This window comes from Corylus avellana, chromosome 10, assembly GCF_965113065.1.
Source record: "Corylus avellana chromosome 10, dhCorAvel1.hap1.2, whole genome shotgun sequence".
In the NCBI taxonomy this organism is placed as follows: Eukaryota; Viridiplantae; Streptophyta; class Magnoliopsida; order Fagales; family Betulaceae; genus Corylus; species Corylus avellana.
In genome coordinates, this window is record NC_142499.1 from 9,584,377 (window position 1) to 9,702,646 (window position 118,270).

Sequence of the window (118,270 nt, forward strand, 5' to 3'; positions counted from 1 at the left end):
ATGGAGCGATTCAAATCTACGAATTTCTCTTGGTAATTTTCGTTTGATTTTGGTTTCTTTCTCTGTTGGACAACTGAAAATCATGGAGCGATTTTGATTTTGGTTTCTTTCCGTATTAATGTATCAGATTTGCAATTTAGGTTTTGGGACTAGGGTGTGGATTTTGGAAAATGAGAACTTCTGCGATCTTTGTTGTTATGGGCTGTTTTGGTTGTTGATTCTTGGAAGTTCTGACTTTGAGATGAACCTCAACCGAATGGGTTTTTGTTTCCTTTTGATTTTCTGGTTGTGTGATGGCAGATTGGGGGGGGGGGGGGGGATTTTCGGTGGCTCTTGGCTCTTTGCTTGGTGTTTTGCTATGTGAGGTCTTGGTTGGATTTTCGTTTACTGTCATCAGCATTCAAGTAGTCTTGGATTTTCGTTTTACTGTCATCAGGGCTTTGTTGTATTTTTCAAACTGTGGTTGAATGTCCTCTTGATTTGCTGCTGCTTTGGCTTCTGTTGTGAGGCTGGGTGGAGGTTGTGCTCTTTCTCCAGCATCGGCTACTGAAGCTAGTGGGAGAGGAATAGTTTTTTGTTCTATATTCTTTTTTTTTTTTGGATGTTGTTAGGTTGGTTGTTGGGTGCTGCAAGTGTTTTGAGGACTTGTCTATATTCTTTGTGTTTTGAGGACTTCCTGATTTTTGCTTTGCTTGCTTGACTTCATTGCATGTAATAACTAAAACCCATTACTAGTTAAGCTTCTTTCTGCAGAGTAAATGCCTCTGTTTCTTGCAAAGTATTTAGCTAAAAATTCATGCCCTGCTTTTTTCTTAAAATATGACCAAGTTATCTGGTTGCCCAAAATGGTTGTAAGTTGGGGATAATATTGCTGCAATATAGTCAAGAGTTTTAGAAGATTTGTGTTTTCCTTACTATTAGTTTTAGGTTGGGCAGGGTGCCCTTTTCTGCCGGCAGTTTAGTACAAATGTTTAGCTGTTACATGTTTGTGTCTCTGTTTTCGTCTTCTTTTTTTGTTTTCAATGGTTAAAGTTGTAATCAGAGGACAAATCCCCTGAGCTGCAAGTCAATGAAAATGGAGGAAAACTCTAGCACATTGCAACTATTTTTTCTTTTTCTTTTGGGTGTTTCTTTTGTTCTTTTTTTTTTTTTTTTTTTTTCTTTTTTTTTTTTTTTCTTTCCGGTGAAACACAAGAAGTTAAGAACCATATCATGTAAAAGTAACAATTGGCTCATACAAACAGAAGACTCGTGAGTCCATGCTTTTATGATCAAAATTGATGGGGGGATTATAGTGATTGATAATGGTAAGGGTACAAGATCAACAATGTGTATTGACCAGTTCTTTTCCCCTGATTGGCTCATCACTTTCTAGGAGATGGAAGAGTAGAAATCTTAGGTTCCTATATAGTGCTCGACAGAATCAAGCATTAAATAAATAAAACATTTAGAGTGTTTTTCTTTTGTTTGGACCTTTTTGTTATTGTAAAGGTGGTGATGATTAATTTGCTTATGATTTATTGATTTGCTTTGTTAAGTTCAGGGACTTTAGTCGAGGGGGATTATAAATGATAGGGCTTAAATTTTTTGGAATTTATTAATCATTTGTCACAGAGAAACAATGCATATATGATTTATTGCTTATTACTTTTTATGTTGTTTGTAGATGGATGAAACAATTCTTTCGACAGTTACGACCATAGTTGCATTTGTTCTTGTTGTTGGGCTTGTAATCTTAAAAGATATTAGATCTAGGAGAGTAATATGTAAGGAACCTCATGTTAATCGAGAGTATGAAAGAGGGATTTATATGGATAGTATTCTTTAAGGAAGCAGACAAGATTGTATTGACCAAATAAGAATGAGTCCTATATCTTTCTTTGAATTATGTAAAATTCTTGCTGAGAACAACCTTGTACGTGAGACCATTCGCATGTCTATTAAGGAACAAGTGTTGATATTTTTACACATTATTGGGCATAATGTGAGGTTTCGAGTAGTTGAATAGCTGATATTAAAATTAATAGATTTTTAAAAATTAAAAATTGTTTTTGAAAATATTTTTTTAAAAAATTGATTTTCCGTGCGCGTGGTAAACACCGTAAAATGTTTTCGGTGGAAAACATTTTCAGGAAAAATGACTTCCCTGAAAATATTTTCCGACGGAAACCATTTTACGTCGAAGTAAACGGAGCCTAACATTCAATGTTGACACTTAGAGTCTTACCCACTCAACAATAATAAAACAATAAAACAACTAATAAACTAAACAACTAGTAAAACAATAAAACATTGATAAACCGAATAACCTAACATATAATACTTCCTAATAAGCCCGCTACCTAATAATGACTACACGTAACATTTCTCTACCCCCATTCTCATTATATCCAGTAAAATCTTCCACAAATTACTAGCTGATTTCACCTACACTGTCATAAGGATTTCCATTGTCATAACTCTTTAAATTTGGAATGACCTAGTCTCCATGTCTCCTCCCTCCAACATCTATTGTTCAAACTACAATATTCTCAACCTTGAATTTGCTAGTACTTCACAAGACAAGGTCCAACATTTTCCTTCAAGCAATATATATTGGGTTAGGCTCAATGAGACAATCTTTTTTGTATGCTTCTCTGAGAAAAGTTGTTTGCATATTTCCATTAGTAGATATGTAAAATATTCCACGGTGCTTCAAAAGAGGTTCAAGCACATTAATATACATGGGAAATCCTTCTGAAAACGAGCTATGCGTTTCACCTCGACCATCTTCTCCATTGTCAAGCTCAGTAACTATGAGCTATGCATGAAGATAAAGAATGCCGCTAATTGACATCATCAAAAGCTTTTGTAGATGCCACACTGCTTCCAATTCCCATTCTTTTACATCATTCTCTTCCTCCCTAATCTTTTGCCTAATCCTACATCATAAATTCCTCCTAATTGGGTGCATAAATTGTTAGAATATTTTAATAATAGATATGTTCTTTCTCCATAGCATGTACAGACCAAGGATGAGAATCACATACCTCCATTAATGATGAGACAAACTTTCAATATCTGCCTCTCGTAATCTCCTATAGATGCACAAACATATAGAAGAAAACTGTGTTTTGTCTATGTAGAGAGACTATTATTTTCAACCTTAATTTTCACATAATAACCTAATGAAGTTTAATGTACTAGCTTTACTTATATATAGGGTGAGAGTAAAGGGCTTTCTCGTGTGTCTACAAAATTTGGCACATCCCATTATAGGCCTACAACTAAACAAATGACTATGCTAGTCCACACAAAAGGAATAAATACAACAATCTCCCACTTGGACATCATAAGTCATTTAACCACAAAACAAACGCAAGCAAGCATTCCAAAACTCAATCTAATCCAAACGTGTTTGCAAGTAACTAATAAAGAATACATCGATAGGAAGCATGACATATAACAAGTACTTACAATCACATGACCCAGAAAAATAGAATGCAAGTGTAGGCCACAAATAACACAAATAGTGATAACTATACCTTCAAATGAAGCCCACTGAGACTAATACACAATGTCTCGTATCACAACACCAATGCCATAGTTGACACAAATGCATGCAAAACAATATATGACAACACATAAATACTTACAATATACACAAGGCACATAACTCCCACCAACTTAATAGAACAAAAGACTCTAACAACCCCACATGAGTCGCATGCTCCTAAAACACTATAGGAGCCAAAACCCTTGGTCAATGGGTCCGCCAACATATGTTCTGTGGGAGTATGCACTACACAAATATGAGATTCGGTTAACTTTTTCTCTAACAAACAAATACTTTTATGTCAATATGTTAGTATCACAATGAGCTCCTAGTGTTCCGACAAAAAGAAAATTGTTGCAAAATTAACAAAAAATATCTCTAGTGGCATCACAATGGCATCTAGAATATCTAGTCCTGTGATAAGATTCTACAGTCATATATCCTGACACGTAGCCTCACAATAAGCTACACATTATGTCTCCATAATTGAAGAAGCTATAAGTGTTTGTATGACACTTTTCCACGAAATAGCTCTTCCCACCATCACAAATACACAACTTGGAAACCAAAATAATCGGCATCACAATATTCAACTACATCAAGAATGTCGGATTACCGATACAACAAGTACCTTAGTACTTTATTTGCAGCTTTCCAATGACTCAAGTATTTTTCAAGTACACCAATAATATAATCATATGATTTTATGTACATACTTAAGTATACATCAAGTTACATACAATTGACACAAATATGATTGCTTGGGGCTATTGAGACTTAAAAAATATCACATTTTCATAATATGTGTATTTCTAAGAGAGATATGCCAAGATCGTTAGGATTGAAGATGTCACAATAAATTTATGATGCATATAAAAACATAAGCATGCACTCATAAATAATATCATTCACCAAATAGTAAGATTTATATCTTACACACATGCTAGAGTTCAAAATAGACATTGCACTCTTATACATTTATTTTATCTCTAATTCATGCTAAAATCTCTAACATATAATAAACTCTTACGCACTATTTTTATGTCAACTCTATGTTAGAGTCTGCAACACATAATTGACTCTTATTCATTATTTTTATTTCAATTTCATGCTAGAGTCTTTAATACATAATGAACTCTTATGCATTATTTTTTATCTCAATTCCATGCTAGAGTCTTTAACATATAATGAACTCTTACACACTATTTTTATGTCAAATCCATGCTAGTCTGCAACACACAATTGACTCTTACGCATTATTTTTATCTCAATTTCATGCTAGAATCTGAAACACATAATTGACTCTTATGCATTATTTTTAGAGGAAAAATGCAGTTTACCCTCCTGAAGTTTCAGGAGTTTTTCAATTTTAACCCCAAAGTTCAAAAATTGGCAATCTACCTCCCTGAAGTTTCAAAAATTGGCAATTTAAACCTTCCGTTTAATTTTTCCGTCTAAATAGATGGAAATCTATGAAATTACATCATTACCCTCAGGCTTTTTTTTAAAAATTTATGTCCAATTTAACCGAAGGTTTAAATTGTCAATTTTTGAAACTTCAGGGGGGTAGATTGCCAATTTTTGAACTTTGGGGTTAAAATTGAAAAACTCCTGAAACTTCAGGGGGGTAAACTGCATTTTCCCCTTATTTTTATCTCAATTTCATGCTAGAGTCTTTAACACATAATGAACTCTTACGCATTATTTTTTATCTCAATTTTATGCTAGAGTCTTTAACACATAATGAACTCTTACGCACTATTTTTATGTTAAATCCATGCTAGAGTCTGCAACACACAATTGACTCTTACGCATTATTTTTATCTCAATTTCATACTAGAGTCTTTAACACATAATGAACTCTTACGTACTATTTTTTATCTCAATTCTATGCTAGAGTCTTTAACACAATGAATTCTTACACACTATTTTTATCTCAAATTCATGCTAAAGTCCAAGTACACAATAGACTCTTACGCACTATTTTTGTCAAATTCTATGCTAGAGTCCACAATACAAAATGGACTCCTATGCATGATAAAGTAAAATAATTAAATACAAAGACTTAAAATGACCTGCTATCGAGAGGATAAAATTGTGCAACCCCATGCAAAGTATCTAACCATTTTTCTTCATCGTCCCAATCATCCTACCATATAATAACTTACCGATAAGGTAAAGTTATTATCTTTATGGACCTTGGTATAATTGTTACAATTCACAAAATAATAACCCCAAATTTATTTATTTATTTAATTTGAATAATATCCGATAAAACACAATAACTCATCTTGGTTAGTCTTATGATAGGCAAGTACATAACCACTCAAAATTATTCATTTTGATGTACAACAACATTATCCACATTGGACTAGTAAATTTCAATAATTTATTATGATTAGTCCCATGCTAGGGGGGTATGTAACTATTCAAAATCATTTATTTTGATGTACAACAACATTATCCACAATGAACCAATAAATCCCAATAATTTATCATGATTAGTCCCACGATAGGCGGGTACATAACCATTCAAAATCATCAGTTTTGGTATACAAAAGCATTTTCGTATAAACATAGAAACAAATCTCACGATAAAGAAATAAATTGCACAACTCCACCAAAATGCAATTCAAGAGCCATTTGTTTATTAAAAGATAATGCAAATCAATGTCGCTTTTACAATACCCACAAAATAAAACACACACAAAATGTGAGGATACTAATGTGCCAAAGGAGGTCTTTCGGAGTGGCTTTGAAATTTATTATTATTTTTTTGTTTGATAGATAACTGCAGCAGATCTTGGGTTCAATGGGTTGAAAAAACAAACAAACATATTCTACCTGAAATCATTAAGCTTTATGCCGTTCAAAACCATACCCTACAACAAATCCTAAACTCGAAATTAGTGTTTCAACCAAAATATTGTAGCAGTATATAAAACCATCAATTCATCTCAAAACGAACAAAGTTTAACGCTTTTAATATTTATGCATTCAGTCAGTATGTGTGCCCATGATGAAAAATATGAAAATTTTATGCTTTTCATTATGATTCATACAAAATATAAGCCCAAAAAAACCACATACGATAATCCATTATGACAGTCTCCACAGAAACAAACCACCGTTAAAACACATCTTTTATTTTCCACACAAATAAAAATAATACAATTGAAAACAAGATTTTTTTTACAACCATGAATAAAAGAAACAGATGACTCTTATACCAATTATTATAATTTTAATAATAAATCTGTTCTTTCTCCATAGCATGTATAGACCAAGGATAAGAATCACATACCTCCATTAATCACGAGACAAACTTTCAATATCCGCCTCTCATAATCTCTTGTAGATGCACAAACATATATAAGAAAACTATGTTTTGTTTGTGTAGAGAGACTATTACTCTCAACCCTAATTTTCACATAATGACCTAATGAAGTTTAATAGGCCAATTTCACTCATATATAGGGTGAGAGTAAAGGGCTTTCTCATGTGTCTACAAAATTTGGCCCATCCCATTATGGGTCTACAACTAAACAAATGACTATGTTAGTCCACACAAAAGGAATAAATACAACATAAACATCTTGAAAATATGTGGGTATTTGTGAATAAATGCGCTAATACTAACATTTAGATTATCAATGTTCCTCCATTGGACATCAATTGTATGGAAACAAAAGGACCACATTTTATGTTTGACATTAGCTTGTGGAGATCGAGGATGGTTTTGAGCTTTTTGAGATGGGTAATGAGGTTGTCTTGCTAAGGGTCTTTGACTCTGTATCCGAGCAAGTTTGGGCTGAGATGACTGGTTTCTTGAAACTCTTCAGTGTGAAAGAATTGAATGGCCAAATGGAACTTTTGTGGAGTTGTGGAAGGCAGAGAAAAATGCACAAATAGCAAGATAGTATATATGGACTTATTTAAGATCCTTGAACTACTACTCTATTGTTAATGTCCTCCCAAATTTTAGCATTAATAATTGTTGTGTTTTGGAGAGAGTCGGAAACACATTGACTTAATTTAAAGTTTGAAACAACATCGATAGTAAAAAATATTAAACTTTTCTAAAATAAAAAATATTAAATCATTTGTTTTGTTTTGTTTTGTTTTTTAATTTCATAAAACCATTTTCGAGTTTGAGTTTCTCCTTTTCAAACTGTCGATACTTCCTAGACCCTTATTGGAGATCGCTGGAGGTTGCTAGAACCGAAACCAGATTCAGAACCGGATCTAGATCCAGAAACACCCTAGAAACCGAACTCATACGATGAGGCCTGGCCTTCTTCAACTTTACCTTAGGCCCAACCCTCAACGTTAAGCCACACCAAGATTTGGGCTTAAAGCCTAGCCCAATAGAAAGGACCCGCTCCACATCGTGCTCATTAGCCCGAAAATTCTCCAGAAACTTCTTCAACGAACGCAGAACCCTCATCATCTTTGTCATTGAAGCGCTGCCACCCTGAGATCAAACATGTTGTTACCGTGCACAATAATTGATGAACAATATAGAATTGAAAATAGAGAGATTAAGAGAGAGAGAGTCGAGACATGATTTAATGTGGTTCGACAAATTGCTTACGTCCACATAGAGGCGGCTGTATTTTTTTTTTAATGATTCAGGGTCACATTATAGCATATATATATATATAGGAAAAACTCTAAACTTTAGTTGTATGGACGTATTAAGAAAATTTCCAAAATACCTCCTGATCGTTCCCCTTGCAAACTTAATTAGACCCATGGGCAGTAGACATGAGCAGAGTGAATGTTCTTCTACTAGTACTAATATGAGCCAGTAGTTCCAATAAAACACTAGAGATCAAACTACAATCCCAAACTAGGTTTTATACAAAAGCAGCTTTAAAAAACGAGTCTCGCGGGAAGGGAGTTTTTGGTCGCAAGAATCGAATTCCGGAAATTAGGCTGAAACCAGTCCCACTTCATTTGCCTTCAACACTCACCACTCCGCGGCCTGCACTGGGAAGCAAATATTCTCCTTAAACATGCCTTCGTTTCCTCAGCCTGGTTCCGTCACCATCTGTGAAATCAATCGAGACCTCAGTATTAACTTCTCTCTCTCTCTCTCTATATATATATATATGAATTCAGTTGCATAGAATTTTAGGGTTTGTGATTCTGAAAAGAAGAGTGTTAGAAGTAATACTGACACATAGATTCTGCAGTTACCGCGGAGAATCTATCGGACGATGGAGCCAAGGACACTTACGGCAAACTTCTTGTGAGTCTTCGTAATGTACTAATGCTCATACGTGTATGCATTTATATGTTTGTTTGTTTATTTATTTAAATAAATCAATTTCTGTATGTAATTGGATATAGGGAATGGTATTCAGCCCGGTTCCGTTTCAGTCCGGTCAAACGGCGCCGGCGAGTTTTGAGCAGGACACAGAACAACAAGGACGGATGACCTATGATAGGGCTCAGAGAAAGGGTTTAGTGGAAACATTGCAGGGAATTTTCAATCGCTCCATCAAACGCCTCTTTTATCCTAATGATGTATGGCATTTTTCCCATTACACTTATAATTTTATGGAACTGAATGCTTCAGTTTACCGGTTCAATGACTACTTGGTTGAACAATATGATTTTAGTATAAACATATCATCTCTTGAAACCAAGGGAATTTGGATGTTCTAAATTCATCATGAGGATTGGTAAATGATGCCAATTTGGTGGTGGATCTGCATTTCCTTATGTGGGCATGTGGTGCATAAAGTGTTATGTAAATGAATTATCAGTATGTCACAACACTTGCTGAATGTCTCAGATAACTCTAGAACTTTATTTTTTACTGTTCTGGTAATTTAACTGAATGGTAGCATTCTGCTGAATTACATTTGAGAAGCACATATTCAAGAAAGTGGCTTGGATTTGTGTTCTCACATTATAAGCTTTACAGGTAAACTTGTTACCGGAGGTTGATCTTCATGGAGTAAGCTGGCACCAGCATAAACATGTTATTGCATTTGTATCTGGGCCGAATCAAGTTATAGTTCGCGACTATGAGGATTCAGGTCTGTTGTAACCTATTCAGGCTGTCAATAAGTTATCATTCCCACAGCATGAGTTGCTTCTATGCTAATTTTGTTGGTATCTTTGTTTTTTTAGAGATTTCTCCTTTTACCTTATTTCGAATGCAATTTATTATAATCTTAACAGAAGGGAAGGATCCCTGCATACTAACCAATGAGTTGCAAAGAGATGTTAAAGTACTTGAGTGGAGGCCAAATGGTGGGAAGATGCTGGCTGTCGCATGCAAGCAAGTACCATATTTGTCACATTCCGCTTATTGAAATTTATATGTTCATATTAGGTTCTTATGGAAGATATGCTATAAATTCTTAATCTCCATGTAGTTTCTCAATAAATGGATGGAATGTAACTTTCAGGGGTGGAGTTTGCATTTGGGCTGCTTCTTACCCAGGCAATGCAGCATCTGTGAGATCTGGTGCTGCTTCCTTCTTGGGAACCATCTCTAGAGGCTCTGGAGGGCAATATATTCTGGTGGATTTTCTTCGAAATCCTAGCGATGAACAGATTAGTGCACTCTCATGGAGTCCAGATGGAAGATATCCAAACCAATATCAGTACTTAATTAATATTAGTTCCGCTTATTACATGAATTTTAGATATCATACTCATTATCATCATTATTATTGCTTGTGCGCGAACTGTGATTATCTTCTCTCTTATGCATATGGCAACTTTTTATCAAACTTTTTTCCAAAAGTTGCTTTAGGCTTGTAGTGGTCTTGAGATATTTCATATTTGAGCAAAGACTTATTTCTGACGTAGCCTTAATTTGTTTTTTGACACTGTTTTTATGCAGCACTAGTAGGCTTCCACATATTATTTTCCCTAAGGTTTTGTTAAGCAGTGTAATGTAGAAATTCCTTGACCTATTTTCACGTATTTGGCATCTGCCTCCTATGAGAGCTCAGCATTTACCATATGGGACGTTGCTCAAGGTATAATAACAATGTTGTCTCTTGCATTTCTATGTCTTTGTCATTAGTTTCCTTTGGCACTCCCCTTTGCTCGCCAAATGCTGAATGACTTTGAAAGTAATTAGATGTCAGTATTGTTGCTATTTGTTTGCTATTATGTTTGCCAGTTTGATGTATCCTGTCAGAAGTTTTTGGCATCTTAGCATGTATTAAAACTCAGCAGCAATTTCACCGTTTACAATAAACTATCATTGAAACCCTTGAATATAAAAGATGCGTGAACAAGTGAGATGATAAAATAAGTTTTTATGCATATAAAGGACAAAGCTCCAATCAGCAATTTTAGTCATTGGAAGGAAACCCCTCAGACTCTTTTAGTACATGGTTTTATCATCAACATGTGATGAATGAACCACTTAACGAAATATGTGAAGAAAGAAATCCTAGTTCTGACTGCTTTCTTGACAAGAATAAGATTGGGTAGTTGATGGCTGTATCTGTAATCATTGATTTAAAAAGTTGCAGCTTCCCTCATGTTCCACCTTAACTGTTGAGCTTCTACTTTTGCTTTTGTGTAATTATTTTATCTCTTTAAACTACAAAAGTTAATATCTTATTTCGCAATATATTTTTTTATTTCCTAATGTGATTTCCAGGTGTGGGGACACCCATTCGACGGGGATTAGGGGGTATTTCAATGATGAAATGGTCGCCAACTGGAGATTACTTTTTTGCTGCAAAATTGTATGTTCATTAACCTAAATAACTGCACTTTGATCTAACTTGTTTTCATCTTGATTGAACATAAAATCAGTTTAGGGTATTTTAAGCTGATTAGCTTGTTCCTTTGTAGTGATGGAACATTTTGTCTTTGGGAGACGAACACATGGACATCTGAAACATGGTCTTCAACTAGCGGATTTGTCACGGTAAATGAAAATGATATCAACTTTATTCACGAATGATACTATTATTGTAATCCTAGAGGTTTTCAACATTTGAAGCGGCCACGCCCGTGAGTGAATGTTTGAGCTTTACCCGACCAGTGTGGAGGGGTGCTTTGCATGGTGTTTTGGGGATCTAGTTGGGGTGAAGACTTGGATAACCTGGTTATCAATATATATATATGTATATTACTCCATAATGTCTTTTGGTTTTTCTTAGGTAATTGAATTTTTGTTTGCGAGTTTCAATAGTTATTGGGTTTGGACTTGGTGATCAAAACTCATTAAGCTCCAGATCATATTAGGGGTTAGGTATTAGTTGTCTATTTGTATAGAGTTGGTGTTTTGTACTCAATATGCAATTCATTTGTTAAACTTTTCAGAAGTTATGAAGCTTTATTTGAGGTTTGTGTGATATAATCCTTCTTCAAGCGATGATGCCAATGAAACACTAGGTGTGATGCTTGAGAAATCTAGCTGGGATGCCTAGAAGCTTGTCTTTTGTCTTTAATTTGCAAAACTCATCCAGCCTTTATACTGTTCAATCTGACCTAGATTTTACACCCTTAAACCCTAATAATCCTCACCACAGAAAACCTAAGTCAGCCCACCATAATCTAGGAACAAAAACCATTTAAAAATGGTACTCGGAGGTACTGTTCTCAGTGCTGTATGAAAAATTGTTGTGCTGTCATCCTATGCAGATAGGGTTGCACTGCCATATATCAGTCATATGGGAGGTCTTTTTATTTATTTATTTATTTTATTATTATTATTATTTTAATGAATAATAATTTATTGAAGAACAAAAGCTCATTTGTGTGTGGAATTTGCCTTGGTATTGGAGAAGATTATTTCTATGTCACAAAATGCATTCATCTGAGGCAGGCAAATTCTAGATGCTATTCTTGTTGCCAATGAATGCCTTGATAGCAAATTGAGATCTAGAGAACCGGGGGTTATTTGTAAAATGGACTTAGAAAAAGCTTATGATTATGTTAATTGGGATTTCATGTTGTACATGCTAAGAAGATGTGGGTTTGGGGGGAAATGGTGCTCTTGGATAACTCATTGTATCTTCTCGGTGCGGTTCTCAGTTTTGGTGATGGCTCTCACGCAGGCTTCTTTAGCAGCTCTTGTGGCTTGAGGCAAGGGATTCTTTGTCTCCTTTGTTGTTTGTCATAGTGATGGAGGCACTGGGTGTGATGATTTTAGCGGCAGTGAGTGGAGGTTTGTTGTTTGGCTTCTCTTTGGGGACATTGTAGGGCTGACCCAAATCATCTGTGCAATTTACGGAGTTTATTCTTATTATTTGAAGTTGTGTTAGGTTTGAAGACGAACTTAGCCAAGTTGGAATTGGTTCGTGTAGGATATGTTGATAATGCGGCTGGGTTGGTTGGGATTCTGGGTTGTGAGGTTGCATCCCTGCCCTTGAAGTATCTTGGTGTTCCACTAGGAGCTTCCCATAAGGCCAAGCATATTTGGAACGATGTTATTGAGAAGATAAAACATTGGTTGGCTAGTTGAAAAATGTTGTATTTGTCTAAGGGTGGTAGGATTACCCTTATCAAGAGCACTCTATCCAACTTACCTAGTTACTTCATTTCCCTCTTTCCTCTCCCTATGAGTGTTGCAAACCATATTGAGAAGCTCCAACGTGATTTCTTATGGGTGGTTTAGGTTTAAGAGTTCAAATATCACCAGGTGAGTTGGCCTAAGGTTTGTACGCCAATATTTGAGGAAGGGTTGGAGATTAGGAAATTGTTGAGGTTCAATCATGCTCTCTTAGGTAAATGGCTTTGGCGTTATAGGCTTGAGAGAGAGGCTTAGTGGAGAGTGGTAGTGGACTCTAAATATGTAAGCTTATGGAGAGGGTGATGTTCTAGTGAGCCCATTGAAGCGTATGGGGTGGGTTTATGGAAGAATATTAGGAGAGGTTGGGGGACGTCTTGTGGTCATACTAAATTTGAGGTGGGAGATGGTTTCAAGGTTAGATTCTAGCATGAACTTTGGTGTGGGGATACAACCCTTAAGGAAGCCTTTCCTATTTTATTTAGTATTGCTGGCATAAAGGATGCTTTTATTGCGACTTTTGTGGAAGTTTTTGGAGGTTCCATTCAGTGGAACGTGAGCTTTACTAGAGTGGCTTATGATTGGGAGGTGGAAACCTTTGCCTCGTTTTTCAGGGTGTTGAATTTAGCGAGAGTGAGACGGGAAGGAGAGGACAATCTGTGGTGGGTCCCTTCCAAAAAGGGTTTGTTTGGTGTTAAATCTTTCTATAGTGTCATGTGTTGTCATGATTGCGTCTTTTTCCTTTGAAAAATGTTTGGCGGACTAAGATTCCGTTGATGGTGGCCTTTTTCGTGTGGTCGGTGGCCCTAGGAAAGTTCCTTACCATGGACAATCTTCAGAAGCTGTACATCATTGTGATTGATAGGTATTGTATGTGCAAAAGGGATGGGGAGTCCGTGGATGGTCTTCTTCTTCATTGTGAGGTTGTTTGTGCCATTTGGGTTGTCTTGGGTTATGCCTAGACGAGTTCTTGATTTGTACGCTTGTTGGTGGACTGTAGGCAGCACTCAGAGTGTTGCGGTGTGGAAGATGGTACCTTCATACCTTTTGAGGACCGCGAGAAGACTTTGGAGGAGATTAAGTCTTTACTTTTCACTTTTGCTTGTGTGTCCGTGGGTCCTGGTTCTGGTCACCTTCAATTGGCACTGTCATCGGTTATCCTTCTAAACGATATGGTGGAATTAACGGATGTGCTGTGGTTAGGGGTGAAATGCCTCTCGAAACCAAAGAACTATCACATGAGCTTTTGCCCTCCCTGCTCTTAAGGTTGACTTTTAGAAAGCCTATGACAAAGTTAGATGGGATTCGGAACATCAACCAATAATCGTTTTGAAGTGCTGGTGGAATTGATCCAAAACCATTCTGAGCTGGCTCTTAAAAAAAATCCTTCCAACAAAAATGCTGCTTGGGATTTATCACTGCACAAGGTACAACACGCTTGCTTGTAATTGACCAAGACCCTTGTCCTGCCTCTAGGCCTTGAGATGGGCTTCTGCAATGGCTTTCGTGCTAGCGCAACTCAATTCGTTGCATGTTGCCATCGGTAGACTGTTGAAATCACAAAAGCCGACTTCCAGTTGAAAAACAAAATCTAGTCATTGGAGTTAGGTAAAATTTCATGTGATTCAGTAAACAGAATATAAATTCTTGAATGTGCTCTTTCTCTGCCATTGGATCAGCAAGGGTGTGATAAGATCCATCGGCATGTAAGAGTCTGTATGGTGGGTAATTGCATGCTGCACCGCCATCCACTCTATAGATTGAGTGTTTAGTCTGGATTGGGATTGCTATTGATATACCAGTCTTAAGTACGAAGGGGTTGATTGAAATGTGAGATCAGCCCAAGACTAAGGCTGAGCAATGACTTTCACTTCTAGTGGGAAGGCCGACGACTACACGGACTCTATACCAAGTCATTAGCGATAGTGAATCCAAGTGCAGTACCAAATAAGAGAAAGATCTTCCAAAGAACAAGGCTTTTTTCTAGTAAGCCAATTCATTTGGGTCCCTGCGGATCAACTTTTTTTCCTATTAAACTCTTATATAATCCTGGACTCTCCTTATTTCCGTTGGTATAGTAGTCAGAGCCTTTTTTGCCCCTTATGTCCGACATGCTATGGTGCCCCGTGGTAAACCATTGCACACAGACGGTCTAATAATCAGAATCTGGATCTTCCTCAACACTTCCTAGCAAAGGAAATTCTTGTTCCCAATTCTCCATCAAAGTGGTTATTTAATTATAATTTAACAAAAGCAAGGAGCGAAATCTAGTTTATGAGGTGTAGCCGAGTTTGAGGTGAAGGAGTGATAACTTCCCCTGAATACCATTTTGTGCAGCAGTTTGGGCGGCAAACAGACGGATAGCACTCGGTCCACTTGATTCAGGGCAGGTCGTTGGTGTGTTTTTTTTTTTTCTTTGAAGTTCTCCTTATAGGAGAAGACAAGTTGGGAGTTGCAGTTGTTGATGCATTATTTGTCAATTAATTCTGCTCCTTATTCTTAATTTTCCTTACCATTGTTCATCATCTAGTAGTGGAAGTTTAACTCCTTTTTTGTTCTTTTAAAATCAGGGGGCAACTTGGGATCCTGATGGGCGTATGATACTAATTGCTTTCTCAGAGTCATCAACATTGGGATCTATACACTTTGCATCAAAGCCTCCATCATTAGGTACATTATTTTTGAGATTCTTATGTTGAGTCATTAACTATGATATGTCCAAACTTTGTAGAGGCAAAGGTATGAGATAAGGCATTGCATGGTAGTGTGATTGGTGTAAGCCTCAAGATCTTGTGTTATATATTACTCTCTCTATCCTATGTTGCTGGTCCTCCTGTATATCCTTTTTGAAATTTCCCAAAATAGCCATCCACTTTCCTAGAATAACACACATTCTACGGGTTCTCTAACTACCCTTATTTTGTATTAAAATATAATAAAACTAAGTAAAGGAGGGGAGTGTATTGAAAAATAATGCCTTTGTATGTGAATGTGAAAGCAATTATTAATGTTCCCTTAAAAAAGTTGAAATCCCCTTGTAAGACCAACGAAGTGAGGGGGATGAGGGAGTAGCATTAACTTGATTGCTAGAAGTAAATTGGTAAAGACATATGAAACGTGTCTGTTTGGGCTTTATGTGTGTGTGTGTGTGTGTTCTGTTTGGGCTTTATGTGTGTGTGTGTGTGTTTTGTTCCGATGAGAGAAGAACCTATGACTAGCTTTTCAGGTGTGTGTGTGTGTGTGTGTTTTGTTCCGATGAGAGAAGAACCTATGACTAGCTTTTCAGGTGTGTGTGTGTTTTGTTCCGATGAGAGAAGAACCTATGACTAGCTTTTCAGGAAATTTCCAAAGGAAAAATTTCAATGAAATTTATTTTTTTTGATAAGCAATACACTAATCTCATTAAAATTGTAAGGCGCCTCTAAGTACACCTTTGATTTCAATTTCTTTTTTTAGTATGTTCAATATATATCCAAATATAGATCTTCAAAGTCATACATTTGAACTTTTTGGATTCTAAATACTTTAATTTGAAATCTAAATGCTTAAGTGGTATGTAAGTTCTAAACTTATCCCTAGAGAGGTTTATATGGTATTAAATTACTTTTTTCAATGCTCCCCCTTATTTTGAAATTTTCATTTTCACCAAAGTTTAATTATCTTTATACACTTAGTTAATTTTATGGAGGGGTTTGAAATCTATCATTTGGATACTTCAATGGTTTATGAATTCGGGTTGCTCTATGAATTCAGATTTGAAATTCCTTTATCTCTCTCTCTCTCCTCTAACTTGCTTGGATCCTTCTTTCTTTCTCAAAACACTAAATGGAAATAAATTTATTGTTCTTACAGAACTGTTTAAATGATGAGGAAATTTTTTTCTCATTTATAATGTTCTTTATCCCTACAAATCAAAGGGTAACAAATTTTTGCTTTCATAAATGAAGCATTTCCTGCATTAGATTTTGGCATGATATTTGGTGCGGGGATTAGTCCTTAAAGGAAGCATTTCCTGCATTATTTCAAATTGCGAGTAATAAGGAGGCATGGGTTAGGGATCATATGCAGCTGGTCAATGGTGTTATACAGTGGAATGTTCCTTTTTCACGGGTGGAACAGGATTCGGAGGTAGAGGTGGTGATGGCTTTTTTTGGGAAGTTATATGCCTTCCGTAATCACATGGGGGTGTCGGATTGTATGCGGTGGACTTCTTCTAAACGACATATCTTTGAGGTCAGGTCTTTTTTTTTCGTAAGCTTTCTTCCTTGGGGACATCCTCTTTACCATGGAGGAGTATATGGAAAGTAAAAGTTCCATTGAGAGTTAGTTTCTTTGTGTGGACGGCAACTCTTGGAAAGATTTTGACCTTGGATAATTTGCGTAAACGAGGTATCATTGTGGTGGGATGGTGTTGTATGTGCAAGCACAGTGGTGAGTCTGTAAACCATCTTCTCCTTCACTGTGAAGTGGCCCGAGCTTTATGGAGTATGGTTTTCTCCCTTTTTGCTGTTAACAGGGTCATGCCTAGAGGAGTGGTAAACTTATTAGCTTGTTGGCGCGGTCAGCGAGACAATATTTCAGCTAAGGAGGTATGGTGAATTGCACCACTGTGCGTCATGTGGATTATTGGGCGAGAGCGGAATGGAAGATGTTTTGAAGATCAAGAAAGGTCAATGGAAGAGCTCAAAAAGTTGTTTATTCAAACTCTGTTCCATTGGGCCAACGCTTTTAGTGTGCCTCATTTTTCTACTGTTTATCAATTTTTATCTTTATGTTCTTCTTTCTGCCTTTAGTGGGGCCTTTCTTTGTATACTTCCTGTGTACTAGGGTTGCGCCCTTCTGCTCTTTTCAATGAATCACTTATTTATAAAAATAAAAAAAATAAAAAATATTAGTAGTACTAGGATGGGTGACCTCTTGGGAAGTCCTCGTGTTGCACCCCTCATTTTCCATTACTTATCAAAAAAAAAATGAAAATAAAAATGAAAAACTAAATGGCAGCCATTTTTCCCGTTCTACCTTTCATGGGCTGGTGATTGCTGGGGAAGAAAGTCTATAATAGAGCTCAGGTCTGGTGCTTGAAATTTTAGCAATTGAGCATGGACATATGCATATGCAGAAATATGGGGCTGATTTAAAATAACATCATTAGTAATGTAATAAATGAATTTTGTTGAGATCAAAATTGAATTGAAGTATGTGTGTGTGAGAGAGAGAGATGGCCATTTGGCCAGTGAATTCGAGAAAGCTTATTGGTCAAGGAGAGGACAGAGGACTTGTATGGATGAAAAATTGGCTTTATGAGGGTTCTCTTGCATAAAGTCGTTGATTGGCCGCAAATTCAAATACATGCGTTTACTAAAGGGTCCGAATTGGAATTTTGGATTGGACCTCTAAATCCAAATCCACCCCTCCTAAAATCCATATTCCATTACAAGCCATAGATGTGTGTCCATTGTTTTTCCAAAGTTATCGGAGTGTTTAAAAACATTCAACTTTGGTGAAACACTAATGTCAATGTGATTCATGTGTTGGTTATGTGCATGCATTGGAATAGATGAGGGCAATATTTAGGTTGGTATAGAAGTGTCATAATATGGATATCAAAAAATGAGCATCCAAACCTTCCCCCTCTAATGAAGTGGAGGTCACTAGTTCAAATTTCTCTTCCCCCTCTTGTGCGGACATGTTAAAAAAAAAAAAAAAAAAAAGAAAAAGTGTCATAATATGGATATCAAAATATGAGCATCAAAACCTTGTTATTTACGTCTTCATGAGACCCTAGTAGGGCTGTAATAGCTAGCAGTTATTGACCGCCCGCTAACCGCTAACTTTTAATCGCATAACCGCTTTTAAAGGCGGTTAGAAAAAACCGGTTAGCGGTTTTAGGATTTGGAAAAATCGCTAATATATATATTAGTTAATAACCACTAACCGGCAATTACTAAATAACTGCTAACCGCTTAGGCAGTTAGTGGAGGCGGTTATTCGATTTTACTAATCGCCTAGGTGGTTGCGGTTAGCGGTTTTAGCCAATAACTGCTAACCTTAACCGCTTTTTTCACCCTTAGACCCTACCCATGAAACTCTGACTTGCAATAGAGTTTATGATGTTCTAAGAACCCATGACTACCATTGGCCTGAGCCCAAAGAATTGAAAGAAGGAAAATAATGGACTAAAGCGAGGAGTTCTATAATGGCCTAGGGAAAAGCGCTAGCCATATTTGCACTATCACCCCAAAAGGATTAGTCAATTTAGAGCTTCTCTAGAATCCATTATAAGGCACAATTTCATCTAGTAACTAAGCAATGTGGGACTTAACACCCATGATTATTTGTATAAATCACTTACTCTATGTAGGCTACTTCTCATCTTCCCGATATGCGACCGGGGTGTTATAAACTCCCCCTCTTTAATTCCTGACGTCCTCGCCAGGGCCACGTCATGCAGTACTTTAATACCACAGCCTGGCATTACTAGGTAGGTCTAATACCATTTGTAACGATCCACCTAGTAATGTCAAATTGACTAGTCCTTTGGGGATGATAGCCTAGATGTGGCTAGCGCTTTTCTCTAGGTCGTTACAAGTTCATTGACCATATTTGGGGATCTAGACCATAACATGAGTTGGAATGCTCTTCCGTAAGAGAGAGCCGAGGGATAGAGCGGAAATCCCGGAGAACCACTAGGGATAAAAGAATAGAACCCCTAGTGCTGAATGCTTCAACCCTATCTATATCGTTCGGGCATCTCTCTAACCGAAGTACTGAAAAAGCTTTCATTTGCTCTTAACGCTAGTGCGAAGAGAGCCAAGACTGAAATAGAATATAAAGGTGGTGGATCCAGCAGTCTATGAACGAATAGAAGCTACAGCAGTTGAGGCATTAGTTGATCGAACTACCTGCAGGGTTTCATGGGTCGAGCCACATAGCTGTATTAGAACCATTCATAGAAGCACAATTAATGAAAATTTGAAAATTTATATTTTAGCACAAGCTTACGCAAATTTTTTGGCAATTATATGATCATAGGTACTGAAACCATATTTCTCAATTCGTATAGTTTTCTCTTGAATGATAGGGTTACATGTTAGATTATGGCATGATGGCATCATCTATGAACCAATTAGAAACCGCCTTTCATAGAAGGAGAAACAAAAACAAAGAAAAAGAAAAAAGAAAAGTCCCGCATTATCTTTCTTAATCGTAACTAGATGCTGGATTTCCACCCAAAAATTGGAGAATGGAGAACTCCAATCTCATTCCAATTTCCTCTTCATATTAAAAATGTAAAATAGGAAACAACATTTCTCACTTATACCTTTATTAGTAAACAGCTCTTCATGTGTAGAGTCAAAGTTCAGAGTTTGATCATAGTTTTCTCAACCATTCCACTTTACAAAAGTACAGCCTCTTACAGATTTATCAAGCATTTCTTTTGCAACAAACAAATTTTATTAGTGTAGTATGTTCTGTTACTTGCATAAAGTATCTCAACCGACCTACAGCTTTAATATGTTGTGATTACCATGATGGCGTTCAGATTCAAAATTTCAGGGCGAATTCCCCAGGCAATCTCTGATAGGCACGTGGGTGGAAGTCAAGTTGCATTGTAGTATTAGTGGGGTATTAGAGTTAGTATGTTAGTGGGTTACTGCTTGTGGGTAGCATAAAAACTGTGTTATTAGAATAGTAGAAGGCAGTGAGATATTTTTAAGTGATTGATTTGTACTGTGGTTACTCCCACCCTAAGTTAAGTTGAGATTATTAGTTAATTTTTATTGTATTCCATACACTTTGACTGGGACCTATCAATCTCTTCCACTTGTAACAATGTCATAAACGTCTAGAAATATCAATTTAGCATGCTTTTGGGCCGTGGACCTTTTATATATATATATATATATATATATGCACATCTTACAAACATATTTACATACATACATATATATAGATAATGATATATTATTGCTTTAAATAATAGATCAAGGTGTTACCTTTTGGCAGACATGGTTTGTTTCTTGCCCATGACTGTTTGTTTTTTTCTTTTTCCAGATGCACATCTATTACCAGTTGATTTGCCAGAGATAATGTCCTTGACAGGCAGGTAGAGATAAATTGACCTTTTTGTTTAATTGTACTTTTGGTTTGGAAATGCTCAACAATTTTCTTTATTTACTTTTTTTGGTCATAGCCTAAAATTTTTGCCTAAACTAATTCTTGAAAGAGCTAATTATGAAAGACATCTTATTTATTATACTCTGGGGCCAAAGTGGAATTTTTTGATGGGATGATGTGGAGTCTAAGAAGCTGGATACCTTTCTTTGCTAGTCTCGGCATGATGTTACTAGAATGTCCTTGATTAAATTGACTCATGTTTATATATGGTGATACCGATGTATAGTTTCATTTTTGTGCTAAATAAGCTATTCTTTAGTGGAAGTAGAATTTTTGTTTTTGAAACTTCTAGAATCTTATGCATACTGTGACCTCATTTTTCCACATAAGGTCATTTTTTTTTTTTTTTAATTCCATGGTATGAGTTAGCATAATTTTCTGGCTTGATAGGCCTTAAGTGAGCAGCCCAGTTTCTACTCGGGGACAGCAGAAAGTGATAACCAATTTCTTTTAGGGAAATATTAGAGAACAAAAACAAGGGCTTGGTGTATTATCTCTCTTCTGAACTTACAAAGGATGAGAAGAGGTCTGGTTTTACACTGAATTTTTTACTGGCGACTCTCAGGCCAAAGAAAGCAGCATCTCTTCCTTTTCATAGTTCTCAAAAAGAATTCCAGAACCACATTTATTACTATTGGTACATGAATGGAACCTCTACTCGTTCATGAACTTGTGTGATACATGGACTTGTACATTAACTTTATTAACTATATCCGGATGTCAAAATTAATTTCCAACAGTTCCCTTAGTTTTGAGAAATCTAGCACACCTAACTTCTCTCAAAAATAAAGATTTTTTTTTACAACCAGCTCTATTAAAGCGATGGTGAATTTCAACATGCTTTGTGCAACTAAGAAACACAGGATTCTGGGTCATGTGCTGTGGCAGACATGTCACAGTATATGGTTGTGGCAGATGCTTGCTCTTGCTGCAAATCTCTAAGTCTTCTAAGCAAAGGCATTTCGCTCTCTGCGCTTGTGGCTGCTCTGCCTCTTCTATTGATAATGCCACTGTTTGCTTCTTCAATGATCAAGATATAACCTTTTATCCCATACGAAATACATAGCCTGACTTGCTCATCCTATCATCAACAGAAGCTGCCCAGTCACTGTTGGTTAAGCCAACCAATTGACTGCCTTATTAAGCGTGGTATAAAATTCTGAAGTTTTTGGTTCGTTGGATGTATCTTGAAATCTGCTAAGCTGCTGCAAAATGAAGCTTTCTGGGTTCATGAAGTATTGAGAGAATGCCACTGTATGGACAATGTCACGCCTTGTGTTTGCAAGATAGATGAGTGATCCAACGAGTCCCCAATAGATAGTCTCAGCAACCTTCTCCTTACCATCATTCTTAGAGAGCTTGTTGTCAACTGTCATAGGTGTAGGTCAAGGCTTGCACTGGCAGATGTAAAACTTCTAAAAGATCAGTAGTGTATTTTTCTTGAAAAATAAAATTTGTCCCAGAGTTCACTTGCATTCCTAAAAATTATCTCCTAAGGCTGAGGTCTGTCATCTCAATTTGGTTCATAATAGCTCTTCTAAAATCTACAATTATTGTTGAAATTGTTGCTCAAACATATCAAATCATCCGCATAAAGACATAGTATTAGAAAGTCATGGTAGTCTTCACATACAGTGAGGACTCACATGGGCTTCTTTTGAATCCATGCATCTAAAAATGTGTCAATGTGTCAATTTTGCTATTCCAAGCACTTGATGCTTCTTTTCGACTTGTAAAACACTTTTTGGAGTGGATACCCCACATCTTCTTGGCCTTTAATCACATGGCTGCTCTTCATAGAATTTGTCAATTTCTCCATTCAACAAAGCTGATTTCGATTTCACGTGTAGTTGATAAACTTCTAAACTTGGTTCAGCTGCTAGTGCCAAGACAGTCCTTATGGTCTCCATGCGAGAAACTGGTGCAAATGTCTCTTTGAAACCAACTCCTGGTTGTTGCGTGCATTCTTTAGCTAGACTTTCTGAAGAGAACCATCTTCATTTTATTTTGTGTTATAAACCATTTCAGGACAATATCTTCTTTCCGTTTGCTTTATCCACAAAGCTGCCTTGTATTATTCTTCTCAATCATTTTCGTTTCTTCCTCCTTAGGATTTACTCAATCTTCCTTTCTATCTGCATCTTCATTATTCTATGCTCACAGTTGTGATAAGAAACGTCATATGATTCATAATCTTCTAGATGAGACTGAAAACATTCAACTTGATGGTGGCAAGGGACTTGGGCTGGTTGCTGGAGTGCCTGTGCTTGATAGTGGCACAGGCATCTCTTATTCATCTTTACTTGTGTCTTTTGCCTCTTCAAATCTTGCTAGAACGTGCACTTCTTTATTCTGCTATCCTTTCTTCTTCAACATGCTTCTTTCCATCTCCAAAATGCTTTGGTTTCTCTTGCCCAGCCATGCCAATCTGTTGGGCACTTTGGGTACTGTTCAGCTGTCTCCTTATGTTTTTTTTTTTTTTTTCTTGCATCAGTTACAGGATGGCATGGAAAAATGCACCATCACGATCAGTTCTTAGGCTTTCTATCTGATGGCCGCTTCTCTTTACACAAAGGCCATGAACTGAAGAAAAATAAAATAGTTTTGATTTCTGCTCTAGAAAATATAACCACATCATGCTGGAATAAATGTCAACAAAGAGAAGAAACGATCACCTATTTTTAAGAGATAGTGCCGTAGTAGGACACACAAATATCAGCATGGACAAGTTCAAGTGCTTCTTTTAGTCTCCATGCAGTCTTTGAAAAGGGTAATCTATGCATTTTACCATAGATACACCACTCACTCCTATTAGATCAATTGATGGGAGCAGAATCACCATGTATCCTTGTCTCAATAATTTGAGACTTTAATTATTCAAATGGCCATATATCATATGCCACAGTATGGATTTATCCATATTTTCAGATTTTTAGGCAAAATCTCCTTTGTGTAGCACAGGGAAGGGGAACACCCTATTAGGAAACATCTGGACTAGAGTTTCTTCTCTTCTTGTCAACAATTGTGCACCGATCTTCATCAAATATCAACATATAGCCTTTTCATACTAATTAGCCCACACTCTACAGATTTTGAGATATCGATCATAAACCACTCTTTTGAAGTTTAGAAGGAAGTACCTTCCTTAGATTGCACAGCACTGATGCCTTTTCCTTCCACCTTTGCATATTTGCCATCTCCAAGCTTCTCTTTCGATTTAAATGTCTCACCCAAGCTAACAAAGCTTGTTTTGATTCCCATCACATGGCTGCTGTTCAGGACTAAGTATCTTCTTCTTCTTCTTGAGAATGTACATTGCTTTCCTCAGAAAAATTTGCTTCATTCTTCTGATTCTGTTGACAATTTATTTCAAGACGGTCAGAATCGAGTCCATTGTTTAAACCAACAATCCTTGGTGTCATGATTGTTCTTTTCGCAAATATTGTAACGAGGAGCACCTCTATTGTTACTTCTCGAGTTTGATTAGCTGTTCTGATTACTTATTTCTTTTCCACGGTCACGGCTGGTCCTTGATTTGCCTCTTCCCAATCTGAAATTTTGAGGCTGATCTTTGGTTCTCTTTCTCTCCATACTTTTTTTGAAACAGTTTTTGATTGAAAGGCTTGCTCCAATGGTCTCTCTGTGAACCTGCTCGTTCTTTTCTCATGGCTTCAATAGACCCATTAGTTCCTACATGAACATTTGGACTAATTTTTGGCTTTCCTCTTGTGCCGCAACAACATGCTCAACTATTTGGGGTAAACTTCTGAGGATCTTTTCAAGAATTTTAATTTCTTATATCATATAACGGAAACTTTTAATCAGTTCTCTATTTTAGCCACCCTTGAAAGGAAATCACAACATTCTCAGTATCTTTTCTTGCAAAATTGCCAAAATGTCTGCATAAGGTTTAAACTTGACGAAAGGGACTTTGTCAGAGCCTTGAAACTCCTTTTATAAGATCTCCCAAGCTACCTTTGCCTTCTACCTTCAAAAATTCTAGAAAAGATAGATATGCTTAGCCCCAGCTGAATACACCATAGGGCATTCGCATATCTCTTTGCATTCTCCTTATATACCTTTAGTTATGCCAGAGTCCTAGATAAAAAGTTTCCCGCCTGTGGTGGTTTTTTCATAGCCATCTTCAACCATGTCCCAGAGGTTTTGTGAGATAAAGAGGGCCTTCATTTGGCTGTGCTATAGTCATTGTTCTCTCCTTCAAAAATTAGAACCTGACTTGGAGTATATCAGAACATTGTGTTAGAGCTGATCGCCATGTGGTCTAAAAGAAATGTGAGCTGCAAAGTAATGCTCTGATACCACTGTTAGAGACAAACAGAACGCTGTTGGGAATTTCTTTAAGGGAAATGACTTAGATCACAAAACTTGGGGACTGGTCAATTAACTCTGTTCTGGTCTTACAAAATACGAGGAAAGCTCTTGTTTTACGAGAAATTGTACATTGATGACTCTCATACCCAACAAACTAGAATCCCTTTCTTATAGCTCTCAAAAGTTTTCTAGAACCAAATTTACCACTGGCACATGGCTTTCTACTCGTTCTTGAACGTATACTGATGGGTGGACTAGGACATGAACTTCATTAAATATATCTAGAATTTCAAGATTAATTTCCAACATCACTTTCATGTAATTCTGTTCTCCGTCCCAAGTTTCTTACGTTGCTCTTTTCCCCATTGTATCTTTGGCTATTTTTGTTAGGTTTCTTGATCTCTATCCACCCCCTTCTTCCCCCCACCCCTACCACACGCACACACACACCCCTCGCTGCCCCAAAAAATAACATGTTGGATTTTTATCTTGTCCTGTTGATGGATCTCTGTTGAACTTCTTACTATCTACCATCTCCTTTTATTTTTGTTTGATTTATAAATTGCAATGCTTTCACATTTTCTTTCATTTTTCTTTTCAGAGGGATTTGAACCTTGTGTCTAATTTCACTATTCTCAGACTAATTATGTACAATTCTTGTTTTGGGTGGTTAATCGAATTAATCACAGCTTCTGGAGCCCATGGTTTTTCTTTGTTACTGTTATATTGATTTGAAAGAAGATTTTTAGGCTATTAGATTTAAGTGATGTTATTTTTTCAAGGTAATAGTCTGAGGGTAGATATATCAGTTCTAATTTACACCACGTGTTGTGCATGTTAACATTCTGGACCAAACAATTTACATATGCTATTTTTCATTCAGTGAGGGAATCGAGAAGCTAGCCTGGGATGCTTCAGGAGAGCGATTGGCTGTATCTTACAAAGGTGGAGATGAACTATACAGGGGTCTGATCGCCATATATGATACTAGAAGGACTCCCCTGGTTTCCGCATCACTAATGTGAGTTCATCATTTTGGTTTAGTGCCAGTAGCTTCTTCTTTCTTTCTTTCTTTTTCCTTTTTTTTTTTTTTTTTTAATTTTTGCTGTTTAAATGGTGAACTTGTTCATTCATACCTACAAATTTTATTGGGTCTGATAAGTTTAATTGAATAGAATAGTATTTTAGACGCATACTAATCTATGCTTTGGCATGATCAGTGGGTTCGTTAGAGGACCTGGAGACCATCCAAAGCCAATAGCATTTTCATTTCACGACAAGTTTAAGCAAGGCCCACTGCTTTCTGTGGTAAGTCCACCTAATTTTCATGGCATTCTTTTAGTTTTTTTATTTTATTTTTTATTTTTTATTTTTATTCAGTAATGGATATCTGGGAAATCAAAGTTTTATCAACTGCCCAACCACAAGCATATATACATAAAAAAGAAGCGGAAAAGAGTGTTGCATTAAGTTTCAAATTTATACAAATGAGTCTGATGCTCTTACTGATGAATCTCAATTTGTATGGATCTTCCTTATGCAGTGTTGGACCAGTGGATTTTGCTGTACCTACCCTCTTATATTTCGTTCTCATGCTCTTCCCTAGTGTTGATCTTGTTTGAATGAAGTGGATTTTGCAATGCAAGAGGTGTTAGTTTTGATGTCTCAATTATTATTTGGTTTAGCTTTTGGGAAATTCTTGTTTTGCTGGGTGTTTGTTAATAGATGAGCATGCATTTCAGTTGGTTGGATTCAACTGAAACAAGGATTTATTTGCTAATAATTATATGAGCAACAGGTTTAGGTTTAGATGAATAGGTTTATGTATGCTTAACTTAATTTAAATCCTTTGTATTTTGTTGGGATGAGTATAAATAGAAAATATTTGGAATAATAGTTATGAGAGTTTACATGTGTGGTAAATTATACTTAAAAAACATTGCCACTCTCGCTTATAGTGTTACCATCATTTTTGCTACAAAACTCTTCTAGTATCACTGCCAAATAATTATTATTGTAGGCGTTCAAAAAAAAAAAAAAATGATAAACATAACTTGAAATGAAAATTGAGTAATTTATCACACAATATATGTATCATAAAAAAGATATCTATAAAAATTAATAGATATGTGCTAAAATTGATATATAGAAATGTAACATGTCATAACTAATACAAAAAGTGTTTAGAACTCCGCTTTACGGTTTCTTAGAAAAATAAAATCATCAAGTATCGAATTTAAAGTGAAGCTCTCTATAATTTTCCTTTCAATATAGAAAATTAAACTGTTTGAAAAAAATTTGAAGAAACAACAATAATTAAAAAATTACTTATAATGCTAAAAATAGAAGAAGAGAAGAACCTATTCATAGTATTAGGGGAAAAAAAAATCAATTTAGAGTTGCAAATTCATTTTTCTTTTTCTTTTTTTCATTTCTATTATGGAAGTCAAAATTCAATAAATAAAAAATAATAAATAAAAAAACTATATATTAAAAAAACTATAGAGAAGTTGGACAGTGGACCGTGCCACTAAAAACAAACAAAACTTGAAAAAATCAATAGAAAAAAATACATGAAAAAGAACCATAAAAAAATGAACTTGAAAAGGCAAAGGTATTCTAGTTCTTACAAGTGCTTTCACTGTTGGTTGCTAACTTGCTGAGCAATTGAGTTGCGGTCTGAGAGTCAATTGATGCGCCTCCTATTCTATTTGCAATATCAGTTTTTCTACAGATTAAAAAACAACCTTAACAGTCTCTACCTACAGTGCAATGGGCATAGATTAAATGATACATGCACATGACTCAAGTTGCTCCCTCTGGTTCTAGTGGTGGTTTGGTTCTCTCTTGGCGTCCTGGAGTGGACCTTGAATGTTTTGTTTCAAACAAGAACAACATTTCAGCTTGGTGCTTTTCTGATCCTCCTAATTCTCCTTGGATTCTCTCTTGTGTGTATGGTCCTCTTGATAGAAGGGACAGATTGGCTTTTTGGGACTCTTTTGCCTCTGTTGGTGATCTTTTTGAAGCCTCTTGGCTTTGTATAGGAGACTTAAACTCAATTTTGGATCAATCTGAGAAGCTTGGTGGGAGACCTGTGGCAAGCTCTTCCCACTGCCCTTTTAGAAGCTTCATTGAACGTTTTGGAATGATTGATTTAGGATTTGCTGGAAATCCTTTTACTTGGTGCAATAATAGACAAGGCTTGGATACTATTAAAGAAAGGTTGGATAGAGGTTTGGCTTCTCCAAATTGGGTTCATCTTCACCCTGAATACTTCTTACTACATCTCCCTGCTCTAAACTCTGACCATAACCCCATTTCTCTTAATACCAACTACTCTTCCTGCTTCTTGCCTAGGCCTTTTAGGTTTAAGGAATTTTGGACCAAAGACAGTTCTTGTGGTCAAATTATAGAAGCTGCTTGGCAGAAAATTGTTCCTGGAATCCCTGCCACTTGCCTTCCTAAGAAACTCAAAAACACCAAATCTGCCTTGCTAAAATGGAACTCTCAACATTTTGGTAATATTCATAAGAAGATTAAGGCCACTCTTCTTCTCTTAGACACAGTCCAACAATCCCCTCCCTCTCCCTCCTCTTTTGATAAGGAAATAAGTTTGAAGTTGGATTTGGAGAATCTCCTAAGCAAGGAAGAGATCCTATGGCGCTCAAAATCCAGAGAAAGTTGGTTGACTTGTAAGGACCTTAACACCAAGTATTTCCACACTTCCACTCTCATCAGAAGAAGATCTAATGCAGTGAACTTTCTCAAGTTGGGTCCAGGAAATTGGGTTTCCTCTAGAGCTGAAATTGGTGGACATTTCACAGCTCACTTCTCCAATCTGTTCACTTCTTCAAACTCTCCCATTGAGGCTGAAATGCTGGACTTATTCTCTCCTATTATCACTGAGGAGGAGAATGTTACCTTATGCTCCATTCCTTCTGAGGAAGAGGTTTTCGAAGCTTTAGCAAGTCTTGGCTCTACCAAAGCCCCTGGACCAGATGGTTTTACTGCTCTATTCTACAAGAAATACTGGTGTCATGTCAAAGTGGATGTTCTGAATTGCATTTGGAATTTCTTTAAGAACAATTTTTTGATGAGGGATCAGAATCATACTTTTCTAGCTTTGGTTCCTAAACTTAGTGGCTCTCACACTGCTCACCAATTCAGACCTATAAGCCTTTGCAACATTGTCTACAAGATCATTTCTAAAATCCTGGCTAACAGATTGAAAATCTTTCTTCCTAGAATAATATCTCCTCTTCAGTCAGCTTTTGTTCCAAAGAGGAATATTCAAGACAACACGATCCTGGCCCATGAGCTTCTTCATTCTTTCAAATCCAAGAGAGGCAAAGGGGGTTACATGTTCCTCAAGATGGACATGGAGAAGGCTTTTGATAGAATGGAATGGACTTTTCTCTTGTCTATAATGGAAAAACTGGGGTTCAGCCCCATTTGGATCTCCTGGGTCAGAATCTGCATCTCCTCTTCCTCCTTCTCTATTTTGCTGAATGGTAGTCCTTTTGGTTTATTCTCCCCTGAGAGAGGGTTGAGACAAGGAGACCCCCTCTCTCCTTTTCTTTTTATTCTGGGTTCTAAAGTCTTCTCCAGACTTATGTTCAAAGAGGAAAAGAATGGTTTTCTTAAAGGCCTTCGGATAGCAAGGAACTGCACTGCTATTCATCATCTTTTATTTGCTGATGACTTACTCATTTTTGGGAAAGCTACTGTGTCTGAAGCTACTTGCATCAAATCTTGTCTGGATAAGTATTGTAGATGGTCTGGTCAGTCCATCAATGCTGCAAAATCCTCCACTCGTTTCAGTAAAAACACCAATCCCTGCACTTCAGAAGCTATCTCCAATATTATTCCTTACCCCTCCAACCATTCCAGCTCTCTTTATCTTGGTTTACCAATTCTGATGGGGAACTCAAAGAAAAGAGCCTTTCAAGGTTTTATTGACAAGGTTCTTGGAAGAGTTGAAGGTTGGAGAGCCAAAACTTTATCTCAAGCTGGCAGATTAGTTCTCATTAAGTCAGTTGCTGCTGCACTTCCCTCTTATGCCATGAGCACTTTCTTGCTTCCTAAAAGCTTTTGCTCTGATCTTGATAAGATTTTCAAAAATTTTTGGTGGGGTTTCCCAGCAAAAAAGTCTAAAAACCTGACTTTGAAGGCTTGGGACTCTATTTGCCTTCCAAAGGTTTTAGGTGGTTTAGGCATCAGGAAAATGAGAGAAGTTAACTTGGCTCTTATCTCCAAGTTAGGCTGGAAACTTCACTCTAATGCAGATTCTTTATGGGTTTCTCACTTGCGAGGTAAGTATCTTCACTCTAGCTCTTTTCTCTCCCCCTCATCCATTTCTTCCTCATCATGGTTATGGAAAGGCATCCTGAAAACTCGTTCTTTTATCTCCAAAGGTGCCTGTAACAGAATCCATAACTCCTCCTCTCTCCCTATTTGGAGCTCCTCTTGGATTCCTACCATTCCATCTTTCATTCCTTCCCCCTTTCCTCTTTTGCTTAGGCCCCTTCCCAATCTTCTAGTTTCTGATCTTTTCTGTCATGATCCCACTTCCACTGCTTATTCTTGGAACTATCCTCTTCTCCACTCTCTTTTTGATTCTGTTAGTATTAAGGAAATTGTTAAAATCAACTTTTCCTCTCCCTCTTCTGATAAACTTCTCTGGACCCCCTCTGCAAATGGCTGTTTTTCAACTAAATCTGCATATAATCTCATCAGTAGCCAGCGATTTTCTACTGAAAACTCCCCTCTTTCTCCAGCTCAATGGAAGCTTCTCTGGAATCTCAATCTTAATGATAGATTGAAACTTTTCCTTTGGAAAATTGCTTGGGATATTGTCCCCTCCAAGATTAGGTTAAACTCTGTTTTCCCCATTCCCCCTGCTACCTTAGTTTGCCCCTTATGCAATGTGGAAGAGGACTCCCTCTCTCACCTCTTCTTCAGTTGCTTTTTTGCTAGAATATCTTGGAGATCCTCTCCTTGGCCTCTAGACTCGTTGAAATGGTCCTCTCTCAGCCTCTCTGAATGGATCAAAGGTATTTTAACTCCTCATACATCTTTTGGCATTCCTCTTGCAGACTCACATTTGTTCCAGATTTATGCTGCTGTTTTTTGTGATCTGCTTTGGATTTCCAGAAACCAAGCTGTTCATAATGGTGTTTTCCCTGAAGCCTCCAAGCTGGCTGCAAACATCAACCGTGTCTCCTTGGAACATTTAGCAGCCTGGACTTCAAAGTCACATCCAATCAAAGAGCTATGGTCTCCTCCTCCTACAGATTACTTCAAGATAAATTTTGATACAGCCATCAGAGATAACTTCTCTACTCAAGCAGCTGTCTGCAGAGACTCCAAAGGCCAGATCATCAAAATCCTCTCCCAAGTTAGGCCCACTTGTAGTCCTTCGTATGGAGAAGCTCAAGCAGCCCTCTTGGCTGGTTCCCTGGCAGCTTCCATGCACCTTGATAAGTTCATTCTAGAAGGGGACTCCTCTATTGTTATTTTATCTTTACAGAATCCATCTAATGTATTGGATTGGCATCTTGAACATGTAATCTTTGAAACTTTATCTATTTTTCCAGCCTCCTGTATTTGGAAGGCCAGAAAAGTTAACAGAAGTGCGAACTTCTGCGCCCATCATGTGGCATATAGGGCCGCGGCAAGAGTTTTCTCGGGCTGCATTCCCTCCTTATTCTCCCCTCCCCTCTCTATTCCCATATGTAGTGGAAAAGATCCACCCCCTTCTTGTCCCTCTTTGTGAGGGTTTGTGTTCTGTTGGCTCCTTTCTATAAAGTGGTTTGTTACAAAAAAAAAAAAAAGTTTTTTTTTTTTTTTAAATACACCGTACTGGGCATAGCCTCATAGATTAGTTCTTACCTTTCAATCTATTAGGGTTTTTTTTTTTCATTAAAAAAATAAAAAAATAAAAAAGAGAGAGAAAGTAATGAGTGGACTTTTGTGAGTCTTTTAATGTGGGGCCTAGGTTTTTTTTTTTTTTTTTTTTTTCTGCACCGTAAGGGCCTTGCCTCTAACTAATACAAAATCTCCTTACAATTTTGGTTTTTTTTTCCCTTTTTTAATATGTTGTGGGGACATAGCCATTGGCCATAATGTGGCTCACCACCGATCACTGCCATTACATCAAGGCCACCTCCACTGCCATCTATGCATTTTATAGAATAATTAGGTGGTTGGCTTTTTGAATTTTGTAGTACTGCAATGTTAGGTGCTCTTTTGATGTTATTTTAGTGCTCTCCTAGTTTTAGATGAATATTATTTATAAATACCAAAAAAGAAAGTTGCATTAATTTCTCTCACTTGGTATTTATAAAATAATATCCGTGTAGGTAAGTATGAACCTGACCTTCACGCAGCGGGTATTGAGCCATCAGTTGCCGGATAAATTCAAGGTCCCAACTGTTGCCCTTTACAATGGGACTGCTGACCACTTGGAACACCTCGAGTAATTCCGCTCTAACATCGCTCTCTGTGGGATACCGGACGAGATCGCCTGTCGAGCATTCCCCTTAACTCTGACAAGCTCTGCGAGTGGTTCACCAATCTCCCTCCGAACTCCATAGACAATTTCACGAACCTCACCAGGCACTTCCTGACTCAATTCATGTCCACACACAGGCAAAAGATGTCCGTGGCCTACCTCATGACGGTGCAGCAAAAAGACTCAGAATCCTTAAAAGATTATGTGGAGTGTTTCAAGAAGGAAAGACTTGGGGTCGCGATAGCTCTTCGGAACTTGGTGTTGATGGCCCTCTTGAATGGAATTCATCCTCAAAGCCCCCTAGCTTTGGAGGTGGCGCGCAGGCCCCTACAGATCTCTAGGAGTTTATGGAAAAAGCTGCCGAATTCATAAATGGAGAAGAGACCATACGGGCTTTAACGGTCGCGAGGGGGACTGCAGCAGAAGCCCCCATAAAAGAAACCCCCAAGGTCAGTGCGCCACAAAAGAAGGGACCGTTTAGCAAGAAAGGTGAGAAGGGAAAGCCGATCACTCAGCGGAAGCTCAACCTCACCCCGCTAGACGCCAGTTTAATCGAAGTGTTGCGCGAAGTCAATGCAATCCCAGAAGCGAGGCGACCCCTGCCGATGTGTGCCCCTGCAGACAAGCGTAGCATGAACAAGTATTGCGAGTATCACTGAGACCATGGCCATGACACCGAGGATTGCATCTCGCTAAAAATGGAGGTGGAGAGACTCATTAAGAATGGGAAGCTCACCAGGTTCGTGGCAGGCTAGCCATAGGTCCCGCCACTCACGATTGAGCCTCGCCACCAGGAAGAAAGAAGGCCCAGGCCGCAGATTTGCGGCCATGAGGGGGGAGTTCAAAGATACAGAGGTGGCCATGAGGGAGAGCAATACGCGAGAGAGCAGGATATTGTCCGCAGTCCATGCAAGGACGGGGGCAGGGAACGCCAAAGATAGGAAAACAATGACAACGACGAGAAGGACTCAAAGGAAGAAAGGCCCCTTGTTGCCCGAAACAAAAATGGTCGCCAAGATAGAATGCGGAGAGGGCGGCCCGAAAACCGCATCGTCATCCACAACAGGGCGATAAGCGAGATAGACACCATTGTCAGGGGGTTCACAGGAGGCGGAGAGTCCAGTTAGGCGCGGAGAAGCCACGCGAGGAGGCTCACTTCAAGGGAAGTCTTGTCTGCAGCTAGGCCATCCAAGGCCCAGAGAAGGGAGTCTCAGCCGATTATCTTCACGGATGACGATCTCCATGGGATTGTGTCCCCCACGACGACGCCCTAGTGGTAACTCTTCTCATTTCCAATTATAATGTTCATAAAATCCTTATCGATACAGGCAGCTCCGCAGATATCCTGTACACGAGATCTTTCAAAAGGATGACCATTGACAAGGGCAGAATATTGCCGATGATAGTCCCCTTAGTGGGGTTCAGTGGAGAAAGAGTATGCCCTGTCGGAGCGATTACGCTCCTACACATCGTCGGGTACAAGCAGACCCAGGCCACTGTCATGACTGATTCCATCATCATTGACAAGCTGTATGCCTATAATGCCATCATTGGGAGACCCACATTGAATGCATTAAAGGCTGTAGTGTCGACCTTTCAACTAGTTATGAAGTTCCCAACGAAGTCAGGAATATGAGCAGTTAGGGGCGACCAAGAGGCGGCACGCGTTTGCTATAACGCCATTTTGAAGGAACCTCGCTTGAAAAAGACACTCAATGTCGCAGTGGAGGTATACGACGAGCACAAGCTATTTCGGGGCGAACCCGTAGAAGACTTGGTAGAGGTATCAGTCGATGGCCTGGACAGGGCAATAAGGATAGTCTCGCAATTGTCGGGCGAGGCCAAAGCTAGTCTGGCACTGTTCCTGCAAAAGAACTTGGATGTGTTTGCGTAGACACATCAGGACATGCTGGGGGTCAACCCTACTATGATTACTCACAGGTTGAATATGGACCCCACTGCCAAGCCCGTGAAGTAGAAGTCATTGCCCTAGAGCGTAGCAAGGCCATAGCAACGGAAGTAAGCAAGCTCAAGCAGGCGAAATTCATTAGGGATGTCCAGTTCCCCACGTGGGTGTCCAACGTCGTCATGATTAAGAAGCACAACGGAAGATGAAGAATGTGTGTAGATTTTACGAATCTGAACAAAGTTTGTCCCAAAGATAGCTTCTCGCTACCCCGAATAGATCTGCTTGTAGACTCAACCGCAGGCCATGAATCACTCAGCTTCCTTGATGCCTTCTCGAGGTATAACCAGATACAGATGGATAACTTAGACGAAGAAAAGACAACTTTCATCACAGATCGCGGATTGTACTACTACAAGTTCATGCCATTTGGGCTAAAGAACGCCGGGGCCACCTACCAAAGATTGATGAACCACATGTTTAGGAACCAAATAGGGAAGAATGTCGAAGTGTATATGGACGATATGCTAGTTAAAAGCAAGCAGGCGACCCACCATGTGGAAGACCTCGAAGAAACCTTCCAAACCCTGAGGCAGTAATGTATGAAGTTGAACCCAGCTAGGTGTGCCTTCTGGGTCTCCGCCGGGAAGTTCCTTGGGTTCATGGTGTCCCAGAGGGGAATCAAAGCGAACCCAGAGAAGATCCAGGCAATATTAGATATGCAACCTCCGGCTAACACGAAGTAGCTTCAGCAACTTACAAGCTGTGTCACGGCTCTAAATAGGTTTGTGTCAAAAGCAATTGACAAGTACCTAGCTTTCTTCAAGATTCTGCGAAAGGCTATTCTTTAGGGGAAAGAGTGTGATGAAGCCTTCAAGTAGTTGAAGAAGTATCTGTCGAACCCACCACTCCTGAGTAGGCCACAGGAGGGGGAGCCACTCTCCCATTACCTAGCAATTTCACCATCGGCAGTTAGTTCTACCCTCGCCAGAGAGGATTCAGGGGTACAACGGCTCGTGTATTACACCAGCAAAGCCCTCAAAGGAGCAGAGACCAGGTACTCGCGGCCGAAATAGCTAGCGTTCGCTGGTTATGGCCGCCCAAAGATTGCGACCTTACTTCCAGGCCCACACTGTCCGGGTCCTAACGGACTACCCCCTCAAGCAGATTCTGCAAAAACCCGACACCTCGGGTCGCCTAGTCAAGTGGGCAATAGAATTGGGCGAGTTCCCTTCTTAGACCCGCGTTAAAAGGACAGGCACTGGCAGACTTTGTGGCGGAGTTCACAAGAGTTCCACAGGAGGAAAGAAGTTGGTCGGAAGGACCATAGGTTGTCTATGTTGATGATTCGCCGAAGAAGAGAAGTAGCGGGGCAAAAGTCGTACTCCAACCCCTAGTGGGCCCAGAGCTCAGATATGTCATCAAAATGGGTTTTAAAACCACAAACAACGAGGCGGAGTATGAAGCCGTACTAGCAGGACTCGCCATAGCACTCGAGTTAGGGGTGCACAGTGTGGAGATGAGAAGCGACTCAAGCGTAATTGTAGGACACATACAGGGCGAGTACGAAGCCAAAGAGGAGCGAATGCAGCAGTACTTAGCGAAGACCAAGGAGCTCATCGCGAAGCTTAAGCAGTTTGTCATGAAAAAGGTACTACGGTCCCAAAACGAATCTGCAGATCAACTGGCCTGCCTGGCGTCAACTTCAGACGCAGAGTTAGACTCATCGCGCGAGCAAGTCCGCCTAATCGCTGAGTCATCAATCACTCCTGCGAAGAGGTAACTCAAGTAGAAACAAAGCCAATCTGGGCAGAAAACATAGTGCGATTCCTAGAAGATGGTACCCTCCCGGAAGATCGCAAGATGGCAAGGAAGCTTCGAATGAAGGCAGCAAGGTACACACTCATCCGCGGGGAGCTGTATAAAAGGGGGCGAGGACTTTGCCTTTACTGAAGTGTGTATCCGAGGAAGAAGGGGCCTACATAGTGAAGGAAATCCATGAAGGGATATGTGGTAGCAACGTAGGATGAAGGGTGCTCGCCCACAAAGCAATCAGAATGGGTTACTCCTGGTCGGACATGCACGCCGACTCCTTAGAGATGGTGCAAAAGTGCGAGAAGTGTCAGATGTTCACCTCCGTACCTAGTGTCCCTCTAGAGGAGTTAACTCTTATCTCCTCCCCGTGGCCGCTTGAGCAATGGGGGTCGACATTGTTGGCCAGCTCCCAACCAGGAAGGGAGGAGTGAAGTTTGCAGTAGTGGCAGAGGGCTACTTTACCAAATGGGCTGAGGTTGAAGCCCTCACATGCATAACCACCCATAACATCACACGATTCTTGTGGGGGTTTGTGGTTACAAGGTACAGCATCGCGCACGCCTTCGTCACTGATAACAGGAAGCAGTTTGACTGCCAACCGTTTAGAGGCTAGTGTGCGATGCTGAAGATCAGGAACTTCTACTCATCCCCAGGGCACCTCAAGCCAACGGCCAAGTAGAAGCCACGAACAAAACCCTCTTCCGAATCATTAAGAATAAATTGGAAGACAAGAAAGGAGCGAGGGCGGACGAGCTACCTTAAGCATTGTGGGCATACATAACAACCAAGCGGACCCCAACGGGAGACATCCCCTTTGGGTTAGCTTTCGGCAATGAAGCTATCGTCCCCGCTCAGGTGCAATATTACGACCCTGCGCTGAATAACGAAGGCCTGAAGTTGTCCCTCAATTTGTTGGAAAAGAGAAGGTAGAAGGCAAATATGACGATGGCCGCATACCAGCAAAAGGTCTCCCAGTACTTCAACAAGCAGGTATGCCCTCAAAAGTTAGAGGTAGGAGATGGGTATTGCGCAAAGTGACGATAGCCACCAAGGATCCTGCCAAAGGCAAAGTGGCCCCAAAGTGCGAGGGCCCATACAGAGTAGTCAATAACTATAGGCCCGGGGCCAACCACCTGGAGGACGTGGAAGGGAACGGCGCCATAAACTTGTTGTGCAAATATCTACTTAAATTAATAGGCAAATAAATGTACATTTAAACTCGTAAGTGCACAAGGTCAAAACAGTATCATAGAGTGCAAGTACGTGATCATTCTCATGAAAATTGGTAAATTTTGATTAAAATTAAATTCAGTAAACAAAACAAGATAAAAGGTTCATTTTCATTCAATAATGATAAAAGGTAGGGCTTTCATATCCACCATTAATCACACTTAGATCATGTAACAATATGCTAATGATCCAATCATATTATGAATACTTAAAGTTTGCCAACTTAAGGGCATGGGTGTCTACTCCTTGAGCTATTGATTTCCCTAAGCAACAAATTAAGCATGAGTGTCTACTCTAATTCTTTTCTTTTTCAAAGGATTTAGAATGGGTGTCTACCAAGTTGTTCTTTAAGAAAACATAAATCTATGGAAATCGACAAACACATGAGGCCTAGGGCATGAGTGTCTACTCCCGGTTTCCCATATTGATTAACACAAGAACCTATGGTGAGATTCTTTGGTTACTTTATTAAGCTCAAGACTTGATCATCTAAATTGACTTAAATAACTAATCCATACCACATACATATAATGGTCAATCCCACACATATGAGGAATTCAATAAAACAGAAATTAATCAAATTAAGCATCACAATATGATTATCACAAATGTGCCAATATTGAAATATTAAATAAACTTAATTAGGGCTTCAATCTAGCCCTACTAAAGTATTAGTTACACATAATTAACATAAAACTAAAAAGAAAAGGGAAAGAAAGAACTAAAAATGACTCCTTGAAGTAGCCTCCAATTTCTCTCCCCAAGAGTTGTGTTAAGATGGTCCTCTGAATCGTGAGGCTTAGAGGCCTATTTATAGGCTTAGGAATATATAGAAATCCTAAAAACCCTAATAAACTCGTAGGGTTTAACTAGGACTAGAAAAAACCCTAATATGGAAAGCAAAAGAAGTCTGGCCGCAACTTCCAAAATTGTCCAACACACGGGTGCGATCGATCACAGCCCATGTGTGCTCGATCGCACGTCTGCGATCGAGTCTCCTCGTGTGCGTACGAGTGCACACCTTGCTTGCTCATCTGGACCTCTCTGAAAGTGCACTCGATTGTAGGTACCCTACGATCGATCCCACTATCAGAGCCTCTAGCTTTTCTCAAATTTTGTCCTTTAAGTCCGATACTTTCAGGAATGCTTCATTTTCTTCCAACAACCTACAAAAACACAGAAAACACATAAAAGAAATAAAATAACACAAACTAACAAAACTAGGGAATTAACAAATATAAGTTAAGGGCTAAAATATGAATGTTTTGGCACTTAACAGAAAGCGTCTACCGCGACCATGGAACGCCCAGCACTTGAAGAAGTTCTACCAGTGATATCTCGCTATAATACTTCATGCCATTTTCACGTTTTTATGTATGTAACTCGTATAAGACTGCTATTTTGTATTTTGAACTATGTGATGAATGGCATACCGACCTGGTTATCCATGGATTATACTCTAGATGTTTGCATCCCTCATTTTCACAAATAAAATGCCGGCGGCTAGATGACGGCCCCAAAGGTTCGACAATGCCCACAAAAAAGAGAAAGTAGATGGCGCCTTGCCAGAATGTGGTGCACGCATAATTCTGCGTACTTGGGATAAGCGTAGCCCAAGGCTAGGTCCTACCTCGCCATTCATAAGACTGCTGAAAAGCATATCCTTGCCAGGGCGAAAAGACCCCTTATGGCCCAAGGCCAGGCTCCGCCTTGCCATGGCATAAGATTGCTGTAAAAGCATATCCTTGCCAGGGCGAAGAAACCCCTTGTGGTCCAAGGCCAAGTCCTACCTCGCCGCGGCATCAGACTGCTAAAAGCATACCCTTGCCATGGCGAGAAGACCCGCTACAATCCAGAACCAGGCCCCGCACCGCCATGGTGCAGGAGTGCCGCCGAACACATCAGTACCGCGGCAAGAAACCCAAAGAGGCGGGCTACGTACATGGAGCCCGCGCCTCGCCTAAGCACGAATCGCGCAACCTAGCTCCCAGCTAAGACTAGAGCAACTAAATGTCGTGCCTTTAGATGGAAGGCTTCGGAACTACGCAAAAAGAGCGCGGAAAAACGGTTCACCTTACAACCATTCGCGATGCATGGAAAACCTCACACGAACACAAAGAAGAAAGAAAGACTTTGCGCTATCATTCAATGCATGCTAGGTATTCCTTTTCTTTTTACAAGGTAAGAAAGCGCACGCTCGCATACAAAAGAGCAAAAAAAAAAAATGCATGTGTCTAGACATCATACTCGCTGTCTTTAGGCTCGCTTGTCAAAGGACCCGCGACATGGTCCCCACTGTCTAAGCTCGGGGTGAAAGGAAGCTCCTCTTTGCCAATCTCTACAAGCTCCTCTATTGCCACGGGGTTAACCATGTAGTCTTTCATCTTTAGATTCTAGTAGCCAGCTCGCTGCTCGTTGTCTTGCATGAGGGCTCGGAAAGTCTCGAAGCCCGAGACATACCTGCGATACCAGCCACGGTTGTGTACCGCGAATACCTTCCGGAGTTGAGAACACAACTTCCGCAATAACATAGTTTTCTGTCGCAGCTTTATTCGGAGCCCATCGATAAGAATGTGTCTCTCCTTTATGTCAACCTGAAGGCCCTCACAGGTTGCCCGCGAGCTCTTGGCCGCATCTAGAGCGCTCCGACATATAACGTCAGATTTTTCCAAAGCCTCCTCCTTCTCTATAGCATTGGGTGTGTTAATTGCAAAAATATTCATATTTTAGCCCTTAAACTTATATGTGTTAATTCCTTAGTGTTGTTAGTTTATGGAATTTTATTTCCTTTTTGTATTTTCTGTATTTTTATAGGTTTTTGGAAGAAAATGAAGCAAATTTGGGAAAAGCTGAAGGCTCTGGTAGTGCAATCGATCGCAAGAGACCTGTGATCGAACGCACTACAAGTGGAATGACCAGACGAGCGCAAGGCGTACGCTCATGCGCTCACAAGGAAAGTCAGTCGCAGACGTGCGATCGAGCGCACACGGGCTGTGATCGAGCACACCCATGCATGAAGAGCAAGTCAGCTGCGATCAAAATGCCCTTTCCTTTCATATTAGGGTATTTCAAGTCCCACTTGTAACAGGACTAAACCCTACGAATTTTCTAGGTTTACTAGTGTAATAAGGACTTCTAATGGCCTATAAATAGACCTCTTAGCTTCTAGGAAAAAAGTGTGGAGAAAAAGGCACAAGCTCTGGAAAGGAACTGAAGGCTAGATCAAGAGGAGTTTGGGTTTGTCTTCTCTTCCACCTTTTATTTTTGTTATGTAATTTATATTTTAATTAGGGATAGTCGTGTCTTTTTAGGATTTCAATATTTGCGCCTTTGCTACAATTATATTTTGATATATTTAACTTGATTAATTCCTGTTTTCTTGAATTTCTCATATGTGTTTCCCTAATCAACATATGCATGTGCTATGGATTACTTAATTAAATCAATTTTGATGACCGAGTCCTAGGTTTAATAAGAGTAACAAAAGAAATTCCCACCGGGTTCTTGGGTTAATCAACATGAGGAACTGGGAGTTTACATCCATGCCCTAGGCCACATGTGTTTGTCGATTTTCACAGATTTATACTTTCTTAAAGAGCAACTTAGTATACACCCATGCTAAATCCTTTAAGAAAGAAAAGAGTTGGAATATACACCCATGCCTAACTCGATCTATATGCATCTAGAAGATCGGGAAAAGAACGCGTTTATCACTGACCGAGGCTTATACTGCTATAAGGTTTTGCCTTTCGGTCTAAAGAACGCGGGAGCAACGTATCAGAGACTGGTTAATAAAATGTTCCGAGACCAGATCGGGCGTAACATGGAGGTATATGTGGATGACATGCTAGTGAAAAGTGTGTTACCAGAAGGCCATGTAGGTGACCTGCATGAGACGTTTAGAACATTGAAGCATTACGGGATGAAGTTGAATCTTGCGAAGTGTGCATTTGGGGTGGCCTCGGGTAAGTTTCTCGGATACATGGTGTCAAACTGAGGAATAGAAGCTAATCCCAAGAAGATCCGAGCAGTCTTGGATATTCAATCACCTAAGAATACGAAGCAACTTCAGCAATTGACGGGTAGGATTGCAGCGTTGAACCGATTCATCTCTCAGTCAACTGACAAGTGTCTACCATTTTTCAAAATCCTGAGAGTTGCATTTGAATGGTCCGAAGAGTGTGAAGAGGCGTTTGATCAGTTGAAAAAATACCTTACAAGTCCACCCCTGCTAAGCAGAGTTGTTCCTAGAGAAGCATTGTATTTATACGTAGCTATCTCCCCAACAACTGTTAGTGGTGCCCTTATCCAAGAAGAAGATGGCACTCAAAAGCCGGTTTATTTTGTCAGCCGAGCACTGAGGGGAGCAGAAGAGCGGTGCCCTCAGATGGAGAAATTAGCATTCGCACTGACAATCGCCTCTAGGAAGCTCCGTTCGTATTTTCAAGCTTATACTATAAGGGTCTTGACCGAGTATCCATTGAAGAAAATACTCAGAAAGCTAGATCTGTCTAGCAGATTAGCTAACTGGGCAATCGAGCTCGGAGAGTTTGATATTGAGTTCCTCCCAAGGAACGCTATCAAAGGGCAGGTACTGGCCAATTTCTGAGCAGAATTCACCAATTTACATGTCGCCTCAGAATCAAGAAAGACGAAACATGGGTAGTCTACGTGGATGGATCTTCTATAAGAAAAAATGGTGGAGCCGGTGTTGTGTTAATCACCCCAGATGGAGAAGAGTTGTGCAACTCCCTAAAGTTAGAGTTCAAGACCACCAATAATGAAGCCGAGTATGAAACAGTCCTAGCAGGACTCGGCTTAGCCCGAGAGATGGGAGCTGAGTTTGTTGAGCTACGAAGCGATTCACAGGTGATCGGCGGACATATCCAAGGAGAATTTGAAGCCAGAGGAGGAAAAATGAAGCAGTACTTATCAAAAGTACAAAATTTACAGAAGGCATTCAAGAAGTTCTGTATTATAAAGATCCCAAGAGAGGAGAATGAAAGAGCTGACCAGCTAGCCCAAAGGACGTCGGCAGTAGCCAGTGACGTTGAGAAGCCTAAAGAACCAATCCAGACTTTAACCAGACCTGCCGTATCCGAAACAGTCTCAATCTTTAATACCGAGACTGTACCGGAATGGCAGAGGAGCATAAGGGAATATTTGGAACAGAGAATTCTCTTGTTAGAGAAGAAGTCAGCAACGCAAGTCAAAACTAGAGCTGCCGGATTTACTGTCATTAATGGGATTTTGTACAAACAAGGCTTCATGCTACCACTCCTAAAGTGTATCTCCAAGGAAGAGGGTAATTATGTCCTCCGCGAAATCCATGAAGGTATCTGTGGTAGTCACTTGGGAGCAAGAGTATTGGAGCATAAAGCAATCAAAGCCAGTTTCTGCTGGCCTAATATGAGTCGGGACTCGGTACAAACAGTCAAAAATTGTGACAAATGCCAATGCTTCGCCAACATTGCAAGACAACGCCCAGATGATCTAAGTTCAATCTCTTCGCCATGACCTTTCTCACAATGGGGGGTAGATATAGTCGGACTACTTCCTCGTGGGAAGGGGAATGTGCGGTTCGCGGTTGTAGCAGTGGATTACTTCACCAAATGGGCAGAAGTAGAAGCCCTAGTGAACATAACAGCCAAAAGCATAGAACGTTTCTTATGGAAGAACGTCATATGCCGCTATGCTATTCCACATGCGTTTATGACCGATAATGGGAAGCAATTTGACTGCGAGTCATTTCGAGAATGGTGTACAAAGCTTCATATAAGAAACTATTACTCATCTCCAGCTCATCCCCAGGCAAATGGGCAAGTAGAAGCTACCAACAAAACAATTTTCAAAGTTATGAAGAAGAAACTTGGAGATCGAAAGGGTGATTGAGCAAACGATCTTCCAGAAGTCCTGTGGGCATACCGAACAACGAAAAGAACACCCACTGAAGAGACCCCGTACGCCTTGGCCTTCGGGACTGAGGCAGTCATACCAACCGAGGTGGGCTCGGGTAGCTACCGAGTTGATACTTTTCATCCCGAGACCAATGATGAGGGTCTCAAACTACATTTGGACTTGCTACAAGAAAAACGGGACCAGGCCCAAGTAACCATGTCGGCGTATCAAGGGAAAGTGGCTCGGTATTTTAATAAAGGGGTCAAGCACAAAAGCTTCAAGATCGGGGACCTGGTGTTGCGCAAGACCACCATTACCATCAAAGATCCGGCCAAGGGGAAGTTAGCCCCAAACTGGGAAGGACCCTACAAAGTGATTGAATGCAGAAGGGCAGGAGCTTATTACCTTGAGAGCATGGATGGAAAAGCACTCCTCAAGCCATGGAATGCCGAGCACCTCAAAAACTATTTTGTCTAGCTTATTTTAATAAGGTGATTCTTGTTTGATTCTCGTTCGATTCTTATTTTCCTTGTAATTTTCATTACATTTTATTTTGATTAAATAAAAGAATCTCCTGAAGTTTCGATCACCTTTCAAGCATTTCGAAAGCAAGATAAATCGAATTACCCTTAGGGTAAAATAGCCGAAAGGCCATCTGGAAAATTCAAAACTTTTCCGAGACCAAGCCTGGTGAGATAGTTCTTCAAACAACCTGTAAAGGACGTAAAACCTTTAAACAAGGTGTGTCCGAAGAAGGTTGAAACTAAAACAACCTGTAAATGATGTAAAATCTTTAAGCAAGGTGTGTCCAAAGAAGGTTAAAATGGTGGCTTGTAAAGAACGTAAAACCTTCGAAAAAGGTGTGTTCAAAGAAAGTCAAACAAATAGCCTGTCAAGAGCAAAAATCCTTAAGAAAAAGGTGTGCTCAAGAAAGGATAAACAAACTTCAGAAGAATAATATGTCAAGAACATAAAACCTTCGAAAAATATTACTAGTCATTCCGAGATACGAAAAAAGGGTAAACACATTTCATTAAAATTTCAAGTTTGTGATTTACAAAAGAATAAAATGTGCAAACTACTTTTTTACAAGCCAAAAGAAAAAGTTTAGCCTTCTTTAGGGTCTGCAGATGGAGCCTTAGAAGCAGGCGGGGTCTCGACACCATGACCCGAAGCGGTCCCTCCATCACCCGAGGACTCCTTGGAACCCGAAAACGGCTGATGAGCAAATCTATCGATCCCCTCAGCATCGAGCATCAGATCCGACCCGAGATTGATAAGCTGTTTTAAAGCCTTGTCAGAAATGGGAATGGTCTCGGGCTTGACCGTGTCGAGATCAATGGTGCGAGTAGGATCTTTGGCCCCAAACCAAAAGGTCTCGAAGCTAAGGATGATCCCATCGGCCCAGGCACTATCCCGAGTCCAGGAAGCGTACGACAGTTGCTGCAAATAATTAGAGGATTGGGCCTCGGCTTCTTTAAGTCGTAGCTTCTTCTCTTCAAGCTTTCCCCGGAAAAATTTAAGTCGCTCCTCAGCAACGGCCTGGCCTTTGATAACCTCTTCAAGTTTAGTAGTTTGGCCGACAGCCTCCGCCTGAGAAGCTTTCAGTTGCTCCAAAACCTCTCCGTGCTTCTCCTCAAGTTGATCTAGATCCTCCCTTACAATGGAATGATCCTCTTGGAGCTTCGAGTGATCAGCACGAAGGGTCTTCAACTCAGAAGAAAGAGCCGAGACCTGAGACTCGGCTTGAGCAAGCTCAGCTTGGGTCGCTGACTACTGCTGGCCGAGAAGGAGCAGCTCTTTATCCTGCTGAGATAATGTATTTTCAGCTTGGCATTCTCCGCCTCAAAAGCCTCCAACTTTCTCTTAAGGCTTTCGGATTCCGAAGTCGTCTCTTGATAAAATTTTTGGAAGTAGCAGTATAAAACCACCGACTTTATCACTCCCTGCAACAAAGAATGTTAGTTAAAATGAAATACGACTTATGTAAAAGAAAAGTTCCATGAAGAGTGATACTCACACAGAGTTGATTGAATAGCATTGATTCTGCCATACCCTTGGTAGAAATGTCTCGTTCGCCCGTCAAACTATCCTAGGGAACCAGCTCCACCAAAGCTTGGAACGGGTTCCCCAGCAATTGTCCACCAAATTGAGACAGGGGCTTTCCCACGGTCCATTCTACATTCTGAGGCTTCACTAGAGAATAGATAGAAGCCTCGGAAGCTCTACCAGCCTCGGCCTCAGGAGCCGGTGTCGGAGCCCGAGACGTAGCCTCGGGCGTAGAAGCTAGAACTCGAGGCTGCTCCTCAGCTACAGGGGACATCACCCGAGGCCTCACTTCTCCTGTATCGGCATGCGGCCTATTCTCTTCCAACTCCATCCCCACCAAGCTATCCGACAATGGGTCAATCAAAAGATGTTGAATGTTGGGACCAGAATGGACCGATGACACCGACCCCACGGGGATAGCAGTAGTTGCCGCCGCTCCAGGAGGTTCTAGGGGGGTCGCTGCCAGAGGAGTGGTAGCAATTGGATGGTTGGCAAGAATATTCTCGTAGGCTGCTACAGGAGCCACATCAGGCTCGGGGTTAACCCTCTTCCGAGCAGCCAAGAGATCGGAAAAAAGGGATTTCCCCTTTGCGGCCTCGACAGCAGGGCCTTTGCCCTTCACTAGCCTTTTTTTCTTTGGTTGAGGAACCTCATGCTCCTCAGGCTCGTCAACCAAGTGCAGAGCCTTCCTTACCCGAGACTCATCCACCTTCTTCTTGCCTTTGTCAAGAGTAGGCTCCCGAGGCTTATCTACCTTCTTGCCTTTGTCAGGCGTAGGCTTCCGAGGGGTAGCGCCTCGGGTATTGGCTGCCGGAGGGCCCAAATAAACAGCCGGGTGAGATGGTCGCTTATGAGACCCACCGACGTCCTCTCTGCCGGCATATAACCAGCAGTTCAATGCACCAATCGTAATCAATTGTTTAAAGGTCATGATGGACTCGTGCCTCTGAACCCAGGTAAGAACCGTGTTAACTCGGACCGTCTCGTCCTTCGACAAACACAGAACCTTGTGGAGACCCAAATGGGGGGTAGTCGTCCCCCGGGGCACTCGAGGCCCCTCCACTTTCTCCCCAGGAGCAAATTCCCATTGCCCCTGCGCAAAGAAGTATTTGTTTTTCCATCAGTGGTTACTGGTAAAGGTCTTGTCCATAAAGAAGAGTTTTCCCCGTCTTGACTGGAAATTATATAACCCATCACAGTTGGGATTCTTCTGGAGTCGATACAACCAGAGAAATTCCGAGACCGTCAAGTTCTTCCCTTCTCCAAAAGCCATGGGCCAAACGACGACAGAGGCAAAAAACATCCTCTAGCCATTAGGGACCAATTGATGCGGAGCCAAATTCAGGCGACTGAGCAGTTCACGGATGACCTTGGGAAAAGGAAGTTTGAGGCCTGTACGAAACATTTCTTCATAAAGGCAGACCTCATGGCTCCCAGCATCCACGATGGCGCCCTTTTTCTCGTCGTCAAAACGGAGTTCCACCGTTTTGGGGATATAACAGTCCAATCTGATTAGACGCTCGTCAGCCGAGGTCAGATCTGGCTTCCACAAAGCTGGGTACGTTTTACCCAAACCACCATCAGACCCTGATCCTTCTCCTTAAGACATGGTCGAAGTGGAACAGAGCAGAAAAGAAAAAGTAAACCTAGAAGAATAGACGAGGAGAGCAAAGGTTCGGTGCCAATAAGAGAGAAACAAGAAAGGAGAAAGGTCTTATAAAGCAAGGATAAGAGCGTAAAATACCAAAGGACAATCTGAGGCACCCACGCAACAAATGCGGCAGAAAAGGCGCCTCTGCAAATTTCGCATGACAGCTAACAGCCGGCAACCGAAAAGCCCTCTATCCGAGCACTAACACGTGGAGCAACCGATACGCCCTCCTAGCACCACGTCAACCGTCTCGGCAAAAATTCGAAATTCAAATTTCCCGCTTCAAAGGCCTCAGATTTCACTTGGGTATGATTTCAGAATGCCGATCCATTGATGGACAAAAATTTCCATAATCATTCAGATCAGGAAATTGGGGGGTAACTGTTGGGCCATGGATCAATTCTAAAAAGCCCAACGGGTCCCAAACCCGATCTTGAACTAAACAGAATACCCGCCAAGGCCTCGGATGAGCTTGAGGCCTCGGACAAGCTTTTCCCGAGGAGGACTCGGACAAGAATCCGAGAACACTCCTCGGGAAGTATCTGATACGAAGTCCGAGACGCAACTCGAGAGCAGAAAGTCAGATGCCAAGGGTAAAACGGTCATTTTTCCATTAAGGATATGCAAACATTCAACTAGTCCTAGTGAACATTATCTCACATTCAAAAAAGCTTTCGACAGTATATGAGGTTATCTACCTGCAAACAATTCCTACACAAGCGGGATAAGCTGTTATTCAAATTCGAAAGGTTGTTTAACTCAAAAACAAAACTCCATCTTGTCTCAGGATTCCTACCCTTATCAAACAACTACAAAGCAGATATTTAGGGATAGGAATCCCGAGACGTGCGGGGAACGAACTCCACTCCATGCCTATAAATACAGGTCCTAATTTCCATCAAAGGTAAGAGAATCCTGGCTCAAAAACATTGATTGCTTATTCACTCTTTCCTTACATTCTAACTTAGGCATCGGAGCTTCCCCGCCGGAACACCACCGGGGGCTCTAATCCTGTTTGTTCTTTACTGTGTGTAGTCTGAAGCGTTCCTGAGGTAGGCAGCATCACATCAGGCGTGCCACGTCACCACCTCAAAAAACTGTATCAACACACAATTCGCATTAGCGACACATTGCACACATGATTTGCCTCACTCACATCCATTCTATCACAAAATGACTCTGCTGGTCTCATGGGCGATGTATTTCCTTGCAATCATAATTAATATTCAATGGAACCTTTTTTCTGTAAATTTTAAAACTAGACTTGATGAAATATATATAGAATAAAGATTCGTAATACATGTAGATCAAAAGTTGGTTTGATTTATTCCAACAAAACACATACGCGCACAAACAGCCAAACCAATGCTAGCTCAACACACTACAAACATTCGGGTCATTAGCATCCAAATTTTTAAAAAGCAACTAAAAAAAAAAAATGGGCATTACAAAAAAGACTTTTCTGCAACCATACTTCTTCACAAAGCTCCGTTTCCTACAAAATTACATGGTACAAAACAACTTTTGCTCAAAAAACATAAGGAAACAAAAATCAAATCACTTAGAAAGTTACTAGTGGACTTAAAGAATTAAGATATCTTATAATTGATTGTCCAAATTGCATTTAATTTGGGTAGCCACCATGAGGACATATGTGGGGCATATGTGCCTTGGGCAACTTAGGGTTTGGGCTCCCTCAGTCGAGAATAATTGGGCCCTACACATGCCCTTGCTATGAGGTTACTCGAATTGCATGCAACTTGGGCAATTAATTATAATGGATCACAAATCAAACGTAAACAAGGTGAAAACTCTTAAATGAATGTTTTGATCCTAATAATATCGCTGGAAAGTCTACTTGTCTATCATTCGATAAACTTATAAATCAAAATTTGTTGTGCCTTACCCTACTTGGTCCTTATTCATGGATCATGACATGTAGAAAATCTTTTTTGATCCGATGTAGTTCCCTGGTGACATCTTCCATCTTCATTCTTTCATTTGGTGCTGCTATTGAACAAGCAAGGCTGATCTTGAAAATTGAAACCAGACACTTTTGCACATTAGAATTCATATGGCTTAGGTTCTCAATAAGGACTCTTTCTTCTACTGCCTCAATATCATTGTGATCATCGTTGTTGTACTCATCTTCTTCTGTTGCCACTTCTAAATCTTCCACTTCTCTTGTGAGAAGATTTGGGTCTACAACTTGAACACGTTTTTCTGTCGATGCCATTTTAACAAAGTTATGAAGGTTGAAACCATCTTTAAACATTTTGTCGGTGGGTCTCTTTCCTGTGAACATCTCCAACAAAAAAATCCCATAGCTATAGACGTCTCCTTGTGCTGATGCCTCACCACCCATTCCATACTCTACAATGATATATTTCACACACAAAGTTAACGTGGTAATGATTTCAAATAGTGGTTTAATACATAATTTAAAGGACTTGGGATTTTATATTTAGAAGCTACATATTTTATTTAGTCTTAGAAAATAATGTGAAAAATAGTCTGTATTCTACAATTAAAACTTGTGAAATGTTTTGGGATTTTGGATAATAAAATAGGTCAGTATTAGAATCATATCAACTAATCATTGTCGTTCCTTCGTTTTAACTTTTTTGTTGGACAAACTAAAGAGTATGTTAAAATATTAATTTAAACACTTAAAATTCACAATTTCTTATTGACTTAATTTTTTGGAATAAATGGTAATTTAAAATAAGTTTTAAGTCTAAACCTTGTACCTGTAATTTATCCCATACTTCAATTAAAATAATCCACATATTGTCTAGTCCAACACAGCTATGCATGTCTTCTCTTATATATGCAAGCCTTATTAATCTCTATCAAAGCCTAAATACTATATGTGACCAATATTTTCAAGCAATGTATACAAAAGACCGGTTTTATTTTGAAAAAAGTTGTTCTCACCATTTTTATAGCAGGGTTTACATGTTCCCCTTCTTGTTAGCCGACATATAATTTTGATATATCTAATGGACATGTTATAAGAATAAGTATGGAGAGCATAGTAAAAAGACGGTTAGTAATACTTTTCAACTTGAACAAAATCATGATTTAAAGGATTTAAGATCGAAGTAGTGATGTACCTGGAGCAGCGTAGCCAATAGTACCCTTTATTCCAACTGTGCTAGTTTGATTTTGAGAATCATCATTTGTTGCAAAGAGTATCCTTGCCAAACCAAAATCACTTACTTTAGCAATCATGTCATCGTCAAGAAGAACATTGCTTGGCTTCAAATCACAATGAATGATTGGTGTTTCACAATGATCATGCAGATAATGTAGTGAAGAAGCTACATCAATCGCAATATTTAGTCTTTGAAGGAGGTTCAAATATCTTTGTGGACTTTCATTCTCTCTATCATGGTGCAACCACTTGTCTAAGTTTCCATTTGCCATGAATTCGTAAACTAGTGCTTTGAATTCATTGCCATTATAGTCCATGCTTGAGCAACAAGTTAAGATCTTCACGAGATTTCGATGTCGTATATTTCTTAACACATTGCATTCAGCCATGAAACTCTTAGAAGCTCCTTTTTGTTGAAGGTTTAACCCTTTCACAGCAACCATCCTTTTTTCCTGAGCAAGAATTCCTTTATATACGGAGCCAAAACTACCAGATCCAATTAAATTGGTAGGAGAAAATCCATCAGTAGTTTGATAAAGCTCCTTGTACGAAACATTTGAAAGAAAGTTGGTTTTGGGGAGTGTAGAAGATGATTCTTTTTTTGATTTTCTCCTCCTATAAAGGACAAGAAATGATGAAAATAGAATAAAACATAAAACCCCACTGACAATTATGGCAGTTAATTAAAATACATGAGATTTTCCTTCCTTCAGAACTTTGACATGGCATGCTTGTAGTTTTAGTTCTGGGATACCTCCACAAAGCTTTTTATTTTCTATCACTGATATTTCACTTGTATTTCGAAAGACCCCCTTGATTGGTACCTCTCCCACCAAATTGTTAAATGAAAGATTCAAATACAGTAGAACAGAAACTTTCTGTAGATCTTTGAGAATTATTCCTGAAAAGTTGTTTCGTGAAAGATTTGCATAGTGAAGGTTTTTCAACGATGCCAAAGATGGAGGAAGGTTTCCTTCAAACGAATTACCTTGCAAGTAAAGATTCTGCAAACTCAAGCAATTTCCAATGGTTTCAGGAATCTCACCAAGGAAATTGTTTTCGGAGACATCAAAATAGTAAATATTTTTCAAATTACCTACTTCCATAGGTAGGATGCCCCTTAATGAGTTTTGTGATAAGTCGAGTCTTAGTAATTGGGAAGAAAGACTCGTTTTGGGTATGGCTCCGCTAAGGTTATTTTTTGAAATATTTAAGAGCTGCAAACTCTTGCAGTTTCCAAAACTTGATGGAATGCTCCCTTCCAATTTGTTCTGATATAAATTAAGATCGACCAATCGAGTGAGGTTGCCTAGAGAAGATGGTATATCCCCCGACAATATGTTTCCAGACAAAGACAATTCTTGCAGCTTCTGTAACTTTCCAAAATAAGTGGGAATGGTACCTGTGAACAGGTTTTCCGGCATGTCGAGGATACTTAAGTTGATGAGATTCTCTAATGCTTCAGGAATAGTACCAAATATTTGATTGGCACCCATATATAAAGCACTAAGTTGCTTCGACAAATTTCCTAAAGTTAGGAAAACTACCTCCAAAATTGTTGTCAGCAAAAGTTAGCTCTACCAGGTTGGTGCAGTTTCCCAAAGATGTTAAGAAATCCAAATCCTTGGTTGAATTACTTCCAAGATTATTTGCACCAACACCTAGTATCTGGACATATAAGAGGTTTCCAAGATCAGTTGGAACTTTTCCCACGAAATTGTTTCTGGAGAGATCAAGAAATTCAAGCCAAGAAGCGTTGGATATTGAAACTGGGATTGGACCAGAGAATTGATTAGAATTGATGGACAAATATTGGAGATAAGGGAGAGTGAGGCCTATGTTGGCTGGAAGAGTGCCGTTAAGTCGGTTAGCAGCGATTGAGATGATGATCATAGTTGATATATTGTAAAGGGCAAAAGGGATCGTACCGGACAGATTATTGCTCCCAGCTCCGAAGAAAAACAAACTCTCCAAATGGCCTATCTCATTTGGAATATTTCCCACAAAATTATTAAACGACATTTCGAGTACTTCGAGTGAAGAAGCATTTCCCAGAGAAGGTGGGATGCCTCCTGTCATATTATTTTGGTAAAACTGAAGCCTGGCAAGCTTCTTCAAAGAGCCCAGCTCAATTGGAATATTCCCAATAAGCTTGTTCCTTTTGAAGTCCATGACTCTGAGTTCAGGGCAGTTGGTGAAGTTGCTTGGAACTTTTCCTGTTAACACGTTATTGCTAAGATTGAGATTTTGCAGGCGGAACAAATGAGTAACTTGTTGTGGAATTTCGCCGTGTAAGAAGTTGTCTCGGAGGTTGACCACCCTGAGAAAGCTGAGGTTGGCAATGTAAGGTGATATGGATCCACCCAAGGCATAGCCTGGCAGGTACAAGGCCGTGACTCTTTGATGCTTACGGCCGCATGTAATTCCCTGCCATCTGCAGAAGTGGATAGAATCATTCCAAGAGCTCAAGCTGTGAAATGGGTTAATGGCTATCAATTCTTTGATTTTGAGCAAAGCCAAACGATCGGTCTCGTTGGTTGGAGGTGCAGCAGCAGCAGTAGTGGTAGGTTGGAAATGGAAGCATAGTAGGCTTACAAAAAAGAGAAGAATGACGTCACCAAGGTATGTAGTGCATAGTGCAAGTAAGTTGCGGGTATGAAGCTTCATTAGAATGGGGAGAAGGGAAGCAGAGTATTTGTGAGCAAGCTTCATTATGTATGTGTGCCCTTTGTAGGACTCACTTAAGAACGCATGAGAAGTGGGCCAAAAGGAATTGTTACAATGTCTTTTGGCAGAAGACTGAAAGACGTCCCTACCATGACTCAAAAGTCTATGGCAAAGTAGTCATTTCATACGCGCGAATTAATGGATCTAATTAGCAGTTTTTGAAAACCATTACGTGGGAATTGGCCTGCAAGGTCGGCTCAATGTATTTGGGAATTTTAGGCGAAATTTTAAAGTTAGACTTTTTTTTTTTTTAATATTTAAATATTAATTAAATAATATTTATTTTAATAATATTATTATATTTTTATAATATTATTATTATTTTCATTTTCATTGTTATTTCTTGACTTTTAAGTTTAACTTTTAACTAATTGCTCAAAAAAATTGATGTGGCATATTTGTTTTTTTTGGGTTAATTGGTCTTATTTTACAATGGACTTATTATATTGAGGCCTTATTTAAAAAAAAAAAAAAAAAATAGGCCTTAAGTTAAAATAAAATTAAAAATTTTTTAGGTTTTATTAAAATTTTTTTTGGGCCTTACTAACTGAGGCCCTTAGGCGACCGCCTCAATGGCTAAGCCATTGAGCCGGCCCTCAATTGGGCTAGTTGCATGTCAGGTCATATCTACTCGTACAAGATTGGGAGTTGAAGGAAAAGACATGGTGATTGCGTGAGAAGTGGGCCAAAAGGAATTGTTACAAATTACAATGTCTTTTGGCAGAAGACTGAAAAGACTTCACAAGCATGACTCAAAAGTCTATGGCAAAGTGGCCATTCCATACGCGCGTATTTTTGGATCTAATTAAGCAGTTGTTGAAAACCATTATGTGGGAATTGGGCTAGTTGCATGTCGGGTCATATTCTTCTCGTACAGGATTGGGAGTTGAAGGAAAAGACACGGTGATTTAGTTGAAACTATACGTCAAACAGAGCAAGGTGTCAAGAAATGGATGGATGATTAATGGCATTACACATGACAGCTGTATCACGGTGCCCAGCAACAAGTGCAGACTCAGAAGCTGGGAATCCCACGCTTGAGAGTGGATTTGTGATACGGGTTTTCGGACGTAATTACAAACATATTCCAAGTAACCTCTGTTTGAAATTTGGTTGTTAGTTTAGATGGGAAAGGTGTATTAAGCGTTAAATTATCAATTCTTTTAAAAGCTTAAATAAATAGGTAGAAGTAAATTTAATCATTTAATAAATATTTTAACACATTCTTTCTCAAAGCTCAAACTCTTATGGGCATGTTTAATTAAAATGGGGGGGAGGGGGGTGAAATATTGATGGAGTCAGTTAGGGGTGTCAACCCGGTTCTCGTTTTCAGTTATTGGCCAAAACTAGGAACCAGAACCGGAGTATCCCAGTTATTAATTTTAGAAAACCAGAACCGGATAACCGGTTCCCGGTTAACTGGCCGGTTCTAGTTTGTACCCAATTATCCGGACCAGGTAAACGGTTTTTAAAAAAGGGGTCAAATACTCCAGACCCCCTTAGGGTTTTTCAACTTTATTTTTTCTCTCCTGGGGTTTTATTTTTATCACAGGAGGTCCCTGTGGTTTTGATAATAGACTAAGTTAGTCTTTCGTCAGTTGACCATTAGTTAACTTAACAGAATTCCACGTGGACCAATCACATGTTGACACGTGGCACTTACTTAAATTTTTTTTTAAAAAAAAAAATGTATTTTCTAAAAAAATTATGATCTTTTATTTTAAATTCATTTTGATTTGTAATTATAAAGAGTATATATAATGTAAAATGTATAGATTACATTCATTTCATTGCAATACCGAGAATGCATTTTCTTTTCCAACTCTTTTTCAATTTTCTCCAACCTCTCTATTCTTCATCTCTCTCTGTTTTACATTGACGTTGCAGACACCTATCTTCACTGTTTCTTTCTCTATGGAATTTTTTATTTATTTATAAAATATAAGAAGTTAGTGTTTGGTACTGTTTTACCCACACGTAGAACTTGAATGCTGTTTGCCGAAGGACTTGCCAAATTAACGCTGATTTTGAAACCTTGAAACGCGTGAGGCTGCTGCTGTCAGTCCTACTTATTGGACTTTTGTAGCTTCTGTTCACTTGTGTAGCCGTGATCACTTTATTGTTTTGAAGATAGAAAGTTAAAGATTCTTCTTTTGAATTTTTCTCTAACCACATATTATGTTTTCAATAACTTTTTTTTTTTTTGTTTTTTTTCGTAAGTTATTGAAATCGGGCTGCAGCTGGAATTTTTGACAGAGAAAAAGCTCGAGTCCCACTTACTGGACTTTTGTAGCTTCTGTTCACATTTTTATCGCCGGCCGGGACTTGAAAGCTATCTGTCAAAGTCATCCTTAAATATGCAAAACTGGTTGAAAAACTGGTTCATGGGATTTGGGATTTTAACCAATAGCTTTTTGGATTTTAAAAACTGATTAAGAGCTTCTTTGATTTTTGGATTTTAAAAATTGATTAAGAGCTTTTTGGATTTTAAAAATTGATTAAGTCAGAATAATTGAATTGCAACCCTTTAAAAGTTTGAGTTGTCAAGTGTTATGTTTTAAACAAAAACAGCTTTTGCTCAAAAAACATAAAGAAATATAAATCAAATACACTTATAAAGTTACATGTGAACTTAAAGAATTAGGATCTCTTATAATGGATTTACCAAATTGCATTGAATTTGGGTAGCCACCATGGCCTAGGGTTTGGGTTCCCTCGGCTTAGAATAATTGGGCCCTACACTTGTCATTGTTGTGAGGTTACTCGAATTGCATGCAATTTTGGCCGTTAGTTATAATGAATCACAAATCAAACTTAAATAAGGTGGAAACTCTTAAATGAATGTTTTGATCCTAATAACATTGCTTGAAAGTAGGAACTTTTGCACATTAGAATTCTTTTGGCTTAGGTTCTCAATAAGGACTCTTTCTTCTATTGCCTCAATATCATTGTGATCATCATTGTTGTAGTTTTCTTCTTCGGTTGCAACTTCTGAATCACCCACTTCTCTTGTGAGAAGATTTGGGTCTACAATGTGCACAAGTTTTTCTGGCAATGTCATTTTAACAAAGTTATGAAGGTTGAAACCATCTTTAAACATTTGGTCTTTTTCTCGTAAATACCTCCAACACAAATATCCCATAGCTATAGACATCTCCTTGTGTTGATGCCTCACCACCCATTCCATACTTTGCAATTCATATATTCCATATACTGGTATACACACTGAAAACTAATAAGACTCCAAATTAAACAATCATGTGCGGAAATAAATCAACAATCAAGAAACACAAAGATTTGTTTACGAAGAGGAAACCATTTAGAAAACGTTCTAAATGTAAAACCTCTCCAGGGCAGCCAAATCCAAGAAATCAACTAAATCAGTAGAATAACAAGAAATATCTTAATGTCGAAGACTTACATAACCTATGCACTTGACATTCAAGTATACCAGACAAGCGACCCACTTATCTGCTACCGCAGTAGTTCTTCCAGAACATCTAGATTGTTCCTTCTACGTGATCTCCCTTCACCAGAACTCCGGTTGACTTCGATTTCTTGGCTTCTATCTTAGCCCAAAATATCTTAAAACCTAATTAGAAATCGTAACTATACTTCTATGCATAGTTTCAAATATATAGACCATGGACTCCTAGTCCAACTAAATTACAAATTCAAATACTAACAACCTTATCTGCTACAAAGCGTCCGGACGGTTAGTAAGCTCATTCAGACGAGAACTAGTTTCTACGTAGAAATTTCACGCAATGCACTAGACGTCCGAACGACACGAATGACCATTCGGACAAAACTAGGTTAAAATCGCTAACTCTAGTTCTCTGGAGCGGCGCATCCGGACGGTGATGCAGACGAGACTTCAGACGAAGCTCTCGGGTTTCTTGCATAGCAATCTCGTTCGAACAGTGGTGCAGACGAGACTTCATACGAAGTTCTCGGGTTTCTTGCATAGCAATCTCGTCCAGACGATGGTGCAGACGAGACTTCAGACGAAGCTCTCGGGTTTCTTGCATAGCAATCTCGTCCGGACAATGGTGCAAACGAGGCTTCAGACGAAGCTCTCGGGTTTCTTGCATAGCAATCTCGTCCGAACGGTGTTGCAGACGGGGCTTCAGACGAACCTTTCTGGAAAGATTTCATTCTTCTCGTCCGGACGAGCCTTCAGACGAGACCCTGTGTGATTCACATATTTAGTTTATTTTTGCTATCTTGCACACTGCACAATCAAACAAGCTAATTAAACACAAATATTTTGTTCACACGAATCCAGCCAATTCAACAACTCTTGAACTAACACACACAATTAACATAATAAAATGTGACAAATAGTCTCTAATTTACAATAAGAACTTGTGAACAATTTTGGGAAATTGGATGACAAATGAGGCAAATATTAGGATTATATCAACTAATCATTGTCTTTTTATTTGTATTTGCTGGACAAATTTTTATTTCATATATATATGCACGCTCTATTAATTTCAATCAAAGCCTAAATCTCCTGTGTGACCAATATTCCCTAGCTATACAAAAGATTAGTTTTCTCTTGAAAAAAATTTATTCCAACCATTTTTACAGAAAGGTTTACACGTTTTAATTAAGCATGGAGAGACTTAATTAAGGAAATACAAATCGACAAGGCTAAAATGAATATATGTAGAGCATATATAGTGGAAAGATAGGTAGTAACACTTTTAAAGTTGATCAAAACCATGATTTAGAGGGTATAAGAGATGTAAGTAAACGTAACCAATAGTACCCTTTATTCCGACTGTGATAGTTTGACTTTGAGAAACATCAATTGTTATAGAGAGAATCTTTGCCAAACCAAAATAACTCACTTTAGCAATCATGTCATTATCAAGAATAACGTTGTTTGGCATTAAATCACAATGAATAATTGGTGGTTCACAGTGATCATGAAGATATTGTAACGCAAAAGCTACATTAATCGCAATATTTAGTCTTTGAAGGAGATTCAAATGTCGTGGTCGATTTTCATTGTCAATATCTTGGTGCAGCCACTTGTCTAAGTTTCCATTTTCCATGAATTCGTAAACTAGAGCTTTGAAATCATTGCCGTTGTAGTCCACGCTGGAGCAACAAGTTAAAATTTTAACAAGATTTTGATGCCATATATTTCTTAAGGCAATGTAGTCAGCCATGAAACTCTCAGGAGCTCCTTGTTCAATAGTTTCACAGGAACCATCCTTTTTTCCTTATTAAGAATTCATTTATATACAGAGCCAAAACCACCAAATCCAATTAAATTGCTATGAGAAAATCTGCCAGTCGTTTGATAGACCTCCTTGTATGAAACATTTGAAAGTTGGTTAGTTTTTGGGACTGTAGAAGAAGATTCTTTTTTTGATTTTCTCCTCCTATAAAGGATAAGAAAGGTTGAAACATAAAACCCCACTAACAACTATGGCTATCAATTTGAATGAATGGGATTTTCCTTGTCTCATAACTGTGACATCGCATGCTTGCAATTGTAGTTCTGGGATACCTCTACAAAGATTTTTATTCCCTATCATTGATATTGTGCTTGCATTTCGGAAGACTCCATCGGTCAGTACCTCACCCACAAAATTATTAAAAGAAAAATTCAAATATAATAGAACAGAAACATTTTGTAGATCTTTAGGAATTAATCCGGACAAATTGTTTCGTGAAAGATCTGCATAACGAAGATCTTTCAACGAAGCTAGTGATGGAGGTAAGTTTCCTTCTAATGAATTACCTTGCAAGTAAAGGTTCTGCAAGCTCGAGCAATCTCCAATGGTTGTAGGAATCTCACCAAACAAATTGTTTTCGGAGACATCCAAATCCACAATATTTTTCAAATTGCTTACTTTCGTAGGTAGGATGCCTGTTAATGAGTTGTGTGATAAGTACAATCCTAGTAATTGGGAAGAAATGCTCGTTTTGGGTATGGATCCACTGAGGTTATTTTCTGAAACGACCAAGAACTGCAAATGTTTGAAGTTTCCAAAACTTGATGGAATGCTTCTTTCCAATTCATTATTTGATAAGGGAAATTGGATCAATTGAGTGAGATTTCCTATAGAGGATGGAATGTCTCCTGAGAGGTTAAACACCATAAGAAAGCTGAGGTTGCCAATGTAAGGTGATATGGATCCACTTAAGGAATTACCATGTAGGTCCAAGGCTGTAACTCTTTGATGCTTGCGGCCACATGTAACTCCCTGCCAGTTGCACAAGTGGGTAGTGCCATTCCAAGAGGCGAAGATGTTAAATGGGTCATTGGTTATCATTTCTTTGAATTTGAACAAAGAAAAACGATCTATCTCGTTTGTTGGAGCCGCAGCTGCAAGAGTGGTAGGTTGGAAACAAAGTAGGCTTATAGAAAAGAGAAGAATGACTCCAAGGTATGCAGTGCATAATGCACGTAAGTTGCCGCTATGTGTTAGGAAATTAATCCTATTTCCAAGACCCGTGAGATGCGAAAAAAATAAGAAGAATGCGGAATAACAAAACAAGCAATCACACACGACACAAAGATTTAAGTGGTTTGGCTTAACAAGCCTACATCCACTGGCGGAGACGACCCGAAAAAAATTCACTATCAAAAGATGAGTACAAGAGAGTAACAGGGCGAGAAAACCACTCAACCCAAAGCCCCAAATACACCCAATTCTCACTTTGCCCAAAGGAGAATAATGACAAAAAAGGGAAAAACACTCTTTCTTACTCTCACTTTTTCTCTCTATTGTTGGCTCACCAAAACACAATTCAAATATTACTTTGATTTTCCTCCTACTATTGCCGCACAGCATTTGCCTTTATATAGGAGCACATAGTTAGTGCTTTTATTTCTTACTAAAAGTCCAACAAGGAAACCCACTTCCGTGTAGGACAAAAACTCCAACTCCAACTATGAAAGGGAATTCCAAACCTTGTATAACACAACAAAACTGGTTGGGTCCCACCCTTAGGATCAAGGCACACGTTCCCAACAATCTCCCACTTGACCTGAATCCTACCAAGTCGCAACATAGTGAATCTCCTCCGGATGTCTCCTCCACCTATCTTCAAGCTTGAAGACCAACTGAAGCTGCGCACAGCTTCAGTTTCTCAATAGTCACTCCTTTTGTCAGCATATCTGCTGGATTCTCAGTTCCACGAATCTTCTTAAGTAACAATTGTTCACTTTCAAGAAGAGATCGAATGAAGTGATACCTCAACTGTATATGCTTTGTTCTTGAATGATACGCCGGGTTCTTCGCAAGAAAAATGGCACTCTGACTATCACTGTGTAAAACGTCCTTCTCATTCTTCTTTCCCAACTCATCCAAAAAACCTTGTAGCCAAACCATCTCCTTTCCAGCTTCTGTCACGGCCACATACTCCACCTCTGTAGTGGAAAGGGCTACAATTTTCTGTAACCTTGAGGTCCAACACACAGCAGTACCCCTTAGAGTATATACAAACCCTGTACTACTTTTCCTGCTATCAACATCACCCGCTAGATCAGCATCCACGTAGCCCTGCAGCTTTAATTCTGCACCTGTGAAGCAAAGGGACATATCTGAAGTTCCTCTCAGATATCGCAAAATCCACTTGACTGCCTCCCAATGCTGCTTCCCTGGATTACTCATGTACCTGCTCACAACTCCCATTGCATGTGCAATATCCGGTCTAGTACAAACCATTGCATACATCAGACTTTAGATAGCTGAGGCATAAGGTACATTGCTCATGTATGCTTTCTCCTGATCCGTCTTCGATGACTGATCCTTAGTTAGTCTGAAGTGACTTCCCATGGGTGTGCTCACTGACTTAGCTTCATCCATGCGAAATCTGCTGAGAATCTTCTTCACATACTCTGTCTGTGAAATCTTCAGTGTACTATTGGCCCTGTCTCTGATGATTCTCATCTCAAGAATTTGTTTAGCAGCACCCAAATCCTTAATTGCAAACTGCTTTGACAGCTGGTTCTTCAACTTGTTGATGTCTTCCGTACTGGCCCCTGCAATGAGCATATCATCTACATACAAAAGTAGAATAATGTAAGAGTTCTTAAGACTCTTGACATAGCAGCAATGATCTGCATTGCATCTTGTGAACCCAGTACTGCACATGAAACTGTCAAACTTCTTGTACCATTGTCTTGGAGCTTGTTTCAGACCATACAAGCTTTTTCTCAGTTTGCACACTAAACTCTCCTTCCCCTGCATTGCGAATCCCTGTGGCTGCTGCATATAAATTTCTTCCTCTAACTCATCATGAAGGAACGCCATCTTCACATCTAGCTACTCTAGATGTAAGTTCTCCGCCGCCACAATGCTCAGCACAATTCTGATGGTTGTCATCTTCACCACTGGAGAGAATATATCTATGTAGTCAATTCCTTCTTTCTACTGGAATCCCTTGATTACCAATCTTGCCTTGTAGTGTTTGCTACCATCATGTTCACCCTTCATTCTGAACACCCATTTGTTATGCAAAGCCTTTTTACCTGCTGGCAACTCAGTTAGCTCCCAGGTCTGGTTAGTCAATAATGAGTCCATCTCATCTTTCATGGCTAACTCCCACTTGATTGAATCTTCAACCTCCAAGGCTTCAGCAAACGTCCCTGGCTCACCGCCATTCGTCAACAAAACATGAAATAGGGAGGGTGAAAAACGCTGTGGAGATCTAATGGTTCTAGTAGATCTACGGACAGCCACTGTCGGTGTACCCTGTTCAGTCTTTTGATCTACTGTTTCTTCAACTTCTAGACCATCGTCAGTTTCTGAATCCTTATCAACTTCTGAATTCCTTCTATGAGCTACACCTTTAGAAATTTCATCTAGGTTGATAAATTCAGGCTTCTCAGTCTCTGACTCTGTACTTACTGGTTCTGCACTTGAATTATTCTTATACACAGCCATCTCATTAAAAGTAACATTTCTACTTCTAATGATCTTTCGGTTTTGATCATCCCAAAACCTATACCCAAATGCCTTATCCCCATAGCCAATGAAATAACATTTTCTAGACTTAGCATCTAGCTTGCTACGACCATCAGATTCAATATAGACATACAAAACACAAACAAAAACTTTCAAGTGAGAAAGATTTACCTCCTTTCCACTCCAGACTTCTTCAGGTAGTCTATGGCCCAAAGGAACTAATGGTCCTCTGTTTATCAAGTAAGCAACAATGCTTATTGCATCCGCCCAGAAAGTTTTCGGTAGTCCAGCATGCAACCTCATACTTCTTGCACACTCATTGAGGGTCCTATTCATGCCCTCAGCCACGCCATTCTGTTGTGGTGTCCCCGGGATAGTCTTTTCCATTCTAATCTCATTCACTGCACAAAACTGTTTGAAACCCTCGTCTTCATATTCTCCCCTATTTTCTGATCTTAAACACTTCAATTTCAGACCAGTTTCTGTCTCTACCATGACCTTCCACTTCTTAAAAACTTCAAATACATCAGATTTAAGCTTTAAGAAGTAAACCCATACCTTCCTGCTTGAGTCATCAATAAATGTGATGTAATACCGTGAGCTTCCAAGAGATGCCACTAGTGCGGGACCCCACAAATCCTTGTGTACCAACTCTAGCTTTCCTGGCTTCGGTGTTCTGCCAACTTTCGCGAAACTCACCTTCTTCTGCTTTCCTAGGATGCAGCCTTCACAAATTAGACTCAACTGACTTCAGTTCCAGTAGTTTCCCCTTTGACAGAAGTACCTTCATCCCTTTCTCGCTCATGTGCCCAAGCCTTAGATGCCATAATTTTAAGTCAGCACCCGTATCTGTAACAACAATTGTATCCTTGTTGTTCGTCATCATATAGAGAGTACCCATCTTATGACCACGAGCCAAAATCCTGACTCCCTTGCTGACCTTCCACTTTCCACCGTGGAAATGAATTGAATACCCTTCATCATCAAGTTGTCCTACTGAAATCGCGTTCTTTTTCAGCTTTGGGATATGCCTGACATTTTGCAGCTTCCATACTGAGCCACTGTGGACTCTAATGCGAATATTGCCTATACCCACAACATCTAGCATCGTTCCGTCAGCCAAGAACACCTTCCCGAAATCTCCAGCTACATAATTTTTGAGAACTTCACGGATCGGTGTGGTGTGAAAAGAAGCTCCTGAGTCCAAGACCCAAGAATCAAGAGGACTGTCAACAGATAGAAGTAGGGCATCGTGCACTTCTTCTGTTACTACGACATTTGCGGTGTCATTTTCGGTCTTCCTCTTCAGCTCTCTGCAGTTCTTCTTGAAGTGGCCTGCCTTGCCACAGTTCCAACACTTAGGTTGTCGTCCAAACCTGGATTTGCTCCTACCCTTCCTGGACTTAGATCTGCCCCTCACAAAGTTTCTCTCTTGACCTCTGCCCCGAGTCTCGAGGTTTAAAGCAGCACCAGAACAAGAGGCTTCACCCGCATCTCTTCTGCGAACCTCTTCACTAAGAATCAAATCCCTAACATCTTCGTAGCTCAGTTTACTCTTTCCTACAGAGTTATTCACAGCCATCCTCACTACTTCCCAGCTATTTGGCAAAGATGTCAAGATGATCAACGCGCGAACCTCATCATCAAAATTAATTTCCACCGAGGACAATTGATTTGTGATGGTGTTGAACTCATTGAGATGATGTTCCACCGAAGCTCTTTCCGCCATCTTTAGGTTGAACAATTTCTTCATCAGATGCATCTTGTTGTTAGTCGATGGCTTCTCATACATGCTTGACAAAGCCTTCATTAGACCTGTTGTGGTCTTCTCCTTCACAAAGTTGTGTGCAACTAATTTTGACAGTGATAACCTGATAACTGCTAGGACTTTACGATCAAGCAGAGCCTACTCGCTATCATACATGTCGTCAGGTTGTTCTTCCAAAAGAGGTTGATGAAGATCCTTCCCATAAAGAATATCTTCAATCTGTACCTTCCAATACCCAAAATCTTTGCATCGAATTTCTCGATTCCCATCTTTCCTTCTTCTCCTGCCATCGCTCCCACTCGAACCAAAAGCTCTGATACCAGTTGTTAGGAAATTAATCCTATTTCCAAGACCCGTGAGATGCGAAAAAAATAAGAAGAATGCGGAATAACAAAGACAAGCAATCACACACGACTCAAAGATTTAAGTGGTTCGGCTTAACAAGCCTTCATCCACTGGCGGAGACGACCCAAAAAAAATTCACTATCAAAAGATGAGTACAAGAGAGTAACATGGCGAGAAAACCACTCAAATACAAAGCCTCAAATACACCCAATTCTCACTTTGCCCAAAGGAGAATAATAACAAAAAAGGGAAAAACACTCTCTTTCTTACTCTCAGTTTTTCTCTCTATTGTTGGCTCACCAAAACACAAAGCAAATATTACTTTGATTTTTCTCCTACTATTACCGCACAGCACTTGCCTTTATATAAGAGCACATAGTTGGTGCTTTTATTTCCTACTAAAAGTCCAACAAGGAAACCCACTTCCGTGTAGGACAAAAACTCCAACTCAAACTATGAAAGGGAATTCCAAACCTTGTATAACACAACAAAACTGGTTGGGTCCCAACCCTAGGTTCAAGGCACACGTTCCCAACACTATGAAGCTTCATGGGAATGGTTGGAGAAGGGAAGGAGAGTCTTTGTTAAATATTGTGTGAGGTAGAGTAAGATACAGAGTATTAGGGTGTGAACTATGAAGTTAGAATTTTTAAAACACAAATTCTGGAGTCCTTGACACACACTGGCGGCGAAGCCCCCTGGCTGAGAAAGTCTTTGGCCGGCCTAGGGGTGTCAAGGCGATTACAGTTAGTGGTTATTGCTAATAACCACTAACCGTAACCGCCTTAGCGGTTAGTAGATTTTACTAACCGCAACCGCCTATTAACCGTTTTTTTAAAATTGAGCTTTTTGGGCTTTCTTTAGGGCATTTTGGGCCTTTTTAGGCTTCTTTTTTTGGGCTTTTTGGGCTTTTTTTACCCTCTTTTTTTTTTTTTTTTTAGTGTCTTCATGGGCCCAATTGCTATAAAAAGAGCCCATATTGAAAAATCAAAAATATTTGAACCAAAATTTACATTTACTTGTACTTTAAAAAAATTTCCTTAAATATTAAATCATAATCGGTTAACTTTTTTTTTAAAAAAAAAAAAAAATCAACACAACATATAAAAAAAAGTTCAGAATTCAGACAACTGTCACAACATATAATGATAATACATTAATACTTAAATTGTGTTTATAAGTAACACATTGGTCATTGTTTAATCCAATGTCAATTACTTAATTTGATATTATACGAATCATATCATCATTGTACATTAATAATATGATTCACTTGAAGTCTTGAATAAAGTATTTGAATTTTCATTGAATCATATGATTAAATATTGATATTATACATTTATATTATTCATATGCATATGTAGACTTATATAGACTTATAAGTTTATAACATGCATTATAAATAAGTCTCTAGAAATTTAATTGTTATATTAGTATGAATTGGTATACTTATGAGTTATGTCATATTATATATGTATAATTTGTTATTATATAATCAAATGATTTAATGATCAATTGATCATGTGATATAATCATACAAATTATAGTAATAATATATTAATACTCAAATTGTGATTTAATTATTTAAAAAAAAAATTGTGATTTAATGATCAAGTGATTATATGATATAATCATATAAATTATAGTGATAATATATTAATACTCAAATTGTAATTTAATTATTTTTTAAAAAAATTGTGATTTAATGATCAAGTGATTATGTTATATGTATAAATATTTTTATAATTATAATTATAAAAATATATTATATAAAAAGGCAGAAGGCAGTTAGCGGTTACGGTTAGTAAACCCAATAACCGCTAACCGCTAGGCGGTTATAACGGTTAGGCGGTTAGCGGTTAATACGGTTAAGCGGTTAGCGGTTAGCGGGCGATTTTTAACCGCCCACATTGACATCCCTAAGCCGGCCGAACCCTTAAAGTCTCTTCCCATCTAACAAAAATAGACCTCCAGCTTTGTTTTGTTGAAATGTCTTGTTGTTTTGGGAAGAAAAAGTCTTATAAGTTGAACAAGTGATCGATGTCTTATCAATGCCCAGAAAAAATATATATATATACAAAAAGAAAGTGATTTCTTTACACCGTGACAATCTATGTAGCATGCCCTAAGTTTATAATCCATTTATGTGCATTTCAATGAGAATGCCACCCATGAAATCTTTGGGAAAAAATCTAACGGTAAAGATTTTGTTGCATTTTTGATTGACCAATGGAGTAAAAATTTGAAAAAAAAAAAAATTGAGGAATTTTACAGTTTTGATGTGTTGACTTAGAGATTTATAATATATTTACCCTTAAAATTAAGCATACACAATTCGCATTAGGGACACAATACTCTTGTGATTTGCCTCACTAACATCCATTGCATCACAAAATGACTCTTCTAGTCTCATGGGTGATGTAGCTTCCCTTCTTTTACTTGCGATAATAATTAATATTCAATGCAACTTTTTTTTTGCTATAAATTTTAAAACTAGACTCAATGAAATATATATAGAATAAAGATTCGTAATACATGTAGATCAAAAGTTAGTTTGATTTATTCCAACAAAACACATGTGCGCACAAACAGCCAAGCCAATGCTAGCTCAACATGGGCATTAAAAAGCAACTAAAGAAAAAAAATAAAAAACATGGGCATTACAAAAGAGAGTTTTCTGCAACCATACTTCTTCACAAAGCTCCGTTTTCCTACAAAATTTCATGGTACAAAACAACTTTTGCTCAAAAAACATAAGGAAACAAAAATCAAATTCACTTATAAAGCTACATGTGGACTTAAAGAATAATTAGGATATCTTATAATTGATTTTCCAAATTGCATTGAATTTGGGTAGCCACCATGAGGACAGATGTGGGGCCTATGTGCCTTGGGCAACTTAGGGTTTGGGCTCCCTCGGCCTAGAATAATTGGACCCTACACTTGCCCTTGCTGTGAGGTTACTCAAATTACATGCAATTTGGGCAATGAATTATAATGGATCACAAATCAAACGTAAAAAAATGTGAAAACTCTTAAATGAATGTTTTGATCCTAATAATATTGCTGGAAAGTCTACTTGTCTATCATTCGATAAACTTATAAATCAAAATTTGTAGTGCCTTACCTTACTTTGTCCTTATTCATGGATCCCGACTTGTAGAAAATCATTTTTGATTCGATGTAGTTCCTTGGTGACATCTTCCATCTTCATTCTTTCATTTGGCGCTGATAATGAACAAGCAAGGCTGATCTTGAAAATTGAAAGTAGGCACTTTTGCACATTAGAATTCATATGGCTTATGTTCTCAATAAAAACTCTTTCTTCTACTTCCTCAATATCATCGTGATCATCGTTGTTGTAGTCATCTTCTATTGCCACTTCTAAATCTTCCACTTCTCTTGTGAGAAGATTTGGGTCTACAACTTGCACAAGTTTTTCTGTCGATGCCATTTTAACAAAGTTATGAAGGTTAAAACCATCTTTAAACATTTTGTCGGTGGGTCTCTTTCCTGTGAACATTTCCAACAAAAAAATACCATAGCTATAGACATCTCCTTGTGCTGATGCCTCACCACCCATTCCATACTCTGCAATTCATTTATTTCACACACAAAGTTAACATGGTAATGATTTCAAATAGCGGTATAATACATAATTTAAAAGAGTTGGGATTTTATATTTAGAAGCTACATATTTTATTTAGTCTTAGAAAATAATGTGAAAAATAGTCTGTATTCTATGATTAGAACTTGTGAAATGTTTTGGGATTTTGGATAATAAAATAATTTAGTATTAGAATCATATCAACTAATCATTGTCGTTGCTTCGTTTTAACTTATTTATTGGACAAACTAAAGAGTATGTTAAAATATTAATTTAAACACTTAAAATTCACAATTTCTTATCAACTCAATTTTTTGGGATAAATGGTAATTTAAAATAATATCAAAGCAAAGTTTTAAGTCTAAACCTTGTACCCGTAATTTATCCCATACTTCAATTAAAATAATCCACATATTGTCTGGTCCAACGTAGCTATGCATGTCTTTTCTTATTAATCTCTATCAAAGCCTAAATACTATATGTGACCAATATTTTCAAGCAATGTATACAAAAGACCAGTTTTATTTTGAAAAAAGTTGTTCTCACCATTTTCATAGCAGGGTTTACATGTTCTCCTTCTTGTTAGCCGACATATAATTAAATTTGATATATCTAACAGACATGTTATCAGAATAAGAATAAAGAGCCTTAAGGAAATAATATCGACAAGGCTAAAATGAATTTTTAGAGCATAGTAAAAAGACGGTTAATAATACTTTTTAACTTTAACAAAATCATGATTTAAATGATTTAAGATCAAAGTAGTTATGTACCTGGAGCAGCGTAGCCAATAGTACCCTTTATTCCAACTGTGCTAGTTTGATTTTGAGAATCATCATTTGTTGTAGAGAGGATCCTTGCCAAACCAAAATCACTTACTTTAGCAATCATGTCATCATCAAGAAGAACATTGCTTGGTTTCAAATCACAATGAATGATTGGTGTTTCACAATGATCATGAAGATAATGTAGTGAAGAAGCTACATCAATCGCAATATTTAGTCTTTGAAGGAGGTTCAAATATCTTGGTGGACTTTCATTGTCTCTATCATGGTGCAGCCACTTGTCTAAGTTTGCATTTGCCATGAATTCGTACACTAGTGCTTTGAATTCATTGCCGTTATAGTCCACGCTTGCACAACAAGTTAAGATCTTCACGAGATTCCGATGCCGTATATTTCTTAACGCATTGCATTCAGTCATGAAACTTTTGGAAGCTCCTTTCTGTTGAAGGTTTAACACTTTCACGGCAACCATCATTTTTTCCTGAGCAAGAATTCCTTTATATACGGAGCCAAAACTACCAGATCCAATTAAATTGCTAGGAGAAAATCCGTCAGTAGTTTGATAAAGCTCCTTGTATGAAACATTTAAAAGAAAGTTGGTTTTGGGGAGTGTAGAAGATGATTCCTTTTTTGATTTTCTCCTCCTATAAAGGATAAGAAATGATGAAAATAGGATGAAACATAAAACCCCACTAACAACTATGGCTGTCAATTTGAATGCAGGGGATTTTCCTTGCTTCTTAACTTTGACATCGCATGCTTGTAGTTTTAGTTCTGGGATACCTCCACAAAGCTTTTTATTTCCTATCACTGATATTGCACTTGCATTTCGGAAGACTCCCTTTGTTGGTACTTCGCCCACCAAATTATTAAATGAAAGATTCAAATACTGTAGAACAGAAACTTTCTGTAGATCTTTCGGAATTATTCCCGAAAAATTGTTTCGTGAAAGATCTGCATGGTGAAGGTCTTTCAAGGAAGCCATAAATGTAGGCAAGTTTCCTTCAAATGAATTACCCTGCAAGTAAAGGTTTTGCAAACTCAAGCAATCTCCAATGGTTGTAGGAATCTCACCAAACAAATTGTTTTCAGATACATCCAAAACCACAATATTTTTCAGATTGCCTGCTTCCCTGGGTAGGATGCCCGTGAATGAGTTATGTGATAAGTCGATTTCAAGTAATTGGGAAGAAAGACTGCTTGTTTGTGGTATGGCTCCACTAAGGTTATTTTGGGAAATATCTAAGAATTGCAAACTTTTGCAGTTTCCAAAACTTGATGGTATGCTTCCTTCCAATTTGTTTTCACTTAAGTAAAGATCTACCAATTGAGTGAGGTTGCCTAGAGACGATGGTATCTGCCCCGACAATCTGTTTCTTTGCAAATCCAATCCCTGCAGCTTATGAAACTTCCCAAAATAAGTGGGAATGGTGCCTGTGAACAGATTTTCCTCCATGCCGAGGATTCTTAAGTTAATGAGATTCTCTAATGCTGCAGGAATAATTCCAGATATTTGATTGCCATAAATATATAAATCACTGAGTTGCTTCGACAAATTTCCTATAGAATCTGGTAAACTACCTTCGAAATTGTTATCAAAAAAACCTAGCTTTTCAAGTTTGGTGCAGTTTTCCAAAGATGTTAAAAAATCCAAGTCCTTGACTGAATTACTTCCAAGATTATTTCCACCAACAACTAAAAGAGAGAGATTTAGCAGGTTGCCTAGATCAGTTGGAACTAGTCCCACGAAATTGTTTCGGGTGAGATCAAGAAATTCAAGCTGGGAAGCATTGGATAGAGAAACTGGGATTGTACCAGAGAATTCGTTATCACCGATGTACAAGTACAGGAGATTAGAGAGAGTGAGGCCTATGTTAGCCGGAAGAATGCCATTAAGTCGGTTAGATCCGACGTCAATGATCTTCAAAATTGATATATTGCAAAGGGAATAAGGGAACGTACCAAACAAATTATTTACCGCAACTCCGAAGAAAACCAACCTATGCAAATGGCCTATTTCATCTGGAATATTTCCCACGAAATAATTATACGAAAAGTGAAGTACTTGGAGTGAAGAAACATTTCCCAGAGAAGGAGGAATGCCTCCCGTCAAATGATTTGAGGAAACGTCAAGCCGCACAAGCCTCTTTAAAGAGCCGAGTTCAACAGGAATATTCCCAGTAAGATTATTCCTTTGGAAGTCCAAGAATCCGAGTTGAGGACAGTTGGTGAAGTTGCTGCTTGAAATTTCCCCTGTCAACAAGTTAATGCTAAGATTGAGATGTTGTAGCCGAAGCAAATGAGTGACTTATTGTGGAATTACGCCGTGTAAGAAGTTGTCTGAGAGGTTGACCAACCTAAGAAAGCTGAGGTTGCCAATGTAAGGTGATATGGATCCACTTAAGGTATAGCCACGCAGGTCCAAGGCTGTAACTCTTTGATGCTTGCGGCCGCATGTAATTCCATGCCAGTTGCAGAAATGGATAGAATTATTCCAAGAGGTGACGATGTTAAATGGGTCATTGGTTATCATCTCTTTGAATTTCAGCAAAGCCAAACGATCTGTCTCATTGGTTTGAGTGGAAGCAGCAAGAGTGGCATGTTGGAAGCATAGTAGGGTTATAGAAAAGAGAAGAATGACGTCAAGGTATAAGTTGCGGCTGTGAAGCTTCATTGGTAATGGAGAGAAGCAGAATGTTGGTGACATATTGGTGTAATGCAGAGTGAGATACAGCAAGGACTTGAATTTATGGTGTGAATTTACTATGGCCAATTTTCAAGACACGATGTACGTTCTTGGATTCTTCTTTTGAAATTGGAAGGACTTGAATGTTATTGATTGAGAATTTGAGATCCTCTCTAATTACATAAAATTAGAGAATTTCATGTTACGAAATCGTGGTCATTCATTTTAAATTCGATGATCTATAAAATGTCAATTGTTTTTGCATAACCGAGACATTAAGGTTCCGTTTGGTTTGCGGAATAGAACCTTGGATTGGATTAGCTAACACTATGTATAGCTAGTCATTTGTTTGGTAATACTCTATTCCTATGAATAGTCTATTCCCATGGGATTACTAATCTCATAAACGCAGGGTTAGCTAAGCCATTAAAAAATGAGTGACTTAGCTAATCCTTTACTGTGAGATTAAAATTATCGTGTAAATTGCCACAAAACCCCCTACCCTTCTCACACCCACAATCTCTCCCCCCTCTCTTCTCTGCGCAAGGTATCTCTCTCCCCCCTCTCTTCTCTTCAATCTCTCTTCTCTATTTCTAGGATATTTCTTTCTCTCTCTAATTCTTTATATCTCGTTCTCTTTTTCTTTCTCTATCTCACTATTTCTCATTTTTGCATCTTTCTCTTTCTCTATATCTCTCTCTCTCTCTCTCTTTTTTCACAGATTATTCTGGTACAGTTTTTCTGCAAGTGCAAACGAATTTTTTTTTTTCTCTATATCTGTTGTGAGTGCACTTGTGAGTGTTGTGTCCCACATTGAGAAAATATAAAAGAAAAGAGTAGATAATATACTTAAGTAGACCTTAGCCTATTAGCTTAGGCTTTTGAGCTAGAGTTGTGTTCAACTATGTATATTAATGTACTATGGGTAAAAATTCCATAACCGTTTTATCTCCTAAAAGTACCATCTCTTAGTTTTTTTTTTTTTTTTTTTGATTATTCTGATTCATTGTACCAATATGGGTCTGTCTATATGTTTTTTTTTTCCTCTCTAATTCATGAATTTTATCTGATTCACTGAATTATAAAACTAAAATGGATATATATATATATATATATATTTTATTTTATTTTTACAGTTAGATCTTACCGTTTCTGCATAGTCTATATGGTTTTTTTTTTTTTTGGATTTATAAAACTAAAACTGAATTGTAATATTTTATGTTTCTTGGATTTTTTTTTTTTTTTATTCTCCGTCTATATGTTTGATTCTATGTTTCTGCATAGTTTAAACTAATACGGATTTTTTTTTTCTCTGATTCAGTGGTTCTCTCTTATCTGATTCATGAATTAAAATATATATAGTTGTTTATGTTTCCAAAAAAAAAAAAAAAGTCTTTAGTAATATAAATTGTACTTGTATTATAAGGGTATTTTAAGAAATTTGACCGCAATACGATTTCATTCACTAACCTATTGCATTGTACCAAACGAATGAATATGATTAATTAGCTAGTCTATTCCAACACTACAACCAAACAAATGAATAGGAATAACTAATCTATTCGACACTAGTAGCTAATCATTACTGGTAGCTAACTATTTTTCAATAGACTAGACAATTCGCGAACTAAACGAAGCCGAAATAATTTTATGATGAAGCTTTATTGGAATGGAGAGAACTCAGAGAAGGGAAGCAAAGTATTTGTGAGCAAGATACAGAGTATTATGTATGTGTGATCTTTGTAGGACTCACTTAAGGGTGTATGAATTTATAATTTTCAGAGCACAAGTTCTTGAGTCCTTGACACCCCTGATACGTAATATCTTGAACGCGTGACAAGTGGGCCAATTCTTTTGGCAGAACACTGAAAAATACTTCCCTAGTCCCTACCATGACTAGAAAGTCTTTGGCCGAACCCTAAACGGTTTGTTTCTGCAATTAATTAATGTCTTGGAGTTGTTTTCGGAAGAAAAATCTTAAAAGACAGCAAGTTGTCTTATTGTCCTATCATGTCTTTTACACCCTTACAGTCTATGGATATGTCTTATTGTTTCTCTATGAAAAAATATCCATCGAAAATGATCGCTAAGCTAATAAAAGATCTATGGATACGTGGCCAGTTTCCTTCTATTGCCTATCTTCGTTGTTTCTTTCTCTATGGAAAATTATTCCTCGAAATCACCCTCTTTTTGGTCTTGTTATTCCTCTTCCGTGTAAGCTCAGAGCTCGAACTCAACTCCGGTGGGCATGTTTAATTAAAATGAGGGAGTGAATTAATAGAATCAGTGTTCGAACTCAAAAATTTTAATTTTAATAACATATTAAATCATTAATTATTTCAAAAATTTAAACAATAAAAATAAATAAATTTAATCATTTAATAAATACTACAACACGAACACGAGAGCAAGATAAGTATTATGTGCGCTATTGGTAGGGCTCACTTAAGAGTTAAGGGTGTTGAAGAATTTTCATGGCACAAGTTCTTGAGCTCTTGACCTATTGATCTGAAATATCTTGAACGTGTCAGGGTGGGCCAAAAGGAATTGTTACAAGTCTTTTGGCGGAAGACTAAAAAGACTTCACTAGCATGACTGAAAGTCTTTGGCAACTTACGCTTATAGATGAAGCCTTAAAGATAATATTTGCTCTCCAATTAGAGAGAGAAGTGGAAAAAATAATAATAATAATAATAATAAAATATTAAAAAATAACATTTAAATAAAGTCGAGAGTTATAATAGATAATCCGTTGAAGTTTGCATTAAAACATTGTCAATGTCCTCCCTAAAGTTATTAGAAAGATAAAAATGTCCCTATATATTTATCAATAAGACAAAAATACTCTTATAAATTCGAAAAATAAAAAATAAAAAATAATAATTTTTTTAAAAAAAAAGATTTTTTTTTTTAAAACGAAAGTTTTTAATTTTTTTTTAAAAAAAAAAACAAAAATTTTTATTATTTCAAATTAATTTTTTTAAAACGGAAATTTTTATTTAAAAAAAAAACGAAAATTTTATTTTTTGAAAAGAAAATTTTTATTTAAAAAAGTTATAAAACATTTTTTTAAAAAAAAAAAACGAAAATTTCAATTTTTATAAAAAAAAAAAAATTAAATTAAAAAAAATTGATTTTTTTTTAAAAAAAATTAATTTAATTTTTTTTTTTTAGGTTTATTCTAAAAGTTTTAGTATTTTTTATTTTATTTTACTAAGAGTAATTTCCTTATTGGGAGAACATTGACAAATTTTGGTAATTTAGGATATATTGTCATAATTGAAAATTTGAGAAAACACTATCAATTAGGTGATAGTTTAAAAAGAGTACGTAGACTTTCTCCATAATTTTATAAGACTATTAAAATATTTAAGTATGATTGAAATACTAAAGGTATTAATGATATAAAAGTCTGCAACTAGCTGTAAAGTTTATTTATTGTGGAAACTTTTGTTATAAACAGCCCCAGCCCCTTATTCTTTGTAATGGAGGCTGTAACATTCTTGAAATTGCACATTTTTTGGTATTTGTAAGCGGATCATTTTCAGCATTCATTCATTCACTCAATCCTACGTCAAATCCATCCATTAGACACCTTTGTCAGCCTATCTAGCTAGGCCGTGGGACATCTTCAAAATTCCGATTTCCCAAAGGACAAAGATTTATAAATATCTAAAGGTTTCACGTGATTAATTTTTACCTAACCTTTTTAGTTTTGTCCCATTCCTAAAATTGTCCCTAGTCAAGTTTAAGAGGCCAGCGCATTTAATTAAATGACTCGAGTAGGCCTTGGGACATCCTCAAAATTCCAATTTCTCAAAGGACAAAGATCCATAAATATCTAAAAGTTTCACTTGATTAATTTTTACCTAACCTTTTTAGTTTTGTTCCCTTCCTAAAATTTTCCCTACTCAAGTTTAAGGGGCTAGCGCATTTAATTAAATGACTTGTGTAAATGTTAATATATATATATATATATATATATATATATATATCGTCGTGCTTTGACTCAATTTTTTAACTTGACAAGCGACATTTATGACCGATAATTTTTATATAACTCGTAAATTTGACACGACCTCAACATAAAATTAGTGAGTTAGGATTGAAGAATCTGATCCGTTTAATTAAATAAATCGAATTATGATTGATCTATATAATCGAATACCCAACACAAGAACAATAATTACAAGCCATCTCTAGTTGCAACTGCGGTTGAGTATGTAAGTGTTAATTAGGCTCCTCGTATTGAGGCAAAGCCTCTGTTTGCAAATGAACCCAATTGATGAAGGATTTTTTATTTTTTGGTCAAGAATGATATTGAGAATAATTCATTTTTGTTATTTTTCTCAAAATAAGAATGATATGTATTGTAAATTGAACTAGGGATCTTAATTCTAAAAAAATCTTAATCAATATTTTTACATAAATAATGAAAATTTTACAAATTTCCTAAATCTTAAACTTAAAATAACCAAAAAATAGCTTTCTTTCTTTTTTTCTGAGCTTTTCTTACTTTCACTTTTTTTCCACGACGACCGCCTTATTTCTCCTTTCCCTCCCCCATTCACGCCAACACTCTCCCCACGCGTGCAGGACAGCTCACTACCCACTTCCATTTTTTTGTTTTTTTCATCTTTTGTCTTTTCCTCTTTGTCTCACACACCTCCCAATCAAGCACTAATCAGCTATATATATATATATATGCGTGCAGGACAGCTCACTACCGACTTCCATATATATATTTTTTTTTTCTTCTTTTGTCTTTTCCTCTTTGTCTCACATGCCTCCCAATCAAGCACTAATTATATATATATATATATATAATAGCTGAAATCTCATTAGAAATGTCTTAAAATTATGACATATCGTCAATATCGGTCATAAAAAAAATAAAAAATAAAACTATATATATAAAATAGCAGAAACTTCAGTCAAAAGTGTCTTAAAATTGCGATATATTGGCCATATCGGATATTAAAAAAAAAAAAAAAAATCGGCCAACTATCCCATTTATTTAAAATGCTATTTTTTTTTCTTTATACTTTTCAATGTTTTCATTTTAAACCATGCATACCTATGGGAATAAATTTTCATTAAACATGTTTTTTTTTATTTTTACTATTCATTTTAAATCATATATACTTATAGGAACAAAGATTTAAACATGTTTTAATGTATATGAATTAAACTAAAATAAAACCTCTTATTTTTTTATGGGATTTTTTGTTTCATTTATGTGATTTACTCGATTTTCGACCATTTTCATTCTTTGAAAGTGTTTTTATGCTTTTGAAGGCAAAAAAAAAGGCAAAAAATTATTTATAAATATAAATGGAACATAAATACTTTCAAAACACCAACAAAAATTAAGCATTGCACATGATGTAAGGATTGATTTGATTGAATGTTTAGTGAAATATTTTGTTTTATTTTGTATTCATAATTTTTTTTTTTTGTTTAGTTTGCGTTGAAATATAATAGGTATTACAACGATAATATTATAAACTAATGCTTTGATAATCAAAATCCACACATTTTCTTCTTGCATATATTTTCATTTTAAACTACTCACATGAGAACAAATATTTTAACATTTTTTAATTTATATGGAATAAATTAAAATTAAGTCTTTTTTTTTTTTTTGGAAACTTCACTTACCCCCTATACTTTCGCGCTTTTTACAGACACCCTCCATTGTTCAAAAACTCTCACTTTGATGTATTCAACTTTTGTTTCCTTCCACTTTGCCCCTTCCGTTATGATTTTCTGTTAAATCCTAACTGAGTGGTGTAAAATTACAATTTTGCTCTTATTTTTTATTAAAAAATATATATTTTTTTTAATCTTGACCCGTGGGTTTACCGGTGGATCTAACTCACCCGTATTGCGACCTACGGGTCAAATCATTATTATTATATATTTTAAAAAATAAATAAATAAATAAATAAAAACCCAACGGTGTGTGAGCCCCGTGACCCACCGTGGGTCAAAAGTGACCCACCGGCGACTTTTTTATATTTTATTATTATTATTTTTTAATATAATAATTATAATAATAATTTTTTATTTATAAATAATGGTAAATTTGGAATTATAAAAAAATTTAGGGGTATAATGGTCTTTTACTAAATTTACCGTTTGATTTAACTGCAAAAGCTAACGGTAGGGGGGTATTTGGAACGAAACGAAAGTTTGATACACCAAAGTGAGAGTTTTTGAACAATGGAGGGGTGTTTGCAAAAAACGCGAAAGTATAGGAGGAAAGTGAAGTTTCCCCTTTTTTTTTTTAATTCATTTGAATGGTTTTATGAAATTTTTTTGTTCATTTGTATGATTTACTCGAATATTTTTTGAAATTTTTTGTTTTCGAAAGCAAAATAAGATACAAATTTATTTGATTATTGTTCAGAAAAGGAATAAAAACGTTTTCAAAACACCAAAGAAATAATTAAGCATTAAACATGACGTGAAATGATTTATTTGATTGCATTAAATATTGATATGTGATATATTTTTACACATATGGGAACAAAAATTTAATATGTTTAATTTTAATGGATTAAAATAAAATTAAGTGTCTTATGATAGTACTTTTTTTGTTTGTTGTGATTTATATATTCATACAATGTTTTGTATAACTTTGTGCCACTATGTTTAGTAATATAATGATGTAAAACTTTAAATGTTTTTTTTATTATTTAAAGATGTGAGATATATTTTTATATGTCTTTTTTAACTTATAATGAAAAGAACAATGAAGATGTGTTTAAATTTTAAAATTAAATTATAATGAAGAATCCCGCGCATCGCACGAATTGTAAGCTAGTATATATATGTAAAATAGCTAAATCCCTCTCCGAGGTGCCCTAATATTGCAGCATATGCCGTGAACCCATTTTTCTTTAACGCTAAACCGGTTTTTTAACTCGTAATTTTTTAATAGTGATCCAGTTTTTCAAGAGTGAACCGATCATTAAATTAGCTTAATTAAAGACATTTAATTATATTTCAATAATTTTTCTTATATGTGATTTCATTAAGTTCAAAAATTTAATGCAAGATTTATTTTTTCAGAATATACTACTCCCCAAACTATAGAAAGACAACATTTTAAATTTAAAAACATACTACATTAACTACTCATAATCGGCCATATCGGACATTAAAAAAAAAAAAAAAACAACAACCAATTTATTGGTATTTCTTTACGCACGGGAGTCTTGATTGATTTTTTATATTTTTTTGGAAAGGAAATCTGAGGATTTCATTGATTAAAGATCACGAGCATAAGCTCCTACAGGGCAGAATAAAAAACTCTTACAGCACAAAGCATAAAACTCTGCAAAATAATAGCCACATGCTATGATGTTACAAAGTCATAGATACAAACAAACATTTTTACAATCAAGTGTTATCTATGACTTCAATATTCTGCTAACCCACATACAAATACAGTTAAAGAGTATATCTGCTTCGAGCCAAATTTCCTAAAAAAAAATTATTTAAACTGGCCATGAGAGATAACCCCCTCACACCGAACTATCCAGACCGTGAGAAATAACCTCTCACACCTAATTATTCCTCATCGCTCAATCTAGAGAGAAGAAACCTCTTATTCAAAACAAAAAAAGAAATAAATAACCAGCAAGCAGCAATAGTGGCCGGGAATGAGATGAACGGCACAACACAGTGGAAGGTGGACGGACGTATAGCGGAAAGGCCGAAGTTACTGATCTAGTCGGAGAACACCTACAAACATAAAGAAAAAATAAAAATAAAAAACCAAAAGAGGAGGGAAGGGTAGGATTGGGGAGTAGAAGTCGAAAGGGAGTCAATGTTCGAACTCAAAATTTTTAATTTTGATAACATATTAAATCACTAATTATTTCAAAAATTTAAACAACAAAAATAAATAAATTTAATTATTTAATAAATACTATAACACAAACAACCGCGTAGGAAAGCAAGATACATAGTATTATGTGCGCTATTGGTAGGGCTCACTTAAGAGTTAAGGGTGTTGAAGAATTTTCATGGCACAAGTTCTAGAGCTCTTGACCTATTGATCTGAAATATCTTGAACGTGTCAGGAGTGGGCCAAAAGGAATTGTTACAAGTCTTTTGGCGGAAGACTAAAAAGACTTCACTAGCATGACTGAAAGTCTTTGGCAACTTACGCTTATAGATGAAGCCTTAAGATAATATTTGCTCTCCAATTAGAGAGAGTAGTGGAAAAAATAATAATAATAATAAAATATTAAAAAAAAACATTTAAATAAAGTCGAGAGTTATAATAGATAATCTGTTAAAGTTTGCATTAAAACATTGTCAATGTCCTCCCTAAAGTTATTAAAAAGATAAAAATGTCCCTATATATTTATCAATAAGACAAAAATACTCTTATAAATTCGAAAATAAAAATAATTTAAAAAAAAAAAAGATTTTTTTTTTTAAACGAAAGTTTTTAATTTTTTTTTAAAAAGAAAACGAAATTTTTTATTATTTCAAATTAATTTTTTTAAAACGGAAATTTTTATTTTAAAAAAAAAACGAAAATTTTATTTTTTGAAAAGAAAATTTTTATTTAAAAAAGTTATAAAACATTTTTTTAAAAAAAAAAAACGAAAATTTCAATTTTTATAAAAAAAATATATTAAAAAAAATCGATTTTTTTAAAAAAAAAAATTAATTAATTTTTTTTTTTTTTTTTTTTTTAGGTTTATTCTAAAAGTTTTAGTATTTTTTATTTTATTCTACTAAGGGTAATTTCGTTATTGGGAGAACATTGACAAATTTTATGATATAAAGTTTATTAAAATATTTAAGTATGATTGAAATACTAAAGGTATTAATGATATAAAAGTCTGCAACTAGCTGTAAAGTTTATTTATTGTGGAAACTTTTGTTATAAACAGCCCCAGCCCCTTATTCTTTGTAATGGAGGCTGTAACATTCTTGAAATTCCACATTTTTTTGTATTTGTGAACGGATCATTTTCAGCATTCATTCATTCACTCAATCCTACGTCAAATCCATCCATTAGACACCTTTGTCAGCCTATCTAGCTAGGCCGTGGGACTGTAAGAAATTTCATTTAAAGTATGTCCCTTATGTCACATATATTACTGTAATTATAAAATATATATAATTACGGTGTTCAGTAATTTATTCCAATTAAAGCTTATTGTGTAAATCAAATATTCTGAATTAAATTACTGATTTAATTCTTGTGGAACAAGTATTTGATTTCAATCAAATATTCTGAATTAAATCACTGATTTAATTCTTGTGGAACAAGTATTTGATTTAATTAAAGATTTTATTTTGTGGAATAAATTAGCTGTATTGATTTGATTTTTATTCCTTGATGGGAGGAATAATTAAGGTAACAGCTCTAATTGAGGGTCCCCTGACCTACCTATAAATAAGGCCTGTGTATTCCATCAATTGGCACTCACTGGTAGGCATAGGTCAGAAGAACCTCTCAATAATAATTTTAGTTTTTAGTTTGATTGCTGTGAAGTTGTTCTTCAAGCTGCTTGAGCAAAGCATGGCTAGAGGTATTTATATAATTATTCATTCCGCTGCTAATTTTATTGTCAATTAGCATTTAATTATATATTGAATTCTTACATGTGGTATCAGAGCTACCTCTAGGCCATATTTGCTCAGTTTAATTTTTGAAATATGCCTGCTATTAATATTTGTTTCAATAATATTCTATTTCTATATTGTTGAAACAAATGGCCACGAGTACAAGAAACCACTGAAACTCACGGACACCAAGGGTAACCCAAGATCAGAGACCCATTGCCCAGCCACCATCAAGCGGCGTTTTTGCCGAATAAAGGAAGCAGCGGCGTTGGCCGCATAAAGTGAGCGATGGCCCGATGAGGACCGCCTATGGCTCAAAGCAACGGCAGCCCTGTACGGGCTGCCTGTGGGTAACGGAGCCGAAGCTCCTGCTGACGGTCGTCTTCTGTCGTCCGGTCAGAGCGCCGGTCCTTGGTGCCCGGCGCATGAAGGGAGCGGCGCATTAAGGGAGTTGAACGGCGTTGCGTTTCCTGCCGGTCTGCGTCGTATGGGGCTGCTGTGCAGTGGCCTTGCACGGCTGCCGCATGAAGCAAGCAGCAGCCCATCACAGACGCCTGTGAAAGAATAACAGTGGCCGCTCGTTGGTTGGATGAGACGGCCCACTCTGGTGGTTGCCGATCTCAGATGACCATTATGGGCGGCGGCCCTGCGTGGTCGGCGCATACGGAAGAGCGGCGAAGGCGGCGGCGCTAGGGTTAGGATTTCCGGGTTGAGATTAAGTTTTCCGGGTAGGGTTTCTAACCCATAAGGAACCGGGTCAAGTACTTTTGGGCCACTGGGTATGGGTTCATTTTAACCCAAGCCCAATTCAGTTTTTTTTTTTTTAAAAAAAAAAAAAATACTTGGTTTATTAAGTGGGCTAACCCGATTGGGCCAACCCAATACAGAAACCAAAGGTTGACCCAATAAGGAAGCCCAACCCGATAGCCCATTCAGTTAAAAAAAAAAAAAAAGAAAAAAAGGGGGTTCATTGGGTTTAGAACTTGGGCTTTTGAGGGATAAAGGTCTAAGGTCACTTCAAGACCATTAGGCTATTCAGTTTTTGATGCTTTAATATTACATTTTTTTATTCATCTTATGATTTAAATTGTTCAATATTAAATTATTGTTTCTTTAATGCATGAACTTGAGGATATATTTATTCTTTTAATTATTTAAATATAAAGTGTTTGATGCCTGGACCTGAGAATAATTAACTAAATCTCATGTATTGGTGAATGTTTATGGTACTATCCAAAATTGCAATCGGAAAGCTCTGGCAAGGCAAGTCATGGGACTTAAGTGTGCCGTTGTGCGCCCCCCCGCTTACCTGGGACACTATCCGGTTGTACTTTGGAAAAATACTGTTTACCCACTAACATGATGGTTTTGTCTTTTATTCTTGGGAACTTTATTTGTGGCATCTATACAGTTATTGGATGTTAATGAAGTAGTGATTATCATAATAATTTTGGGAGAGCCACAGCATCCCAATTTTATAATGATAATTGCATCAAGATCATATATGTGAACTTCATAAGGAAAATTAACATCCTGTTGTAATTAATTCATAAATTTAATTACTAATCCCCACAGGGACGTTATTATTTTTATGATTTAATTAGAATAAGATAATAAATTTAACTTTAAAAATAAAATAAAATTTTTCTTAGGCCCACAGGTACAAAGAATTTTATTTATTAATGTTAAATTTATTAGTCCTATTAAAGAGTAAATTTCATGCGTGATGCAACCTTTGCCCACAGGTAGGTTGAAATTTACTATTAAATTAACATTGGTTAATTTAAATAAATTCGATGTTAATGAAGTCGTAATTGCATAATAATTTTTGGGAGAGCCACAGCATCCCGATTTTATAATGATAATTGCATCAAGATTATATATATGAACTTCATAAAGAAAATTAACATCGTGTTGTAATTAATTCATAAATTTAATTTGCCAATCCCCACAGGGACGTTTTTATTTTTATGAGTTAATTAGAATAAGATAGTAAATTTAACATTGAAAATAAAATTTCTCTTAGGCCCATAGGTACGGAAAATTTTATTTATTAATGCTAAATTTATTAGTCTTATTAATAAAGAGTAAATTTCATGCGTGATGCACCTTTGCCCACAGGTAGGTTGAAATTTACTTTTAAATTAACATTGGTTAATTTAAATAAGGTTATTTCATAGCATTAAAGTATATTATTTTTTCTTGGTTACTGGATGTATTCCTACTGCTTTAATTATTAGTATTTTATGTTCCAATAACTCCTAGTGGTAATTTTTCCTGACTGAAAAGAAAAATGTGTTTTTCACTTTGGGGTGTTTGGAGACTGAATTGGCGTTTCGTGTGGACGAATCACCTTCTCCCACGGAATCAAGTACGCCACATGAGATTATTAAACATGAACGATTGTAGTGATTTAAATCGCTTAAGTTTTAACGTTCATGAAATCTCATATGAAGGAAAGCATTAGGGTTTTATTCCTTAGTGTTTTAGGGCCAAAGAAAGGTCATTGAGGAACATTTAGTGAGTTCCAATAAGGCTTTGGCCTGCACCCTAATAGAAAAGCTTTAAAGTAAAACCTTTTACAGTTTCAAAATGTGCTTGAGCACATTATGGAAATGAAGGACATAACAGCTTATTATAAAGTCCCTAAAGGTTGAGTTTTTTGAGTCATTATGGTCAATTTTACTTTCTCATCTAAATATGATATTTTTTCAAATATCTTGTGGCACACATAAGGATAACTGATCAATGAAGAAACTTCTGATCATGTGTGTTCAAGAAGATGAGAGATTAAGACATGAGAATCCAGAAAGTTACTCATGTTAAGGGAAAGACCTTTATAGGCAATCATGTCCAATAGTTAATGAATGAGAACAAGGTGCCAACAAAGTGTTATGGCAATTAAGATACTTGTTTCTCTTACACTAAGGAAAATTATGGGCATATAAAGAATGATTGCATAAAGTATCATAAATGACTTGAAATAAAGGTAATCTCATACACCTAGTGTGTCATGAATCTCTTTTATTGACTCTCCTAAGGACTATGTGGATTGAATTTGGTTTAGCGGTCCACATTGTCAACATAATGCAGGGTTTTCTAAATAATACTTGTTTACAATTGGAGGTTGTTGGGATCCATAGATTAATTTTAAAAATTCAGTTATGTTATTTTGACCTTAATAATGTTTTTATATTCCACAATTCTTTTAGAAATTTAATTTCTATTTTAGTTTGTTAAATCAAATTTGAATATTGTTAAAAAAATTTTGGGTGGAATATTAAATTAATGGTTTATTTAAAATTGATTTAGATCCCAATTTTTTGAAAAAATTAATCCTTGCATATAAATGTTGACATAAAGCAGAGTCATATGAATGAGAAAATCCTCTATGTTATGGCATTGGAGATTGGAATATATCTCTATAAATAATAAAAGGTCGATAAATGATAGAGTTTTTTATGACTCTTGAAATTTATTACCTTTGGTATATATGTGGATTGCATTAAGGAAAAGCAGACCAACTATACCAATAAAGGTGTCAACAAAGGGATTTTGAAATTCTTGAGATCATGTACAAGTGTAACATTTTCCATACTTCTTGCCTAAATGGTTAGAGATATCCTATCTCTTCCGGTAATAACCATATAAGGTTTATGTATCTCTATCTTCTAAATCATAAGGTTTGGGCATTAATGCTTCCAGTACCTATAAGGTAGAAGTAGAGAAACAAAACAAAAGAAAATCAAGATCGTAAGATCTGATAGAGGCAGATAGTATTATGGTAGGTCCACGAAAATGGGACATAAAAGGTAATGTTCTATTCTCCTAATGGAGTGAAGCCTTGAAAACCGCTGTGTATACATTTAACTCGATTCCATTCAGAGTTGTACATAAGACACCTAAATTAAGGAATGAATGGAACAAAGTTCAAATTGTTTACACATATGGGGTTGTCTTGCTATAGTGAGGATTTATAATCCACACCTAAGGTAATTAGCTTCAAGGACAACTAGCGGAATTTTATAGGTTATACAGTAAACTCCAAGGGGTTTAGGCTTTACTGTTCTTCATTTAGTCCTAAAATTGTTGAGTCTAATATTAAAAAATTTCTAGAGAACGCTGAACTTAGTGGGAGTGCTTATCCTTAAGGGATTAAATTAGAGGAAGCACAAGAGTTGACTGAAGCCCCTTCACATGAAGGGTGTTTGATTGTGCTTAAGAAAAATCAAATTGATTATCTTCAAGCACAATCGGTTTCAGAAACAGTCAACTCATAAGGAACAAGTTCAGAATGAACCTACTCAGACTTTGTCAAAAGTAAATGAAGTAGGATTAAGAAGATTCTCTAGAATAAGGCGACCAACAATCTCTAGTGATTATGTTGTATACTTCCAGAAGTCTGATTTTTATGTCGGACCTAAGGACGATCCAAAATTTGTTTTCACATCTTTTTGGGTGGAGATAACTTCACATTGTGTTTCAATGCCATGAAGGAGGAGATGAAATCTTTGGCTAAAATTCAAGTCTGCAATCTTGTTGACTTACCAAAGGGAGTTGTAGCCATAGGCTGCAAATGGGTTTATAAAACCTAAAAGGATGCTTCCGGGTAATGTTGAACGATATAAAGTTAGACTTGTAGCCAATGATCTTACTCAAAAGGAAGGCATTGATTATCATGGTATGAGTAGCTCATTTTGTTTTAGAGCTATATCAAAAGGATGTGAAAAACAATTTTCCTGAATAAGGATCTTAAGGAGGAGGTGTACATAAGACAACTTAAGGGGTTTTATTAATAACAGTCAGAAAGCTTACAAATTAAGGATATCTATTGATGGACTAAGATAGGCCTCTCACTAGTGGTGTATAATACAAGGTTGTTACCTTACATGGGTTTATTGAGAACCTTGTTAATCATTGAATATACCTTAAGGTCAGTGGGAGTAAAGTTACATTTCTTTTAGTCCTGTATATAGATAATATTTTGCTTGCAAGCACTAATTTAGGTTTGCTACATAAAGTTCCTCTCACTAAAGTTTTTTGGGAGAGATTCAGAATGAAGAACTATGAATCTTCAGTAGCACCTATTATTAAAGGGGATAATGTCCCAAATGTATTGGAACAAAGGCAGAAGAAAAATATTCTATATGTATGCACAGATCTACATTAGACCTGACATTGAAATAGCCATTGGACTATTGGGTCAATATAGTATTATGGAATATGCAATGAACCAAGAACTACAGTTTAACCTAAAGATACACTTACCATTTGGTGGTGTTTATTCAGGTTTGATTTTTGCTAAATGTGTAGATAGTAGAGAATCAACTTCAGTATATATGTACTGAAGATGCAGTAAGCAGACTACAGTTGCTACATTTACCATGAAAGCAAAAATCATTACATGCTGTGAATTAATTACACAGGCATCATGGTCGAGACATTTTTGTTAAATGTCTCAAGATTATCGATTTTATAGTTAGACCCATAAAGATCTTCTGAGTTAATTCTACTACAGTTATTTTTCTAAGAATAAACTGAGTAGAAGCAAAAGTATGTATATTGACATAAGGTATCACTATGAAAGAGAACATTAAGTGACAATAAGTGTCTATTGAGCATATAAGTATTGAATTAATGATTGAGGATCCCATGACTAAAGGTTTACCGGTAAATAAAGTATAAAGTCATGTGAAATATATGGGATTCATTAATTCATTTGTGCTTAGTTTCTCTTTAATTGGTCTATAGACATAAAGGTTATGTTATAAAGATTTTTGTGCACACATATATTATTCTTATCCGTAGGAATAAAATTAAAGTTGGACCCGAATGACTTATAGGAAGTTCATTCATAAAGTACATTATCCATAAAGTGCTCATTTAGGGAGGTATTACACATCGTGATACATGGAAGGGACGACTTATCATATAAAAGCTTTACCACCATGATTCGTGTGTAGTATTCCTTGAGTGAGTGGGAGGATTCCATGAATGATTGGAATAAATAAAGTATTGGCCATATCATAGAACTGAACACCATAAGGAATTTATGTGTCATAAGGGCCAAGTGGGAGAATGTAAGAAATTTCATTTAAAGTATGTCCCTTATGTCACATATATTACTGTAATTATAAAATATATATAATTACGGTGTTCAGTAATTTATTCAAATTAAAGCTTATTGTGTAAATCAAATATTCTGAATTAAATTACTGATTTAATTCTTGTGGAACAAGTATTTGATTTCAATCAAATATTCTGAATTAAATCACTGATTTAATTCTTGTGGAACAAGTATTTGATTTAATTAAAGATTTTATTTTGTGGAATAAATTAGCTGTATTGATTTGATTTTTATTCCTTGATGGGAGGAATAATTAAGGTAACAGCTCTAATTGAGGGTCCCCTGACCTACCTATAAATAAGGCCTGTGTATTCCATCAATTGGCACTCACTGGTAGGCATAGGTCAGAAGAACCTCTCAATAATAATTTTAGTTTTTAGTTTGATTGCTGTGAAGTTGTTCTTCAAGCTGCTTGAGCAAAGCATGGCTAGAGGTATTTATATAATTATTCATTCCGCTGCTAATTTTATTGTCAATCAGCATTTAATTATATATTGAATTCTTACATGGACATCTTCAAAATTCCGATTTCCCAAAGGACAAAGATTTATAAATATCTAAAGGTTTCACGTGATTAATTTTTACCTAACCTTTTTAGTTTTGTCCCATTCCTAAAATTGTCCCTAGTCAAGTTTAAGAGGCCAAGCACATTTAATAAAATGACTCGAGTAGGCCTTGGGACATCCTCAAAAGTCCAATTTCTCAAAGGACAAAGATCCATAAATATCTAAAAGTTTCACTTGATTAATTTTTACCTAACCTTTTTAGTTTTGTTCCCTTCCTAAAATTTTCCCTAGTCAAGTTTAAGGGGCTAGCGCATTTAATTAAATGACTTGTGTAAATGTTAATATATATATATATATATATATATATCGTCGTGCTTTGACTCAATTTTTTAACTTGACAAGCGACATTTATGACCGATAATTTTTTATATAACTCGTAAATTTGACACGACCTCAACATAAAATTAGTGAGTTAGGATTGAAGAATCTGACCCGTTTAATTAAATGAATCAAATTATGATTGATCTATATAATCGAATACCCAACACAAGAACAATAATTACAAGCCATCTCTAGTTGCAACTGCGGTTGAGTATGTAAGTGTTAATTAGGCTCCTCGTATTGAGGCAAAGCCTCTGTTTGCAAATGAACCCAATTGATGAAGGATTTTTTTTTTTTTTGGTCAAGAATGATATTGAGAATAATTCATTTTTGTTATTTTTCTCAAAATAAGAATGATATGTATTGTAAATTGAACTAGGGATCTTAATTCTAAAAAAATCTTAATCAATATTTTTACATAAATAATGAAAATTTTACAAATTTCCTAAATCTTAAACTTAAAATAACCAAAAAATAGCTTTCTTTCTTTTTTCTGAGCTTTTCTTACTTTCACTTTTTTTCCACGACGATCGCCTTATTTCTCCTTTTCCTCCCCCATTCACGCCAACACGCTCCCCACGCGTGCAGGACAGCTCACTACCCACTTCCATTTTTTTGTTTTTTTTCTTCTTTTGTCTTTTCCTCTTTGTCTCACACACCTCCCAATCAAGCACTAATCAGCTATATATATTAATATATGCGTGCAGGACAGCTCACTACCCACTTCCATATATATATATATATATATATATATATATATATTTTTTTTTTCTTCTTTTGTCTTTTCCTCTTTGTCTCACATGCCTCCCAATCAAGCACTAATCAGCTATATATATATATATATATATATATATATATATATATATATATATAATAGCTGAAATCTCATTAGAAATGTCTTAAAATTATGACATATCGTCAATATCGGTCATAAAAAAAATAAAAAATAAAACTATATATATAAAATAGCTGAAACTTCAGTCAAAAGTGTCTTAAAATTGCGATATATTGGCCATATCGGACATTAAAAAAAAAAAAAAAAAAAAAAAAAAAAAAAATGGGCCAACTATCCCATTTATTTAAAATGCTATATTTTTTTCTTTATACTTTTCAATGTTTTCATTTTAAACCATGCATACCTATGGGAATAAATTTTCATTAAACATGTTTTTTTATTTTTACTATTCATTTTAAATCATATATACTTATAGGAACAAAGATTTAAACATGTTTTAATGTATATGAATTAAACTAAAATAAAACCTCTTATTTTTTATGGGATTTTTTGTTTTGTTTATGTGATTTACTCGATTTTCGACCATTTTGATTCTTTGAAAGTGTTTTTATACTTTTGAAGGCAAAAAAAAGGCAAAAAATTATTTATAAATATAAATGGAACATAAATACTTTCAAAACACCAACAAAAATTAAGCATTGCACATGATGTAAGGATTGATTTGATTGAATGTTTAGTGAAATATTTTGTTTTATTTTGTATTCATAATTTTTTTTTTTTTTTTTTGTTTAGTTTGCGTTGAAATATAATAGGTATTACAACGATAATATTATAAACTAATGCTTTGATAATCAAAATCCACACCTTTTCTTCTTGCATATATTTTCATTTTAAACTACTCACATGAGAACAAATATTTTAACATTTTTTAATTTATATGGAATAAATTAAAATTAAGTCTTTTTTTTTTTTTTTGGGAAACTTCACTTACCCCCTATACTTTCGTGCTTTTTGCAGACACCCCTCATTGTTTAAAAACTCTCACTTTGATGTATTCAACTTTTGTTTCCTTCCACTTTGCCCCTTCCGTTATGATTTTCTGTTAAATCCTAACTGAGGGGTGTAAAATTACAACTTTGCCCTTATTTTTTATTAAAAAATATATATTTTTTTTAATCTTGACCCGTGAGTTTACCGGTGGATCTAACTCACCCGTATTGCGACCCACGGGTCAAATTATTATTATTATATATTTTAAAAAATAAATAAATAAATAAAAACCCAACGGTGTGTGAGCCACGTGACCCACCGGCGGGTCACAAAGTGACCCCCAATGGGTCTTGTGACCCACCATGGGTCAAAAGTGACCCTCCGGGGGTCACAAGACCCACCGGCGACTTTTTTATATTTTTTTATTATTATTTTTTAATATAATAATTATAATAATAATTTTTTATTTATAAATAATGGTAAATTTGGAATTTTAAAAAAATTTAGGGGTATAATGGTCTTTTACTAAATTTACCGTTTGATTTAACTGCAAAGCTAACGGTAGGGGGGTATTTGGAACGAAACGAAAGTTTGATATACCAAAGTGAGAGTTTTTGAACAATGGAGGGGTGTCTGCAAAAAGCGCGAAAGTATAGAGGGAAAGTGAAGTTTCCCCCTTTTTTTTTTTTTAATTCATTTGAATGGTTTTATGAAATTTTTTTTGTTCATTTGTATGATTTACTCGAATATTTTTTGAAATTTTTTGTTTTCGAAAGCAAAATAAGATACAAATTTATTTGATTGTTGTTCAGAAAAGGAATAAAAATGTTTTCAAAACACCAAAGAAATAATTAAGCATTAAACATGACGTGAAATGATTTATTTGATTGCATTAAATATTGATATGTGATATATTTTTACACATATGGGAACAAAAAATTTAATATGTTTAATTTTAATGGATTAAAATAAAATTAAGTGTCTTATGATAATACTTTTTTTGTTTGTTGTGATTTATATATTCATACAATGTTTTGTATAACTTTGTGCCACTATGTTTAGTAATATAATGATGTAAAACTTTAAATGTTTTTTTTATTATTTAAAGATGTGAGATATATTTTTATACGTCTTTTTTAACTTATAATGAAAAGAACAATGAAGATGTGTTTAAATTTTAAAATTAAATTATAATGAAGAATCCCGCGCATAGCACGAATTATAAGCTAGTATATATATGTAAAATAGCTAAATCCCTCTCCGAAGTGCCCTAATATTGCAGCATATGCCGTGAACCCATTTTTCTTTAACGCTAAACCGGTTTTTTAACTCGTAATTTTTGAACCAATTTTTTAATAGTGATCCAGTTTTTCAAGAGTGAACTGATCATTAAATTAGCTTAATTAAAGACATTTAATTATATTTCAATAATTTTTCTTATATGTGATTTCATTAAGTTCAAAAATTTAATGCAAGATTTATTTTTTCAGAATATACTACTCCCCAAACTATAGAAAGACAACATTTTAAATTTAAAAACATACTACATTAACTACTCATAATCGGCCATATCGGACATTAAAAAAAAAAAAACAACAACAACAACCAATTTATTGGTATTTCTTTACGCACGGGAGTCTTGATTGATTTTTTATTTTTTTTTTTGGAAAGGAAATCTGAGTATTTCATTGATTAAAGATCACGAGCATAAGCTCCTACAGGGCAGAATAAAAAACTCTTACAGCACAAAACATAAAACTCTGCAAAATAATAGCCACATGCTATGAAGTTACAAAGTCATAGATACAAATAAACATTCCTACAATCAAGTGTTATCTATGACTTCAATATTCTGCTAACTCACATACAAATACAGTTAAAAAGTAGATCTGCTTCGAGCCAAATTTCCTAAAAAAAAATTATTTAAACTGGCCATGAGAGATAACCCCCTCACACCGAACTATCCAAACCGTGAGAAATAACCTCTCACACCTAATTATTCCTCCTCGCTCAATCTAGAGAGAAGAAACCTCTTATTCAAAACAAAAAAAAAGAAACAAATAACCAGCAAGCAGTAGTAGTGGCTGGAAATGAGATGAACGGTACAACACAATGGAAGGGGGACGGACGCATAGCGGAAAGGCCGAAGTTACTGATCTAGTCGGAGAACACCTACAAACATAAAGAAAAAATAAAAATAAAAAACCGAAAGAGGAGGGGGAGGGTAGGATTGGGGAGTAGAAGTTGAAGGGGAGTCAAATCTATTTTCTGAGGATAAAAACCTTCGTCTTGATTGATTATTTAAATGCAATCATAGAACTTCAGTTGTGAATAAATTTTTTGTGAAACAACAAAAATAGTGATGGTTAATTTTTGTGAATAAATATCTCTAGTCCAATTAAGGTCCTTAATTAGGATAGAAGTAACTAGGGATGAGAAAGCGGTTGTGGATATTGCCAATAACCGCTACTTGTAACCGCTTAAGCGGTTAGCGGTTAGTAAACATATAACCGCCCGCTATAATTACTTTTTTCAAAGTTGGGCCTTTGGTCAAATTCCTTTATAAACGGAGCCGAAACTACCAGATCCTATTAAATTTCTTTGCAAGAATCCGCTAGTCATGTGATGCAGTTTTGCGAATGAAACTTTTGAAATAATGTCAGTTTCTAAGAGAGTGAAAGATGATTTCTTTCCTGATTTTTTCTTCTTGTAAATAATAAGAGATAAGGCAAGCATAATCATGAAAAACACTGCCCCACAAACAATTATGACTACAAATTTGAAAGCATGAGATTTTCTTTGTTTGATAACTTTGATGTTGCATGCTTTCAATTGTAGGATCGAGATACCCCACAAAGCTTTTTATTTCCAATCACTGATATTGTGCTTGCATTACTGAAGACTCCTTTTGTTGGCACCTCACCTTCCAAATTATTAAAAGAAAAATTCAAATATCGCAAAACAAAGAATTTCTATAGATCATTTAGAATCAAGCTTGACAAGTTGTTTCGTGAAAGATCTAAATAGAGAAGGCTTTTCAAGGAAGCCAGAGACGGAAGCAAGGTTCCTTGAAATGAATTACCCTCTAGGAAAAGGTACTCCAAGCCCTAGCAATCTCCAATAGTTGTAGGAATCTCATCAGAGAGATTATTGTCAGAGACATCCAATTGATACAGACTCTTTAAATTGCCTACTGCCAATGGTAAGGTGCCAGTTAATGAGTTTTGTGATAAGTTGAGTTCTAGTAATTGTTCCCAGTAAGTTTATTCCTTATGAAGTCCATGACTCTGAGGTCAGGACAGTTGGTCAAGTTGCTCGGGATCTCCCCTGTCAACGAGTTATTGCTAAGAAGGAGATTCTGCAGTTTGAACAAATGAGTAACTTGTTGTGGAATTTTGCCGTATATGAAGTTGTCTTGGAGATCAACCAACCTAAGAAAGCTGAGGTTGCCAATGAAAGGTGATATGGATCCACGCAAAGCATAGCCTGGTAGGTCCAAGGCTGTAACTCTTTGATGCTTGCGGCCACATGTAATCCTCTGCCAGCTGCAGAAGTTGATAGAATCATTCCAGGAGCTCAAGATGTTATGCGGGTCGTCTGCTATTAATTCTTTGAATCTGAATAAAGGCAGACGATAGGTCTCATTTGTTGGAGCGGCAGCAATACTGGTTGGTCGCAAGCAGAGTAAGCTGATAGAAGAGAGAAGAATGACATGAAGGTTTATGAAGCATAATGCACGTAAGTTGAGGATGTGAAGCTTCATTGGGTTGGAGAAGCAGAGAAAGTTGGTGAAATATTGGTGCAAGGCAGAGCAAGATGCAGAACATTATTAGAGTTCTTGTCAACTTCATCCATCATTCCATCTAATATATATCCAGCTACCATTACCAAGAGCCACTATAGTAGACCAGTATGGCATGAAAGTAGGAAACGACATAATAGTATTTCAGCATTTGAAGATCTTCTGGAATCTGGATAATTTATGGAAATCACTGGCTGAGAATTCAAAGAAGTGTTTCTATTCAATTCTAAATAAGTCAAAGATATGCTTGTTGCGGCATTCGAGTTAAGGTACATTTGACTTAAAGGAGGTGAGTAGGAGACAAAATGGTGGTCGAGATCGAGGATATTGCCTTTTAAAGCATTTTACAAAAAAGAGAAGAATGACACCAACTCACCAAGGATGCCTTTTGGATGATTAAAGGCATTAAACATGACGGCTGTGTCACGGTTCCCAGCAACAAGTGCGGACTCAAAAGCTGGAAATCCCACGTTTGAGAGTGGATTTGGGATACGGGTTTTTAATTTCAACAAGCTTAGATTTTGGGAATTTGAGACCACCCTACTGGAAGACTTTTGAGGTGTCTGCCACTAGCTAGCAATAACAATACGGTGTCGTGAGCGAGAGAGAGAGAGAGAGAGAGAGAGAGAGAAGTGAAAGAATTTAATTAAAAAATAGGAAAAATTACAGTTTACTCTCTTAAAGTTGACAGCGTTTTTCAATTCGAACATCGAAGTTTCAATTTTTGCAATCCACCCCCACAAAGTTCCAATTTTTTTCAATTCGACCAATATCATCCCAAAATTTTCATATTGCCCCTGATTTTTTTTTTAATTTTTTAATTTTTATAAAAAAAAAAAAATTGGGACTGCAAAAATGACCAGATGATCAAAGGGATGGCTACGGCCACCATGAATTTTTTTTTAAAAAATTTTTATAAAAAAATAAAAATTAGGGGTAATATGAGAAGTTTTGGATAAAATTGGTCAAATTGCAAAAATTTGGAACTTTGGGAGGGTGGATTGCAAAAATTGAAACTTTGTTGTTCGAATTGAAAAACGCTGTCAACTTTGAAGGGGTAAACTGTAATTGTTTCTAAAAAATAATATTTAAAAAATATAGAAAGTGATATTGAAAAGTTAGTAGCTAAAAAAATAAGAGAAAAAGCTGTTGGACTGCCTAGCCTCCAAGGTATTACTACATTTCCAACGGCTACATTTCCTCGGGTCAAATTGTACGGTTTCCTAGCCTTCAATTGTAGACTGCGCCCCTGCGCCCTTCTCCTTCTTTAACTTCCACGCAATTGTAGCCGTTGGACTTCTCCGCCTAGCCCTCCAGGCTAACCTCGGGCCTTGGGTGTGGAGCATTGAATGATAGTTGGTGAAGCTGAATGAGAAGGGAAGTAAGCAAAAGCTGTCCGTGCTGGACAGAATTTTAGGATTTTTGTTTGTTTGTTATATTTACTTTTAGATTTTCGTTTTTGGGGAAATTTGTATATAAGGACCCATTCACCTGTCTGATCCATTTTGCACTTTTGGTTCCGAGTCCAAAGTCCAAACCCATTTTGGTTTGCATTTCTCCCTCACTAAACGCTAGGCTGCTAGTCCAACATAGATCTGCGTGGGCCAAGAACATGAGAAGGCTGGGTTGGCCCACGAAGGCAAGAGTACCACCCTCAGAGAAGATACACCCGCAGAGAATAACCCCCTAGACTAATATATCTAGTGCTGATAGTTTCTTTATGTTACAAAATGTGCCTTGATTCAAGGGTATAATATTGGAGGTATAATATTGGAGTAATGTTAGGGATCATTTTTTTATTTTTCTAAAGTTAATGTGACTTTCAAAATCACCATTGGATCAAAATTCAAATATGATTCATATAAAATTTAATGATGATTTTAAAAGCCATATCAACTTTAAGAGGATAAATTGATGGTACCTAGCATTACTCATAATATTATCTTTTAGCTACTGACATTATTCTCATTAGCATATATTTTGCACGTTACAATATGCTAAGTACATGTTTTTAAGAATGTCTTAAACATGTTAATCATTTTATTTTATTTTTTCTATTCAAACGAGGGAAAAAGAGGGAAATAAAAAATAAAACAAACAAAACATAGTAGCAGTAATTAAAGGTTACACAGGAGAGTCTTTGCCACTCTTAATTCTAAGGAAAGCGTAACATGTTGATAAGAAATCTCCTTTGGTATCTGTTTCTCTTTTGAATGGCTTGTACATATTGCATGTTTCTGCTTCTACTTTTGATGCTCATTCTCTAGCCCTTTTAGATGCAGACCCATCTGCCACATCGGCGGACTCTACAACTAAGAGAAAGCGTGAGCCAATAAACCCCAGCCTTCAGTGGCACTTAAGGTTAGGGCATATTGGTGTTGATAGGATTAACAGGTTGGTGAAGGATGGTCCTAATCTAAGTACTTTGTTGGAATAAAGCCTATACTCAACGGAGGCATTATGAATGAGACTTCTCTGCAATCTGATTTCTTCACAAAGCTCCACGTTCCTGCAAAAGCAGAAGTTAATTATGTTTGATATGTTGGGACATTTGGAAATTCTCATAATACAGTAGAAAGAAAACAACTTCTGCTCGGAAAACATTATATAGGAAGCAAAACCAGAGTGACTTGTACAGCACCTATTGACTAGAATAAGATGGAAATTTTCGGTAGTTTAATGTTTTAGTCCTAATAAGAGGTACATGTGGACTTTAATGAGGTGGAAACCTTAATTTAATGTTTTCATCCTAGTAAGAGCCCTGGAAAATCTACTTGTGCTAGCAGATTGTATACCTAAGTAAGACTGATGCTTGTGGTCCGAAAGAATTATTTGAAAATTGAAAGGTTTGAAATTCAAAGCCCATATACAATACTTAGGAAAGTCTTCAATCACTCTATGATTTATCTGTCACCGGCTAAAACTTCTAAATTAAAATGTGCTGCTGTACCTGAGTTGGTCCGTATCCAATACCTAGAAAAGCATTTTTGATTCGATGTAGTTCCCTAATGACGCCCTCCATATTCATTCTTTCCTTTGGTGATTCCAATGAACAAGCAATGCTGGTTTTGAAGACTGAAAGTAAACATTTCTGCATACTGGCATTCATCTGGCTTAGGTTCTCAATGTGACTTTCCTCATCCTCCTCAATATCGTCGCGATCATCATATTTGTAACTATCGTTTTCTATTGGCATTGACATTTCATTTACTTCTTTTGTGAGAAAGTTTGGATCAACAATCTGCATAAGTCTTTCCGACAATGCCATCTTAACCAAGTTATAGAGGTTGAAATCGTCTTCAAACATTTTTGTCAATAGGCCTCTTTCCCGTGAACAGTTCCAATGCGAAGATCTCAAAGCTATAGACATCTCCTTCTTTTGATGCATCACCACCCATTCCATACTCTGCAATCAATAGATTTCATAGGTAATATGACAATGATTTCATATAGCAGCTTAATGCATACTTGAAAAAATCTAGGATTTAGTAACTAGAAACAAAATTTAGTTAATATTTGAAAAATAAAGTGATGCCTGCATTCCAAAATCAGAACTAATTTTTTTTTGGAAATTGCATGATAAAGGGGATCAATTCTCATACTTGCTTGGTACATGTGGAATGGGAAGACAAAATTAATATTAATGATAAGGATCAACTAATTATGTTCTTCCCTTGGTTTTTGTTTATTTGCTGGACCAATTAAGTACTAGATAAAGGCTTTCCAACAAGCCATGGCTGCATGTATTGGTTATCCATGACCTAATTCTTTATTGGATGACAATTCAATGAAGTATCTTTGCACACACAAAACACAAGATGAAAGATAATATTCTTCTTCTTTACTGTTTTTGTCTCCTCTAAACCAACATTCATTCTCAGATGTACCTATTAAGTCTTCTTTGATCTTGAAAATTTCTTTTGGTTTGAATTTTCACTTTTCAGCTTTTGATCCTTATCTCAATGTATTCTTCTCTTACAAAGGAAATGTGCCATTATTTTCTCATATTTGAGACTTGTTAAATAGTGCTCAAGTTCTAAGCACAACCTAGTAATCTTTATCAAAGCCTTAAAATCATATATGGGACCAATATTCCTCAGTTGTAGAAGAAACCAGTTCTGAAAAGCAGCCCTGCCATTTTTCCAGCAGTGTCTGTCGCTTTCCTTCTTGTTAGTCCATGTAAATCGGATTGGTATGTTATCAAAAAAAAGCATATAGAGCCTTGAGGAAATAAATATAAAGGGAAAAAATGAACATGTATAGCTTAGTAAAAAATACAGTTTAATGAGATTTTCCAATTTGATCAAAATCATGATTTAGAAGATTTATGTAGTTATGTACCTGGAGCAGCGTAGCCAATTGTACCCTTCATTCCAACCGTGCTGGTTTTATGTTGAGAAACATCATTGGTTGTAGAAAGGAGCCTTGCTAAACCAAAATCACTTACATGAGCAATCATGTCATCATCAAGAAGAACATTGTTTGGCTTTAAATCACAATGAATAATTGGTCTTTCGCATTGGTCATGAAGATAATGTAGGGCAAAAGCGACATCAATTGCAATATTTAGTCTTTGAAGAAGGTTTAAATTTCTTGATTGATTTTCATTGTCTAAATCTTGATGCAGCCACTTCTCTAAGCTTCCATTTGCCATGAATTCGTAAACTAGAGCTTTGAACTCATTACCGCTATAGTCCATGCTGGAGCAACATGTTAAGATCTTAACAAGATTTCGATGCCGTATATTTCTTAACACATTGCATTCGACCATGAAACTCTTGGAAGCTCCTTTTTGTTGAAGGTTCAAGACCTTGACAGTAATCATCATTTCCTCTTAATCAACAATTCCTTTATAAACTGAGCCAAAACTACCAGATCCTATTAAATTTCTTGGCACTGCTAGTCATGTGATACAGTTTTGCGTATAAAACCTTTGAAATAAAGTCAGTTTCTGAGAGAGTAAAAGATGATTTATTTCCTGATTTTTTCCTCTTGTAAATAATAAGAGATAATGCAAGCATAATCAGGAAAAACACAGCCCCACAAACAATTATGACTATTAATTTGAAAGCACAAGATTTTCTTTGTTTCATAACTTTGATGTTGCATGCTTTCAATTGCAAGACCAAGATACCCCCACAAAGCTTTTTATTTCCAATCAGTGAAATTGTGCTTGCATCACCGAAGACTCCTTTAGTTGGTATCTCACCTTCCAAATCATTAAAAGAAAGATTAAAATATCGCAAAACAGAGAGTTTCTGTAGATCATTCGAAATCAGGCCTCACAAGTTGTTTCGTGAAGGATCTAAATAGACAGTGGCGGAGCCACTTAAGGCTTTTGGGGGTGCCACCGCACCCCCAAAGCTTTTAAATTTTTTTTTTTTTTGCTATTTTTCTCCCAAGTTCAACATGGTACTCCCAAAAAAAAAAGGAAAAAAAAAATTATTCTCTCTTATTTACGCAAGTTATCATTCGGTACTCTCAAAAAAATTTTAGCGGCACCCTCAATATAAATTGTCTGGCTCTGCCACTATAAATAGACAAGGCTTTTCAAGGAAGCCGGAGATAGAGGTAAGGTTCCTTGAAATGAATTACCCTCTAGGTAAAGGTACTCCAAGGCCCAGCAGTCTCCAGTAGTTGTAGGAATCTCACCAGATAGATTATTGTTAGAGACATCCAATTGATAACGACTCTTTAAATTGCCTACTGCCACTGGTAAGGTGCCAGTTAATGAGTTTTGTGACAGGTTGAGTTCTAGTAATTGGGAAAAAAATACTGATATTGGGTATGGCTCCACCAAGGTTGTTTTGTGAAATGTCCAACTCATGCAAATTTTTGCAATTTTCAAAACTTGATGGAATGCTTCCTTCCAATTTGTTATGTGACAAGAAAAGTTTAACCACTTGAGTGAGATTGCCTATAGAGGCTGGTATTTGTCCTGACAATCTATTTCCATCCAAACCCAATCCCTGCAGCATTTGAAACTTCCCAAAATAAGAGGGAATTGTGCCATTGAATAGGTTTTGTGCCATGTTTAAGGTGGTTAATTAAGTTTACGAGGTCTTCTAATTTTGATGGAATAATTCCGGATATTTGATTGCAATCAAGATATAGTTGACTAAGAAGCCTCGACAAATTTGTCATTTGAAAAATCAAGCATTTCCAGTTGGGTGCAGTTTTCCAAAGATGCCAAGAAATCCAAGTCTCTAGTTGAATAACTTCCAAGCTTATTTCTACCAACACCTAGCCACCAAAGATTTGGCCGGTTTCCCAGATAAGTAGGAACCTGCCCCACAAAATTGTTTTTGGGAAAAGCAAGCACTTCAAGCTTTGAAGCATTGGACAATGAAAGTGGGATTGGACCAGAGAATTGATTGGTCGAGATGGACAAAATTTTGAGATTAGGGAGAGTGTGGCCCATGTTGGCTGGAAGAGTGCCACTAAGATAGCTAACTGCAGTTGATATGATGCTCGTGTTGATATATTGTAAAGGGCATAAGGGATCTTACCGATCAGATTATTGCCCACCACTTCGAAGAAAGATAACCTCTGCAAGCGGCCTATTTCTTCTGGAATCTTTCCCACAAAATTGTTAAGCGCCAAGGATAGCTCTTGGAGAGAAGAAATATTTCCCAAGGAAGGTGGGATGCGTCCTGTCAAATTGTTTCCTCCAATCTGAAGCATCTCAAGCTTCTTCAAAAAGCCAAGCTCATTAGGAATGTTCCCAGTAAGTTTATTCCTTGTGAAGTCCATCACTCTGAGGTCAGGATAGTTGGTGAAGTTGCTCGGGATCTCCCCAGTCAACGAGTTATTGCTAAGAAGGAGATTCTGCAGTCTGAACAAATGAGTAACTTATTGTGGAATTTTGCCGTATATGAAGTTGTCTTGGAGATCAAACAACCTAAGAAAGCTGAGGTTGCCAATGAAAGGTGATATGGGTCCACGCAAAGCATAGCCTTGTAGGTCCAAGGCTGTAACTCTTTGATGCTGACGGCTACATGAAATCCCTTGCCATCTGTAGAAGTTGATAGAATCATTCCAGGAGCTCAAGATGTTATGCGGGTCATCTGCTATTAATTCTCTGAATCTGAACAAAGCCAGACGATCTGTCTCATTTATTGGAGCGGCAGCAATAGTACATTATGAGAAGCGGAGAAAGTTGAAGGAGGTGAAATATTGGAACAAGGCAGAGAAAGATGCAGAACATTATGAGAGTTCTTGTCAACTTCATCCATCTAATAGATATCCAGCTACCATTACCAAGAGCCACTATTGGAGACCAGTATGGCATGAAACGACATAATAGTATGGAAATCATTGGCTGAGAATTGAAATAAGTGTTTCTATTCAATTCTAATAAGCTTGTTGCGGCTGCATATCTTGTTAAGGTACATTTGACTTGAAGGAGGTGAGTAGGAGACAAAATGGTGGTCGAGAGGATGCTTTTCAAAGCAATTGTCGTATCTTTGAGTTTCAACTTGAGTTAGCATTAATTAACAAAATAAACAAAATAAGGAATTGTTGACTTTTGCTTTCAATATAAATCTATTCAACCATTTTGTCTGGGCCATGATTATATATCTTTTTTTCTTTGTAGAAATGGGCAACAAATCTTTATAATAAGGTTAATTTGGACAGGTTTTTAATATATTACGGTGTTTAAATCATTCACATGTTTGGTTTGGTTTGGTTTGCTTATCCTCGTCTACTTGATGACGTGCTGGCTGCCTACATAGTAAATCATGCCTCATGCCTGTTAGAATATATTTAGAATATTTTCTGATTTTATATTATTGATTTATATTTTTTTAAGTATAAGTCAATTAAAATTAAGCATACACAATTCGCATTAGAGACACATTACACACGAGATTTGCCTCACTAACATCCATTGCATCACAAAATGACTTTGCTGGTCTCATGGACGATGTATTTCCTTGCAATCATAATTAATATTCAATGGAACTTTTTTTTTTTTTTCTGTAAATTTTAAGACTAGACTTGATCAAAAGTCGGTTTGATTTATTCCAACAAAACACATACGCGCACAAACAGCCAAGCCAATGCTAGCTCAACACACTACAAGCATTCGGGTCATTAGCGTCCAAATTTTAAATTTTAAAAAGCAACTAAAAAAAAAACATGGGCATTACAAAAGAGACTTTTCTACAACCATACTTCTTCACGAAGCTCCATTTCCTACAAAACAACTTTTGTTCAAAAAACATAAGGAAACAAAAATCAAATCACTTATAAAGTTACCAGTGGACTTAAAGAATTAAGATATCTTATAATTGATTGTCCAAATTGCATTGAATTTGGGTAGCCACCATGAGGACATATGTGGGGCGTATGTGCCTTGGGCAACTTAGGGTTTGGGCTACCTCGGCTGAGAATAATTGGGCCCTACACTTCTCCTTGCTATGAGGTTACTCGAATTACATGCAATTTGGGCAATTAATTATAATGGATCACAAATCAAATGTAAACAAGGTGAAAACTCTTAAATGAATGTTTTGATCCTAATAATATCGCTGGAAAGTCTACTTGTCTATCATTTGATAAACTTATGAATCAAAATTTGTAGTGCCTTACCTTACTTGGTCCTTATTCATGGATCCTGACTTGTAGAAAATCATTTTTGATCCGATGTAGTTCCCTGGTGACATCTTCCATCTTCATTCTTTCAGTTGGCGCTGCTAATGAACAAGCAAGGCTGATCTTGAAAATTGAAATTAGGCAATTTTGCACATTAGAATTCATATGGCTTAGGTTCTCAATAAGGACTCTTTCTTCTACTGCCTCAATATCATTGTGATCATCGTTGTTGTAGTCATCTTCTTCTGTTGTCACTTCTAAATCGTCCACTTCTCTTGTGAGAAGATTTGGGTCTACAACTTGAACAAGTTTTTCTGTCGATGCCATTTTAATAAAGTTATGATGGTTGAAACCATCTGTAAACATTTTGTCGGTGGATCTCTTTCCTGTGAACATCTCCAACAAAAAAAATCGCATAGCTATAGACATCTCCTTGTGCTGATGCCTCACCACCCATTCCATACTCTGCAATTCATATATTTCATACACAAAGTTAACGTGGTAATGATTTCAAATAGCGGTTTAATACATAATTTAAAAGAGTTGGGATTTTATATTTAGAAGCAACATATTTTATTTCTTCTTAGAAAATAATGTGAAAAATAGTTTGTATTCTACAATTAGAACTCGTGAAATGTTTTGGGATTTTGGATAATAAAATAGGTCAGTATTAGAATCATATCAACTAATCATTGTCATTCCTTCGTTTTAACTTATTTGTTGGACAAACTAAAGAGTATGTTAAAATATTAATTTAAACAATTAAAATTCACAATTTCTTATCAACTCAATTTTTTGGGATAAATGGTAATTTAAAATAAGTTTTAAGTCTAAACCTTGTACCGGTAATTTATCCCATACTTCAATAAAAATAATCCACATATTGTCTAGTCCAACGCAGCTATACGTGTCTTTTCTTATATATGCACGCCTTATTAATCTCTATCAAAGCCTAAATACTATATGTGACCAATATTTTCAAGCAATGTATACAAACGATCGGTTTTATTTTGAAAAAAGTTGTTCTCACCATTTTTATGGCAGGGTTTACATGTTCCCCTTCTTGTTAATTAGCTGACATATAAATTTGATATATATATCTAATGGACGTGTTATCAGAATAAGTATGGAGAGCATAGTAAAAAGACGGTTAGTAATACTTTTCTACTTGAACAAAATCATGATTTAAAGGATTTAAGATCGAAGTAGTGATGTACCTAGAGCAGCGTAGCCAATGGTACCCTTTATTCCAACTGTGCTAGTTTGATTTTGAGAATCATCATTTGTTGCAAAGAGGATCCTTGCCAAACCAAAATCACTTACTTTAGCAATCATGTCATCGTCAAGAAGAACATTGATTGGCTTCAAATCACAATGAATGATTGGTGTTTCACAATGATCATGCAGATAATGTAGTGAAGAAGCTACATCAATCGCAATATTTAGTCTTTGAAGGAGGTTCAAATATCTTTATGGACTTTCATTCTCTCTATCATGGTGCAGCCACTTGTCTAAGTTTCCATTTGCCTTGAATTCGTAAACTAGTGCTTTGAATTCATTGCCGCTATAGTCCACGCTTGAGCAACAAGTTAAGATCTTCACGAGATTCCGATGCCGTATATTTCTTAATGCATTTCATTCAGTCATGAAACTCTTGTAAGCTCCTTTATGTTGAAGGTCCAACACTTTCACAGCAACCATCATTTTTTCTTGATCAAGAATTCCTTTGTATATGGAGCCAAAACTACTAGATCCAATTAAATTGGTAGGAGAAAATCCGTCAGTAGTTTGATAGAGCTCCTTGTATGAAACATTTGAAAGAAAGTTGGTTTTGGGGAGTGTAGAAGATGATTCTTTTTCTGATTTTCTCCTCCTATAAAGGATAACAGATGATGAAAATAGAATAAAACATAAAACCCCACTAACAATTATGGCAGTTAATTTGAATATATGGGATTTTCCTTGCTTCATAACTTTGACATCGCATGCTTGTAGTTTTAGTTCTGTGATACCTTCACAAAGCTTTTTTTTTCCTATCACTGATATTTCACTTGAATTTTGGAAGACTTCCTCGGTTGGTACCTCGCCCACCAAATTGTTGAATGAAAGATTCAAATACAGTAGAATAGAAACTTTCTGTAGATCTTTAGGAATTATTCCCGAAAAATTGTTTCGTGAAAGATCTGCGTAATGAAGGTCTTTCAAGGAAGATAGTGATGGAGGTAAGTTTCCTTCTAATGAATTACCCTGCAAGTAAAGGTTCTGCAAACTCGAGCAATCTCCAATGGTTGTAGGAATCTCACCAAACAAATTGTTTTCGGAGACATCCAAATGCACAATATTTTTCAAATTGCTTATTTCTGTTGGTAGGATGCCTGTTAATGAGTTGTGTGATAAGTTGAGTCCTAGTAATTGGGAAGAAAAACTCGTTTTGGGTATGGCTCCACTAAGGTTATTTTTTGAAATATCTAAATACTGCAAACTTTTGAAGTTTCCAAAACTTAATGGAATGCTTCCGTCGTCCAATTTGTTCTGTGATATGAAAAGTTCGACCAACTGAGAGACGTTCCCTAGCGAGGATGGCATGGGTCCCGACAATCTGTTTCCATACAAATACAATCCTTGCAGATTGTGTAACTTTCCAAAATAAGTGGGAATGGGTCCTGTGAACAAGTTTTCATACATGGCTAGAAGACTTAAGTTGATGAGATTCTCTAATGCTGCAGAAATAATTCCAGATATTTGATTGCCATAAATATATAAATCATTGAGTTGCTTCGACAAATTTCCTATAGAATCAGGTAAACTGCCTCCGAAATTGTTATCAAAAAACCTTAGCCTTTCAAGTTTGGTGCAGTTTTCTAAAGATGTTAAAAAATCCAAGTCCTTGACTAAATTACTTCCAAGATTATTTCCACCAACAACTAAAAGAGAGGTTTAGCAGGTTGCCTAGATCAGTTGGAACTTGTCCCACGAAATTGTTATAGGAGAGATCAAGATATTCAAGCTGGGAAGCATTGGATAGAGAAACTGGGATTGGACCAGAGAATTCGCTATCAGCGATGTTCAGGATTTGGAGATTAGAGAGAGTGAGGCCTATATTGGCTGGAAGAGTGCCATTAAGTCGGTTACCTCCGACTTCAATGCTCTTCAGAGTTGATATATTGTAAAAGGAATAAGGGAACGTACCAAACATATCATTTTCCACAACTGTGAAGTAAACTAACCTTTGCAAATGACCCATTTCATCTGGAATATTTCCCACCAAATAATTAAGCGCAAAGCCAAGTGCTTGGAGTGAAGAAACATTTCCCAGAGAAGGTGGGATGCCTCTTGTCAAATGATTAGTGGAAACGTCAAGCCTCACAAGCCTCTTTAAAGAGCCGAGTTTAACAGGAATATTCCCAGTAAGATTATTCCTTTTGAAGTCCAGGACTCTGAGTTGAGGATAGTTGGTGAAGTTGCTTGGAATTTCACCCGTTAACAAGTTGCTGCTAAGATTCAGATGTTGCAGCCGGAACAGATGAGTGACTTGTTGTGGAATTTCGCCGTGTAAGAAGTTGTACTTGAGGTTGACAACCCTAAGAAAGCTGAGGTTGCCGATGTAAGGTGATATGGATCCACTGAAGGTATAGCCACGCAGGTCCAAGGCCGTAACTCTTTGATGCTTTCAGCCGCATGTAATTCCCTGCCATTTGCAGAAGTGGATGGAATTATTCCAAGAGGTGGAGAAGTTAAATGGGTCATTGGTTACCATTTCTTTGAATTTGAGTAGAGCCACACAATCAGTCTCGTTTGTTGGAGTGGAAGCAAGAAGAGTGGCAGGTTGGAAGCACAGTAGGGTTATAGAAAAGAGAAGAATCACAGCAAGGTATGTAGTGCATAGTGCAAGTAAGTTGTGGCTATGAAGCTTTATTGGAATGGAGAGAAGGGAAGAGTATTTGTGAAATATTGTTCGAGGCAGAGGAAGATACTGAGTATTATATATGTAGGGGTAAATTGTTTCAAAACACAAGTTCTAGAGTCCTTGACACACACCGGCAGAGCCCCCCGGCTCTTGGCCTGCTAAATTAATGTTGACAAAGTCTTTGGCCGGCCGAATCTTGGTCCAAGAAGAAGTAGACGTTCAGCCCACTCTCACTCCTTTTTATTTTATTTTATTTTTTATTTTTTATTTATTTTTTTATTTTTTTATCTTATGCAGCATATCATCGTCATTTTAAGTCTCAGGATTGGGAAAATTGCAAGTTTGCAATTTAAGTCAACTCAATGATAGAGCAATAGGATATTTGAAAACAACGTCAAGACATTTGAAATTTAACTCAATGACGTTGTTTTCAAATATCCTATTGCTCTATCATTGAGTTGACTTAAATTGCAAACTTGCAATTTTCCCAATCCTGAGACTTAAAATGACGATGATATGCTGCATAAGATAAAAAAAAATTAAAAAATTAAAAATTAAAAATTAAAAGACAAAATTTAGAAGAAAAAAAATTCAGGTTAAATACTCTTTTGTTTCCTAGGGTTTTTATACTTTATTTTTTTCTCTTAGGGTTTCATTTTTATCAAATGAGGTGCCTAAGATTTTCATAAAGACCAAGATACTATCTCCGTTAAAATTCCGTCCAAAATTTAACAAAATGCCACTTCAGCACCAATTAAATGTCGCTATGTGTCATATAAATATTTTTAGAAAAAAAATTAAAAAAAGATTAAAAATATATATTTTTTCAAAAATAAATTGAGGGTTGCCGTAGCCTACCCCTTGGCCATTTGGGGGTGGCTGGCCATCCCCACGGCCGGATGGGGTGGCCCCCAAGGAGCCAAGGGGTGACCAAAACCACCCCTGTGGGTTTGGAATAAACTTAACCTCGAAATTTAAACTGGGTTTTGATATAATAAACTTAACCTCTTATAGATTTCTTTATTTTTGGATTCTGGTTGTTCAGATCGGGCAAGGGACGTATAGCAATGTATATAAAGCAAAGGATCTACTAACAGGGAAAATAGTGGTGGCTTTGAAGAAGGTTGGGTTCGATAACTTAGAGCCAGAAAGCGTGAAATTCATGGCTTGAGATATTCTTGCTCTACGCTGCCTTGACCACCCTAGCTAAAAAATTTTCAATTGGCCCTGAGGGGTGGCTGAACCACCCACAAGGAGTCAAAGGGAGTGGCCAGCCACCCTCCAAATGGCCAAGGGGTGGCTATATACGGCCACCCCCAAAATTATTATTATTATTATTTTTTTTTTGAAAAAATATATTTTTTAAATCTTTTTAATTTTTTTAAAAATTAATTATATGACACGTGGGGACATTTGATTGGTGTTGATGTTGCATTCCTTTAAGTTTTGGACAAAATTTTAACGAAGGTATCATCTTAGTCTTTATTAAACCATAGGTACCCCATGTGATAAAAATAAAACCCAAGAAGAAAAAAAAAAATAAAGTAGTGAAACCATAGGGAACAAAAGAGTATTTAACCAAAAAAAAAAAAAAAAATGCATTAGTTTTGATGAGTTGATCTATTCTGATTTTTTGTTTGTCATTTTCAGTTTTTTATTTTATGCATGGTATTTTGTTGGGAACCTTTAGTTTGATTTTTGCAAAATATGTCACAAATACTCTGCAAAAATTACGGATTTACAGCAGAGACTCAAAGAATAATTATTTCTCACACATTTTATAAAATATATATTACACTTGCAACTTTGCTAAACAGGAGTTGAATCATTAGTGTTATCAGTACGTTGGATGATGCTTCACTCTATGAATTTTGTGAGAATAATCATCAGCCTAGCTCCAAAACTTTTGAGGCCAATAGAAAATTTTGAACATGTCAATCCCTCTCAAGACCATGGAAAGTAGTTGAATAACTTGGTGCTTTTAAACATGTCAATCCCTCCCGAGAGAGAGAGGTGCATGCTTTTAAAGAAATTACACCCCTCTTGAAAATGCTCCCCGTAGTATTCAACCAAATCTTCCCCTCCAATGGGTGTTAATGTGGCCACGTGGTTTTAACACATGCCACATTTTCTAGCTTAAGTTGCACATGTTGCGTATTTGCACACGTACTGCTCAAGAAAAGATTTAAGTGATATTTTGTTTCAGGAATTGGAAGTCATTTGAGGTTGCACGAAGAAAGAATAAGAAGAATTGGGCTTAGTAAACAATACCTCCTGACATTATTCTCATATATTTTGGTGCATTACCATATGCTTAAATACAAATGTTTGTAAGAAAATATATTGTCTTAAACATGTAGATCATCAAAAGTAGGTTTGACTTATTCCAGCAAAATAAATACTCGCACAAACAGCCAAGCCAATGCTCCATGGGGTCATTACAAAGGAGACTTTTCTGCATTCTGATCATTTCTTCACAAAGCTCCATTTTCCTACAAAAGTAGAAATTGAATATATTTGCCATGTTGGACAATTTAGAAACTCCTAAGATAAAAGAAACAAAAATAACTTTTGCTCTGAAAAGTTGGAAGGAACAAAAAAAATCTAATTCACTTATAAGATTACCTGTTGACATAAATAAGGTGGAAACCCTTTGGCGAGTGTATTGATCTTAATAAGATTATCGGAAAGTCTACTTGTGCTGGCAGGTCATCTACCTATGAAGCTCTTATGCTTGTGGTTTGAAAGAATTATTTGGAAACTTTAAGGTTTAAAATTTAATTATGGCCAAAACTTCAGTCACTCTATGGATTGTCTATCATTGGCTGAACTTCTAAATCAAAATTTTAGTACCTTACCTTACTCGGTCCTTATCCATGGCTTCCAACCTCTAAAAAAGCTTTTTTGGTCTAATGTAGTTCCCTCGTGACATCTCCCATGTTCATTCTTTCTTTTGGCGAGTCTAATGAACAAGCTAGGCAGATTTGAAAAATTGAAAGTAACACTTCTGCACATTAGAAGTTATCTGGTTTAGGTTCTCCATATGGACACTTTCTTCTATTGCCTCAATATCATTGTGATCATTGTACTTGTAGCCATCTTCTTCTGCTGCCACTACTAATTCATTTACTTCTCTTTTGAGTAGATTTGGATCCACAACTTGCACAAGCTTTTTTGGCAATGCCATGTTAACAAAGTTATAAAGTTTGAAACTATCTTTAAATATTTTGTCAGTGGGTCTTTTTCCTGTGAACATCTCTAACAAAAAAATCCCATAGCTATAGGCATCTCCTTGTGCCGAAGCCTCACCACCCATTCCATACTCTGCAATTCATATATTTCACACGCAAAGTTAACATGGTAATGATTTCAAATAGTGGTTTAATACATAATTTAAAAGAGTTAGGATTTTATATTTAGAAGTTACATATTCTATTTAGTCTTAGAAAATAATGTGAAAAATAGTCTATATTTTACAATTAGAACTCGTGAAATTTTTTGGGATACTGGATAATAAAAGAGGTCAGTATTAGAATCATACCATTGTCTTTCCTTCGTTTTCACTTATTTGTTTATGTTAAAATATTAATTTAAACACTTAAATTTACAATTTCTTATTAAATTAAAATTTGAAATAAGTAATAATTTAAAATAATATCAAAGTAAAATTTTAAGTTTAAACCTTGTACCCGTAATTTATCCCATATTTCAATTAAAATAATCTACATATTGTCTAGTCCAACACAGCTATGCCATATCTTTTTTTATATATGCATGCCGTATTAATCTTTATCAAAAGCCCAAATATCATATGTGACCAGTATTTTCAAGCAACATGCATATATACCAAGACCAGTTTTATTTTTATAAAAGTTGTTCTCAACAATTTTACATGTTCTCTTTCTTGTTAGTATCGTTGCTTAGGAAAATCTATAGCTTAAGGAGTATACACTCATGCCCTTAGGTTGGCAAACATTAAATATACCGGTATGATTGGCATATTGGCATATTGTTATCTTAATTAGTCTGATTATTGGTGGATATCAAAACCCTAATCCCTTTTAGTTTTAGTTTATCTTTTATTTTAATTCAATCGTGACAATTGAATTTTATCTGTTAATTAAATAAGAAATTACTTCTAAACATAATTTACCAATCCTCGTGGGCATGATCTCGTATTTGCCTGCTATACTATCGTTTGATCTTGTGCACTTGCGAGTAAAACGTACCAAGTATTTGCCTATTAATTTAGGTGGGTATTTAGCACAACAGGCGACCCCTACAGCATAAGAAGATTCTATCTTAGCCAAGGCTTCCTCCTTCTCCGCGCCGCGGGCAACCTCAACCGCATGACACAATTTGAGGCTCACCAGTGCCTCTTCCTTTTCCGTAGCCTTAGACAACGCAGCTACACAAGCCTCCTCCGCCGTCGCCATAGAAGCCTGAGCATGCTTAAGCTAATCCTGGGTCAACTTCAAAGAGACACGGACCTGCCCCAACTCTTGTCGAGCCTCAACCAGAGCCATAATAGCACCATTGGCCTTGCTTGTCAAGCTCAAGTTCTCTGCAGCCATGTCTGCCTTGGACGCCCATGCCTCCTTCGCCTCTCGCTCAAGTCGCGACATCTTCTTGCGAGCTTCGGCCTGGTCCCACTCGAAACGGAACACCTGCTCGCCGCAAGTGGCAAGGTCCCTTTGTAATTCGTCAACGGCGGCGCGTAGCTTTTCTACTTCTCCCATAGAGTTAGCAAGTTCTGCTCTCAGTCTTGCAACCTCTAAAATGGCGGAGGCCAGACAGTCATCACGAACTGCAAAGATACGAGCCAGCTCTGCAGGTTGCTGCAGTAGGGGCCCACCATCAGATAACTTGTAGCAACAATATGAAAATGAAAACATCGAAAATACTTACAAGGAAGTACTGCTACTGCCATGCCTCCAGAAGGTCCTCGCGAGCAGTTGAAGCAACAGCAGGCCCGACAAGGAATGTCGCCACCAGAGCGGCGCATGGATCCGCGAGAAACCCCTTTAAAGCCCACCAGCTCGCCGATGTTGTTAATGCATCTCTGGGAGTCACTAATTTAGGAGGTTAATCTGCAACCCCCTCTTATTCAAGTGCCTGGCTGTCTCCGATATCTAGCACACGCGTGAGCCCCGATTTGCGGGTGTCCGTTTCAACAAAAGGCCTCGCCAGCGGCAATCTCCTCCACTAAAGGAGAGAGAGAGTTCATAGCAGTCTCGAAATCAGCCTCAAGCGGGGATGGGGAGTTGCCTAGTGCCTCATTTGCTGCCCTAGGTTCCAGGCCCACGTTGACAGGGGGCGACCTACCAGCGGTATCCCTTCCAAGAGATCTGACTCGTTGGGTCGCGGATTCTTCTCCCCCAGCATCGGGGACAGCAACCCACCAGCAGGCCCGTCTTAGGACAAGGCATCGACCACCAGCTCGGGATCACCATCTGTTCCGAAAGCAGCGGACTTGTGATAGTCCCCCTCTGCGGACTGGGGGGTAGTCACATGCTTTCTGGATCCCGATCTAGCTTCAATAGCCCCCGTCATGTCTCTAGGATTGACCAAAGAATACCTATTTCAGGCGAATCCTCAAGGTCCACTACATCGATGTCCCTTCTCAGTGAAGTAGAGCCCGTCATGGGGGTCACTTTCATCGAAGCGCGGGGTTGAGGGGTATCCAAGTCAAGTCCTTCCCTTTGAACTAGCATCCCTCCAAATAGGCAAGAAGTAGATTCAAAGCGAGATCTCTTCTCCAGACTGGCGTCACTGGGAGCCGCGTCCGCTCCTTTCTTTCTAACCAAGGGGGGCGAGCGGGGAGGAGAATTTTCCAAAGGCGGGTTGTGCGCAAGAGCTACCCCCCAACTCGTAGTGCCCTTCCCCGTAGCGAGAGGAGTGCAAAGTGCTGAACTCCACTTGGCCTTGGGATAGCCTAGATAGATCTCTAGATTTTCCTTAGTAATGAGGTTCTCCGAGTGAACCCCTGAGGATTATCCACCGCCCATTCACGAACACACTCCACCCTTGCCTTCTCTGAGGCATTGAAGGCCTTGGGAACATCAAAGCGGCTTGAGTGCGGTGCTCCCCACCTAATGGGGATGGAGGGCGGAGTCATGCAATACCTCTTCTTCGCGGTTAATTCCTAGTGGATACCCGAAACGAAGAAGAAGTCCCGCTCATAATGGTTGTCAGGATGCCATTTGTCGAGTAAAATAATGAGTTTCGTGGGTCGCCCTTGGAAATCCCAACCATGGCCAAACCTCGCCGGCCTATAAAAGCTCAGGAACTCCCTTAAGGATGGGCGCTGACCAACCCCGTAGACCATTGGCCACAGAACGCAGAAAGAGACGAGTAGCCTCCACCCGTTAGGTTTTACCTGACTGGGAGCCAAATTCAGCTCCGTGAGGAGCTCGCAGATCAACAGGGTAAGCGGGAAGCAAAGCCCGGCCCTGAACATCGCCTCATCTATGGCAACTTCACAATTGTACGCGAAGGGAGCTCCTTCGTTGAGATTTGGGATCTGAATAACCACGCCTTCAGGAATGGCGTAAGTATCGCGCATGCGTTTGACATCTTTAGCAGACAGGGTCGACCGCCAATCGAGGTAGACGTCAGAGAAATCATCACCTCGGGGTTTGGCTGCACCCTTACCTTTACCCTTGCTCGAGGAGGCGGCAGATAAAATTGATTTGCTTTTACCCATAAGAAACAAGATTTTTGGTGCTAACTGTGCAAGGAGACGGGCTGTACAAGGATGAAGCAAGCAATAGGTGACGCTCAACTGCAAACGTGGTATCGCAGGCCGGAGAAAAGGAAGGAGCAGATTTAAAAATGGGCCCAGAGGATTGGAGTGTCCAAGGAACTGCTGGAACTCGGTGACCACTAGAGCAGTAACGACAAGATATATATAGCTTTGGCGAAAAAGAAATGCAGCTGGCGTGAAGAGGGCAAAGTCAGACGGTTCTCCATATTTGCAAAGACGGGAGATATACACTCTAAGTTAGTGCATAAATAGGTGAGTTGAAGGCGGTATGGAACCCTGTAGGTGAGAGGCGCGCCCACCACATGGAGCACAACAGTGAAAAATGGAGAAGACAAGAACGAACGCGCTTGTAAGAATCGCCTAGAAAGGCTCGCTGCCGATTGGGCTTATCGAGATAGAGTGCCCCCTATAGGGGACAAAACTGACAAACCTGCGAATTTGGGGGGTAACTGTTGGGGAGAAAATCGGTCCGGCTTTCTCCGTACGACTTCATTGCTTGCTGGGAAAATTGGTCACCGGTTTTCCTAGAGCGAGACAATGACCATATTTCGTGGGTTGTACCATGACCCATGTGGCCTAGAGAGCTCGTCATACAGCCCCACAGTAGATGCCACATCATATGTGTTTGGCGAAGACAAAGCCTCCACCAAACAGGGTAACTACCACGTATAGGATTGGTACCAGGCATGCCCCATTTGCACGGAAGGCATGGGTCACACATCCCCTCATGTAGGGCCGGGTCCACCACATAGCATGGCCACGATGGAACATATCTCGAAGGCACACGTGTCGTGGAATGGGCCCAATTAGCCAAGGACCAATCCCGAGGTCCTTGAACGGTAGACAACAGCAATCGCTTGTGGGGCGTCGAATTAAATAAACATGTATTATTAAAGTTATAACAGAACGTGCATGTATATAAGAAATCCAAATTGTTAATAAAGGGGGTACATGATTCTTCTTCTTCTCCTTCTTCTCAATTCTCTGGTCCTGAATTCATTTCCCATACTTCTCGTACCCTATATGTAAAACCCTTACAATCCATTCAAGAATTCCCTTGGGTGGCCGGAAACTGTGTGAACAACTACCATGTTTAGTCTACCACTTTCTATGTATCTGTTTTTACCTTATGTGTATATGTTTCCTTTACCATGTATTGTTTTTTTGGTATTGTATTAATAATATAATTATAAAAACACATAATATGATAAATATAAAGCAGAATAATATGGAATAAAGGAAAGAGAGAAACACACAGAAATTAAGGTGGTTCGGCATATAGCCTACATCCACACACTAAAGCCTTATAGGCTATATATTTCCTTAATATATGATTTGAGTACATAGCTCTATTTATAGAGCTTTGACATAATTTCAAATATAAAACAAATCTCTTGAATTAAGGGTAATTAATAACAAATCAAATCAACAATAATCATAAATCAAATCTTCATTAATCAAAAGGATTTACATCCTTGACATGCCCACGCAAGATGAACGGTCCGTTAGCGATCGTTGATCTTGAACATATTGAGTGGCTGGAGTAAGTTGATGGCGCCTCATTTGAAACACCGGGTGCTCTTGAACTTGAATTTCGGCGATTGTGGCCGGGACTTAAACATCTGCAACTTTTTGGTCGACATCAGTTACTTTAACCGAAATTTTGACATCGGCAACTTTTGGCCAGAATTTTGACATCAGCTGCTATGGCCAGAATGAGTCAACTATGGGCTTGAAATGGGCCAAGGGCCAAAAAATCTGCCTCTTTAGACCTTTTTTTTCTTTCTTTCTTTCTTTTTTTCTTTTTTTTTTTTTTTAACGCGTTAGGCAAGCAATGGACCTCGTAGATCAATTTCTTCTCTGATACATATTAAAATCAGAGAGAAAACGATTAGAAGAGAAAAATGAAGTATAAAAAATTAAAAATTAAAATTTTTTTAAAAAAAAAAATTTGCAATCTAGGATTTAACAATTGGCGTTAGCCTGTTAGCTCTGATACCATATAGAAACATATAATAAGATAAATATAAAGCGAAATAATATGGAATAAAGGAAAGAGAGAAAGACTTAGAAATTAAGATGGTTCAACATATAACCTACATTCACACACTAAAGCCTTATAGGCTACATATTTCCTTATGCATGATTTGAGTACATATCTCTCTATTTATAGAGCTTTGACATAATGTCAAATACAAAACAAATTCCTTGAATCAAGAGTAATTAATAACAAATCAAATCAACAATAATCACAAACCAAAAGGATTTATATCCTTACCAATAACTACATTTGTTTTAGTGCCCCCTATGGAACTGTTGCTTTAGTGTGTATTTAAAATGTAAGAACGTCATGTTTTTACTTATTTAATTAAAGTTTATATAGTAGCTCTCATGTGTTATGTGAGGGTTACCTATGATTTTAAAGAAAAAAAAATATATGTATTTCGCAGTGAGATTTTATTGTCTTTGATGTAGTGATATCACGTGCTTGATTAGGTAGTACTACTTACGCCTTTTCGTAAACGGTGGGGCGTTACATCACCGAAAGTTGCTAACCATTTTTCGCCATTTCTGATTTTCCATAATAGTCGAGCAGCAAAAAATATTTACAGGAAAATTATTTATTTCTGAAAAATGATTTTGTTGAAAATAACTTTCAACAGAAAACCCTTTATTGTTGAAACAAATGGAGTCTAAAGCTCGATCCAAGTTCGAGCTCACTCATTTGGATGATTAGAGTCAAACTCAAGCCAAGTTCGAATTTGGTTAAATTTTTTGAAGCTGAATTTGAACAACTTTGTCTTGCTCGAACCCTTATCAATTTCTATTGAGCCAAGTTTGGTCCGGCTCTATTGTAATTCTTTTCTATTGAAATTAAAAAATAAAATAAAATAAAATAAATAAAAAAGAGGAGTAGAATAAAAGGGGGGAAAAAAAGGAAAAAAAATACACATACCCACCTTATTGTAATGTCTCCCAAACTCTCAATTTCTTCATAAATTACCAAAAAAATGTCAATGCTCCTCAAACTTTGCAAGAAGTAAAAAATGACCATAAAAAATTCTTATAAATTTGAAGAAAAAAAAAAAAACTTAAAACCTTTTTTAGCTTTTGTTTTTTCAGATTTTTTTAGTTTATTTTTTCTTTTATTTAAAACAAAATTATGGAAGTTTGTTATTATGGGATTGCTTTTTTTTTTTCATAGTTTAAGTTTAAGGAGAACATTAATTCAATTTGATAGTTTGATTGAGACGTTAACAATGTGGCTATAGAATGAGGTGGGTAAGTATGAAAAAGCCTTTTTGTCTTCTTTTCTCTGACTCTCTATTGAGTCTCAAGAGGCAAATAGGGGTGAAAAAGTTATTGCTAATAACCACTATGTAGTTACTAAATTTTACTAACCGTAATCACTAGGCGGTTAGCAGTTAGTAAATATATAACCGATTTTTTTCAAAGTTGGGCCTTTAGGCCAATTTTTTGTTTTGGGGTTTTTTTTATATACCACATTGGACCAAATTGCTCCAAACGAAGCCCATATTAAAAAATCTAAAATATTTGACCCCAATTTTACATTAATTTACATCTACTTGTACCTTTTTTTTTAGAAAAAAAAAGTCCTTAAATGTAAATCATAACTTGTTAAGAATACCAGTTATACTAATAGGAAAAAAAAAATGCAAGTTATATAACATTTAGTCATTTACCAATGTTTTAACAACATTAATACTTCAATTGTAGTTATAAGTAACACATTGTTTAATTTAATGTCAATTACTTAATTTGATATTATACGAATCACATTATTATTGTACATGAATAATATGATTAATTATTTGAATTGTTATTGAATCATATGATTAAGTATTGATCATATATATTTATATTATTCAATATACATATATGTATAATTATAATTTATAACATATATGGACTTATAAGTTTATAACATACATTATAACTAAGTCTCTATGTACTTAATTATTGTATTAGTATGAATTTGTATACTTATGACTTATGTCATATTATATATGTATAATTTGTTATTATATAATCATATGATTTAATGATCAATTGATCATGTGATATAATCATATTAACTATAGTGATAATACATTAATACTTAAATTATGATTTAATTCTCTAAAAATAAAACTTGCAATTTAATGGTCAATTGATCATGTTATAAGTATAAATATTATTATTATTATTATTATTATTATATATGGTTTTTAAAAACTCAATAACCGCTAACCACTAGGCGTTTAACGATTTTTTACTAACCACTTTTAAGGGGGTTAGGGTTAGCAAGCGGTTAATAACTGCGCGCCTTTTCACTCTTATAGCATTCCTAGCAGCTACTCTAAAGCTGCTTCCCTTCCTTACATATAGGAAAAATCTAAAAAAAATCACAAAAAGTCATCTATAGCATCTTCCCGCTATCTTCCTTAGAGCATTCACAATGGAGGAGCCAAATTTTTATGCAAAATAACTTATCAAAACTCACTTTATTTAGTTTAGCTAATGGATTTTTAAAGGTCTCCTACATCCGATTAGCTATATTTTTAACTATATCATTTAAATATTATTTTTTCACTCTTTATTGAGAAAAAGTTTTGGGAAAAAGAGAAAACATGTGAGAAAAACAATAAAAAAAAAAAAAATGGCTCCCTTGAAAAGTGCTGCTGTATTTAGCTGCTTTTTTTTTTTTTTTTTTTTTTTGCTCTTCTAATCAAATATCCACTTTGCATTTTTTTTTTTTTTTTTTTGTTGATCCAATGTAGGGTTTTTTTACAAATCTAATTAGCCATTTTAGATAAAAGTAACATCTCGATCGGAAAAAAATCAATAGGAAAGGAAAGTATCGGAATTGATACATTTGGTTCTTCCATTGTGAATACTCTAAGCCAAATGTTACTTTTATCTAAAATGGCTAATCAGATTTGTAAAAAACTCTCTACATTTTATTTGCAAAAAAAAATGCAAAATAAATATTTGATTGGAAGAGCAAAAAAAAAAAAAAAAAAAAAAAAAAAAAAACCTAAATGTAGCAATACTTTTCAAGGGAGCCATTTTATTTTTTATTGTTTCTCTCACTTGTTTTCTCTTTTTTTCCACTTTTTCCCAAAACTTTTTCCAAATAAAGAGTAAAAAAATAATATTTTAATAGAATAGATAGAAATATAACTAATCGGATGTAGATGCATTTAAAAATTTATTAGTAAACTAGATAAAAATAAGTTTTG

General features: G+C 36.9%; 4 protein-coding genes and 6 pseudogenes across 7 annotated transcripts; 2 read left to right on the forward strand and 8 right to left on the reverse strand.

The window, feature by feature from the left end:
* Positions 1–2,800: 2,800 nt before the first annotated feature.
* Positions 2,801–7,994, reverse strand: LOC148583324 (uncharacterized; annotated as a pseudogene).
* Positions 7,995–8,315: 321 nt separating this feature from the next.
* Positions 8,316–27,452, forward strand: LOC132191686 (Transducin/WD40 repeat-like superfamily protein). Its single transcript, XM_059606777.2, has 14 exons — positions 8,316–8,611; positions 8,734–8,789; positions 8,891–9,067; positions 9,471–9,585; positions 9,731–9,830; positions 9,961–10,140; positions 10,481–10,539; positions 11,175–11,262; positions 11,372–11,447; positions 15,605–15,704; positions 21,090–21,141; positions 26,428–26,565; positions 26,765–26,852; positions 27,088–27,452. The coding sequence occupies exons 1-14, from the start codon at positions 8,554–8,556 to the stop codon at positions 27,148–27,150; spliced, it is 1,350 nt and encodes a 449-aa protein (XP_059462760.1). The 5' UTR covers positions 8,316–8,553; the 3' UTR covers positions 27,151–27,452.
* Positions 27,453–34,426: 6,974 nt separating this feature from the next.
* On the forward strand, positions 34,427–35,172 carry LOC148583325 (uncharacterized). Its single transcript, XM_088511363.1, has 3 exons — positions 34,427–34,639; positions 34,766–34,912; positions 34,999–35,172. Exons 1-3 carry the CDS (start codon positions 34,427–34,429, stop codon positions 35,170–35,172), a joined length of 534 nt encoding a protein of 177 aa, XP_088367489.1.
* Positions 35,173–49,524: 14,352 nt separating this feature from the next.
* Positions 49,525–51,142, reverse strand: LOC132162276 (putative LRR receptor-like serine/threonine-protein kinase At3g47570 pseudogene; annotated as a pseudogene). The gene is made up of 2 exons (XR_015909377.1): positions 50,723–51,142; positions 49,525–49,979 (listed from the first exon to the last, which is right to left on the reverse strand). The product of XR_015909377.1 is annotated as a putative LRR receptor-like serine/threonine-protein kinase At3g47570 pseudogene (transcript).
* An 83-nt stretch (positions 51,143–51,225) lies between these two features.
* On the reverse strand, positions 51,226–53,475 carry LOC148583326 (uncharacterized; annotated as a pseudogene).
* Positions 53,476–56,323: 2,848 nt separating this feature from the next.
* Positions 56,324–59,786, reverse strand: LOC132169758 (putative LRR receptor-like serine/threonine-protein kinase At3g47570; annotated as a pseudogene).
* A 7,247-nt stretch (positions 59,787–67,033) lies between these two features.
* On the reverse strand, positions 67,034–71,739 carry LOC132191631 (putative receptor-like protein kinase At3g47110). Of its 3 annotated transcripts, XM_088510984.1 has the most exons (4): positions 71,289–71,738; positions 68,920–71,184; positions 67,667–68,130; positions 67,034–67,250 (listed from the first exon to the last, which is right to left on the reverse strand). In XM_088510984.1, exons 2-3 carry the CDS (start codon positions 70,385–70,387, stop codon positions 67,679–67,681), a joined length of 1,920 nt encoding a protein of 639 aa, XP_088367110.1. In that variant the 5' UTR covers positions 70,388–71,184; positions 71,289–71,738; the 3' UTR covers positions 67,034–67,250; positions 67,667–67,678. The 3 variants fall into 3 exon arrangements, with proteins under 3 accessions (XP_088367110.1, XP_059462702.2, XP_059462701.2); XM_059606719.2 differs by having other exon boundaries at positions 67,672–68,130; positions 68,920–71,739; XM_059606718.2 differs by having other exon boundaries at positions 68,920–71,738.
* Positions 71,740–93,195: 21,456 nt separating this feature from the next.
* Positions 93,196–93,717, reverse strand: LOC148583327 (putative receptor-like protein kinase At3g47110). The gene has a single exon (XM_088511365.1). It carries the CDS (start codon positions 93,715–93,717, stop codon positions 93,196–93,198), a length of 522 nt encoding a protein of 173 aa, XP_088367491.1.
* A 2,530-nt stretch (positions 93,718–96,247) lies between these two features.
* On the reverse strand, positions 96,248–100,890 carry LOC132162277 (putative receptor-like protein kinase At3g47110; annotated as a pseudogene).
* A 1,473-nt stretch (positions 100,891–102,363) lies between these two features.
* On the reverse strand, positions 102,364–110,697 carry LOC132188127 (putative receptor-like protein kinase At3g47110; annotated as a pseudogene).
* Positions 110,698–118,270: the final 7,573 nt, after the last annotated feature.

Coding starts and splice junctions, on each gene's coding strand:
- LOC132191686 (XM_059606777.2), top strand. CDS start 8,554: ATGCCTTCGTTTCCTCAGCCTGGTTCCGTCACCATCTGTGAAATCAAT. Junction 8,790..8,890: donor ACACTTACGGCAAACTTCTT/GTGAGTCTTCGT, acceptor AATTGGATATAG/GGAATGGTATTCAGCCCGGT. Junction 11,448..15,604: donor CAACTAGCGGATTTGTCACG/GTAAATGAAAAT, acceptor TTTTAAAATCAG/GGGGCAACTTGGGATCCTGA.
- LOC148583325 (XM_088511363.1), top strand. CDS start 34,427: ATGACCATTGACAAGGGCAGAATATTGCCGATGATAGTCCCCTTAGTG. Junction 34,640..34,765: donor CATTGAATGCATTAAAGGCT/GTAGTGTCGACC, acceptor CGCTTGAAAAAG/ACACTCAATGTCGCAGTGGA. Junction 34,913..34,998: donor GCGAGGCCAAAGCTAGTCTG/GCACTGTTCCTG, acceptor GATTACTCACAG/GTTGAATATGGACCCCACTG.
- LOC132191631 (XM_059606719.2), bottom strand. CDS start 70,387: ATGGAGGAAAATCTGTTCACAGGCACCATTCCCACTTATTTTGGGAAG. Junction 68,131..68,919: donor TATTGGCTACGCTGCTCCAG/GTACATAACTAC, acceptor AATGAATTGCAG/AGTATGGAATGGGTGGTGAG.
- LOC148583327 (XM_088511365.1), bottom strand. CDS start 93,717: ATGAAGCTTCACATCCTCAACTTACGTGCATTATGCTTCATAAACCTT.